We start from the raw sequence: 121,896 nt of genomic DNA, 5'->3' as shown, positions 1-121,896 counted from the left end.
ATGATAGATATTATTCTGAATGTAAATATCGACTTGTCCCACAAATATATTGTTAAATAGTCAGTCCGACAAGAAAATGAAAAAAAAAACATTACTAATGGTAAGAAAGCAAAATGAGAGTGAGGGTTGCTAAAGAGCTTACGGTCGAGTTCATGGGCGTACCAAGGGGGGGGGGGGGGCAGGGGGGGCATGCCCCCCCTGGATCATGTTGACGTCCCTACTAAGTATATTATCTAGTACTTTCATCTATAAAAAATAATAATAATAAAACGAATTTTTGCCATTTCTTTGCAATACAATATTTTTACAACTTAAAATTATTATTTTTTTATTCTTTATAAACACCTAGCTTATAAAAAATCTGATTTGCCCCCCCCTGGCCCAGAACCTGAGTACGCCCATGGACGAGTTCGCAATGATCACAGGACTTAAACAAGGAGATGCGCTGTCACCTGTGCTTTTCAATTTAGTTCTGGAATATGTCCTCAAAGAAGTGATTGCACTAGACATAGGGCTAAAACTGAATGGGAAACATAGGTTGATAGGGTATGCCGACGACCTGGCATTACTGGGTGAAACTCCAGAGGAAGTGGCCAGCGTGGCCGAAGTCTTAGAAAACGAAGCCCTTAAGGTAGGCCTAAGTATAAACCGCGAAAAAACAGAGTACCTCCACATTAAACGCTATAAAAACACGTGCACAAAACGAGAAGACCGGAATATGAGAGGGACTTGTTGTAAAGGGACGAACATATTTAAATACTTAGGCTGCACCATTACCGAAACCAACACGAGACAGGAGGAAATAAACACCCGCATCCAAAACACCTTACGATGCAGCGCGGCACTTCATGGAGTGTTAGCGTCCAATCTCCTAAGTAAAAAAAGTAAGATCGCCATTAATTACGAGTCTGTAATAAGGCCAATAGAAATGTACGGATGCGAGACCTGGACGCTCACACTCGATGAAGAGAATAAATTACTGGTAGCCGAAAGAAAAATCCTCCGCAACATCTTGGGCCCGGTGAAGACAGGAGACGGAGGAACTAGAGTTGAAGACCTCATGGCTGAGCCCAATATTATTGGCGTAACAAAAGCCCAGCGACTCCGATGGCTCGGGCATGTTGCAAGAATGGAAGAGGCTCGTACCACTAAAATGGCGTTTCTTGGGCGTCCGATCGGGTACCGGTGGCTAGATGTCGTGGAGTCGGACCTGCGCGATCTTCAAGTCACAGAGTGGCAAGAAACTGCGCAAGACCGCGACAAGTGGCGCAAGCTCGTGTCGGAGGCCAAGATCCACTTTGGGTCGCTGAGCCATCGCATCGTAGTAAGTAAATAAGTAAGTAAGTACTAATGGTAAACTTCTTACTGTCAATTTCTGAATGAATAAACTTAAAAATATTCACGTGTATATTTTAATATAATATTATGAATTAAATTAATATAAAAAAATCGACGTAATTATTACAAAACATTTTAATTATTATATTATAGTTACAGGGTCACAGGGTGTAACAAAACTAAGTGATAATACTTTAGGGTGTGTACGTGTTCCTTATAGAGAGCTTTCACTGTGAAAGTAGCAGCGCTGAAATACCTTTTTTTTTTCACTTTTCTATGGCTAAGCGCCTCAGCGTCACTAGTTTCCTACATACAAAAGTTAAAAATGGTCTTCCAGCGCTGCTACTTTTACAGTGAATTCTCACACCCTAAAGTATTATCACTTAGTTTTGTTACACCTGTATAATACGTATTTTTTTTATTACAAAAAAAAAAACAATAATTTTATCTACATCAGAAATTTATTACTGCCTACATCATCATTTTTATCATAATCAAAATGTTTATTATCATTGTCATTGTCGTCTTCACCACTATCGTCGTTGCTATCATCAGATTCTATACTTAATAATATTAGAAGGTTATTGAATGAGTGGTACCTAATATTTCTGGTTAAATTTCAGATAATGGTGGGCTTTCGGGCCCATCGAACCAAAAAAATTCAAATTCCCTTCGATCAAAATCCAGCCATAATCATCAGCTGTAGTTACTTCCGTCGGATTGCGCATAATATGTGCATTGCACCATATTATGCTGCTTATGTATAATCGTATCCTCTTAATATGCTGCAAAAGTTCTTGCTTAGTGGGTGGTAGAGTTAACGCATCGCAGGACGAAATCTTCTTTTTTAAAACTTTTTCAGAATCGTTGCTGGATAATGGATATATGTATCTCGGTTTTTGGTTTTTCGGTGTTGATTTGAGACGGCGACGTTTTAAATTAATAAAAGCCTCTTGAAAAAGCATGCTCCATACGCAGCATGATTTTTGTCGGACAAGTAGACCACAATTTTTAAAATAACTTTACTACTTCAACAAATTTCAAAAAATGAAATTTGTATGTACGAAGCATGAAGCTAAGCTTCATGGTACCAAAAGTCATAGTGATTTCATAGCGACAATTCCAGGAATCAAGCATTCGAAAACGCAGTTCATTGCTCATAATCACATTAGGCTCTAGTTGTAATATGAATTCTCTTCCTTTTATATTTAATATAAGTAAATTGTATTTATGTTTATGTACTCTGTGTATCTTTAAAGGCTAAGAAACAATATTTTGCTGTACTTATTTGCCTGTTCTGGTTTTTTCTGTTTCATTATTTTATCTTGTATTTGCATGGTCGCATGAAGTCATCACCCGTGCCCGCTGCATGGCAATCAGTTTACGTTATAAGTTATAACTGTTCACATTTTTCGCCTCAACTCTGACGCTGGCAACTCCTAAATGGGGAGGCTTACGCCAAAAGAAGAAGAAGAAGAAGATTCGAAAACGCAGCAGCGCCGAAGCTTATCGCATAGAAAAGTTTGTCGGACTCATCGCAATAAAGGCACTCACAAAGTTATACATATTTTGTATACATATCAAAATAATCTTAGTTCATTGGCCTGGGGACTAATAATAATAATCTATATTAATATTATAAAGCGGAAGAGTTTGTTAGTTTGTTTGTTTGTTTGAACGCGCTAATCTCAGGAACTACTGGTCCGATTTGAAAAATTCTTTTAGTGTTACATAGCCCATTTATCGAGGCAGGCTATAGGCTATATTTTATCACGCTAATACTAATAGGAGCGAAGAAATAGAGGAAAGTGTGGATAAAACGGGGGGAAATTATTTGAAAGGGCTTATTTAAACGCGCTAATCTCAGAAACTACTGGACCGATTTGAAAAATTCTTTCAGTGTTAGATAGCCTATTTATCGAGGAAGGTTATAAATTATATTTTATCGCGCTAGGACTAATAGGAGCGAAGAAATAGAGGTAAGTGTGAAAAAAACTGGAGAAATTATTTGAAATGACTTTTTTGAACGCGCTAATCTACTACTGGTCCGATTTGAAAAATTATTACAGTGTTAGATAGCCCATTTATCGGGAAATGCTATAGGCTATATTTTAATACGCTAAGATTAATGGGAGCGAATAAATAGAGGAAAATGTGGAAAAAATTAGGGAAATTATTTGAAAGGGCTTACTTGAACGCGCTAATCTCAGGAAATACTGGTCCGTATTGAAAAATTCTCTCAGCCTTAGAGAGCCCATTTATCGAAAAAGTCTATAGGCTATATTTTATCACGTTAAGACTGATAGGAGCGAAGAAATAGATGAAAACGTGGAAAAAACGGGGGAAATTATTTGAAAGGGCTTATCTCACGAACTATTGGAGCAATTTTTCTGTTATTTGGCACAGATAAGAAGTAGACCACGTGAAGAGTCATAGGCTATTTTTCGTGGACTAATTTGTCTGTGAAATATCTAATTTACGCGGGCAAAGCTGCGCGGAATGTTATATTTCGCGTGGTCACGACATCACGCGTAAACGGCTGGACCCATTTTGCTGAAATTTGGTATAAAGATACTTTGAGTGTCGAAAAAGAACATAGGATACATTTTGTCCCGGAGTAATGTATGGTTACTGCACAATATACTTTTACGATTTGCGCGTAAACTATTCTATCTATTTTGATGGAATTAGGTATGGCAATACTTTCAGTCTCGGGAAAGGACAAGGCTACTTTTTATCCCGGAAAACATACGATTCCCGCACAATAAACTTTTATGATTCTTGCCTAAACTATTTAATCTATTTTGATGAAATTTGGCATGGAGATTGGAGATTCTAATTTGAGTCTGGGACAAGGAATGTTTTTTGTCCCGGAAAATGTGCGTTTCCCACACAATATACTTTTTTTCCCACACTTTTTTATTTGCGCGTAAACGACTCAATCGATGTCCGGGAAACTATAAATAAAGTCCACGCGGACGAAGTCGCGGGCAACAGCTAGTAATAATAATAAAGCCTTTATTTCAGAATTACTACAATGTTTATAAATGCTATGTTAGTTATCTAAGTTTATCAATTTCTGATTGCCATTTGGCAAAGGCCTCCTCTAGCCTCTTTCATTCTCGTCTGTCTCTGGCCACTCTACTCTAACTAGGGGACTAATAAGTCTACCAGAATCTGATGGCAAATTTTGATGGCATAATTTAAAAAAATATCCTTGATCATTGGATAAATTTTTATATTTGCATGTTTCACAGACAGAATCAGCCGTTTGTTTTTTCACCTTTTTCACCAGAATTGTCTACCTATGACGTCACAGTTTAATTTTAATTTGTTTCCTTGGTTAGGCTGCCTTCACATTAAGTCGCGCGGCTGCCGCACTACTCGCGACTCAATGTGAAGGCAGCCTTACTGTTTCGTGCCTTAGTTTTTTTTCTATGTAATACATGATTTTATTTATTAGTGGTTTGTCAAGGAATTGTTGTTTACATCCTTGAGTTAATTAAGAATATCCCCCATAAAATCTAAACTGTTTTTATTTACCTAACAGTAAAACGAATATTTAATTAAAATATTTCTTAATAATTAGAAAAGTTCTTAATGCTGAGGTTGTTACTGTAAAGTCACTCTACATATAAGATCAGATTCCGTCAGTTCCGATACGACTTTGACCATGTTGCTCTTGGTGAGCATGTTCTTTGGTTCACATCCGGCTGCAATCCAGGTCTCCAATACATCAGTACTCGGTAACAAGGTTCTGAGACTGTTCCTAATGTATATGTATGCTTGTGGTGAGTACTTGTAAATGCTGAGGGCAAAGTTTTTCAAGTCGTCTGTATGTTTCGTCGGCATGGCTAACACTAAGCCATTAGTATCCTCCTGAATTTTCTCCTGCAAGGAGAGTAAAATTCTAGCTTTCTTCTTTTGTTTCTGATTCAGAATGGCTCTCTTAACCTTGATGACTTCCTTCAATTTCAACAGAGCTCTGCTCTGGCGGCGATAGATTTTTAATGTTGATTTTAATTTATTTTTTAGAACTACAGCAGTCTTTTGCATTTTCTGCACTTCTGTAAAGAGTCTTAGGGTTTCCACCTTGTCTGGTACAGTTTTCATTCGTCCTTCTCTATTGATGTTGAGTCCATTGGTCAGTTTTTGCTCAGTCTCGTTGGTGTCAGCCATGATCTCATCAAAGTCCTCGAGCCGTTCGTACTCCATCTCCTCATCATCTTCTGTATCATTGTCGAAGGCCTCATCTTCAATGTATTCAACCTAAGCAAAATGGATGGATGTAAGAGACGTAAGAGAAAGTCACTTATATTAACGAAAAACACACAAAATACACTTTTTAGAAACTAAAATTATCTGCCGACATTATTCTCTTTTTTTAACAATTAAAAAACAGTTGAATTTCGAGGCGTCGCTTAGCCATGGACAAAGCATAACTTCCTTTTCCTAAGACACATTGACATTATGCTATGTTCTGTTTTGTAATGTGGTGTAATGTGTTTACATGTTGAATAAATGTTTATTATTATTATTATTATTACATTAATCTTTTTTTTACATTTCTAAAATGTTGCAAGGTGCAGTACGGCGGTGGTCGCGTCGCCAACAAAAACAATAATTGTACCACAATTTAATTCATGAAGCCCCAAGCGGCCACATCCGGCCGCGATAACAATAGATAAGCTATTGTGTCTCATTTTTCTGCCATCGAAAAGTTAATATAGCAAATGAACTTACCTCTAAAACATGTTTTGGCAACTTCAGTGATGGGACAGCTTTGCTGACCAAAACAACATTATTGTCAGCATTACATTCAAAACAATCAACGGAAAAATGTTGTACACATATGTAAGAAAAATCGGTGGGCGTCCAGTTACTTCGACCAGTCAAGTCTGTCCATATCTGTCTAAGATTATCATCTTCCGGAAATCTGAATCAGATAGAACAGGAAAGTTTTAATCAAAGGAAATGAAGCAGATATTGATCTCATTTCATAATCCCTATTAAAGACATATTTTTATAAACATTAATTTTATTTTGTTTATAAACTCTGTTTATTTTTAATGAATGTTTATACAACAAGATATGCTATTTAGCCTGTGTTGCCACTGAAGCGGAGCGGAGCGGAGCTTAGCAGTGCCCGAATTGACCAATTGTGCTATTCCAGCAGAATGACAGCGAAGATTTCATGCATGGTGATTGGTCAATTCGGCACCGCTAAGCTCCGCTTCAGTGGAAACACAACTTTAAGCATTTATTACAACAACTTAATTATTTAATTAAGATTTGACTGCTTAAAATTAGATTCAAAATATTTACAATCAATTTTAGAGCATGCTCAGTTTCTGGGCTTTTGGCAGGAATCTGTCTATTCAACAGTGTTGTTGCCAATTGCCATTGAAAGTACTAGTAAATAGATAAACTTAAGTCAAAATATTTAAATTACATTTACTGATGTGAAAGTGAGTTTTCTTCAATACTTACGGGAAAAATGAATCTGGATTTAAATTTTTGGATTCTTCACACCCTAAGACTGCACAGGTCTTGGAAATTTCTCTATCCACGTCTGTGTTCTGTTTTAATTCTGGGGCCACCATAGCTGTAAACATGTTTATTCTTAGGAAAATTGGTATGCAAATATAAACCATAGCAAAGCTTCGAATACAAATCTTTGTACATACCGACTGGGGTGGATCTTGTTTTAATTTCATCATTTTCTTTCATTTTTAATCCTTGATTAAAATTCATAACGTAACAGCCGTTTGTTATAGCTATGTAAACCACTTTTGTGCAGCATTCAATGTTACTTGAGAAGTAAAATTCATTTAGTTCTTCATTTAATCACTCCACGAGCAATTCTTAAATGAACTAGTTCATGATTTCTATGTACAAGATCTTAATTTATCAACGCCGCGCCGCATAAACTGTCCATGTCAAATTCAATAACACAACAGGTTATAATTGCGGTAGGTAATTGAAAATTTACCGCTAGGTAGACTTTATATAGAAACGCAGATGCATTTTGTCACTATCTTCAATAAAACATAATTAAATTGTATGTATATTATTTTAATATTCGAGTTTAATTAAAATCAGAGAAATAGCACCGCGCAAACTTGAAACTTGAAGCTAAATTGTCTATGGCGATTGGCGTAAATTGTTTGACAGATGTAGTATGACTTTTTTTTTTTTTTTTTTTTTTTTTTTTTTTTTTTTTTTTTTTTTTAATGGCATGCACATAGTACATTGCCAATGACGAACGGGAAAAACAATGTAAAAAATTAAATTATTATGAAAAACGAGGAATTTGGAAAAAGGAATTCAGGACAGGATCAGGAAAAAATATATATCTACAAAAGAATACTTATAATTAAATATAGAAATATCAAATCTCAATATTATTATGTAATATAAAATCAGCTAATATTTGATATATAATATATTTTCTAGAATGCAATAAGCAAATAACTGAAGTAGGAAAAGGAATTTTATTCTTTAACAATGAATCAAGGAAATGGGAACGGTTGTAAAGAGGACAAGAAAAGAATATATGGTTGACATCCCCAACCTCAGCACCACAGGCACAAGAAGAATTGTTAATTATATTAAGTCTAGCAAGATGGTCTGGCGAGCAAGTGTGGCCAAGTCTTAATCGTGATATAATACTACTACATTTTCTATTGAAATTCATACTATAAAACCATGGTTTTGATACAATTTCGGATTGAATACTATAGAAATGTGCTCCTTTTTGTTTATGACTTTGATCAAATGACGATTTCCATGACGTCTCTAAATGAATTTTGGGTAAAGTTAATAAATCAGGGTAGTAAATTTTGTATGGATTTAAGTCACCACACGTTAGTGCATCATTGGCAAGAGAATCCGCTCTAACGTTTCCTTCTATTCCACAATGACTAGGGATCCAAGCAAATGAAACTGAAGTACCTTTCTTGGTAACATCTGTTAATAACTGTCTTATATCGAATATAACAGGATGTTGTTGTTTAATTTTAAATGGATTCTTGTTAAGAGCTTGAATAGAACTTAGAGAGTCTGTAAAAATTATAGATTTTTTAAGTTTGGCTAATAAAATATATTCTAAAGCTTTTAAGATCCCTAAGCATTCTCCAGAGAATACGGTACATTCGGGAGGGAGTTTAATTTTTTGGACAATATTGTACTGGGAATGGAATACACCTACACCAACATGGCCATTAATATTACTTTTAGAAGCATCTGTAAAGATATAATGATGATTTTTAAATTGTGTATTAATTATATCATTAAATCTTTCATTGGCCCTCAAAGAGTTCTTCTCTATATTAATGGTCAGAATATTTGGAGCGGACACAAGAGCCCCATAAGAAGAAGAAAAAATCGGTAATTTAGAAGAAGAATGAATAGGTGCAGTAAGAGATTTAAATTTAAAATAGCTCACAATTAAACACGGGGTTTGTTTATTTAACCAGTATGAATTTTCGGAAATATGATAGGAAAGCGTTTGAAGTTTCGCAATAATAGGATGATCATAAAGCTGAAGGCATCGAAAGAGATATTTGTCGGATAAATATTGACGGCGTAAATGTAAAGGAGGATCATAACATTCAACCTGCAAAGCGTTGATTGGACTAGATTTCATTGCTCCACATATAATTCTGAGGCATTTACTTTGGATTTTGTCTAAAGATTTAAATCCTGATACACGTCTAGGCTCCAAAAGGAAAGAGCCATATTCTAATATGCTGCGAATCAAAGCATTATACACTAATTTTAGATAAAATGGATGGGCACCCCACCATACGCCTGCTAGACATCTGATGATATTTACATTTTTTTCGCATCTACTTACAACATAATCACAATGTGGAATTCCGGAAAGCTTTTCATCCAGGATGACACCTAAAAATTTATGATGGTTTTTTTGTGAAAATATGATAATGTTATCAAAAAATACTCTAACTTGAGGAGTTACGCGCATTCGACTAAAAAGAACTATGGAGCTTTTAGTTGGGGATAAATCTAGGCCGTGGTTGTCCAACCAACGCTTAAGAAAATGCAAGGCTCTTGTTAGCTTAGCGGAAGCATCATCAGCATTATTCCCTACAACATATAAGGTCAGATCATCCGCATACTGCGAAATATCAACATCCAACAACTCTGCAATGGCCAATTCTAAATCATAAGTATATATGTCATATAACAGAGGGCTCAAAACTAAGCCTTGTGGTAAACCTTTGGTAACAATTCTTATGTATTTACGGCCATTATTATAGAAAATAATATATCTATCAGTTAACAGGTTTATAATAAATGAAATAATTTTTTTAGGAATTTTTAGACGTCTTAGTTTCTGTTTCAATATTGATATAATAACACTATCATATGCATTAGAAAGATCTAAAAAGGCCGAAAGAACGAATTTATTTGCGCTGAAAGCTAATCTTATGTCGGTGGTAAAAGAACTTAAGTTGTCATATGTACTTTTATTACGCCGAAAACCATATTGAGATGAAGAAAGCAGGCAGTTACTTTCAACGAACCACTCCAGGCGGTTTTTGACTAAATGTTCAATTATTTTTAGAAGAACAGACGAGAGGGCTATTGGACGATATGAAGATGAGAGGGAAGGATCTTTGTTTGGTTTCAAAATGGGTAACACTAGTTGACATTTCCACTCTGATGGAATATTGCCAGATTCAAAAATTGAGTTAATGATTCTAAGATAAACTGATAAACTGTTTTCGTTTAGATGAGAAATAAATGAATAATAAATACCATCAGGCCCAGGAGAGGAATCCGATACATACGAAAGTACATTTTTTAATTCGGCCATGGTAAAGGAGGAATTTAATTCTGAAGACTCTTCATTTTCATCTATTGTACTATTGTTATGAAATAGGTTAGGAAGATTGACTGTAGGAGGAGCAAGCTTGTCAAGAAAATCATTTGCAATAGAACTAGGAAGAGAAACAGAATGAGAAGTATTGTATGCAGATTTGAACCTCCTAATATTTTGCCAAACAACAGTTGGAGGAGAATTCGGGGACAGAGAGGAGCAAAATTTTTGCCAACTTTCAGATTTTTTCTTTTTGAAAAGTAATTTGGTGCTATTTATAATGTTTTTCAATGTCCAATAATTTTCAAGAGACATATTTGTACTATACATTCTTTCAGCCTTCTTTCTCCTTTTTACAGCTTCCGTACACTCTTTATCCCACCACGGTGGGCTGGGAATGGAAGATGATTCATTTTTTATTGGAAAAACTTCATTAGCACTTTCTATCAAGACATCTGTAAAAACGAGAGCATCAATAGAGTCATCTTCATTTGGAAATATCTGTGACAGTTTTACATCAACTTTACTACTGAATTTCTTCCAACATTTATCGGTGACATTATTAAGGTTATACCTGGGAAATAATCTGACATTTTGAATAGGAGCCTGAGAATTATCAAAAGGAGAGGTAGTTAATATGGGGAAGTGATCGCTTCCAAAAGTGGATGATAGAACCGAAGATGTTAATTGTGTTACAAACTGTGAGGAGCAAATAGTCAAATCAACAACGCTTTTGCCTTCTGTTGGACTAGTGCGCCTTGTGGGCTCACCAGAATTTATAACACATAGATTATTCAGATCTAAAACACTTAGCAGCTTGTTACCATAACTATTAGTAATGGAGCTTCCCCATGACTGGTGATGACAATTAAAGTCACCTGTTATAATTAAAGGTCTTGGTAAAGAGCTTAAAATGTTATTAAATTCATTTAAAATATTAATAGAGGCATGGGAAATATATACAGAGACAAAACATATATTATTTACACTAATTGCTATAATAGATAGCTCTGAACTATGTACAGGGATATCAATAAGGCTAAAAGGGTAGTTTTTCTCAAGGAGAAAGGCTACACCACCATAGCCGTCTAACCTATCTTCTCTAATTGTATTATAATTCTTAAATCTAAAAGTATTACTTGGCCTAAGCCAAGTTTCTGAGAAAGAAAATAAAAAAGGATTATAATTTCTTAATAAATAAGCTATGTCACTTTTTTTATTAACTACACTTCGAGCGTTCCACTGAATGATCTGGGCCATATTGTAGAATATTAATTATACATTGAATTAAAGGGGCAACGATGGACGGTATATTATCGTTCTGTGAGTGGGTTTGTAATAATGATATTACATCTGTAAGTGAAGAAAGTTCATTCTTGTAATTGTTTATTATACCTTTATTGTATTCATGTACTGGTGTTGTGTTTTTTTCTAAATTATCAAAAGAAAACTCTTTTACCACATTGTTATGGGCAATTTTATCATAACCTTTCATTGGTCTATAAGGAGCACGAGGCTTAGCAACTACAGTTTTTTTGTATGATCTATTATCAGATGAACTATTATTATTATTAGTAGATAAATTAAATTTAGGAGTGGATAGTGTATCTGAATAAGATTTATATGAGGAAGGAATTTCTTTATTGGCCTCTGCATAAGAGACACAATGTTCAGCCATGTGTATTTTTATAGATTTTTGCCTATTAAACTCTGGGCATATTTTGTTATTAGCCATATGATGGCCAGAACATAAGCAACAGAAATATTCATGCTCATTAACACTACAAGAATCCATATCATGTTCCTGACCACACTTGATACACCGTGATTTTGACCTACACTGAGCTTTGGTATGTCCATACCGACAACATTTGAAGCATTGTATAGTGGGAAAGATGTAGAGCTCAACTGGTAGTGAATTATAACAAATAAAAACTCTTTTTGGCAGAACCCTACCATCAAAGTATACAACAACTGACTGAGTCGGTTTCCATACAGGAGAACCCTCCACCATTGTTTTATAATTTAAGCGTCTGACCTTCACAACTTTACCACTACCGGTAGGTGTAGAAATGTTATTTATTATTTCCTCAGGTGACCATTCAACTGGTATACCCCTCACAATACCTATTCTAACGACATTAAAAGATGGTATAAAAGCTTCATAATTATTGTCAGCGAGTATTGAATTATTAATAAATGTATTAGCATCTTTGTAATTTTGAAATGAAACAGAAATTCTGTTCCGACCAATTTTTTTTAGAGAGCCATTAATAATATTATAAATGTTATTTTTAATTAAAAAGTCACCAAAGGTGATGGGGTGTAGTTGCGTACCATCAGAGACATTTTTTGTAACTTTTTGTACATGAATTAAATAAGGGGAAACATCATTTTCATTATATAAATTTCTGCCAATATGTTTTCTTTCTGTCTCAGGTGCTGAGGCTGAGGATACACGCATGCTAGCAGCATTATCCTTTTCAAGTATACACTTACAATTAATACGATTTCCCGCGCTATCTCTAGTTACTTTGTTACATTGTTTGCACGTCAGCTCGTCAATAAAATCATTACGAGATCGTTTGTACGTTCTTTGACTTATTGACTCTTCTGTGTCCATATTATTGGACTCATCAAAATCCAACGTAACAAAATAACCGGGCTGTGGAATTGGGCCACAAAAATTCCCGCCTCCGGGATCCGGAGGTCGATTCATAGTACAAAAATAAATACACTTACCGAGAAGAAAATATAAAATAAACTAGAAAGATAATTAAAACTAAATATTTACAAAAATATGTACAATATTCCCGCACTGAACACTAATAAACAAATAAAATTTAAGAAAAACACGACCGCCCGCGTTCGAGTTTCCCGCCGTCCCTAGTATGACTTGTGTCTTGACTCTTGACGTAGCAAGTGTGTTCCTAAACTTTTAAGAGTTAGTGCGCAGAGTGTGAGTTTTTTGTTTCATATTCGATCTTGAACGCGTTTGGCGTTTACTAAGATTTTGTATGGGATTACTCACCTGTCTCAGTGGGCTGGGCTCACCCTCACTCCCGTGAGCATCGCTAGGTGGCGCCGCGCCGTACTAATCCCATACAAAATCTTAGTAAACGCCAAACGCATTCACGATCGAATGTAAAACTCACACTCGCGACTCGGCACATAGCTGTCTAAGTCATGTCCCAGTAGCCAATAAATTAAGTTTTCTCGTCAAATCTCACCAGCCAATATACTGTTAAGAGTTTCAGAACACATCCTTGTTTTTTGTTTTGCTTACTCCATAGTTTTGCTCATGCGTCTGTTTGTCTATGGTTAGATAAACAAAGCGGCTTTTAATCTGTGGTATTCGAAGGGATGTACTTGTTATATTATGATATTCGATTATCAAAGTTATCAATAACAAGTCGATATATATAAATTATAAACCACAAAATCAGATAATATAATATTACAATGAAGTTGAAAATCAAACACAGTTACAACTCTATTGTTAAAGCACTATTTTTTTCGAAATTTCAACTGTGATTTTAAAATTATAACGCTATATATTGTCCCCAGTTTCGTGTGAACTATTTAAATAATAAATTCCATCGAATAATAAAAACTATGGAAGAGTATATAACTGTGTCAAAAATTTGTTCTGGTTCTACAAAATGTGACCCGAATACATGCATACTTTAGCAAAAAGAGACCCGAATACATGCAAGAATTTTGTGTAATTATAGAAGTGACAATTATTGTCAACGGCTTTATTTTGTCAATTTGAATAGTGTTTCGTAGCTATTGCCATATTATTATTTATTATTTTAGTGTGCAAAAAGAACCTTGAGAACCAAATTCAAAACGATTGAAGTATGGGAGTTATGTTTCTTTAGATTTTATTATTCATAGATAAATTCAGAACAGTGCTTGATCGGACGGACCGTACTGTTAGGCCAGTGTCACAACTCACAACTAGCCGGTTTTTTGCCGACTCCGAACGCGGAACGACAGACTGGCGACTAAAGTAGTGTATCTGTCGCAGTTGACTGGTTAAAAAAGCCATTCAATCAAACAGCTAGCCCTTTGACTGAACAACGCCATTTAATCACACGGCTTTACGTCGTTTAGCCGACTTGTTGACAACAACGTTCAACACTACAGCTAGACAACGCTTGGCTAACTGGTTAAATAACAAATTAACTAGGGTGACCATTAGTTTAATATGTAATTTGGGAGAATAGGAAAACTTTTTGTATTTTATTGAAAGATTATTCTCGGATTAAGTTCAAGGGGTGACCAAAAGTTTAATGCAATAAGTAAAAATTAAAAATTTGACTGAACGGCTATTTAAACCAGTCGGCTGCGACATATCCATTATCTACTAAGTTGGTTGGGATAAAATATGTTATTGTAAAAAAAAATTACACCCTATTTTTTTTAGTTTAATAGACTCTTCTAATAATACATAAGCCCTGGAAAAAATTTGGCAGGAAGGTTTAATTGTACCCTGTATATTCGAATATCATGCATGTCATGCATAAAGCATGCATGTATACGGTACACAATTTTGTGTGAGTATAGAAGTGACAATAATTATTGTCAACGGCTTTATTTTGTAAATTTGAGTGTTAGTGTTTTTTTTTTATGAAATAAGGGGGCAAACGAGCAAACGAGTCACCTGATGGAAAGCAACTTCTTCGCCCATGGACACTCGCAGCATCAGAAGAGCTGCATGTGCGTTGCCGGCCTTTTAAAAGGGAATAGGGTAATAGGGGAGGGTAGGGAAGGGAAGGGAATAGGGGAGGGTAGGAAAGGGAATAGGGTAGGGGATTGGGCCTCCAGTAAACTCACTCACTCGGCCCAACACAGCGCAAGCGCTGTTTCACGCCAGTTTTCTGTGAGAACGTGGTATTTATCCGGTCGAGCCGGCCCATTCGTGCCGAAGCATGGCTCTCCCACGTACGTGTTTCGTAGCTATTGTCATATTTAGTGGGCGAAAAGGAACCAAATTCAAAACGGTTGAAGTATGGGAGTTAGGTTTCCTTAGTTTTTATTATTTGTAGGTTAAGAGTTATGACGTACAAAAAAGTGCAGGATTTTGCTGTGTGAACCAAGCCTCACAATGTTTAACTCACACGTGAGGTGGGAGTTGGGAGTCCCAACTCCCACCTCACGTGTGAGTGTGATGCCCAACTTGGGACTCGGAAAGTCAATATCGATTGAATCTACTTGCCAATTTCTGCGGCCGCGGTAGGTACTTCACTATCAGATGTCAAACTCAAACGTCAATTTCCCATTTCTGAATTCTGGTGTAATCATTTGTGTGCACAAAAATTGACGAATCCTTTGTTGTTCTTGAATTTTATGTGGTGAAAATGGTAGATCCAATATTCGATTACCAATTTAGGCTCATTCTAATCGGCGACAGCACGGTCGGGAAGAGTTCGCTCCTGAAATATTTCACTGATGGAAAATTCGCGGAGGTAAATCTATTGTTTTTGTTGTTGTATAACGTTTCCTTGGGATAGGTAAATATTACGTCTCAATTTTAGCTCTCCGATCCGACGGTCGGCGTGGACTTTTTCGCTCGTATTATCGAGGTTCAGGACGGAACTAGGATTAAACTGCAGCTGTGGGATACGGCGGGGCAGGAGAGGTTCAGATCCATAACGAAATCGTACTACAGGAATTCGGTGGGTGCACTATTGGTGTACGACGTGTGCAACCGGTCGAGCTTCGAGCACATACCGCTGTGGATGGTGGAGGCAAGAAGACACATCGAGCCCCACAGACCCGTGTTTGCCCTGGTTGGCTGCAAAGTAGACCTCGTAGGCACAGACAATAAGAATGGTGCGAGAAGAGAAGTGCCCTATGAGGAGGCTAGAATGTTTGCTGAAGAAAATGGTAAATAACTTTATGTATCAAGTTTTTTCTGTGTCTTTAAAATGGTAATTACTAATATAATATTATGCGAATGACTGGCATATTTTTAAAGAGTCTTAACAAGTCTTGGATTAAGTTAATAAAAGCGAATTAAAAGTCTCTACATGATTAAATATAAATTTTTTACAAGGTTAAGTCAATTGTTTTTGTATTTATGATTTTAATTGTTTCATACATTTACACACTTGAAAAAATATTTGTTGAAGAGCTCTAATTGGAGTACTACTTTAACAGTGTTGCCAGATTTTTTTTGTGCCAATTCGGGAATTTGGAAGTTTTTGAGTGAAAAAGCGGGATTCTTCAGTCAAAAGCGGGACAAAGTAAAAAAATATAAAAAATTGAATTTTTATCTTTTTATTTGCGTTAAAATAACGTTTACGTGACAAGAGATAGCAAAAGTAGCCAAAGAAAATACACCCCTCTACTTCCCATCTTCATTATCTTCATTACGCACCTTTCTTTCTCAGCACGCTGCACGTACGTTCGGGCTTTCCCCGAAAAGCGGGACTGAGCCTGGCCCGCGTGGGACATTTAATTTTGATGCAAAAATCAGGACGTCCCGCCAAAATCGGGACGTCTGGCAACACTGTACTTTAACCACCCACTTTAACTATTGTAGTACTGTTACTTTTAAAATTACATAAAAATATTTAATATAATTAGTCTGCTGTTAGTATAAAATGCAACAAATGATTTTAATTTAATAACAATAATTTTCTTTTTTATTAAATTTACTAAAACAGAATTTAAGAAGGCTGTAGCATACAAAATAAAAAAATTGATGGTACTGGTAGCTTAAATAACATACTCATAAAAATGTTTCAGGTCTCCATCACATAGAGACATCTGCGAAATCTGGTCATAACGTCGAACAAGCTTTTATACTGGTCGCACAAGAAGTGTACAACCGCATACAGTCAGGTGAATACAAAGTCGAAGATGGATGGGACGGCATAAAGACGGGCTTCAACAGACCTAACGGTATGGACTTTAATCTACTGGAAGCTGAGACTGTGCAGTCTACCTGCTGTTAGAGTATATTCTATTGTACATAGATGACTTAAGTGTGTTGAAGTAAGGGAAGGCTAGATTGTCCCTTTCACATTTTGTATTTGCAAGGAGTTTGCAAGATTTAAAATAAGAAGAAAACTCTATGTCACATTTTTGTTTAATACCTACCTGGTTTTATTTTACAATGGTGACTGGATTTTGGAAAGTTGGAAAAGTCAATAATATATTCGAAGATTAATTGTAAATCTTCATCATAATTTTATTTACAATCAAATTGAATAATAGATAATACAAACCATTACTTAGGCATATGTTAGAAACGTTTATATAAGAGGTTATGATTAATTTAGCAAACAGTAACTAAACAGATCTTAATAAAATTAGACAATATTCAATAAATTTAACATAGATGTAAAAACAATAATTTCATTATATTATCTTATAGAACATCATGAAATTATTGTCTATGGTTTGTTTTTAAAACTGACATGGTAATGGCAACTCAAACATGTTTTACATTGATTTTATTATATTTAATATTTATATTGTCTAAGAAATTTATAATAAAATACAAAAACTGCAATAGAATGTGCCAATCAAATTATTGTATCATTTATATATTTACACTTTATACTGCATTGCCATTGTTTTAAATTTTGTATTAAAATAGTTAAAGTGTTTTTTGTATTATGGCACCCTTACTTGCCTATTTACTAATACTATAATTATTACTCAAATTACTCAAAAAAGTAAAGTTATGTGACAATTGAAAATTATTCGATTTTTTGTGTTGGTAACACTTTTAATATTTTGCTCATCTTACATTTTATGATCAATTGTACTTTGTAACCAAAGATAAGTGAACTTAATTATTGTTTTGGTTTGTTATTGTTTTATTACTAAGTAATGTCTCCATTGTTGACATGGTACCTGCAGTAATATTAGTTTATTATTATTTTAAGGATTGAACACTAATAAGTAATAACTAACACATAATTTTCAATTAAGTAAAATTATTTTCATTTGTTACATGTTTATGATAAAATATTCAAGCAAACTTTATTCTCTGACACACTACTATATTTATACTTGGTATGGAGGAATTTATTAATCTACAAAGCTATTTTCTATACCACAATAATACATAAGATATTATTTCACTTTATCAACAAAAAAAATCTGTAATCTATGGCAAAATAGCCGCAAGAACTGTGCGTACGGTACATTTTCCGTCGATACAGGAACCTTTGCTGACCCAGATGTTAAAATATTCCTATCCTCAATAATATAAAACGACTAACACACGTCGCGCGTTTCCGCCTTCAAGATAATTGCGACCTTGTAGTCTAATCCTTGGCCACATGAACTTGTCAACTATACAAAAACACCTTATATTAGTTGACTAAAGGTTTTAAATTACATGTAAATAGAGTATCAAGTCAATTCAAGTCGATCAAGGTTAGATACATCTTTTTTTTTAATTACAATTACATACCATAACTTATAATAAGTTTAAGTTTCATTATAAACACAAGTCGTAGTACATACTCTACCTATTATAAATAATATATATATGTAATTTAGATTATGCGCACATTAATAGGTACAATATGGAGATGTTTCGAATGATACTAAAAATTGCTTGGAATAGATTGCTTACATTATATTATGTTCTATTTTAGTACACAATAAGTATCTTAATTTTAACTTTTTAACGCATTACGACGTAGAATTGTATGTCCACCAAAAATTGGTTCCATACCACAATCTGTCGATAAACAATAGAATTAGAAATCCAATATATCAATGAGCTACTGTCCTATATTACAACTGCGTAATTTCTCATACTAAGTCATACATGTTATTGACAATCAATATTTATTTTTTAAATATTATTTATAAATTATACGCAATTGTATCGGTTTGAAGAATTTTAATTACAATACGTAAAATGAAAGGACATTGAATTGTTATGTTATGACCTATATTAAAAAGAAGAAAAAGAAATTGTCCATGCTAACTGTTAAATTCATATTTGGAACAATAAGCTGCATGTGCGGCCGATAAGAAGTGCTAATAGGACGCACTTAGGTGTAGGTCACAGGTTAATGTGTCGCAACTCGCAAGTCGTAACCTACTTACACATAATAATTGGTCTAATTTACTTCATTCAAGGAAAATAAAATATCCCAATAGCCAATACACTGTACACACATAACACATTGTGTAAATGATAGACGAATACTTAAGAGCACTCATTTGCTATTGATTGTTTCGATTTGTCGCAAACAAGCTGCAACTTCTTACGTTTTATGGAAGGTTATTTGCTTTCTAATCTTTCTAACGATATTTGCGTCGTACCAAACGACCCATCGTAAATAAGTATATATAGCTCTAGATACACTTTTTTTATAATTTTAGAACATTTGTATATTTTTAAATGCAATTGTAACAATAATCAAAATCAGAAAAAGTACTTATGTACCTATCTATGTGTTGTACTATTAAAGCCAAAAGGGCAAAGTTGCCGTCCATGGCAGACAAAATATTTAATTAAGTACTATGTAACAAAATTAAGCAAAAAATTATAACTACAGTATATTCATTATAGCAGTAAACTCGAAAGTCGAAAGTAAAAGGGGGATATTAGATTATCATATATATTGGATCCGAGATCATTGAGTCAATGATATTGGTTAATGTAATATAGACATATGATTCATTTCTTCCTTGATCATAGATTTTTGACATTTTTGCTGAGAGATTGCGGTCATAGAAATAGGTGTTGCCAGTTATTTAATATAAAAAAGAGTTTTTAATTTCTTGTTCTTTAATATGTTTCAAATAATGTAATGTAATTATTTTTCTAATTATATACTTGGATAATCTTGCTGAAATAACAAAAAACAAGCCATATTAAAAATGACGATGTCTTTTGACAAATCGAATTCTCTGAGATCTAGTAACCCTGACGTCAATAAATGTCAGCGTTTGCGCTCTCCATTGACTATTGAAACCACATATGACGTAAAATAGGATCAATGAAATATGATAATGTAATATGCAGATATGATCAAATGATCATATATATTGGATCCTATATATGATCATATAAATGATCCAATATAAATGATAATGTTATACCCCCCAAAGCGAAATTGAAATATATGGAAGAAAAATAAAGAACAAGAAAAATGTAAATATATGGGAATTGAAATAGATAAAAACTTGATCCACCTATATTGCATAAAGTTTTTCAATATTTTGAAAGTGAAGTGAATAATTATTTTTTTTTCTATTTTGATGTCCAAAACAAAATGTGTGAATATTTGGTTTATTTATTTTGTGTTTATAATCTGTACGTACAGTGTAGTGCTGTTATTATATGCTTATGAATTAAAGTTTTTGTTAAACAAGCTATTGCTTTTTCTTAACCATTTTTTGTTCAGGGAATAAAGTGACTTCAGAAAGTGACAGCTCCTTTTGACTGATAGATCAAACGCAGCTATGAGAGTCTTGTCTGATTATAAAAGTTTAAGCTTAACTGAAGAAATACCTAGGCCCAATCCTAGGCCTCACTGAAATCAGTGACACTAATTATTCACCTGTGTGCCTTGATATCTCTGGATGACCTTAGTGTACCAAATAAGACTTGAAAACAATTATCGGCCAAGTGCGAGTCGGACTCGCGCATGAAGGGTTCCGTACCATTATAGAGCTTCCCCATTATTTTATTTAAATTATTATTATTAATTATTTACGTAGACATATAATTAAGGCCTTTGTGAAAATATCAAGTACCTACCTGTTGCTATTATTGATATTGAGCAAAAAAGGCCAAAAAAATCACGTTTTATTTCGTTTTTAGTATTTGTTCTTATAGCGGCAACAGATATACTTACACAATCTGTGAAAATTTCAGAAGTCTAGCTACAGCGGTTCTTGAGATACAGCCTGGATATTTCCAGGCTGTATCTCAAGAACCGCTGTAGCTAGACTTAGCACGACAGACGGGGACAGACATTGAAGTCTCAGTAATAGGGTCCCGTTTTTACCCTTTGGGTACGGAACCCTAAAAAGTAGTATTTTGTAGCGATTGGCGCTTACCAGTTACCACTGAACGAGAAGGCGAATCACCTGTTGTTTGCTTGACCTATAAGTTATAATACAAATACACAGAGAATAAAGGACCCATAACCCAACTCAAAATAACACTTCAGTCGTTTCGTTAAAAATGGTTTTAAAAAAGATCGTAACTCGTAAGCTTAATGTGAGTAGAGATTAGATAATAGAAATGCTTTATAAGTTTGTAATAACGAGATATAAGCTAGTTTTTACCGTCTACTACAGCTATACTTAACCTGTAGCCCGCCGGGACTTCTTCAGTGGCCCGCGTGAAGTTAATTAAACTATTTTGATATTCATGCCCACCGGGAAAATGGAGCAAAGTAGCAAATTTAGAAAGAAACTCTGAGTACCGTACCGTACGGCAGTAAGACCAAAACGTGTTTGTGGCCTGTATAAAAAATGGTCTAGTACCACTGCAGCTGGTCTGGTGTCTGCTAAGTGGCCTGTCCTATATAATAAAGTACTCTGTGCCTGTCTGTGGACTGTGTGCCGAGTGTGAGTTTTTTGTTTGACATTCGATCGTGAACGCGTTTGGCGTTTATTACTAAGATTTTGTATGGGAGCTGGGCTAAACGTACAACGCGTTCACGATCGAATGTGAAACAAAAACTCACACTCAGGCCTCTGCACTCTGCGCTAGCGATTAGTAAAATATGCTAGGGTAAATTACTAGTAAATTAGACAGTACCAATCATTGGAAAATGCACAAAAACACAATATTTATTAAAGTTGCTTTAAAAATTGCCTATTTTTAAAGTAAAAAAACGCCTGCTTTTAAAGAAAAACAGGTAGTTTTTAAAGCAACCTCAATAAATATAGTGTTTTTGTGCTCTGTCCAATAACTGGAACTGTCCAATCACTAGTCATGTTCACCCTAGGTTGGTGTGGCTGAATTATTTACTTTAGACACAACGACATGAAAAAAAACTTGCTGTCAAGTTTTACAGTGTCAGTGTGTCAGTCTGTCTAACAACTGTCAAACTATCAGTTTGCGTCAGTGTTGCCAACTTAGTGGAATTTCCACTAGATCTGGTGGTTTAGACGTACCTTTCGGCGGGAAAAATTTGGTTTTAGTGGCTAGTGGATTTCTTAGTGGATTCGATTTTTTAAGTTAGTGGTAGCTTCGACGTTAAACCACTAGTTTTTTTTATTATGTTTCTAACCCTTGAAGACGTACACTGGAAACTTAATTATATTATTATTATCTTTATTCGTTTTGCCGCATTCTAACGCTGCAATATAGAGCGATTATTTAGCATGATGAATTTTGTCAAGACTTAGCAGAGAAACCGGATAAAGTTTGATCGGCTTTCTTTCGTGCAAGGTTAGCACGCGAAGGCAAATGCTGTAATAACAATATAATACCAAATATCGTATTACAAAAATTAGAACTTAAGAAATTTATTCTTCACAAACTGAACAAGTAAATGACAATGATTCCTCTGAAGACGTTCATCTTTACTCTTTAGTTAAGTACCTACTTATACATAGGTACATAGGTAACTAAAGTTTTCCTTTTTGTAGTTACAAAAATAATTATTTCATAATAATAATAACGTTGTTGTTGTATTATTTTCAAATTATATTCAGATAGGTTGTTGTTGTCTTTACTTTATTTAGTGGAATTCTGGTGGTTTGAGAGGCCAAGGGCGTCGCCAAGGGGGGGCAGGGAGGGGCAGCTGCCCCCCCCTAGAGATTCTAAAAAAGTAGCCAAATATAATGCAAACAACGACCACTATAATATTAAAATCTGGTAATAGATGTAAGGCTCGTAGTACAAGTGAAAAGCTTCATGTGCTGTCGACTTTACCTACAATTCATACCTACTTTTCTCATTTTAAATAGAGAATGAGAAAAGTATGAATTGTAGTAGGTAAAGTGAACTTGGCCCCCCCCCCTGCGCAATCGGCTGGCGACGCCCTTGTGAGAGGCCATTTAGGTTTTAGCGGTTTCTGGTGGTTTACGCTGCTGAATTTGGTGGGTCAGTAAAAAAAGGTGGGCAACACTGGTTTGCTATGCAGTTGTCAAATTATTAAAAAAACAGGATTCCAACAAAATTATTGAAAAAAGCATGAAAAAGTAGTTATTATAAATTAATTCTTATTACTTGTGAGGATTTATAATGTCTTCTGGAAGATCAAAATCGTCAATCCTCGACAAACCGTTGAGTAAAGGAAAAGGCGAAATTTCATTAGCTCTCTACGCCCTTCTTTTTTCAGAAATTGTTCAATACTGCCAAAACAAATCACATTCTATACATGAGTTGCAGAATAAGTATGTTTTTTTTATTTATTTCATTTTAACATACATTTATTTTCATGTCAAGTCAATTAACTATTTATTTATAACTGGATACTTTTTCTAATCTTGTTTTGTTGACATCTTGTTGTGTATCTTCCTTCTGTCACTACATTAAGCTTTAACTAGTAGTTATAAAATGCTGTTACTCCATTATCCATAATAATACTTCGATCATAGAAAAACCAGATACAATATCTTATGTATTGTTATCGCGGCCGCCGGTGAATGCTTGGGGCTTGAGGCATTAATATTCTTCAACATTTTTCATCCTCAGAATCATTCCTAAGTTAAATGTTTTAAGTCAGAATTTTTTAAAAATTGGTGTGTCTCTTGTTGTATGCTATTATAATTTTTAATAACTTGTTTTTCAGATTGTCAGAGATAGGGCAAGATGTGGGTACAAGACTCTTGGATTTATATTTTGTTAGAGAAAAAAATAGCAAGAGGGAAATAAAATTACTTAACATGCTATTATTTATTAAATCTACTCTCTGGAAGGTAAATGCATATCTTAATTAAATTATAATATTTATAACATCACTATTGAATGAATAACACAACTATTTCAGGTGTTGTATGGAAAAGAGGCAGATAAGTTGGAGCATGCTAATGATGATGAAAGAACATACTACATTATAGAGAAGGATGCTCTTGTGAGTAACTGACTTTAAATACATTTAAAAAAAACTATGTTTAGCTTAAAATCCTGCAGAAACTTACTAGTTCTTTGTCCCACAGGTAAACAAATTTATTAGTGTCCCTAAAGATAAAGGCTCACTTAACTGTGCCTCTTTCAATGCTGGTATTATAGAGGCAGTCTTAACTAAAGGTGGATTTGTAAGTACAGTTTCATCTCCAAATTATCATAGGAAAACTTTATATTTTTGATTGCAACTTCAATAAATCTTGTTGAAATTTTATTGAAAACAAAGCTGTTTCTCTTTTTTTATTATATCAATAATTGTTAGGTAATTCAATGTATGTTAAAGTATTAATCTTAGTTACTGTTTTCAGCCGGCAAAAGTGACAGCTCACTGGCACAAAGGTACAACTTACATGGTCAAGTTTGAGGACTCTGTTATAGCAAGGGATAAATCTTTGGATGACCGATAAATTTTGTTTCTAGAGTATTTAGCACTACTTTAGCTAATTGCCTCTGTGGCTATAGCCATGCTATAGCAGTATGTCTGATTACAACAAAAGCCACTAATTTGTTTTAATCAAAGTATGATGCATTATTTGTGGTTCACTCATAGTTAAGGTCATTAATATTATAATTACTAAGTGTATGTCTGCAATAAAATATTCAGTTTATTATAATTGTTTATTTACATTACATTTCCTTTTTACCTTTTATTATGTTGATATTATTCTTTTGTAGCAGTTAACAGAAGTACTCACTAAACAAACTGAATGTGGGAGCTTAGTTTACGTTGTAACGTTGTACATAAAAAATAAATTGAACTATTTCACAGATATATTGTTATAAATAAAAACTACATTTTCAACAGCACATTTAAATGAGTTTGAATAGGCGGTCCCTGTACTTTAGTTCTCCGCTTCTAATCTTTTCTTCTCGTTCATTTCTATCGTTAACGCACAACCATCCATAGGACAGCATCGGTATGACAATAGCACAGACACCAAAGATCGAGTTGCTTCTGTTGGGCTTAAAACGCTCTAATTGGGTCACTTGCATAGCAATGTACCTTTGATGAGCTTCGTCGAACTGAAATAATTTATTTTTCGTCATAAATATAAACATTAGAAATGAATTAGTAATAAATATTTACAAAATTATGTAACAACACATACAACATGTCCTGCCTCAGCGGCATGTTTCCATGGATTAGTTCGTTGCTTTAGATATTCCTTTCGCATCTCAGCACGCCTAGCGGCCTGGATTTTTGCAATATTATACTCGGCTTCCGAAACCCCATATTTCTCAGACATTTTTACAAATATTCCCAATCCCACAGATTACTAGTATATATATTTTGTAGACCCAATCCAACCAATTTTTCTAAAACTGCAAATGTCAATTGTCAGATGTCTGAAGTCTTATGAAATTGACATTGTCAGTGTCAAAACTAGTACAGATAAAAAAAAGAATTCACTCACTCTAAAATCCTGCGGGGATATAATGGTCGCTTTGAAGTTTGAACTTTGAAGAATCATGCTAATATGAATCATAATGTGATTCATTTTTCTAAAATCGTTATGTTACGCTTACTATTCTACTTACTATCGCTAATTCACTATGAAAATATATGAATAACATTAAATAAACTTTTCATGGATGATTTTTTTGTATGAAATAAAAGCTTATTCGTCATTATAATATATACAAATAACAAAATGATTAATGATGTACTAATTTCAACGTATTGGCAGCCAAATTTTGAACTATTAACTATTATCATCATCATCATTTTTTTAACTATAGAGAAACATTATTTATGAAAATACATTCGTTCACAAACTCTTTACGTGCTCTTTACTCGATGGTCAAAAGAATGAAGGTATAATTTCCGGTCTCCTGTCACCATCTTTTTGGATTTGCTTGTTGTCGTTGTCAGGTCGGCGATTTTCTAAAAATCCGCAACCATGGGTCGCATGCACGCACCTGGGTCAGTATCATAGCTCTAAAAGCATTCTGGTGAAATTATTTTGTGATATTCAATCAGTGAACCGCCAACCGAAATATTTTGTGTTACGGTATAACCTTACCACCTCACCACATGGCCTAAACTGTAACGTGATAATTTGTATTTCAGCAAGGGTATTTCACAGTCGGCGTTGCCATACCGCCGCAGTGTCCCAACCTGGTTAAAATTAACCGCTGATGATGTCAAGGAACAGATTTTCAAACTTGGCAAAAAGGGTCTTACCCCATCACAAATCGGTATGTATCCTGTCATTGTATTATCATTGTATTCATGATAGATGCATTCTACTGCTTTCTTGTCTGATAAATATAAGTTCTCGAAAGGCTTTAAACATACCAAATGTATAGGGAGAGCATACAAAGATTTCTCCAAGCAGAAGAATTTGGTTGAGAATGTGACAAAATTCTTCTAAGCATGCTAAAGACTTAACATTACTTGTTATACTAAATTAGATTTTTAAATTCTCTAAATTATGCTAATGTCAAAATATGAATTTTCTTTCTAGAAGGAATGTGAGATCAAGAAGATAATATCAAGCATAATTTTATCATCATCTAGTAAATATAGATTTTTAACGCTTCAACTCCCAAGCAGCCACATGTGGCCAAGATTTCCAAGAATCCGCGATCGAAGGATTAACAAGCTGATTTAAATTATATTTTCAGGTGTCATGCTCAGGGATTCCTATGGTGTCGCACAAGTTAGATTTGTCACCGGTAAAAAGATCCTGCGTATCATGAAGGCCATGGGTCTCGCCCCCGATCTACCTGAGGACTTATACTACTTGATCAAGAAGGCTGTCGCCATGCGCAAGCACTTGGAGCGCAACAGGAAGGACAAGGACAGCAAATTCAGACTGATTCTTGTCGAGTCCAGAATACACAGGCTGGCCCGTTACTACAAGACCAAGAGTGTGCTCCCTCCCAACTGGAAATACGAGTCGAGCACCGCCTCCGCTTTAGTGGCTTAAGTTAATAAATCTTATAAAATTTATCCAAGTTTTTTATTTAAAGATTATTAAATGTTGGGAGATCCTTACATAATATGCATTATTTCACATGTAACAGTATTCAAATCATAAAAAGTTATGTTTTATTGCTAATTTGTTTAGCTCTGGATTCCAGAAATACTATGTCCTACTATAATATACCTTTCTTCTGATTAATTTCGTTGCGGGTCCCAAGACAGATTTAGCTTGTCCCTTGGGCACCCCTGAGATCATATCAAAGGGTTTTCGTGGTTGGTTGCCACTGTTGATCCTGGCCACACAGGAGTTGTAGTGGTGGGCCTTTTGCCCGTTTAAAAAAAACCAGAAATACTAACTTTAGTTACCGGTAATCCGGGGTGAAAAGAATTGAAGGGGTGAATAGGAAAAAATCGTAGGATAAGTTTGAATGTTTTTTATGGCAAACTCGGTATCCCCAGTAAAAAACCCGCAATTTTATACATTTCTTGGTATCATTCTTAGTCTGGCAAAATTTTATGTGTGGCTACATCTCTAAAACTGCCAAACTTTAACTTCAAAGTTGACAACAAAACAAGTCGTTGAAGACGAGCGAGTTTGAACCTCCGTATTTCGGTGAATTTTGGTCATAATAGTTTATAGTTTTCTTCAAATTGCGGTCAGTGCTGATATAATATATTTGGATACAAGGGCGTCGCCAGCCGATGGCGCAGGGGGGGGCAAGTTGACTTTACCTACTACAGTCTACAATTCATACTTTACTCACTCTCTATAAATGAGAAAAGTAGTTATGAATTGTAGGTAAAGTCGACACACATGAAACTTTTCACTTGTACTACGAGCCTTACATCTATTACCAGATTTTAATATTATAGTGGTCGTTGCTTTTGCATTATACTTGGCAACGTTTTTTAGAGTCTCTAGGGGGGGGGGGGGCAGCTGCCCCTCCCTGCCCCCCCCCTGGCGACGCCCTTGTTTGGATATAGTTATTATTATTTTTGAGGTGACACGAAAGGGGTGAATAAACACGCCTGAGAGGTTAATAGGCACGCAAATATGGTTAATAGACACAGCCAAGGGGTGAATAGTGACGAAAGAGGGGTGATTAGCCATGATTATGTTAGGGCTGCCACAAAGTTTGTAGTGGTTATCTACAGTTCAAATTTCTCTTTTAGTTTTGTTTTCGTGGTACATTCTAAATTTACAGCATTTAAATTCATTTTTATTATTGATGATTTCTATTTAAAATTATAATTTTACTTTATTCTAATAAATAATTAAAGAAACCTTCTCGAGTTTGCTTGCCTTTATCCAACAAAGAATAAATAGGAAAACTGTAACGAAGCAGCCCTACGAAATTTATCCAATCACCCCAGGTGTGTCTATTGTCCCCTGATAAGTAGTACCTAATTAGAAATTACGTATATTTTGTGTCTTTTTTCATTAACTACAAACATATTTGAAGAGAAACAAATTTATATCAATAGTTTGGCCTAAGACTCAATAAATACACGACTAAAAAAGTGGGTATCTGTTCTGCAACCTTACGAAAATAATTACCAAAGTACGAAGACCTATCTATTTACCCCAAATTACGGTACATTATAATATGCAATTACACCTTTTTTATAGACTTATCAAAACCTTTTTATTAAGCAATAGGTCGGTCAAATAAGATTTTATCTAAATCAAAACTATAACTGCAGCTATTAGATGCTAGCAGTAGTAGCAATTTTACATACCTACTTGAATTTTGATTCAAGAAAAAAGGTTAAGGAACTAAATATCATGTTGTTATTAATTTTAATTTATTTACAAAATTACAATAAATAGACCACTCACAGTCAATAACACCATTACTGTTTTTTTATTTACATTTTACATAATAATAATTATTAACAACTTTATATTTTGTTTAGTCCACACTCCATTATCCAGTGTCCAAAAATTTACACCTATCTTTCAGAAAATTGACAGTAGTGATAACAACTTAATCAGGGCCCCCGCTACCATATGTGCAATGTGTACGCTGCACACAGGCGCCATCCTCTAACCCCCAAAACCAAGGTCCTAAAAAATTTGCCTAAAGGGGCGCCAAAATCCTTTTTTGGCACACAGGCGCCAGTAGCCCTTACGGGGGCCCTGAACTTAATGATTCATAACTTTTCTCAAAACATGATTACTTTTCTCACTGACCAAAGTTACATTTCAAACATATGGATTCCAATTGCTTCCATCTTCTGGATGCAAATTGTTTGTGATTAGTAACACAACATCCACGATCCACCAAATTCCGAGACCGCCCAGTGTGAGCAGCTTGCCAACAGCCGTGCCAGTCTGCCCCAGACAAAACCTGTCCATACCGATGAAGCCTAGCAGAATGCTATAAATCAGTGTTGTCGTGAAATAGTGGCCGGAGTAGCGGACACAGGGGAACCCGTCTTTAAGAAAACTTCTAGGTCCGTGGCATTCAATCCCGTCTAATGCTTTGCACTGTACTCTGGTTTTTTCTACATCATCATATTTGACGCCTCCAAACTTCACGCAGCCGTGCTTCACAATCTTCTTTGCTGTTTCGTTGCCCTTATGATCAACTGGTTCGTCGCAGTCCAGAAACTCAAGTGGCAGAAAAGTGCATTTCACCAGAGGACCCAAAGGTCTGTATGGCTCCTTTGAATACTGATCGATTTCAGATGTACAAATAGATATGCTTACTAAAATAATTGAGATCAATATTGAAAGACGATCCATTTTTACGCAAGTGTAGGTCAGAATTTCATAATAATTTTCATAATTCCTTGTCCTCATTAGAATGACATTTTTCGTTTGATGTAACTCAGCAGGGCACTTGATGTCCACATTTTGTTACATGCAAAAAATTAAAAATATCTTAATTTCGCTTCTTCCTAGTGCCTTTATTATAATCAAATATCTATGTATAGTGTATTAATCTGAAATCTGAATTCTGAACTCTGAAGTCTGAAGAGCACCTGACACAGATTACTGCACCATCAAATCAGAAAACAAAACAGGGGATTGGGATATGACAGTTGACAGTTCACACTTGAAACTTTCTTCAGTCTTCTTCGCCTACAACTTTATGAACAAAATTAAAAATATTAATGCAAGGCTGTCCCTGAATTAGAAGGTCGATGTCTGTCAGTACGAATATCGACGTTAAGAACATTGTAATAACATTCATATCTGCGCGCCTTGTTTAGGGCGGTTACGACGCTCGCCGCGTTGTTGATAGGGCGAAATAGGAGAAAATTATACATTTTATTTTATTTTTTAATGACCCAATCATTTATTAAAAATCTATTCGGTTATTTTGCTAGAACTATAAAAAAGCTATCCTTTTTGTAAAAAAATCATATCATTGTCATTGAAAATTACGAGATGTTCGAATTTGAAGTGTATTTTTATGGTAATATTCAAGATTTTTTTTACAGAATTACCATGCCATTTTTCAATATTCTGTTCGGTTATTTTGTTACTTCGTTTCTTTTTGTGTCTACATGAATTTTGATGTAAGAGAATTCCACATAATACTTACTTCAGATTGGAAGTTTAAAAATCAGTCTTTTCGAACTAGCCTCACCTTAAGACTGGGTTGCAACTTGCACCAACTAACTTTAACTATAACTGTAACTTTAACTATAACTACAGTGCAAAATGTCAAAATATCTTTGGTTAAAGTTAAATATGGCGTCTTTACCTCCGCTCATACGTGAACTTCTCCGGTTAAAGTCTACTTAAAGTTAAGGTTAAAGTTAAAGCAAAAGGACGCCATATTTAACTATAAAAATAACTTTTACTATAACTTTAGCCACGCCTCTGGTGCAACCCAACCTTACAATCAGCCATCCAGTTAAAGTATCTGATACACGGTTGTCAACGGCGGTTGTCAACACGCAAAATCTAATTCAACTCTGTGGTTTACAACACGTTTACAAATTACAACCAACAGTGTAGCTGCTGGCAGCGCGCTAATCCGTTTATGCTGTTGACAACCGCCGTTGTCAACCGTGTATCAGATACTTAATTCTAATTTTTGATTTTGAACTTTGAACTTTGAGTTTTGACTGAGAACATAAACCTATACCTAATATATATTAAGTCTATGACTGAGAAAATAAAAATTATCGACATCGGTAAGTGTCGGTAAAATGGATAACTTTATTACAAATTAAAATCTATTTTTCTGTCTAAATATTATTTACGACAGGTGGTATAGTCTGTCAAGACTCAAGAATGCTGAATAAGTTTTGACTGAGAAAATAAAAATTATCGACATCGGTAAAATGGGTAACTTTATTACAAATTAAAATCTATTTTTCTGTCTAAATATTATTTAGGACATGTGGTATAGTCTGTCAAGAACTGAGTGCGTCCGCTGCCGGCGCCGGTTGCCGAAATGGCTGCCAGCCGGCGCGGCGCCGTTTTCCGAAGTTTGCCGAAGTCACGCGATGTTTGCTGAATAGGCTGCCGGCGCCTATTCGGCAAACATCGCTTGTCAAATGACAGAATAATGATTAAAAACATTAGTCTTGAGCTAAAGTACTATGAAAAGTACAAATAATAAGGTCATAACTCATAATGTAAACAAGGATGCATATTTTAATGGTGGTGATGATGATGCTGATAAAAATATGATCTACATAGTAGCATAATATGCTTCTTTAAAACTCTCCATGTACATATTGTATAAGGAGTCTGAAGTTCTGTTCAAAGTATTCCACAGGGTTTATAAATGTGGTGCAAAATCTTACTTTTTGGTATCTAGCTGAAAAAAAGGTAGCTATTACTATTAGGTAAAGCTAAAGGTAGATGAAAATGCATTGACACAAAAAACTAAAATATCCACAGCCGAATTATTTATTTTTAAAAATTGTGTATCGGCACTGGAACCTAGCGTTTAACGCATTTTCACCGTTTCCTAATTTGAGTGCCAGCGCCGGCAGCCGTTGTTTTATATCTTGGCTGCCGGCAGTATACTTACCGCCGGTTCCCATTACTGATATTTTTGGAAGCCGGCGCGGCGCCGGCAGGCGGCAGCGGAGGCACTCCCGTCAAGAAAGTGAAGAAATTAAAAAGTGGCAACATCGTAGTGTCATCCTTTTCAAATCAATTTAAGAAAAAAGGGATGACACGACGTAATTGCCAGTTGCCACTTTTCAATTTCTTCACTTTCTTGACAGACTACTTTATTTTAGAAATTATTGGTTTTGGACCATTGTTAGTTGTATGCACTATAAAGCGTGACTTGTGAATGGTTCTGAGTAGTGGTTATAAAAAAAATACTGTCAAGTGTCATCATTAGTACATTGACTTTTCTGTGCATTAGTATGACAGTCCATGTCAATGTCACTTGTATTTCTGTATCCTTTCTGTTTCTGTCGATTTCGATGAATTTGCTGCTTTTAATTGTAATGTTTTGATCGAAAGGTACTAAATATGGAGGTTTTTAATAAGCTCTATTCGTCTGTGAGTAATACAGTATCTCAATTGTCTGGTGTGCTGCCTGGAAATCCTGTTACTCGAGAGTTTGAGGCGACACAATACATAGCCAGTGCAGGCCCAGGTAAGGCTTAATTTTATTGTACCGATACCTAGAATTGTTGTTCTTTGCCTATTTTACTCTCATACACCCTATTTCGACCTTTAGGCTTACTCTGGAAAGTGTACAAGGGCTACAAAAAGTCCACTAAACAGGAGGCATCCATATTCGTATTCGAAAAGAAACAATTGGAAAGATGGTCGAAAGCAGACAAAGACATCATGCTGGACATATTAAAACGGGGCGTGGTGCAACTCACGAAGCTGAAGCATCCTCAAATACTAACCGTGCAGCACAGTTTGGAAGAAAGTCGGGAGAGCTTGGCGTTCGCCACTGAACCTGTGTTTGCTAGTCTCGCAAACATACTTGGAAACACAGAAAACATGCCTCAACCCACACCCAAAAATTTAGTAAACTACAAACTGTACGAAGTGGAAATCAAATATGGCTTAATGCAGATAGCGGAGGGCCTAGCTTTCCTACACAACAGCGTTAAACTTTTGCATCATAATGTCTGTCCTGAGTCTATAGTTGTCAACCAGCAGGGGGCATGGAAGATATTCGGTTTTGATTTTTGTATAATGAATCAAAACACTAATGACTCATCACCTTTTTGGCCGTTCACTGAGTATTGTCAGGCGATGCACTATTTGACACAACCTGCTCTTGATTATCTGGCTCCTGAGTATGTGCTGTCAGCTTCACATTCACCGGCCAGTGATATTTACTCCCTGGGTATGATAATTTATACATTACACAGCACAGGGCATCAAACTTTGGGTAACATTGGTAATGATTATACAAAATTCAAAAGGTTTGCAAATGAAATGAGGAGCCTAGCTCCATCGAGACTGCTATGTGTGACTGATGGCCTCAGAGAGTATGTGAAATTGATGCTTAATGCCACACCTGAGCTGCGCCCTGATCCTCATCAATTTCTAAAGGTATTTAATTCTTTTATTTTAATAGCATAATATATATACTAATCATTATAGTGTGGTTGTATAATTTAAAATAAATATTTCAAATACTTTTATAATATGAGTGTCATGTTTTCTTTTTACCAAGAAATGCTATTGATATTTCTGTAACTAGAAAATTTTTAACCGTTGCCTTTAATTTACAATATTATGCTAAAGTTTTTGATATGATAATCCTGTTGTTACTTGTGTGAGCTTAGGCCTTGTGTTACCTTGAGTATCCACTGTGCCACACCAAGCCATGTGAAGTTAATAAGAAACAAACATATGTAATTTTAAAATGTTAGTGTAATTTATAGGGAATTATTTTATTTAATCCTGTTGTTACAGATACCATATTTTGAAGATGTTGGTGTGAAAACTCTGAATTACCTCGACTCTCTATTTCACTGGGATAACCTACAGAAGTCACAATTTTACAAAGGCCTGCCCCAGATCATACAAACAATGCCACACAGAATATGTATTTATCGTATTTTACCATGTCTCATGAAAGACTTTGTAAACCCGCCCATGGTTCCTTTTGTTTTACCGAATGTTTTACTCATTGCTGAAAATTCAACAAAAGAGGAGTACGTGAAGTATATCCTACCAGTGCTAAAACCAGTAATGCTCATACAGGAACCAATACAAATACTCCTAATATTCATGCAGAAAATGGAACTATTACTTAAACTGACTCCAGCCGATGAAGTCAAAAGTGATATTTTACCGATGTTGTACCGAGCTTTGGAGTCAGATGCTCAGCAAATACAGGAGCTATGTTTATCAGTGCTGCCGACGTTCGCATCACTAATAGATTATCCGGCCATGAAAAATGCGCTATTGCCGCGTATAAAGAAGCTATGTATTAACACTAATTTCATTTCGGTAAGAGTGAATTGCTTGCTGTGTTTGGGCAAGCTGTTGGAACATTTAGATAAATGGTTGGTGTTGGATGAGGTTATACCATTTTTGCCGCAGATACCATCTAGGGAACCAGCTGTGCTTATGGGAATCCTAGGTTTGTATGAATTAGTAATTGTAAACCTAGTCTATATTAAAAGTTAAAAAATTATACGTGGGAGAGCCATGCTTCGGCACGAATGGGCTGGCTCGACCGGAGAAATACCACGCTCTCACAGGAAACCGGTGTGAAACAGCGTTTACTCTGTGTTTCGCCGAGTGAGTGAGTTTACCGGAGGCCCAATCCCCTGCCCTATTCCCTTCCCTTCCCTTCCCTTCCCTTCCCTTCCCTTCCCTTCCCTTCCCTTCCCATCCCTACCCTCCCCTATTACCCTTTTCCCTCTTAAAAGGCCGGCAAAGCACCTGCAGCTCTTCTGATGCTGCGAATGTCCATGGGCGACGAAAGTTGCTTTCCATCAGGTGACCCAATTGCTCGTTTGCCCCCTTATTTCATAAAAAAAAAGTGTGTGAAGTATTGAAATGGATATTTAATATTCTACTTTGAATACTAACTAGTCTTGTTTTGCATTACATATATTTACAGAAGATTGTCATTTTAATATTATGATTCTTGCTTTTAGGAATATACAAGTTGGCAATGAGTCACAAGAAACTTGGCATCACTAAGGAAGTTATGGCTACAAAAGTTCTGCCATTTTTAATTCCGCTGTGTGTTGAGAACGGCCTCACGTTAAACCAGTTCAATGCACTGATAACCCTGGTGAAGCAAATGATATCGAAAGTGGAGAACGAACACAGGTCCAAGCTGGAGCAACTCAACTCAATACAGAATGAATCTAAGTGAGATATTTTAAAAACAGACTTTTTTATTTCTCTGTATTGTACAGATTACAAGGAATTCAGTATTCAAAATGCACATTGCACATAACATTATTATTTATCTTATGCCTGTTTTTACCAACTCTCTCCCAACGCTAAGTGTTTCCTAGCTGTCTTTTAGGGTCATGTATCTCTGTTATTGAAAAAGCTTATGGTTAAGGAAAGTCTTTACACGCTAGGGGCATAGGTGATTCACAAAAATGAGTAAAATCTTGAAGGAATTGTACCAATAATGGTCACTAGGTAATACCTTAGCGTTAGGAGAAGGTTGGTGAAAACAGGAATGAGAACAATTTCCAATTACTTAAATATTCCTTACAGCTTACAATTTAATTAAGAAGTTTCTAAAAATTCTTTAAAGGAAATTCCATTAACATATTAACAACATTTTTTATTTATTTTACAGAATGATGGAGAACTCGTTTTCGACGTCAATATCTGCAGCTACATCACCTGTTGACAAACCTGTGAAAACTGATATCGATCACTTACAAGACCTATCATTTCCACCAGAAAAACTTCAACCGTCCATACCGAATATAGGCGAAAGTTCCCTCAGTATTGAAGACAAACAAAGGTAATATATTTTGTTTGTTCAGATAAGGCTAAGTTATCAAGAACTGATGATTCATTGTATAGGTGTTTCACTGTCAAGATACTCAGTTCTAGAATAAAGGATTCGCAATGAATATTAAATAGCATAGAAGTTCTGCTCAGTTCCATTAAAATTGAGTTATAAAGTTTTTTGTGTTTATATCATACCAGTCGTTCCGTGCGGCTTCTCCCAGTTCTCCTGCGTAAATAAGGAATCGGGAGCTGAACATTTTCCCGCGAAGCCTTTGTCCTTCCACATGTTAACACAAGAATTTAGTTATATCTATATATGTAATTTTTATAATTTCGTTGTCAGCGAAACGAAGTCAGCTAGTTTATTATATTAACTGGTTATAATATCACTTCCAGGATAGCGCAGCAACAGGAAACAGCGAAGAAGATGTCCCGACAGTCTGGTTCTGTGTTGGCGCCCGTACTGTCCCCGCCGCCACAAGCTCCAAAACCTGTAGACCTCACCAGCTCGCTGCTACAGTCAAATCTAACCCAGCTATCACTTAAACCAACCCAAAATATACCACCGAACACCGGTCAAAACCTAAGTATGAATAACCCGTTAAACACAGGCCAGAACTTAGGTTTCATGAGTCCAAATACTGGTCAAGGCTTCACAAATAATACGGGTATAAACAATAGTTTTGGCAGTCCAATGGCCTTACCTCCTAGTATGGGATGGAAGAGTTCTACTAATAGCTATGCGAGTTCAAACTTTTCGAGTCCGAATTTCGGGAATGCAGGTAGTTTTAACGGCCAAAACGTGAGTACGAGCAGTTACATCAGTCCAACCAGTAGTCTTAACAATACGACTGGCAATTTTAATAACAAGTGGGCGAATAATCAGAACAAACAAACGAATGTTAAGCAGGATTGGTCAGCTTTTGAATCTCTTTTACCTACTTCGAATAACAATAGTAATGATAATAGCAAAAAGAATGATAATACCAATGAGAGTGTTGATTTGTTGAGTTAAAATAATATCAGACTTTTATTTGCCTTGTTTTGAATATGACGCAAACAAAGAAAGGATATTATTTCTATGCTATCAAAATTTCGAAATCGTATTTACAGGGTTTTTCTTCATCTTTAAATTGCTCGAAACTTCATTTTAATACACTACCGTGCGGTTGATTCTTTGTTAATGTTTATTTTTTAATTTTAAAATGCATACATTCCATAATATAGTACTGACTAAACTACGAAATACGATATTTAGTAAATGTATAATTATGTTTTAATATTTTATTTTTTATGGATTAAGTTATATTACTAAATAAGCTTTTATTTAGAATTTCTTGACTGAATCATTACAGAGAAAGGATAGTTTAGACTAAATATGGTTGTCTTGGTTCTATTAATCATTACAAATATCATGCCTTAACTTATACAAAAAATAATAGAAAGGGTTAGTTAGCCGTTATATCTGTAGAAAACTTATAATTTTGTGGCTTTTAATACTATGGTCTAAATCATGAATCTATTAATTATTGATTTAAACGTAATTTATCATTTTTTTATAAACGAATTTTATAAAAAAATGATATTTTTTTATAGAATTCACAATCAAGCTTCATGTTGGCTTCATGATTTGTACCATAGCTATCAGCACAGTCACACCAGCTTTTGCACCACAGTCAATTGTAATAATAATCAACGTAGATAAAAATAACAAGAATTGTATAAAATATTTATTTTAAATACAACATTATAACCTTAGCATAGTTTTAGATAGCATTGTCATTTTTTGTGAACTAATTCACAAGAAATGACAATGAACTAACTGAGGGGTTAGTGCGAATTTTATTCGATCATACGCATCGAGCTCGTTAACGCGAATTTATATGGAATCAAAGCAGCGCCATCTACTGGCTAACGTGGATACTGCTTTAATCCCATATAAATTCACGTTAACGTGCTCGATGCGTCGGATCGAATAAAACTCGCACTAACCCCTCTTATGTATAACAGCAGATAACAGATATAGTTTAATACAGGTATACAAAAAGCTTAAATTATATAATCCCATATTTTCTGTTAAATGGAATTGATCTCTTAAATACATAAGCCGTAAAAATATTTGTCTTTAATTGTGTACCTTATGAGTAAAAATAACATTCGTCCCTAGTTTAAACATTTATGTATATTTTTATTGTAGTAATGTAAACAATATGTATTTTTTTATTTTCTACTAAATGCGTGTGAACGATAATACTCGTGGTACTTACACTCGTCATTAAGTATTGCCCATAAAGTTAATATACCTAGTGGAATAGAGTAACAATCTCGAGCTGTCAAACGTAACCAAAATTGGTTTTCATCTGTGTGAAAAATATGTGTACGTTTACACTTACACAAGCATGATTGAACATGAATTCTATGATATTAAATTGTCAAAGTGCGCACGTGCCGACTGGACGTCAAATAAGGAGTGCTGCTGTTATGTATCACACGTCTCTTTTACCACGCAGTGTTACTGATAGTGACATCTCTCTTGCTCAGGCCTTTGTTTCTCTATTCCGCTAGGTATATTAACTTTATGGTCTTGCCTCGGGTCTTGGGGGTGAGCCAAAATCTTTTCGTTTTCGCTTCGTTATAGAATCGCCGATGAAAATGTATGGAATTCACATAAGCGTTCGTTGACGTTCGACTCGTCTAATGTCAATTCCATACATTTTTAACGGCGATTCTATAACGAAGCGAAAACGAAAAAGTTTCGGCTAAATGGCCTTGTCTCGTTTCGGTATAATGTGAACTGATCTTTACAATTAAATTACTTAACAGCAATACATTTCTCGTAAAACATTTTTTTTTCTTACTTTTTCAACAAATAACAGTCTTAATAACAGTAGGGACGGTTAAAAGTCACCATTTAAAAAGCGACTACACTAAACTACCTTCGTCTTCTGAAAGACGTCGCGAAGAATATACCAGCGGCCGCCGTCTGTAACAAACTGGCTACGAAGAATAGAGTCTTGTATTCGTAGCTATAACTTATACAGAAGACCATTAAGAAGGCAGCGACTACGGTATTTGCACTGGATATAGTTGCTGTAGTGTCGAAGTCGTTGAGAGAATTGTAGAGTGGTTGTTGTAGGACACCCGATGCGGCAGTCGCTAAGCTGGCTAGCATACACCAGACAACGAGAAAACTCTTGTGCGTCGATAAAGTAATGCCTGAAACAGTAAGGAGGAAATATTTTTGGTGGTCCATTTACCTCTCAACAATCAGTCTTTATCGTGTTTTAGTAAAATTTTCAGGGGTAGACAATAAACTGTATTATTTAATTATGAGAAGTAATTAATTGCGTATGCCATTTTAAAATTTGGTTTGCAAGAAATAACAGCTAATAAATCATTTTGTCAGCATACAAATATTTTGTTAGCAATAATTAAAATCAGGCTGCAATTCGTGTTCTGTAAATAATCATGACAATGGTCAGCAATTTAAACACATAACTGGCAGCGAGTTTTATTATGTATCTGCAAAATAAACAGTCACTCGGCAGAATAATTACTTGGTCGGCAAGATTCGGTCAGCATTCGGTCAGCAGAAAAACATTTCAGTATTTTATTTAATTTCATTATTAATTAATTTATTTTATTAATTAATAAGTACTTAACAGAAGGCCTACTTACCACGGATACCGAAGCGGGGGGACGGAGGGGGGGAGCAGCCACCCCGAAAGGGGGGCTCGGGGGGCGCAGCCCCCCGCCAAAACAAAAACAAACACAATCCAGAAAGTCCAAAAGTAGGTTAGGTTAGGTTAGAACTTAGACCACAACACAGAGGGAGCCGAGCGAGCGCAGCGAGCGTGCTGCGGCAGCAGCCGGCGACCGTCATAAAACAAAAGGGGGGCTCGCCAAAACAAAAAATAAATCCAGAATTTTTTGCTTATTCTCTGAGTGCTTACCAAACTTTAATTAAGTATAAGCCACTCATTGCAGCTTGTAGCTTTGATAAATACTCAGCTGTCAAAAAAAAATTACTGCTGTTCAGAATGATATATATATATATATATATATATATATATATATATATATATATATATATATATATATATATATATATATATATATATATATGTCATTCATATCATTCTGAACAGCAGTCATTTTTTTTTTTTTTTTATTTCTGAGTGAGCAACTTGTTGCTGAACACAAGTTGCTGTCCAACTATCAATTTTAGCTTACCAATTACATATTTCTGCTCTCAAATATTCCAATACTTTGCTAACAGTTTAAATAGCACCTTTATTTATTGATTGATTTATGTATCAATAAATTAAAGGTCTTAGTTCATACATAATAAAATTTGCCAGCATACTGCATATTTAATTTATTGATAAGTCCAACCATCATTAAATAAAATAGTTTGTTGTTTACCCCTCGAAATTGTACTAAAACACATACCGGATTTGGCAGGCGCAACGTCGTTATGAGAGTAAAGGAAGAGATAATGTGCGGCCGCGGCATAACACTATCGTCTATCTGCTGCGTGTTTATACCATAAAGTTAATATAATGGTTTAAATACTAGTCCAGTATGCTCCTCCGGACTTCGTACGAAGCTTCGTGATATGAGACGATACCATTGGAAGATACACTCAGATCGTCCAATGGTATCGTTTTAAGCACGAAGCACTACGCAGGTGCGACCCGGGCATTAAAAAGCAACCGCCAACGAAACGCAGTAAATGATATAGTCCGGTTACGAAGTAGGTAGACATTCGTATTTAACCCATCGCTACTTGACGTCTCTATTTCTTGCACAGGAATATTAAAGTTACTCACCATAAAATCCAATAGCGCCGATGAGGCAGAATACTGCGTACAATCTGGAGGTTTCGTTGATGGTCTTGGGCAGAGCGATGCATAGAACTATAAAACAGAGGGCGCCGGCGTGCGCGATGCCTGTCATTGTCGCCACCTGGTGGGAATTTTTGGAATTAACTACATTTTGAAACTACCCCCTTTGACCCTATTATTTTATATTGTACTATCAAAGTAATTGATTCATAGGCAAAGGCTACGTTATTTCTGATGTAAAAGATAAAATATAGTACAAGTTACAACCATGTCTGATTTAACGATGAATAAGGAGTCTCTTCTTAGTACTTACCGACCAAATGTTCAAGGCAGGATTCAATTCCCACAACAATGGCGGAAATATAACTCCCAGAAGTAGTATTGAGAAGGTGGTACATAGATGCAGAAGCGTGTACAAATAGAAGTTTATATCGAGCAGCATATTTGTGAAGGTAATGAAGTTTTTCTTCATGGATGCCGTCCGTCTAGCCGTTCCTGGAGTTACCTCAGTAGGAAATACTAGACTTGAGGGCGTATCTACGGTTGTTCCTCGATACAAAGGCTGAGGGTTTTGACCTTCTCTGTCAATATTCGCCAGCTCCTGATAACCGCTGACGCGGTTGATGTCGAGCGTGCCGAAATCCGACGAAAACCTCGACGGGCTATCGTACATCGTGCTGAAATCCGACGAGAAACGATTCGTATCCATGGCAGAGAAATCCGACGAAAATCTGTTCGCTCGGTATTCGACTTCAGGGTCAATAACTTCCTTGGCTCCTCTCTTGGATTTGAAGACAACGACGTCGTTGGCATCGTCCTCGATCGAGACCGTGGCTGCAGGTGCTGGCGTGCTTTGGCTCGGCTGAGGGTTTTGGTTCGGGAAGATCACCTCATCCTCGTCTTCTACAGCTCTAATCATGTTGTAGGTGGACCTTATTACCCTCTCTATGTATACTGGCCGGGTGTAGGTCGCTAGGAATAGGCAGTTCTGCATAAGAAGGGCTCCGTACATCATTACGACGATGTCGCTGCTATACACAGTACACAAGTAGCCTATAATGATAGGCACTATGACGTTGCCTAATGTAGGAGCCATGCGAATGAGCCTTTGTACTAGGGTCAGCTTGTCTCTAAAGTAGTGGCTAATGATGACGTCAGACTGTTGGGCAGTTAGAGCATACCCTGAACCTGAAAGTCATAGAATTTCATAATGAATTTGCTACGTGTATATGTCGCCAACTTAATTTTCGCCATCATCTTAATTTAAATCTTTAGCTATCTAAACTGATTGTGAGATAGCTGTGATTTTAGTCGCTAATGAATGAACCCTGTTTATAAGCTTTCTAAAATAAGTAGGTATCCGAGAAACGAGTTAAGGAATATTATCTAAATCTTTCTTAATAGTTAACTATAAAAATGTAGGTACTTAGGTACCTACCTTCTTTCAAATATTATATTTGTGTAAATATTATGTAGTTTATATAAATATTTTTTATGTATTTTAACATGTTATTTATATGTAGTACCTACGTTCTATGTAGGTAGTATATATTTATTATTTAGTCATAAATCATAATATTAATTAAGTATACTCTTATTTTTGTAAGTACCTATTTTAAAATTGTAGGTTGTCTGGCAGAAACTGCTGCTAGCAGTAAGACCGCCTATTTGTACATATTTTTCCTTTATTGTGTTTTTTAAGTTTAAGTTTTAAGAGGATACACCAGGGGCTAGAGAAATGAAAAAAAAGTACGTGTAATATCTATAGCTGTCTCCCTTACCTCAAGCCTATACTGCAGAACGCGATAGAGACAACTGCAGAAAATCCAAAAAATCAACGATTCATTGTCCCCTGATTCCTTCTCCAAAACTTAACCGATTTAAGTACTTTTTTCATTAAAGATTAAAAAAAGGCTTGAGCTGTGTTCCTATGTTTTGCTTTTTTTTGTATTCTAGCCAAATCTGTTTTCTGGACGTTTGAACACAGCGGAAAATCTGGCCATTTTTTTGGATTTTTGAACGTTCATATCTTATTTAATAATTAAATTATGAAAAAAAAGAAAACATAGGGACATCGTATTAGTGGCCATAGATATTCAGGAAAAAAATTATAACTCTACTAGCATTATCCAGGGAGGAAAAAGGGGACAACGTTTGTATGGAAAAAAGGGCGGTGTGGACTCCTCTTAAGAGAAGCTATAGATATTACACGTGCTTTTTTTTCATTTCTCTAGCCCCTGGTGTATCCTCTTAAGTTGTACAAATAAAGTATTTTCTATTCTATTCTATCTGAGGGGATAAGATTACGATGGAACGTAGCACTTAGACCCATAGGTAAATTGATTTGTGTCTTTTCTAAGAACGTAGTGACATAAAAATTAAGGCTAAATTCGCGCTATTAAATATATGGCGTGCGTTCAGATATTATATTTATCCCAATGATGAGGTACTGATGATGATGAAAAAGAAGTAAGTTTATTGCAGAAACGTGATCATTAGTCTTAGCAATAACACTGCGCCATAAATCCAATATTACTCTATTGTATAATATAGGGGTGTCAGTATTTTTATTACTTCTTATAAGGTAGCTAGTTTTATAGAAGTAATATGTTGCCATTGAGTATTGTGCGATACTGCCGATACTTAATAATTACTTGCTACTTGGCGATAAAATTGTAAACCATTTAAAATAGCAAAATTAGAACGTACAAGATCTTTAAACAAGCAAGTTTTTGACAACCCTAGGTAGGTATCGTATTCAGCATTACTCATAAAAAATTTATGGTTATTAAAATGCTTACCGACGAAAATTCCTGCAAAGATGTTAATTATGTGGTCATTGCTGTATAAACTAGTGGAGTAACTGGACAGCAGGACTCCAGCTACGGTCATGCAGAGACCAGCCAGGGCCGTGAACCGGGGCATGTTGAACATCTTCACGACGACTCTACACCAGGACTCCAGAAGGAGCTTTATCACGATCATGATCACAGGAACTAGGGCTACGTCCACGTCCCAAATCTTCATTTTCTCATCTTCATCGTGGTCCTCCTCTCTTATCGATTTCAAGATGATCAGCCCGTATAGAAATAATAAAGGTGGGACTGTGGCATTGTAAATGATAGCAGATACGACGATGACCCATCCGTAGCCACCATCGGGGGGCGTGGGACCGATTTCTGGTTGCGAGGCCACCACACGGTCTAAATGGAGATCCTCCACTCTACTTTCGCGAGGACGGTAGGTAGAATTACTAGGTTCTTCCATGATTTAGCACAACAAACAAATTCATCACTAAAATGTGTAATGTATTATCTACAAGAAACGTACGTTATCTTATCAAGCATCACTTGTTGTAATCTACTGTTCCACATATTCGAATTCCGCGCTCATTGTTCCAACACTGTCCTAAAAATATATTAAAAATTACAATACGCGCACGACGCAAATCAAGAGATAACTCTACAATTGCGTTTCTCAAAAGTAAAAGAATTAAATTATAGAGACGAAAATATAATTTTCTTTAGCTTCAACGTAGAAATTAAAAAGGAAACTTTGTTTCCGAACGGTTATAATCCTACAAAATCAAGTAGTTATTTATATGACTTCTGAATGACGTCCAAGAAAGAAAAGTGGATCAGTTCGTCGTGAGTGGGAAAGAGACGAATAGTATCTGTCAATATTTAAAAAGCCAAAACCTGTTTGGTCGTATTATAACTTTATTTTATGTTGGAATGTTTGACGTTTGCTGTTGAAAATGAAATTTTAATGAATTTCGTTTGTCCGAACGGCGACGCTTGTAATTTCTTATTGGAAAATGATTAAATATCAATAACTCGACGGTAATTTCGTGACTGAATAATTAATTGTGGCGTAAATTCACGTTATCGAGCGAATGTAGAATGCGCGTGTGCAACTGTGCTTGTGGCATCGGGCAGTAAAACTTTAATTGCCCTGATTCCGAGATTTGATTACATGGTGAATTATTGCAGGTTCATAAAGAGTACTCATGGGCAATGCGCGGGGGTCTCTCGTGACTGCACACCGCTATAACGATGGAGACTGAATCTGTGAGGTCCGAGATAAGCGGCCGATCCCGCCGTAGCTCGAGACATAGACACAACACACATCGGAGCACTCGGTATGTTTGTTTTACCACCGCGAGCATTATTCTATCTTAAATTTAGAATACTCATGTTTACATTAACTTATATTTAGCTTTCTGTTGTTGTGTAGTTAATCTCTGTAAATGTAGCCAAGTACTCGTAAGCTAGTACCATAAATATGCAGCTAATTATTGTTAGTAACTTTCTGCTCACAGGTAAATTAACATCTATTATAAAGCTATTCAAAGGGATAACGAGTTTAGTAAATTAATATTTCTATTTCAGGAGTACAAAATCACAAAGAAAAGACTGTGTCGATAACACAATGGCACCATTCCAAACTAGTGTTAATATAAATCCTGAAGGTAGGGACGGTCAAGAAGTTATCGAAGTACAAATATTACCACAAGATGAAAATTGGGGAGAAAATACTACTGCTGTTACTGGAAATACATCAGAAGGATCCCAATCAATGGAAGATGTCAGTAACTGGCCTATAGAGTCAGATAACGGCTTAGGATGTTCCAGATATTTTGGGACTACTGTGGCTTTAGGCCTATGTTTTGTATCTTTCGTAAGCCCACTAGCGATGGTAGTGTTACCCAAAATTGGATTCTTTCCTGGTCTAACTGACAATCAAGCCATACAACCGAGTCAGAGAATACAATTGTTAGCCTGCACGGCGGAATGCAAAGGCATATTACTATCTTTAGCATTTAAGTTAGTCTTACTAGCTATTGGAGTGTGGGCTATATTCTTGAGGCCAAAATATGCTATATTTCCTAGAATATTTGTGTTCAGAGCGATGATGCTTGTGACTTTGGCAGTCTGTACTTTTTCCTATTGGCTATTTTATTTCGTCCAAATAACTGAAGCAACCAAAGCTCTAGCCGTGGGCGAAGAGGCGGTGGACTACAGTTCACTAGTGTCTTATGTCTCAAGTTTTGCTGACAGCTTGTTATTTGTACATTATGCAGCAATTATATTGATAGAGATACGACATCTGGAGCCAGTTTACTATATTAAGATTGTAAGGAGCCCTGACGGAGAAAGTCGATCATATGCTATTGGGCAGCTCAGCATACAACGAGCAGCGGTGTGGGTTCTACAGAAGTATTACACGGAATTCACTATTTACAATCCGTATTTGGAGAAGATACCAATATCAAAATCTCAGAGAAAGGCCCAGTCGAGCATAAAGTTTTATGAAGTGGACTCCAACACTAATGCATCATCTGGACAAGCACGGTCAGTAGATTTTTTTTTAAAGAAGGCAGGTCACTAGCCCTGACGTCCTGAGACCCATAAGGATCTATTGTGACTTCGGTCAGTAGATAGTAGTTTATTGTAATTTTAATTTATTTTGTAGTTGGAGTTTTTGGTCAAAAGATATTGAGTAAAAGTGTATGTAAAATATTCAATTTAACTTACATTCTTACTCTATTATTATAATTTGTATAGAGCATAATATGCAGAGAAGATTCCTTGCATAATATTATCTATTCTTTAGTGTTTAGTATTTATAATCATTCGTCCCCTTAAAGCCAGAATAAATTAAAAAATCAAATACATCACAATAACCTCTTTATTTCAATAATATGGTAAGTCAAAAAATTTGATTAGTTGACTTTGGTGGCCCATAATATTATAAATACCTTTTATGCTAAGTACTCACATACGGTTTTGCTCGATAGTTTTACTCCAAATCGAAGGAAATGACATATTTGACATATTTAAGTCCATCAAGCCTGCTCGAAGCTAGCCTTCGAGCTGTTAGTTTTGGCGGTCCACATGGTGGTTATTGCTTGATTTGGAGTAAAACTATCGAGCAAAACCATATGTCAGTACTTAGCATTAGATTTACATGCAGTCTTAAGTATAATTAGCAATAAATACATGTACTATCAGAGAACTTGATTAATTGGCATATTCTGGACCTTTGGACATAGGTCCGTCAACTGCCTATGAAACAATTTCTTCAATGGTACATATTCATTAACATTTCCAGTAGCGGCGGTTCATGTTCGGGCAGCACGCGCCGTCGCGACTCGGGCTCCGCCCACAACGAGCGCTACTACGAGGAGGCGGAGCGCGAGCGGCGCGTGCGGAAGCGCCGCGCCCGCCTACACACCGCCGCTGAGGACGCGTTCGCGCACGTGCGAAGAGTGAGACTGTCGCATGCTGGAGGTGAGTTTGTTACACAGGTTACAGTGGCTTTAGCGTATCTTATCTGCTGCAGTGTAGTTACGTATTGTAGTTACGATAAATGTACACACAACTAAGCAGTATGCTACAAGGTAGACTGTACTTCAGTACTAATTTTAATCCAGACTGATACAAGCAGGACAAAGTAGAGTAAAGAGGTCTAAAAAGAGTATAAAAAGTTAAGTAACTTTAAAAAGTTCCCAACAAATTCTTCTTTTTAACCGACCGACGACCAAAAACGTTTATACGTGGGAGAGCCATGCTTCGGCACGAATGGGTCGGCTCGACCGGAGAAATACCACGTTCTCACAGAAAACCGGCGTGAAACAGCGCTAGCGCTGTGTTTCGCCGAGTGAGTGAGTTTACCGGAGGCCCAATCCCCTACCCTATTCCCTTCCCTACCCTCCCCAATTCCCTTCCCATCCCTACCCTCCCCTATTACCCTATTCCCTCTTAAAAGGCCGGCAGCGCACCTGCAGCTCTTCTGATGCTGCGAGTGTCCATGGGCGACGGAAGTTGCTTTCCATCAGGTGACCCGTTTGCTCGTTTGCCCCCTTATTTCATAAAAAAAAAAAAAAAAACGTGGAGGTTATGCGTTCGGCTATGGATATATATTTTTTAATGTATGTTCAACGATTACTCCGCCGTTTGTTCTTTATAATGGCGGACTCAGCAAAGTCGAAATAAGTTTCAATTAGTCGAACAACATGTGTGTATACTATACTGCAATTTGCAGGTGGCGCGCTCGGTCCGCGCGAGGCGGCGCAGGCGGTGTTCCCGTCGCTGGCGCGCGCGTTACAGAAGTACCTGCGAGCCACCAGACAGCAGCCACGACACTCCGCAGACTCGGTCAGTGTCAGTTGAAAGAACATACCATACTAATACTATTATTCACGACCTTTGCTGTCAAAAAACCCATCAAGTATGATTCAGTAGGGTTAAAAAATAATACTAGAAGATATTGAGCATATTATAACAAAAATCCAAAATCTTGATTTAAGAACCCCCCTTTTCTCTAAAGGGCCTTAAACTGGTCAAGTATTATGGGTAGATGAAGATGCCTTTGGAACTCAAATTCGAATTTATAAAAATTTATATAATATTTTCAGGTGTTAGCCCACCTCGCCCGCTGTTTATCTCAAGATGCATCGCCTCGAGCATTCCTGGAGCCGTTCTTGATCGAAGGCCCCGTGCTGGCAGCGGAACAGGAGGCCAGGCCAATCCAGTGCTGGTCGCTGATTTCAGACGAGTTGCTGGCTCGACCGCTGGCTGACAACATTGAGTTCCAACTCCGCCAAGGAGACATATCACTCATATGCTCCATAAAACAGTTGCCAAAATTTAGCCTATCCGAGGAGGTTGTTGATCCCAAAAGCAACAGATTCATTTTAAGGCTCAATTCTGAGACATCCGTCTGACAGGAGGAATACTATGGTGAGGATCAAAGGTTGGTATGACATTTAGGTATAGTTTAGATCGGGAGAATCACAATTGCAAAGTTTCATTAGGATTCGAAAAATTGCTGCCCGCTCATTGGTCAGCTTCCGGCGCGGCGCGCGTTTATTGACTGTCGTTTAAAATGTTTCGAATTCAAAGGAAATTACGCTTTGTGAATCAGACCACCGATTTGATCTTTTAGTTGGGAATATTTATTATACTCATTTGAGATTAATATAGTTTTAGTGGTACATAACCAGTAATTTTTATTACACCAGTGTATTTTATTAGTATACCAGTGTTTATTTAGAATTTAATATATACACAAACATCTCCTTTAAAACAAGGCAGCTTTACTATCACAATACTAGCCTTATTATTAGCCACTTTGAAAATACTAGACTGCATTTATACTTGTATATTGTATTTTTTTGTAAATTTTGTGTTATATTCGAATGGTTTATCTATGTAAGTAGTTTATTGATATTACGAGATTTAATTTTCTTAAAGAATATGATATCAAATTATAACAAGTATCTGAGAGTATGTAAATATATTTCTGACTGTAATTTGTGAATCTCAAACACATAAGATATTATTTTATACTATTATTTTAGGTAAAGATTTTTGTATAGTATAAGCATCATATCATGAATCATGATGTACTTATAAGCTTCTTGATATTGCTTTACAATTTGTTTTCCTTAATTTAAACCGGCACGGAGTGGAACGGAATGGAAGCGTTAATTTCGCCTCACGCGGGAATTCGCTGGAATGCCCGAGCATTCCCGCGTCATGAAGACATCCCATACCACATAGTTTGTATTTTTTACTTGACTAATTCGCGCCGCTTCCCGCGGATTCCAGAGACGCGACGGCACCGGAGAATCCTCGAGAATTCCGCGGAAGTCGCGCGTCAATTTTTAGACTCGCATTTAATTTGTGTGTGTACAGTTTCGTAGCAAAAAGTCGCTTCCGTTCCACTCCGCGGCGGTATAAATTGAGTCTTAGATATTGTACTGTAATTTTCTTAGACTACATTTGAAGAATAATAAGAGCCTTAAGATATTTAGAATATTTAATCACACTTATATCATAGTAAGTAGAATAATGTTTAGATATAAAATATATTCATGTTATGACGCTAAAAAGCATGAACGAAACATAGTTAGATTAATATTTTTCTAAATATTTTTAAATCCATACTTATTTTCGATAAGTGTTCAACTTTTTATCCCTTTAAAAACTTAATTTACTTTAAAAACTTAATTAATGAACAAAACAGTTTAAAGTACGAAATGCATTTTGAAAATTTGAATTTATTCCATTTGATTAAAGTTTTTTTTTAATATCAGAGCTCAAGTGACCAAAGATTGTAAAATAGTGCTTAAATATGTAATCATCATAACATATCGAGATGTGTACGTAAAGTGTATTAGAGATGTCTAGTGCTTTGGCTGTATAGGTAAATTATTTATTGCCTGCATTATTACTCTCTAACATAAAATAAAAAGATACACGTTAAGTTTATAGCGAATTATCAGGTACAAATTTAAAAATTTAGCAATTCAAAACAATGCCATAAAACCTCCTCCAGTTTTTCGTATGGATCAAAGATAAGATATTATGGACTATGGTATTCTAAGATTATGAACATATTTTGTTGTTGGTAACATTTGTCATTTGTGCTCATGTGCCCTTTATACTAAGACACACTTAAGCTAATTAACATTTACATTTACAATGCTTCACTCGCACAAAAATAATATTTGTGCAATAAATGGTTAGTGATGAGTGAAAAATGAAATAACTCGTATATTATAAGTTTGAAAAATCATAATCATTGCTTGAAGTTTCATATTTCATGACTATTTTAAATACTTATAAGATCTAATATGGCCTACCATAATTAGGTTGAAAATACGTGTAAGAGATATAATTTCAATCATTCTTAGATTTCACAGTAATTATAACTTCAGTCAGATGGCACCTGATGATGATTTTATCGAAACCGCTCGTGTGAAACATAATTTTGATAAAATAAATTAATAAAAGTGGAATAAGTGCATGAAAAGTGTATATAATTACTGTGGAGCATGAATTTCCACCAAGAAGGTACAGTACATTCAATATCATATTCTTTGAATTGACTTGCACATGTGTGTTTTTTTTTCAATAATAATTAGGCGGCGACGCCACAGACTGAATGTATCCTAATGCTCAAATGCCATTGTAAAATGCTTGTGCCTCTTAAAAATTATAGAAATTATAGTGTGTTAATGATAATATCAAAAGAACAATGTTACATAAACTACAGTGTTCAAAATAAACATTAATCAAGGAAATGTCAAAAAGCTGGGTAAAAACATTTTCATGGTAAACCGCCATCTATCAAATATTTATTAACTTTCAATTTTTAGCGAACCTATGTAAGCGAGAAGGCAATACAAATTCGTGCGTAAATGAGACCATCATAATCGAAAGCTCATGCACGAAATTCTACTTGCTCTGCGACCACACTATAGTTGATGTAGCATTTAGTTTAATATAGTATCAATAAGTAGTACAATAGTATTACTGAACTAGTCTAAGAAGGACTTTGAATGTTTACGTATACATTATACAATATGGAAGCACAAGCGACGCGTATCGAGTTTTAGCACAAGATTTTTGTAAAAGACACTTTTGTATTTTATAAATATATAAAGTGATTCTATGTATTTTGTTTCATTTGTGGACGCTAAAAATATAAAAGACATTATATAAGAAAAACTTTATTTTGTAAATAAATTCTTAAATACAATAACAACAAAAATCACAGATAGAGAATAAGAATGAGGCCACACTGCTCCAGTGCGTTGCGTCGTTGGAATAACGCATTGTATGCCACGTAGCTGCCTTTCGGCAACGCAATTTAATACAGTACAAGATGGTGAGAGCGAAAAGCGATCCTCCTACGCATTTACATTAATGCGTAGGAGGATCGCTCATAATGACATAAAATATGCCTATCTCTCTTATTAAAATATTATTTAAGTAGTTACTAATCTGTATAATGTTTTAGGTCCTTGTCTGTTACATTAGAAAAGATGATTAATAGAGAAGGAAAAAACATTGTTTAACGTATCCATTGTGTAACAATTTTTAGTAAGATGATATTATAAGACTTCCAAGTTCGCAACGCAAAGGAGCAATATGGCTTCACTTACAAAAACAACTTAATCATCGTCTCTAATACTGACCATCGCGGGCAGAACAGTATACTCTGCTGTAGGCAGCTGTATGTTCCCGTAGTAATTTAGTCTTGTAGTATACTTAGGTACAGTGAATATACAGAACGCTATAGCTGTAAGTGATAGTAGGCAGGTGACGGCAGCTATAGTGAAGCCAATGTGCTTGTTCTTGATCCCGCACACGAAGTATTTGGCGTCTATATCGAATATCCGACCGTTGAAAAATGTTTTCGGTGTGAAGCATCTGAAAGTAATGGTAGTTTGCTATTAGATGGCCTACGTAATTTGGTCGGATTATATCAAGCCTAGCCAATTAATCATCGCTTATATTGATTTGACTGAACCCGATCGAATGACGTAGAGTAAGCCTTTGAATCAAATACTCAGATGGTATATTTTGTGTCCTACTTGTTTTGAATAAGGCGCTTTGCAGACGACGGGGCGGGCCGGGCCGGTCGATTTCGCCGCGTACGCCCGTCGATGTCTGCGGCTGCACGCGTCGCGTACACAAAGCACACGCCGTCTGCGTTACTGCACGTAAACTGTTTGTGTGATCCACGGTGGGCAGCCGCGGACATGCGCCGCCAGTGCCCGCCGGGAACCTGCGGCGCGGTCTTTTTGACAGATTCCCTTTGTGCGATCGTTCGCGACGAAATTGACCGACCCGCCCCGCCCCGTCGTCTGCAAAGCGCCTAAATAGACGGTGATTGCCAAAGGGACATATTTAGACTACGAATAATATAAACAGTTTTTATTATTCGTAGTATTTTTTAGACGATTAATCTTACTGTTGCCCGAGCAGACCGCAGAATTTCTATCGGTTAACACCGGTAAGCGAGTTTTTAGTTAAGGGGGCGACTAACCCTAAAGTGTCAATTTTATAATTCATTTTTATACTTGAAAATAAGCCCCGTTTCATTTTCTAAAATTAGATACTACATTATATTTCCGAGAATTCGATCTGAGCAAAAACACGATAAGTATCTTAAAAAATTCTCGATAGAAAAAAATCACAAAGATGCATCTAATTTTCACGAATTTTTCATTTATTGCCTTAACCGTGCATTGAACTAAGTTAATATTTTAACACATTGTATAAAATTCTACCATTGAGAGATCGCGGATTTTTAAAATGTTGTATATTTATCGAGTTATTGAGAAAAAACTAATTTGGCGATGAATCCGCGTCGTTCTTTTTCACCTGGCATATGAAAGACGGGCGTGAGTGTGAAGAGAGAAGGACGATATTTGATTTTTGGGGTTAGTCGCCCTCTTAATATTTAATTAACCTTTACTTGCGTTAAGCTTTCAGCGCTTTCTACATTTTGTAAACACACAATTTCTTATCTCTTGCAGACATTACATTATAATATTGGCTGTAAATAATTTGCGATTACCCAAAGATAAAAACATGACAATATGACAGGTAAATTAAACTAAATTTACCATTTTACTAATCGTTCAACAATTTTTATTTCTGTATCAAAATAACACATGAATCACTTGAATCATGTAAGAGAAATGAAACTAAAAAGTAAAAACTAAAAAAATATTAGCTCATAATTATTTACCTCGCATGCGCATAGTCTCGAGCAGGTATTTGCAGCTGTTTGATCCAAACCAAGTGACAGTCGCATCTCCAAAAATTCCCCTGCAGGTCCAAATGTAACAACTGCCCAAACGGCACTAGTAGCTTCTCATCCAACGTATGCAGTCTTGAACTTTTCAAGGACAACCTTTCTAAGGCAAAATCGTCAGCATCGTCTAAAACTCTCTGTCCAAAAGCCATCTCACTGAATCCAGTTAGATTAAAATTTCGTTCCAACTCTAAACTAGTTAGAGCTGGCAGATTTGCAAAGGTGTATTCCTTAATTTCTTTGATCCATAGATTGTTTAATTTCAACACTTTCAGTGCGACTAAATCGTTGAAATCCTCGCTCGATAACTCTTCAATAGGATTGTCGGATAGATCCAAATACTCCAACGTAAATGGTAGTTCGAATACATCTTTAATATTGTTATTTGAAATAACTAGCTTCCTCAAATTGTATGCGTCGACGAAAAAGTTTTCATGTACTTTGTTCAAGTTTATTCCACTTATAGATAAAGAAGCTATTTCATTTGTTAACCCATATTCATTTCTGTCAAATAAATTATTGTTTTCCAGACTTGGACCCAGATTGTTGCTATCCAGTACTATTTCCTTCAGTTGTGCTAAATTGTGGAACTTAATATTTTCAAATGTTGTGAATTTATTATTTGCTATATTTAAATACTCCAATTTGTTAATATTTTTAAACACATCAAGTGTTAATAGATTATTGTCACTTAAATCTAGCCTTCTAAGTTCAGGTAGTTGGAAAGAATTACCCTGCATAATGTTTATTCTGTTTTTACTGAGTATCAACTCTGTTAGTGAGTTAGATTTTAACAACTCAGTTGGTACAACTTTTGTTAAGTTATTTCTTGATAGATCTAGCGAGTAAACACTTATAGGAAGAGTATAGTCTTTATCCAGAACTCTATTATCATAAGAACACACCACCGTTTCACTGAAATCCATATCTGTTTTGACGTTACACACACAGGAGCTAGAATCACACACGTTGACACTCTCAACCTTATTGCTATACGCCATAAAGGCTAGAATAACTATCCATAACATTTTTAACACCTTTTTGTAACTTTTTTGTTTTTTATAAAAAAATCATGACTTTTTTCCCTTATGTTCTGTTCAATGTTTATATCGCGACTGTTTCTTATCACTTATTATCAGATATCGCGTCATATCAGTGATATAGTTTGTCGGTTATTTCACACTGTAAAGACGTGTAAACTGTTTGCCTCGGTGAATGGTGATGAAATGTCTATGTTCGAGATTTCATACATTTCGACCTTATTACAAAGCAATAAAGTTCAATATTGGTAAAACAACGGAGATTTTGCATTGTATAATAAATGTATTGTACTAGTCCTACTAATATTATAAAGGCGAAAGTTTGTTTGGATGTATGGATGTATGGATGTGTGGATGTATGGATGTTTGTTACTCTTTCACGCAAAAACTACTGAACGGATTTTAATGAAACTTTACAATAATATAGCGTGTACATAAGAATAACACATACGCTGCAATTTTAACCGACTTTCAATATGGGGGAGGTGTTATGTTCGTTTTCTTATGTTCAACGATTACTCCGCCGTTTGTTAACCGATTTTCAAAATTTTTCTTTTGGTATGTAGGGTATCATCCCAATTTGGTATACTTACATAAGTAATCGAGGGAACTCCTCAAAATTTATATGGAAACATGTGGTGACTTCGGTTTCGTGAGAAGTATTCTAAGCATATGCTACCAACAAGTAAGATTTTGCACCGCGGTATATCTGGTATACCGTGGTTCGGAAGGTACTGAGAGAACTCCTGATTCTTTATAGATACATGTTTGGGAGTTTCGGCGTTGTTTTAAGAACGGAAAGCATATGCTACTATGCAAATTACATTCATCATCATCATCACTACCATTTTATACCATACATCGTCCCATGGTTATGACTTATGAGCCTATAATGACCCTGTTATTGGTACGTTTCATAGTCTTTTAGATCGAGACTCTAGTTTGTCAAGCGATAATTGAAAAAAATCTATACTTAATATTGCTTGAGAGTATGTTTGCTTGAACGCGTTAATCTCAGGAACTACAGGTCCGATTTTAAAACTTATTTCAATGTTAGATAGCTAATTTATCGAGTAAGACTATATGCTATATATTATCACGCTAAGACTAATACGACCGAAGAAACTCAGGAAAATGTGGGGAAAACGGGGAAAATATTAGAAATTACGAACTACTGGAGCAATTTTTATGGCAATATTTGGCACAGATATAGAGTAAACCAAGTGAAGGGAGTAGGGACATAAGAGCTATTTTTTATGGGAAAATATACGGTTTCCGTAAAATTCCTAATTTACGCGAGCGAAGCCGCGCGTTCATCTAGTACGTAATATATTTAGCATATGACTATAGTGTCACGACTTTTGTTATGAGCAAGTAATGAATGGAGGTTTAAACTTTATTAGCATTTGTTATCTAGTACATGGTCCGCTGAATTTATATAGATACAGAAAATTAGGTCGTTTGTTTTTGGGAAACCTGTAGAATGGACTTTTTAATGGTGGCTATGTTGAGACTTTCTCCCATGCCCTTTCAATGCGAAAATTTACACTTAACCATAATGGGAAGGAAGAGAAGCTTAAGTAAAAAAAAAATAATAGTTATATTGAATTTTCACTAATGACTGGCATTATTAAACAAGCTAATAAAATTTACTAGAGTTTACATAATTAGAACTAAAAATATTTAAAAGAAATTATTTCTTTTTATTCACTTTAATTCTTACAATCTTAATTAAAAATCACCATTCACCACTCACATAGACTGTTTCTTCCTACGAATAATAAAAACTAAGGAAACATAACTCCCATACTTCAACCGTTTTAAATTTGGCTCCTTTTCGAACACTAAAATATGACAATTTAGATTTTCGCCAAGGTCGTATCCCAGGTAACGTATCATAATAATGCGCGCCGGACGACAGCCTGCGCGGTTATTGTCATTGTCATAGTAATTATGAAACAAATAATTGTCAAAAGCGGATAGTATTATGCAGTATACACCAAGCACATCTACTATCACGAAGAAACGAGCACATAATTATTATTTTAAAATCAAACATTTTCCTCTGATACTTAAGACATCGATAATAATTATAAAATACTTATAATAATCATGAACAAACCTTGTACGACTCGAGCGAATCTAAAACTGTCCGAGCACCTAGAGAAGACGTTTTCAGATTACAAAAATCTATTTGCTAAATTATTACAGAATTGAAATTAAAAACTTACGTAATTTTTTTAAAGTTTATAACTCACAATTAATATAATATTTTATTAACAGTTAGCAGTTTTTTATTTTTGTTCATTTACAATATATTAAAGGAAATACTTATTTGTTTTTGTCGATCGAACGTAATTTTTCGATTTAAGATTTTGATACGTGGGAGAGCCATGCTTCGACTCGACCCGGGGCCGGCTCGACCGGAGAAATACCACGTTCTCACAGGAAATCGGCGTGAAACAGCGCTTGCGCTGTGTTTCGCCGAGTTAGTGAGTTTACAGGAGGACCAATCCCCAACCCTGATCCCTTCCCTACCCTCCCCTATTACCCTATTCCCTCTTAAAATGCCGGCAACGCATCTGCAGCTCTTCTGATGCTGCGAGTGTCCATGGGCGACGGAAGTTGCTTTCCATCAGGTGACCGTTTGCTCATTTGCCCCTTATTTCATATTATTTCATAAAAAATATATATATTACATTATGTTTTTTTGTTTTGTTGTAAAAAAATCCGTAGCAAGAAATATGAAAATACCCATATCATCTTATAACTCATTTAGTATAATGTCAGCCAGACCCTAAAATTTCATTTATGATTAAATTGTTACGTCTTGCATAACACTGTCCATGGCGACTGTAAAAATTTTGTAATTATATTATTTTTTGATTATTGCACTTTTAAAATAACATATAAATTTAATGAGACAAACACAAAGAGACCAGCTTAATTTTATGCAACTTAAATAAACTATCTTTTTTGGGTCGACCAAAATACAAGAAATTTAAGCATAATTTTAAACAATTCACTTACAGATGAAAGGTTATTCCTGTATTAAAAGTCGTATCTGTATGACTTCTACACCATTTCACAGGGCATTTAGGTATTTTAAGAGCGTTTACGCCGTTCACGTTCAATTTGGCTTAAAACTGTACTTTTCAAACTTGAATAAGTCATCAACCACTTATCTTTATAAAAATGTTGATTACTTAATTTTATAGGAAATTTCACTGTCCTTATAGTTAGTAGAGAAAAAAATACGATTTTTAGAGTATTTGTACATTAAATCTCGATACCTTAACAAAGGTTTTCTTAAATTCCGTTTTAGTATCAGTTTCGAAGCTTTTAATTTACGAAACCAGCGACAGATCTAATAAGAAAAAAATAATAACCTATTGACAAGATCTTTAAGCAAATAGTTAGTAGAAAAAAATGTTTCATTTTGTTATATTACTTTAAGAAATTTCAATTCAAAGAATGAGAAATATCAAGAATTTAAAACCTTATTTTTACCTATTGAGCTTACTTATTTCAATATAATAATAGCTTCATATGATAGAAGAACACTTTAATTAAAAACATACATTTTAAAAATCAACAAATATTTTGTCATTTTTTTTTCTACAAATATTTTAAAACTACTATAAATCGCTGCGCGCAAAGCAATTCAAATTAGTCCGCCGCGAGGCTTGCTGAAGGAAGGACGTATCGCTCCGTGCTGCGCATGACCTTTGTTGACCCTTGTCGCGCATAGGTACCAGACTGGTGAACATTTATAGCGCGATCGAAAAATCTTGGTTCTTTGGTAAGAAAAATATTTTATTTTGTTGGTAAGTAATATATTATATTTTATGTATGTATTTTTTATGGCGGAAAATAATTTTACTATTAAAATACATTACATTACAGAACTAATGGGAAACAAAATGAAGATGTTTTTAGCAAAGAAAAGAAAACGCAAAAATGTAGAAAATTTGGAAAGTTTGGAAAAGGCAAGAGAGGCCAAAATGTTGCTATAATTATCACTGTTATCCTTACTTCAACTATTTTTTTCATTTAATTACTTACTTAGTCTTACAAATAACATGTTTTGTGTGGTTTCTGTTTGTATTTCAGGCAATATAAAAGTAAATCAACTGAAGAAACAATAACGGAAAAAGATGAATGTGAAAACCAACACGCAGAAAAGGTACCTTTCGTATTTGAATAGCAGTATTTTTGAAGTGAAGTATAGTACAGTTAATAGAATAATATGTGCTAGTTTCATGCCTAAATCATATCTATCTGCAAAGCTGAAAGCTATAAGAAAACCTGAAAGTTTGCCTGTTTGTGACCTCTACAGAGAAAAGAACGACCAACAACTATGGAGTTTTGGTCGCGATTACTTAAGGAGGTATCCAGTTCTGATGGTCTACCTGACCTTCGAGGAAGAGTAAAGCTGAATTTCATAGCTTATATTATTTACAGTAAGTGTAGCAATCACTTCTTCCAGTGCCGGACATTTTTAACCGACTTCCAAGGAGGATGTTATATGTTCGGGTGTGGATATATATATTTTTTTAATTTTTATTTGTGTATGTTCAACGATTACTCCGCCGTTTGTGAACCGATTTTTGAAATTTTTGTTTTGTTGTATGAGGTTTCACTCCAATTTGGTTCCATTTTCACAAAAGTGGTGAACTGATGATGGAAACCATGAGTAATCAAGGGAACTCCTCAAAATGTATATGAAAACATACAGTGATTTTGGTTTTATAAGAAGCATCCTAAGCATATGCTACCAAAACGCAAGATTTTGCACCGAGGTATACTATGGTTCCGAAGATACTAAGAGAACTCCGGATCCCTTATAGATACAAGTTTGGGGGTTTAGGCGTTGTTTTAAGAACTGAAAGCATATGCTACTATGCAAATTACATTCATCATCAGCATCATCATTACTACGCTGTCGTAGTAATGATGATGCTGATGAATGCCGACTTCAAAATGATGAAGATTGAGTACAGAAATAGTTGATTTTTAGCCGAATCTGGAAAAAGGCACTATTAGATAGGAAAAACTATTTTATACTTTTTAGTTCATATAATATGGATGTTATTATTGTTTTTACTTTGGAAGTCGGTTTTAATTTTTTGTTAAAAATAATAATTAACAGTTGTTTCCCACTGCCAGGCACCCTTAAACCTTCTTAAAGTATTAGACTTTGAGTCATGAGGGTGTCTGGCAGTGGGAAACAACTGTCAAAGATGTCCAGCACTGGAAGACGAGATTCCTCAACTAACTTTCTTTTTTTTTTTTTTATTAAATAAGGGGGCAAACGAGCAAACGGGTCACCTGATGGAAAGCAACTTCCGTCGCCCATGGACACTCGCAGCATCAGAAGAGCTGCAGGTGCGTTGCCGGCCTTTTAAGAAGGAATAAGGTAATAGGGGAAGGCAGGGATGGAAAGGGAACGGAATAAGGGAGGGTAGAAAAGGGAATAGGGTAGGGGATTGGGCCTCCGGTAAACTCACTCACTCGGCGAAACACAGCGCAAGCGCTGTTTCACGCCGGTTTTCTGTGAGGACGTGGTATTTCTCCGGTCGAGCCGGCCCATTCATGCCGAAGCATGGCTCTCCCACGTCAAAACTGCGAAGAATACAAACTATGATATTGAGCTTTACTCTTTCTCGAAGGTCAGGTAGACCTTCAGAACTGGATACCTCCTTAAGTAACCGCGAGTCGCGACCGAAACTCCATAGTTGCTGGTCATTCTTACCTCTGTAGAGGTCAGAAACAGGCAAACTTTCAGCTTTTATTAAATGACAAAAGTCTGGCTGTCTCTAGCTATTTATGAATGCTTCACGACACATCAGTCTGGCCCCGTAATTGAGTATTTCAGAAAAAAATAATTATTGATTTTTTTAATGTATTTTAAAACCTTATTATTAATTATATTGATATTTAATGCAAAAAGCTTAAAAAAATGTTTACAAAAAAATGTTGTCAAAATACATCATATAAATTCAAAATAACCATATGTTCCTACTTGAATATCAAGGAGTCACCTCGATTTCTCATGGTTTCCATCACCAGACCACCACTTTTGTGAACATGGTACCTACTCGGAACAATAGAATGTACAACAAAAGAAAAAATTTGAAAATCGGATCACAAACGGCGGAGTCATCGTTGAACATACATAAAAAATATATCCACAGCCGAACGTCTAACCTCCTCGTTTTTGGAAGTCGGTTAAAAATAATTGTAAAAAAAATATTATGATATTTTATGATATGTATTTAATTTAAGAATAAAATATAATATACTATGTGTGTTGTTTACTTTCAATGTAAGGGCTGATTTACCAGATAGATTTTACCTGAGTAATAAATAAGTAACTTTATAATGTGTTATGTGTATATTATTTACCCCTATAAGAACCTCATGTCATAACATATCCGACGATTGAAAAATAATTCCAAACGAAAATGTGTATCTACTTTTCAATCGTCACCTTTTTTTGCCAATTAAAATTTATGATACCTAATTTGAAATATAAAATCTGTCAAAGTTGCATATTATTTATTTCTTATAGAAACTCAGGTAAAATAACTCGAACGGACTATACTATCGATAGCAAAATACTATACTATCGATAGTAAAATATACATCACTAGCACACGCACACATTGACAGATCGAAAATGGTCACGCATTTTCGGGTTATCAGGTGGTCTATACGACAGTATATACCTATTAAGTCTATGGTAGTAATAGTATGCTAAAATGTAATGGTAAATCATAATCAATAATAATAAATCGACTCGCATCAACATTGCATCCGCATTCCGCACGGATCAAAATCTTTTGATTTGACTATAATGAACCAACTCACGCACACAGTCGCACTTGCTTCTGTGTGAATAAAAGTGCACTCAATTACATGAAACTTGAAATTATGCGTACGACGTAAACGCTCTTAACAACAAAAATATTGTAAAAAGCTACGTAAAAAGTAAGTAAACAAACCTATGTAAACAAATTGTAAAATGAGTTTGACAAAATTGTCATGTCAACCTGGTTGAATGTCACTCGAGTATATATACACGAAAAATGTGTACCGAACACATGCATAAATATGTGCATGTATTCGGGTCACATTTTGTAGCCTTTTGGTGCACTTTTTTTGATGGAGTTACTCTTCCTTAGTTTTTATTATTCGTAGGTTTCTTCACACATTTTAAAACTGAAGTTAAGAGGATTCCACACCGCCCTTTTTTCCATACAAACGTTGTCCCCTGTTTCCTCCCTGGATAATGCTAGTAGAGTTATAATTTTTTTCCTGAATATCTACGGCCACTAATACAATGTCCCTATGTTTTTTTTTTCATAATTTAATTATATAGCCAGATTTTCCGCTGTGTTCAAACGTCCAGAAAACAGATTTGGCTTGATTATACAAAAAAAGCAAAACATAGGAACACAGCTCAAGCCTTTTTTTAATCTTTAATGAAAAAAGTACTTAAATCGGTTAAGTTTTGGAGAAGGAATCAGGAGACAACGAATCGTTGATTTTCTGGATTTTCTGCAGTTGTCTCTATCGCGTTCTGCGGTATAGGCTTGAGGTAAGGGAGACAGCTATAGATATTACACGTACTTTTTTTTCATTTCTCTAGCCCCTGTTGTATCCTCTTAATGCTAGAATCTGCTTCTTGTCGCCTGCGCGTTGCCTTTGACGGTTGGGTCTTCGTGTGCCTGAAATTATATCATTTTTCAAATATTACCTTTCAAATATTTTTCAGTGTTATACATGGATCATGACTAACAATAACAGTAGGGTAGTTTTAGAACAACTTTTATGATATTCGTTAAACAAAAGTTCGTCTAAAAGACGAAGACATTTTGGGTAAAATCCGAGTTTTCATGACTCATCTCGGCTCATGACGTCAAGAATCGACGCGATAATTTTAACTTGTTCCGATATATTTAGGCCAGTGCATTGACTTCTTCTTCTTCTTCTTTAGGTTATGGCGGCCTCAGTGACTTGCCAATGTCAGAATGCTTTTGGTTAGACTTTGCTCTATATTGCAGGTCTGGTGAAGAAACAAGGTACAGTATCTAATAATAATTTAAATTCTGTTGAATATACCTAAAACAAACACAAACATATAGAGGTTAGTAAAACATCAGTGCATTGACTTCTAACATAACTTTGTTTTGGTGTCATTATTGTAAACGTGACAACTGACACTTGTGACTTGTCTCAACAATACAACATGGCGGCGGAAACATGACGTCATGAGCAATGGCCAGTATACTGGGTTAATTTCGGAACTTACACTATGATTATAGCCAACGCGATAATCATTGGTTGCAGTAGTGTATATTCTATATATCTGTCTTGGTTTTATTTGGGAAAAAGTGTTTGTGTGTTATGTGTGTGTGTACGCACCTTGACCACGAGCGACAGCCGAGGACCGGTGCGCCAGACGCGGCCGCGCTGGTCGACGAAGGCGGCGGCGGCGGCGACGGTGTACAGCCCCGCCGCGCTCACGCCGACCAGCTGTGACGCGCAGAAATAGTCGCGGATCGGTGTGACGGTTTGGACCGCGGTCAGTACCGGCGCGCATGACTCCACGGACTGTCAAAAACAATTAAGTGAGAGCCAGTCCACACGGCACGTTGCGTCGACGCAGCGTTGCCGTTGCGTTGTTTTACATACAAATAACGTGCTGCGTCTTCGTGACATGGCGGACAGTCGCCCCCGAAACGAACGAAGGAAATAGAATTAAATATCATGTAGCCGGTGGCTGTCCGCTGTCGCTAACTTACCGGGAAGCCATCGCGGCGTTAGCATGGTAACGTCCAAGCAACGTCAGGCGCCTCGACGTCGCTGCAAAGCGCTGTTTTTCTTAAAGTTAAGTAAAACAGCGCTTGCAGCGACGTCTTCCGACTCTCGGGAAATACGACCGTTGCCGAAAAATTACGAAAATTTCTATGCGCATTATCACTTTGGGAGCACTGCACAGAATACTATGAGATGGCAACATAGTATCTGTGAGTAATACGAAACTCAACGCGGTCCATGGCCGCACTTTACATACTAATGTAGATATTTAAACTATCAATTAATTTCATTTAAATGTAAAATAAACATACCTTTTCATTAGATCTAGGATGTGGAGTAGCAGTCACTGTAATCTGTACACCTTTCACTTCACGAGCTGGCTTCTTGTTCCTGTTAGTAAGATTTATATTTTAGTAAAAAATAACTTCTAATCTCAAAAATAACTTAAATCCTTCACATTATGGCAATGCATCCGACTATGAGAATAGTTGCTATTTTCCTCTCGCTTTAATTTTTTGTAAAATGGCTAACATATTTTAGGAGTTCAGACTCACTTTATCTGATTGCATACAGCAGTGGTAGACAAACTTTTGGCAGGTCATATCATCAGCAATATAAAGATTACTTACAAATTACAATGCATTCCACTGTCCGCAACACTTACACTACACACCAGTATACAGAATATGCATTACAAATCACAACATACTTAGCCCCAGCCGGCGGCGGCAACACCACTCCCTCTAGCTTCAACGCCAACTTGTGTGCAACTGGTAACGCCGCCGCGTGATCGACACCGGCGCGCGGGGCCGGCGTTAACGCCAGGCGACAGAGGGGCCCCCCTGAACCCGACCACACGCCACGCAACCACGCGGCGCCACAACACGCCGCGCGGACCGCAGCTAGCACCGCCTCTGCGTGCTAAAAATAAAATGTTAGAATATAATACTACTAGCTTTAGTTCGCTGCTTCAAACGCGTGGAATAGAATTCTTTGATCAAGGGGCTGTTTGGCTGTTTACACCATAAGAGGAACATATTGTGCAAATTTTTTTAGTGTTTAGCTGTATATGTTAGTCTGTGTGATGATATAGCGGTCGATCAACTTTACCTTTTTATATAAATAGATAGGAGACATCAGACAAGACACAAAACTTCTTAATTAACACACAACGAAGTTCCATCGTGTTACGGCTATCAGACATATTATACGACGATTAATTAATATGCGTAAAATTATTAAATAGTAAATAACTATTTAATAATTTTACGCATATTAATTAATACACGTCCATAACCCAAGAACATTTACAACTTTTTGCTCCGTCGGCGGAATTCGAACCCGCGACCCCCGTCTTTTGAGCCGCAACACGATCAACCATTGAGCCACAAAGGTCATGAAATGCTGTAGAGAGTTTCATTTTATGCTTTAAACTTACCCTATGCGAAATCCCCGGTGTAGTAGTTGGGTTATCGAACAGCTTGCTCGATATATCGGCTATCTTCTTAGAGGGAGTCAGAGCTATTATCTCCTCTAAGTTGGCCGGGGTGAAGTCCTGAGTGATGAGCTCGCTCTTTTCCTGTTGGCTGGAGGTGATGCGGTCGAGGAACTGAGAGAGCTGCGCGTACGTGTGCTGTGAACTGGGTGGGGTTGAGGAAATGTACTTTGTGTACATTTTTACTTGAGTATTATGGAAGACTTCTACGGCCGTTTATATTTCAGTGTGACGCGGTATACTTTTGTTGTAAGTTTTTTCGAAAGTGCCCATTAATTTACATAAATAGATATATCATATATGAATAAGAAAAGTGCATTCATTTGGCGCTCCAAAACGCGTAATATGTTCAACTGTTTGTCCATTGATGTATAGGACATAATATATGGTATGGTAGGGACTCTTTGACCGCTTCATTCTGCCATAATTGAAATGAACCATAAACCGTACATCTTACGTTTCTAGCGGGATTACTAATTTGTATCAACTTGTAATAAAGGATACATGTGTAACAATCGGAGCGTACTGTCGTCCGCGTAGAACGCCGTCTGTGCGATGTCGCCGTACCGCTGCGCCGCGGCCGCCAGCGCGCGCGCCGCGCCACGCAGCGCCTCGCAGCAAGCTCCTGCTTTGGCGGCCGGGTCGCGGGCCGCCTGAAACGTTCAAATTATTATTGTTACTAGACGACAAAGTTAGTTTATCGCGGGGGAAAAATTTTCAGCGATAAAATGTTTTATAGATTATCCTATGTCCTTTCCCGGGATCCAAAGTACATCCATTCCCAGCAAAATCGGTTCAGCGGTTTGGGCGTGAAAAGGTAACAGGCAAACGGACTTTCACATATTTTATAATATTAGTAGGATAGATGATAACTTTATTAAATACCATTATCTGTGACGTAATTTATGGAAGCAGAACATGCAGCACTCTATGCTGTAGTTTATCAAATGAAACAAAGTTATTGTGCCAAAAATATTATGATAAAGTAGTTTACATTAAAGTGACCTCAGACATACCTATTCTACTATTGTGCAAATATTGTCTTTAAAATCAAGTTTTTTTATCAAGTTATTAAATTATAATATTATACCTGAGCGTGCGCTAGCGCAATGGCGGGTGGCGGCTGCGTGCACAATGCGCGCGCAGCGGCGGCCGCTCGCGCAAGTGCCGCCAAACCCGCGGCCCTTGCTGCGGCCCAGGCGGGCGCGAGCGCGAGGCAGGCGCCGCAGCCGCTGCAGTTGGAGCACGCGCCGCCGCCGCTCGTGCCGCCGTCGCCGAACGTCGCCCACCCCGCGCTGGCCGCTTCCAGACCCGATATACCTGGGAATATAAGTAATAATTGGGCCTGTTCCACCACTTACTGATAAGTGCCAGATAGTCTATCCACAACTTATCTGACAGATACTCCATACTCCATCTGTCAGATAAGTTGTGGATAGCCTATCAGAAACTTATTAGAAAGTGGTAAACAGCCCCTTAGTTATTTACTGTTGTGATTGAAAGCTGTTTAGTTTTTGTTAGTTGTTAGTCTTCTAGTTAAATCAAGCCGATCATTTATACAGGGTGTAAAAAACTAAGTGATGATACTTTAGGGTGAGCATTATTAGAGTTCATTGTGAAAGTAGTAGTGCTGAAAGAGCAAAATAGAAAAGAGAGCTTGCTCACATAAATCGCAAAAAAACATTATGAGACATTAACACAGTCAATAACTTATACAGTGTTTTGTCCTTGTCTATCCAGCATATTTTAACGCATAAGCTATAGACAAATCATTATACAGTATATAATGCATTGTATGAATATTTTTGACAATAAAGTTAGAAAGGGGGTTAAAAGGCAGTGGCGGCCTTACCCATTACGAGGCCCGGGGCGGCAGGTCAATGCGCGATCCTTTGCCTTACGAAAAAATACTTTGCGGGGCCCCTGCAACTGCTGCAAGAGCGAGGCCCCGGGCGATAGCCCTGTTCGCTACCCCCTAGGGCTGCCACTCTTAAAAGATTAGTTTATTATACCTTCTTCGAGCAGCTGGGCGTCAGCGGTGGCGGCTCTGTGCAGCGCCCACAGCCAGCGCTGCGCGGCCTCGCTCGGCGCCGCCGCCGCCAGCTCGCGCAGCAAAGCCGCCGCGACGCGGTAGTGCCCGTACCTGGGGTAAAACTGGGGTATATGAAAATATACCGAACAAAATAAAATGAAAAAATCCCATACAAAAAAAAACACAATTTTTGGACCTAATTTTCCTCTATAACGGTAACTCGCACTTGGCCAATTTTTTCGATTTACCACAGGGCCAGCCTGACGTGGCAACTGGCAAGTGACCATAAATATTATTTCTCTATTTTACGTACCTCAGAGCAGCTCTAGCGACTCTGTACCGCGTCCAGCCGTCAGCGGGGACGACGGCCGCAGCCAGCCGCGCCTCCCAGCCACGGTGGGCGGTGCGTGTTAGCGCCGCCCCTGCCCGCTCTTGTAGTAGCGCAGTGCAGACTAACACTAGGAGGGTGCCGTCGTAGCTTGGATCGTTACATGCAGAGCTATAAAGGGTTGAATATTAAATTATTAGAAAACTAGATAATCCGCGCGGCTTCGCCCGTCTAATTTAGGAATGTCACGGAAACCGCAAATTTTTCCGCAAAAAAAGGAACCTATGTCTTTTTACGTGGTATATTCTTCATGTGTGCCGAATAACATAATCATTGCTCCAGTAATAATAATAAGCAATAATAAGCAATTTTAAATAATTTCCTCCGTTTTTTCCACATTTCCTCTATTTCTTCGCTCCTATTATTCTTAGCGTGATAAAATATAGCCTATAGCCTTTCTCGATAAAGGGGCTATCTAATACTGAAAGAATTTTTCAAATCGGACCAGTAGTTCCTGAGATTAGCGCGTTCGAATAAGCCCTTCCAAATATTTTCCCCCGTTTTTTCCACATTTTCCTCTATTTCTTCGCTCCTATTAGTCTTAGCGTGATAAAATATAGCCTATAGCCTTCCTCGATAAATGAGCTATCTAATACTGAAATAATTTTTCAAATAAGACCAGTAGTTCCTGAGATTAGCGCGTTCAAACAAACAAATAAACTAACAAACTCTTCCACTTTATAATATTATAGTATATAGTATAGATGTTGCAGGAAGTTGTAAACAAATGTGGTATTACGGTATCAATGTGCTATGAAATCGGAATTTAGGGTCTATCTTCTCATAACCATAGACTAACGGCTATTCCCAATATTTGATCTATCTCTGGTTTTGCCCTACTAGAGATAGGAATAACTCACATTAGACATTAGAGACATATATTTTATGTCAATTGTGAGCTATTCCTATCTCTAGTAGGGCAAAACCAGAGATAGATCAAATATTGGGAATGGCCGTTAGGAATGTCTGGTCTCTGCCATAACTATATATTGTCAATGCCATATACATTCATAAAGGAGTTGTACCGCACCTAACAATAATTTACCAACGGTGTGTGTATTTCTGGCATATCAAAAACATAAAATGCGTGAAAATTAGACGAGCCCGTTCTTACAGCTCGAACTAGTCTCGGTTACGTTCCCGCGTGTCTAGATTAAAGCTAATGTTAAATTGTAAATACATACATTGAAAATAGTAAAAGAAAATTGTGTTTTATTTGTGTTTGAACTGTTAAGGAGTGAGCATACTGAGACGGGCCGTGCCGGGGCTCAGCGTGCCGGGGCTCATCGCAAAAATCCGCCTCCATACAATTTTTATGGAAGCGGATGCGCGTATCGCACACTGTGTCTGGGGCCTGGGCACAGCGGATTTCCGCTTCCATACAAATTGTATGGAGGCGGATTTTTGCGATGAGCCCCGGCACGCTGAGCCCCGGCACGGCCCGTCTCAGTGTGCTCACTCCTTTAAGCACGATTTTCCACCAAGAGCCTATAGTCCGATCAGTACCATAAATAAAGTTTATGTACCCACCTAGCCTCCTGCAACGCAGTCAGCAAGTGCGGCAACGCCGGAGCGCAATGTCCCGGCCCTAACGCTCCGAGAGCCGCTAGGGCCTCCAATAGGGCTTTCTGGCGCTCCGCCCCCTGCGCAGGCCCTAACGCCAGGCCAACTACTGTGGCAGTCCGACCCGCGTACAGATCCGGCTTGGCCGTGCTCAGTTGGACCTAGAAAATGGAAATAAAATATTATGTTGACTTATTTGTTTGTTGGCTGGTATATTTTTTCTAAATATAGAAAAAATATACCAGCCAACGAATACATAATAATGATTATGTATTCGTTTTATAAATTTCTCTAGTTTTGATGTTTAATATTTTACTTTCAGGGCTTTCAAACTAAGGAACAATCTCGAACATCTCTCTAGGGATGACAGTTGTGGTGTAAAACAATGTTAGTATGAAAAGTAATGCTAAGTACTCACATACAGTTTTGCTCGATCGATCAATAACGTCGAGCAAAACCCGCGGCTCGGGATTTCGTCCACACATTCAGCATTGCTCGATAGTTTTATTGTAAATCAATATATTTAATTCCATCAAGCCGGCTCGATGCGAGCCTTCGAGCTGTCAGTTTTGCGGTCCACACAGTAATTATTACTCGATTTGGAGTAAAACTATCGAGCATAACCGTATGTGAGTTATATAAAACTTTTGAAGGCCATGAAGGCAACTCACCAAACACCGTAGCGCGGTCCTCAGCGGTTTGATGGTGTTGGTTTGTCCCGGGAACCCGGTCGCGGAAACCAGAGACTCCAGAGCCAGCATGAGGTCCCCGCCCACCGCCGGCAGGCCTTCCTCGTAGCTGTTATACACAATACTTACATTAGTAACGTCATAAACATAAATTAGGACAAAAAAAATTGGAACGAAGTTCCTTATGTTGCGAAAGGGGGCTAGACAGAAAAAATTAAGACGAAAAGTTGTAACGACACAAAAACATGTATGCCGTGCGGTAGCGCGTGTTTCTCTCTCTGCCTCTCTCTCTCTCATAGAAAGCAAGTTAATATTTTCGTTTCGTGTTTCTATTTAGCATTAAACAGTGTGGTGTAGCGACGTTTTGTGTGTGTGTGTGTGTGTGTGTTTTTTTTATTGTATACAGGTTTTTTATACATAAGAAATAATAAACTGGAACTTCGTGCCATCCGGGTGTGTTTATTATCATCCATACAAATATTATATCTGTCACCTCTTCACCTTCAAACCGCTAAACTGGTTTGGTTCGGTATAAAGATATTTTGATTACGGGAAAGGACGTAGCATAGTTTTCATCCCAAAAAAACCAACATTACATAACATCAGATAGTTAAGTGACAGCAACTGACCAGTGCACAACGATTCTAGTCAGCACGAGCGCGGCAATGGCGGCGCGGTCGAGGCGCACGCTGAGCGCCGCGTCGCAGCAGAACTGTCGCAGGGCACCGCACGCGTCCCCCGCGCCGCCCGCACCGCCGGCCGCCGCGCAGACTGCCGGGCAACGGACTAGGATCTAAAATGGAATGAGGGTGTTTGAAATAATTCTATTTGCTACCGGGTGCCGCATGTAGCCTTAATCATCGTGACAAATAGGCATAATATGACACACGTGACACATGACAGCTATACATATAATTTCAAACACCTCCATTATTAGGCGTTTAGCTATCGGAAATAATGAAGGACACACATTATGTTATCATGAAAATCTTCTCCCAAAAAATCACAAGACATTTTTTGACACATTAAAAGAAGGAGGGCCACAACTTGGTTGTATTACATGCATGTTACATCGTCATAACGAAATATTATATGAAACACGGTTGCGTTGCGGTAACGCGACAAAACACTATACAAGACACAAGTGAATACAATGTCGGAACGCATCACCAATGTGGAATAATTATCATATTGTATGAATTGTAGTCGCAGTTGAGGCAACACGTAGTATGTGTTGTGTAAAAAAGTTATAAAATCTTTTTGTACCAAAGCCTCAAGAAATCCCATGTTAAAAGCTACTCTACCTGCATAACCTGGAGACACAGCATCACATGCTCATCAGCGTCGGCTGCCGCTCGGACGAGGTCTCGTATGCTGTCTGAGGACCAGAGCGCCGCGTGCTCCGCCAGCCGCCGGAGCCCTAGCAGAGCGGAGCGCCGCACGGCCGAGCGGGGGTCGTTCATCGCTAGACTTAGGAGAAGCTCCACCTGAATACCAAATGTATTAATCTAGTTTGCTTAATTACAGACCTACTATAACCAATCGACATCATACTTATATTGACGCATAGGTGATATAACCATTGAACTTAAAGATTCAACTGTCTCTCAAAATTACACAAACATGGTCAAACTTATTTAATTCCAAACTCCCAAAATAGGTAGCAATAAGAAAAATAACGTACAAGGGTGTTTCCAGGTGTGAATAATAAATTCGTAAATGGAGGCAAAACAGTTGTCACTTAAAACGACTTCAGAAATCCAACCCAAATTTTATACATGCAGAAATGTATTTGTGGTTGTAAATGTAAGCCTTGGAGCAAGGGTGGCCAACAAGCGGCCCGCGGGCCACATGCGGCCCGCCGTCTGTTACGTGGTGGCCCATGGAGCCGAGCACATTTTTTTAAAGTAAAAAAAGTTTTCTTTTACTTTTATAATCAACACATGCTTTATCTACACAAAGTGGGGCTGACTTTAAAATAAATAACGTACCTACTGAGCGCCGGTAGTGCGGCCTGGGGTAAAATAGGGATGATGACAGGTCAAAGATTAGCGAATTTTGTTAATAAAATAAAGAAATCACGGTAAAAAATAAGTATTTCCAAAATTTCAGCTTAATAGCATTTGTATTTTTTTTTGTCATGCGCCTTCAAAGTTGGATATTCAAGTCGAATTTTTTTTCAATTAAATTTCTTAATATTTGTATACAATTCGATAACTTATGCAATGAAAAGCAACTTTTGTTATGAAACCACTTTCATAAACGCAATATTTAATATACCTGTCGAACAAAGTTGTCTCCCGATGCGTATAAACTAATAAAGACTGACGTCATACTTTCGTAGCCCTTTGTATGGAGCGTTTCGGGCAGGTCTTTTTTATGAGATATTTGAATTGTCATATCTTGGTGAATTTTTAAGCTATCAGAGTTATTCTTTCAACGATGTTTCTATTTTTTAAGTGTCTTTCAATTACCGACAAGAAAAAAAAATAGTCATCATGCCTATTCTACTTCCGAATTTTGGCCCAATAGGGATGATGACAAGGTCAAAGATTAGCGAATTTTGTTAATAAAATAAAGAAATCACGGTAAAAAATAAGTGTTCCCAAAATTTCACCTTGATAGCATTTGTATTTTTTTTGTTATGCGCCTTCAAATTTGGATATTCAAGTCAATTTTTTTTCAATTAAATTTCTTAATATTTGTATACAATTCGATAACTTATGCAATTAAAAGCAACTTTTGTTATGAAACCACTTTCATAAACGCAATATTTAATACACCTGTCAAACAAAGTTGTCTCCCGAATCCCGATGCGTACAAACTACGAAAGACTGACGTCATACTTTCGTAGCACTTTGTATGGAGTGTTTCGGGCAGGTCTTTTTTATGAGATATTTGAATTGTCATATCTTGGTGAATTTTTAAGCTATCAGAGTCATTCTTTTAACAATGTTTCTATTTTTTAAGTGTCTTTCAATTACCGATAAGAAAAAAAAATAGTCATCATGCCTATTGTCGAAAAGGTTGGCAACCCTTGGCTTGGACTATAACTTTTCAATGAAATTTGCCCGATCCGTGTTTATGAACATACCTGATCTGGTACATGTACCACTGTGTCTGCAGCTATTGCTGTCAATGCACTGATGGCAGCTCGCACCAGACTGGATGAAGGAAACTTCTGCAGCAGAGATCTTAGAAGTTTCAGGACTCCTTGTGCTCGAACAGCTATGTTACATATTATAACAAAATCATTCTAAAGTCTATATATATAAAAATGGATTTTCAAATGTGTTAGTAACGCTAAAACTCGAAAACGGCTGAACGGATTGGGCTGATTTTAGTCTTAATATATTTGTGGCGGTACCCACAATTCGCCTAACATTCCTGCATTGCGCTATCGAAGTTTCGGAGAACGGCAAGATATATACAACGTCTGAAAGGACGTCAGTGGGCTTCGGCCTGACCGAGCATGCTATCTCGCTCGGTCGGAAGATCTTCCTTTTCGGCCGCCACGAACAACGTTAAATTGGTGACCACCGACAAGAACACGCATCCTTCTGGACATCAATCATCATCAACACTCCCCGCCCCTCCGCACCACGTCAGCAGACATCAAGCATAACCGGGTCGCCTAGACCATAAGCCGCGTTGGAGGTCCGCGCCGGTCGAACCCGTGTCTGGCTTGAACGGGGCAGCCATAGGCTACAACGACCGGTCAACAAGCAGAGCACGGGGTCCCTCTCTTGGTCATTGCAAGCGTAGCTTCGGCCCATACCTGACAACACAAGCGCATCGAAGAATACCACAGGTCTCCGGGGGGGAGTGGTGTGGCGGTACCCACAATTCGCCTAACATTCCTGCATCACGCTATCGAAGTTTCGGAGAACGGCAAAATATATACAACGTCTGAAATGACGTCAGTGGGCTTCGGCCTGACCGAGCATACTATCTCGCTCGGTCGGAAGATCTTCCTTTTCGGCCGTCACGAACAACGTTAAATATTCGTACAAGTCCAGAGAAGGTTTTAAATTGACACAAAGTTCACCGGGACAGCTAGTCTGCTTTAAATATGACATTAAAACATCAGAAGAAATTTGATTATCGGCCATTAATTTTAAGTATTAATGACATTTCTGATTACCAGAAAGAGATCTCCTGATAATTTCTGAATAAACACTGATTTTCTAATAAGTAGCCTAAATAATGAAAAGTGGATTAAGTTCTTTATGTCAATTAGAACTTTTGCTTTTCCTCACAGTCTTTGCATTTATATATTTAAAGTTAAAGGGAGTTTACCTCCTCCATGCACAGTCCGTAACGCCTTCACCAGCTTGACTCTACGCTCGGCCCCAGTGCTCTCACATTCCACCATGTCTGACAGTTTGTTGCACATTGCTACGGCAAATGCACTAAAAATAGACCAATTGTTAGTTGTTAGAACAAAGTAATCCATGATAATAATTCCTGTAGATATCATGAATATTTTGAAATAAAAAAGTAAGTAATTTGTTTATAAGGTATACGATAAATAAGTAAAAAACCTGAGCGGTTAGTCACTGTAATAACAACCATATACAGAAATGTTTTTTTTATTGAAATATCCAGCTACAACTTCTCATATAACTTACTTAGAATGTGCAGCAAATCTTGTTGTAGCGTAAATAGCCGCATCAACTTCCACATCGTCATGGCTCTCCAATCCTCTTCTTATTGCGTGATGGACATTCTGTCTCTCAGGAATAATGCCAGCAACAGCACCAAGCGTTCTCAAAGCTAAGGCCCTAGCTACTGGGTCATTGGAATGAAGAACACTGTAGACCCTCCTCAAAAACTCGTCCACATTCAATATCTTGTCCAAGTGCTTCTCACTTTGCTGACAAACCCTTAACACCCACAGCCGCAAGAAGTTGTTGCCCATACGAAACACATCAGCCAATTTAAGAAATGAGGAGTTGATTAAAATTGGAAATGGATACTTTTCGAAGAGTCGAGGAAACCTTACAATAGCTTCACATTGTTCGCCTACCTTTCCTGATCGCAGACCTGCAATAAACACAGACAAAGTTATGAAGAGTTAGTTGAAAGCTAAAGTAAAACAAATGAGGTTATGTTATGGTATGGATTTTACCTTTATCAAGCTCAGTTAACGCTGAGTTAGCATCTTGTTCAGGTTCCCCAGATGTATCATTGAAAGTATTCATTCTTACACCAATCATATTAAGCACTTCGATAAAACCAAAATACAAATTCGGCACCCTAGACCGTAATTCGTAAACAACTTAAATACTTCTTCTTCTTCCGACATTTTTTTAAAAGTAGCTGTCAAATGTCAATGTCAATATCTGGATTTGACAATTTAATAACGTTCGGAAACGTGATTTTAGTTTCACAGTTTATCGAAAGATGGCGTAAGAATACACAATTTTTATTGTGAGCAAAACGTGATAAAAGTTGCAAAATAATACAAGAATCATACTTTCATGGATTCGATGCGATCTTTTAATTGGCAACGTATTTGAATACCAAGGTAAGGCCTACAACATGAGCAGGTATATAGATAGGAACAGGAAGTATAATTTAATTAGCTTTTACAATATCATTATCATCTCACGGCCCGGCCGTAGCTAGCGGGGAGCATTGGGATATGGGGGCAATGCCCTAACTTAAAATCACAATGTCCTGCCTTAAAAATATCAAAACCATAGAAAATCAATCAATTATGATATTTTTTTTAACTTCAGCACTACCTGTAATGTAACCAATGCTACCCAGTACCCTACCTCAAATTTGAGTCTATAGGTAATAGGTATATAGCTACAGCCCTGTATCATCTATCTTTATCTACCGGCGACCACTAATTTAAGGGCGCTGCAGGGCTTGCTGCTAGAAAAATGTGTACATAATCAATTTAATTTAATAGTGTCATTATACGTCCTGCACATAATATAGGTAATAGGCCATTAAAATAAACATTTAAATCACTGCCTACATCACTGCAAACATAATTTTGGTCACTAATCTAACACTACCGACAATTACACGTAACAACGTGAACAGTACACCCGAAATTATTGTAGCTCGGCCTGAAATTACCTCGGATCAGGTATTTAGCTCCGCTCTCAAAGGATAATTATTGTAACGGGAGCGTCGGTCTACTTTGATTAGACTCGTTACTCTATACGTGTGTTTAGCCGGGCCGTAACAAGGCGACTATTTCAATTTTCAAAGGCAATTTTTGTCACTAATAAAGATGGGATACTCGAGAACATGTTAAGTGTTAACATGAAATGAAAAGCTGTAGCTATAAATTATTGAGTACCTATAGAATAAGATCTTCAGACAGTATAACGGCTAGATAATTTTGCTTGTGACTAAAACTGGTTTACCTACGAAAAAACTAAGCTCTTCCGGTTTTGGAAAAGGAATGTTGTGACGAATTCTCCTAATCCGTATTGTTGAAGAAAGTTATCCCGGATATAAAACCAACTAAGTAAAGACTATTTGATGGATAGACCCAGATTACAACAAAGAAATGTTAGTGAAAGGATTTCTGTTGGATACTTTTCATTTAGGCGCCAGTATTCTTTCTCCATAGACAATAAGTTCGAATTTCGAACGTTTTAAATTTTTAAAACCGCAACACAATATAAAGTATAGTTTTGCTCCTGGTTTCTTTTCACAATAATGGTGTGTTTTGTTAAATGCTTCGTGGGATTATGGACTATTATCGTTAAAATTCTCTTGTCAAAGGATTACTGAGCTAATGAAGATAAGATAGCTACCTATGTGAATCAGTAAGTAGTTAGTCGAACCGTTTTTAGTTGAGACACTTTTGTGCAGTTGCTTGCTATTATTTTTACATCATAATCTTTTCTTTCTTTACATAGTACAGTCTGTCAAGAAAGGGTAGACGCAGTACCTACAAAATTTTCTAAGCGTAATCACGCTTAAAAGGTGTTTTTTTTGCTCTTTGTATTTTCACAGAAAACGCTTTAAATATACCTACCTACACCTTTTTAATTTCAATTAATACTGTCACCAGCAGCATTTCCGGACCAATACGACCTGCAAACCTCAAGAATAATATTAGCGTATTCCCTTTTAAAAGGCCGGCAACGCACCTGCAGCTCTTCTGATGTTGCGAGTGTCCATGGGCGATGGTAGTTGCTTTCCATCAGGTGACCCGTTTGCTGGTTTGCCCTCTTATCTTATATAAAAAAAAAACAATATCTTATTTGCTTGCTCAGGCGACAAACCGATGCAATCGACTTCGTTAGGTTTATCTTATAAAAATAAAAATCGGCCAAGTGCGAGTCGGACTCGCGCACGAAGGGTTCCGTACCGTTATATAGCGAAAGAAGGAAAAAATTGTGTTTTTTGTATGGGAGCCCCCCTTAATTATTTATTTTATTTTAATTTTATTATTAAATATTATAGTACTTACAAATACTATTAAGGATTTTTTTTAACATCAAGTGGTTACATGTTGCCATTATGGATTACGAGCCAAAAAGGTAAAAAAAAAACACGTTTGTTGTATGGAAACCCTTAAATATTAACTTTATTTTGTTTTTAGTATATTTTGTTGTTATAGCGGCACCAGAAATACACAATCTGTGAAAATTTCAGAAGTCTAGCTATAGCGGTTCTTGAGATACAGCCTGGAGACAGACAGACAGTCATCGAAGACTCAGTATAGGGGCCCGTTTTTACTCTTTGGGTACGGAACCCTAAAAAGCACTAATTGCAACTCATCTGGGTGTTGTGCAGATTTCTTGGGATGCGGTAATATTAAGCATCATAAAAATCAAGCGATTCATTTGGTTGTTTTTCAGTCTATTCCTACAAAGAGATAGTTTTTGTAAAAGGAAGTATATTCCATCCCAAGCCAGGAGCAAGAACAGCAAGTTTGGGACTCGTCTTATGGTTTGGATAAAAGTTTTTTTAGTTTATCAAACAGTTGCAGAAGGTTTCATTCTTAGCTTTAAACTTTGAGTGGCCATGGTTGGGTGCACTATCAAAACAGTACGTCGAATGCGATTATAAAAACGGCATAATAGGTGCGATCATAGACTGTGTCGATTATGATGCGCCTCCGAGTGTCCTATAAATATTTGTTCAGAGCAGTCATCCGACGGATTTGTGTTTAATCTGACATTGGGGAGAAACGCCAGCAGAAGCTACAAATAAATTAACCACGTTGGGTTCCGTATGTTTTATTTTCATACTTTTGCATTAAACATTTTATATTTAGTAAGATTCCTATTTTAAATTTGAATGCATTTAATAATAAATTATTATGCATCTATGCATCTAAATCAAATAATACATTAACTCTATTTAGGGGTTTAATTTTTTAAATTAATATTAGTAGAATAATTATTTATAATATAACGGTCAAAACCGTAGTTATTTATGAAATTAACATAGAATTTGAATAGACTTAACGTAATAAGTAATATTAAATCATCATTAAATGAAGTACTTATTAAAAAGTATATTGCATAATCGTTATTTAAAATTCGAATGTATATATTATTATTTATTCATATTTTGAATATAGAACGTCACAAATATTGCCATACCCTAAAACATCCACAGATAATGACAATGACACGGGTACAATGCCATTATGTGCATTTATTTGCACCACAGTACAGTTCGTTCAGAAATATTTCACCTTCTCTGCGATTATAAACGTTATATCGTTGGAATAAAGGTGTATTAAAGAGTGCAATAGATATGAATGTTCAGTAAATATTTCCTCACAGTGTTAGAATTAACACCGAGGGATTTAGAGATTAACTATTGTGGTGATAGTGAATGGAGTCTGCTACTGAGAACCGTATGGGAAATCGGGGTTGACATTTTTAATAGCGCATTTAAATGTTAGCTCGTTTTATTTTGTCATTTGGATATGCCAATTCTGCTATAATATGTTAGTTTATAGCTACAGCAGTGTTTTTCAAGTTTCAATCTGTGGGTTAACCCCGGGCGGATCCAAAGGTTCTGAAGGGGTTCGCAACTTTAGGCCAAGACTCAAGAGAACTATTAATTCATTAAAAAAAATTTACAGAGATTGATACGTTAAGTAGGATAATTATTTTAACTAAAATGATGTACGAATACGTAAACGTACGAATATGTAATCATACATTCTGAATGTTAAAAAAGCAAAGGATGAAGAAGTCGCGAAATATTTCTTCATAATATCATGGGGTGTGTCACATCATAAAAAAGGTTGAAAAACACTGAGCTACAGTACAATCAAATGCTGTTTTTCATGTTAGTACCTACTACTAAAAAAGTAGGTTTGCCGAAGGCCATATTTTATAGCAATATACTTAGTATTGTAACCTAAATAAATTAGTATTGTAACCTACGAATAATAAAAACTAAGGAAAAGTAACTCCGTCAAAAAACATGCTCCACAATACTTGTCAAAAAAGTGTACCTTAGGTACACATTTCAATACATTTGCAATATTTAGGTGACCTTGAGCGGTACTAGGCTGACGTTACATGACAGATCGAAAGGAACCAAATTTAAAACGGTAACAGTATGGGAGTTACGATTCCTTAGTTTTTATTATTCGTAGATTGTAACCTAAAAAAATCGATAAAATCTATAAATTCCGGTAAATTCTTATTAGATAGAAAGTAGTTTTTATATATTTCGTATTTTATACTTGGTACTTACCAAAATGAAAATTTGAACAATAATAATACTTAACTTAGATTAATAATGATCGGTCTCCGTCATAAGTCGTAACTTGTAAGTTGTAGCGCGCGGAGACCAATCATTAATCTAAGAATAATAACTTATAAATTCAGCAGTTTTAGTTATTAATATCAATGCTTTTGCAGATAAAATGAAATAAGAGGATTTGGGGCATTATAGTAGCTGTATATTTTTATTGTGGTAACATTTTAAACGCGCCATTGATTCACAAATAATCACAAGGTGTAGATTTGTACTGACCATTGATATAATAATAATTATAGATAGATATATCGCCTTATCTTAATTATTATTATTACAAAGATACATAAATTGTGTTTACCACGTGTTGCGTGGAGATGACGTATATTATAATATAGACTAGGGTTTTGTAATAATAAAAAGGGTAATGTATAAAAAAGTTAAAGTTACTTGTAGCTATGGTTTTAAAAACATTTGATTTCTTATCTTATCCTACAATCTTCTCTATTTTTAGTTGACTTACAGGCTACTGTAGGTATGTTAACTAAAATAGTCACCTATAAACTATAAACGTGCCAACAGAAGCGTAGCGTGCCTTGGCGCCTGGCGGAGCCCCGTATAAAACATATTTTGTTTGGGCCCTAAGTTGCCTTTTTTACTTTTAAGAGATGGAAAGTTTTTATAAATTTTTACTAAGGCACGTTGAGGGCCTCTGTAGACCGAGGCCCCCGTACTATTATTGATAAATGATACGGCATATACGGCGGTAGATACGCCCCTGCGTCCCAACTGCGTATCTAGGCGCATTATATCCATGTGTTTAGCGATCATTTGTCAGATCACAATAGCACACAAAAGGTGTCTTCACGATGTTTTGATCACACGAGAGCTGTTCAACATACTATCACTCAAAAATCTACTTTATTACAACTGAATATAACCCAAAATTATTTTCTTACATGTAGAAGCGACTACAAGATGTTTATCAAAACATACAATTTTTTGTATGCTTAATGATTTTTGATAACATTATTCTGAAACTCCATCAATAGTTAAATCTACTAATAGAGATACCTAAATTATGGCAACAACGTTTCGTAATAGATTTTGTTGTGACCAAAATGACTTATTTAAACTTACCTATGTTTTTTTTATTAGGATCTATCTATTTTATATTGCGCTTTTGATAACCTAAGGTTAAATCGTAATATAAAATCTAATATAGGTATGATAATAATATCTATGGTTGCTTTTACACCACGTCAGTCTGGCCCCGTGCTAAGTACCTGAAGGATATTATGAGTTACGCTTACGACTTACGGGTACCAGACAACGGAAATATATTTAATACTTTTATACTATACATATTCAAGATTTTTATCATAATATTATAATACACATCTGACATCCATGACCCAGGAACTTTGAAAACTTTTTGTTCCGTCGGCGGGATTCAAACCCGCGACCCCCGGCTTGAGCTACCAACAGCCGACCGACTGAGCCACAGAGGAGAATTCCTCATAAAGAAAAACCACCTAACTAGAAACCGCCATTAATGACTTGGCTAAGTCGTTATCGTTATGTAGTGCGTAGTCACTATATTTTAGTAATTTTTTTGGTCTAATCTTAATCTTTGGCCATAGCCTACATGAACAATAATTTTTTTTTAATTACCAATAGGTTAATGTTGCAAATACTAATACTTATAATTCGTAGAGTGTCTGTGTGTCTGTCTGTCTGTTACCTCGTCACACTTAAACCGCTACATCAATTTTAATGACATTTGGTATGCCGTATGGAGATACTCTGAGACCCGGGAAAGGACATAGGATACTTTTTATCTCGAAAAAATGTACGGTTCCCGCGCAATGAACGAATTTTGGTGCAAAGGAGTTGCAGGTGTTATTAATTAGTCTAATACAATCCCCCCCCCTGGTTATACCCCTGGTTACACCCATCAACATAATACCTATTATACCTATACCTAATAGGTATAATTATTTCATCTTACATCTAGATAAGTATGCCCAATGCTCAGATTCATTAATTTTCGTATAAGTAATGAAAAAAAGTCTCTTATATCACAATATATCGACGGGTGCAAAGTAAAAAGAGTCATCTACAAAACAGCAACTTTTCAGGAGAGCGCATAATAGGAAAAAATGCTCACATTTTGTCAATTTCCGATCAAATTTATTGAAATTTTCATCATTGTTTCATTATTTATTAATGAATCCACATGTATATTTAATTTCTTCTAATTATGTTTAATTTACGAGATATTGTAGTTGTCTGCATCTACATTGCGCTTGAAAATATGACAACTGAGTTAACTACCACTTGGTCGTTTCTACGTGGGAATTAAAAATTATATTTATTAAAGTATTTTTACCGATTACTAGTACGATTATCAGTAACTACGTAAAGTGTAACACTTTATATTATTAAAATTATTATTAAAAGTAAGTTATATTATTAAAATATGTAGTTAAACGTTTTACATCTTAAACACACCAAGTTCAGAACATAATTGCGTAGATATCTTTTTCTACGTTGTCGATTCGGTGCAAGGTACACGATTTAGAAGGAAGTTAAAATATGAAATACTAGCTTTTGCTCGCGGCTTCGCTCGCGTGAAATTTGAAAATCGCGTAAATTGCAAATATTCCCGTAAGCTCCCTTAGAAACATGATGTTTTTCCAAGACCAAAAGTAGCCTATGTTACTTTTCATCCTTTCAATTAAGTTTATGCCAAAAAACAATACGATTTGTTTCTTCGTTAGAGCGTGAAGGAAGGACAAACAAACAAATAAATAAATAAACATATTTTCCCATTTATAATATTAGTATGGATATACTTAGGAATCATTCATTTACTTTCGTAAAAATCGTATTTTCTCACAACAAAAATGAAATTCTGTGTAAATACTTTAATTATTTTAAACTAATTTAAAAATTATTCAGTATCATTATCAGTACAGGAACTATGTTGTAAATTATTATAATTTAGGCAGAGGCTTATTAAGTCTTTGTACTTGGCACTTGTAAGCATGATGGGTTCATTATAACATCATAAGCATCGCCGGACGTTTTACACCATCGGAGGGGTGCATACGATTTTTCAGAACACGAAATGAAATTTTATTTCAACGATTTCTCAATTGCTTCTCGTGATCACAGAGATCCCAAAACCGGTCAAAGATAAGTTAATAGAAAAACTTCGCGAGAACTTGCAAATGCCGGGATATGTTGTTACGCAGGTTGCAATTTACCATTTCTGGACTGATGTAATTGTTTACCTAAATTTTGTCGTAATTTACGTCTCGTATCAATACACGTGTCTTTATTTCTCAATCGCCTTTTCTTTAGATCAATATTTAACTGACGTCTTTTTCTACCGTTTAACGAGGAAGGCGTAGAACATTCACTTGATGCCTCCACTGCCGAAGAAGCATCAATGGTGTTGTCTATAGAAGATTTAAAGTTTGAGAGGGACAATATACTCGATGGCCTGCTTGAGTTAATAAACTCAAGCAGGTCATAGATTATATGAGATCAAAGTATCTGTTTAATAAAAAAGAATATATAATATTTTGATCTAATACTGATAATGGACGCGGCGGACTTGAAGTGATGAACTGTATTCTGAGGGTGTTGGCGTATTTGTTAATTTGCTGAGATCGACAAATTTTCAAAATCATTTTATATTTCAGACTGAGAGTGAACTGGTGTGACTGGCCTAGAGTATTCAGATCATGGGGACTTATCTTACAAAGTTAACTTATATTCATTTGTCTTCATCGGTGACACATCAAGGTTTTCTATAAGATGTTCAATAATTTCATCGGGCAACACAGTATTTTGCTCGATAAATCTATCACTTATGTTCTGGAAACTTTCAACTTCTTTAAAAAGTCGTTTTGGACTTTCTGAACATGAAAAAACAGTAAAAAATAACAGTAACAAATTAGAAGTCAATTAATATAGCTAACAATAAGAATTAACATAAATAGGTACTCATAAACATAATAAACAATACTAATTTGCAAAAGTAAATTGAGACATCTAAATCACAATCGCAACGTAGAAAAAGCTATATGGCAGATAGCCGCTTATGCCGCATAACATGACCCCCGCGCGTCCCGCGTATAGACGACCAGCGGTAGTTATCCGCATCTACATCGTGCAATTTCACAAAACAAGAGTAGATGTCTTCTTTTACGTGACAAAAGTACCAAAAATAAGGTGATATTTGAATTTTTGTTTTTGGTATGTTGTAGAACACGATATTTTAAGCTAGTTTCTACAAAAAAACGAAAAACTCAAAATTGCAGATGACTTTTTTTACTTTGCACCCGTCGATATATCGTGTTGCTGTTAAAGTTTGAATATTATAAAGTACAGTTTACCTAGAAAGTTTTGATATCAATTACATTTCAACAAATTTTGAAATTTTGATCTGGCAATCTTAAATTTTGTTTATGTGGGTTTCATTTTCATTCAAAATTTAACATCAAAGCAAGACATTGCTTTAATTGTTTCTTTTTATAATCAATTTAATTAATAATACCTATGCCCACTTCGTTAGGCGCTTAATCAGAAAAAAACATGACGTAATGATAATCGGTTATAAATTATAATATTGTATTATCCAGTAGATATATAAGTTTTACATTCTTAAAGTGAAAAAATCAAGATCGTGACAGTAGTCTAGTCTAGTTTTTTCGTCACGCGGTAACAAACATGCAAAAGTGCGGTCTAATAATACTTCTCTTGAAAATATTAGTATCGATGTTGCATGGACCAAAAATATTTATATTTTTTTAGGTCTAGATATAAGTTATTATTTAAACATTTTGTATATTGTCTGAAGCTCCCGGTTTTACGGTAGCTATCTAAGATCGTCACGGTGCGGTAGAGCTTTTGTTCTCTACATTTTCTTACTCTACGTAAATACGGTGTTGCCATTCAACAAAATTCACCAAGAGAAATTTGCATGTCATTGTGTTCTAAATTCAAACAGCCTTTCGCTTTTTTGGGAGTACCTATCTGAGGTTGTGCCAATATATAGGAATGCAGAAAAAGCCACCATAGATACCCGCTTTCAAATTACACAAAAACTTTTAGCAAACCACCATTTTTTATTCGTCTAAATCTATTCATTATGTTGTAATATCTGTCGAGTCGTATTACAGTGTAATATTGAGTGAATTACGTAACGTATCGTGTTACAGGATCGGCCCGACGGGATAGATGGATGGAGATGAACATGATACGGAGAGTATTGTGGTCAAATACGTGAAATATGATATTTAATTGTCAGCAATTATTACTGTCCACTGTTTTTTTATTGGATTAACGCATGCGCAGCTTTCTGTAAGGAATGGTTATGGTTTATGATTTTAATGATAATTTTAGGCTGAAAAGTAAATAAGAACGCAATTCATTTAACGCTGATTTTTTTTCGCTGATAAATCCCAATAATATCAAAAATACAATAAGCTTTATATAATATTTTTTTTAAATACGATAGTGAGTTCCCAGCATGATTGTTCTCATAGAAAAAGTTGTTCATTTTGACGGGCTCATTTGATGGTTTCAAGAATAATGCTGTTTACAGTTTACACTAACACACTGTATGTCATAATATTATGCTGCGTTCCTAACTACCGAACACAATTAATAAGGTGTATGTTAATTGATAGTACTTAATGTATGTCTTAAAGTAGGTACATAGGGATAAGGTAATTTATAGTTATAAAATAAGATACGACAGCCAAAAATGGGCTGTCTATGTTTTAAACGTGATAGAGTCATACATCACTATAAATGCTGTACGTTATAACTACTACAAAACGTCTAGGTACTTACTATGTAAAAACCTTTTGACTTCGTGCCCAAATATTCATAAATCATAATCCATTCAATAATGGCGTCGTATTTCATTACATAACATTCGAAACAGATGTAGAAAGTGACGCTCACAATAACAGCGGGGACACAAGATGGCGCATAATTACAATGCCACAATGGAACTGACACAATAAATGTTACATGTCGCTAACACGGCTCGGGGCCCCTAGTGCGCCCCGGTGCCCAAGATGGCCGATTTGTTACGCCAAAATGTAATTCAATTTATTGCAATTGGGGGACACGCCATCTTGGCTATGAATAATTTTTGATTTCAGGATTTTATTCCAAATTAAATGATATAAGTATTTAAGTTAGGGCCGCATTCAGGAACATTTACCTACTTACTTAATCTTAATTGATAGTTTGACTGAAATGATAGCTTTTTGTCTAAATATTCATTAAATTAAACATCATTACATCTCTCTGAGTGTGTCCGTTTAAGTGTTGGTAATGTTTGAATAAAATTTGGTTGTCTAACGGTAGCACTCAGAGACTTAATGACTATTTAACTTAAATTTAATGAAGAGTTTGATATGTCAAACTCTTCATTAAATTTAAGTTTAATAGTCATTAAGTCTCAGCAAACGTGTAGAGTTATGACTCTACACGTTTGCTGTCAGATTTTTCCCTAAAATAACGTTTAGTAATTATTTAATGTCTCTGAGTGCTGTCGTGCCTAGGTATGCCTTTTTTGTTAGTGCTCTACAATGTAGAGCACTAACAAAAAAGGCATAATATAATAGGCTCTATGTAGCTTGAAGAGTCTAGAATTTACATAGAGGCTATATATTATGTTAAACGACAATAAGCCTAAATAATATCAATCCCTAAGCCTCACCCGGCTGTCGCATAACAACTTAAAATCTATTGTGTCTGCGATTCCCACGATCGAAGTATTTTGATAGTTTAGGCGTAGGCTTGATCTCGTTTTTATATTTGTAGAAATATTCTACTCTATAATATAGGTATTAATTCTTAACACACCAATTCGATAACATAAGAACAAGTGGACAATTCCGGAAGCCGGTAACCCGATCCAGTGACCAGGGTTTAATTGAGCGTAATAACTCAGTTAAACCACGGTAGGACCGCCGCTGTATCGGCTTACATTACTTAACTATATTAACTGTGATTATGTAATTCCGACATTGTTAACGGTCATGTCTTGACTCTTGATAGAATCTTTGGAAGTTTAATTTGGAATTTGAAATTTCAATTTTGGAATTTTCATTTTCATTGGAATTTCAAAATTCAAAATTCCGATTCAGTTATACAGTTCAGCGTCTAAACTCTAAAATGTTTAAAATGTTGATCTCGTAATTCATTCACAGCCTGCCATAATAGTATTATTTTAGTTCAGGTACCCTATTAATTATTTAAACAATATTATTCCTTTTCCTATACACGGTACTCTATTTCTCTATTTATCATTTTTTTTATGAAATGAGGGGGCAAACGAGCAAACTGGTCACCTGATGAAAAGCAACTACCATCGTCCATGGACACTCGCAAAATCAGAAGAGCTGCAGGTGCGTTGCCGGCCTCATGGAAGTGAAATAATTAAAGTTTCTTAATCCTGTGTAAGTTGGGTCCTGACTCCTGCATAATAGCTGATAACTCTATTCTTGAAATCCATTATTTTGCTTTAAATACTTGAACCTAAAGGTGGCCATACACGGGACAATTATCGTAACGATTTATCTCCTCGATGTTAAAATCGAACGACAAATTGTACGTGTGTAGCAATATCGCAAACGATTTTACGTTCAAAAGATCGATTGGACGATTTTCTTGACGATCGATCGAAACGACAAATTGTCCCGTGTATAGGCTTAATGCTAAGAATCATTTCTAAATTCTATCAAAACCATTACTTTTGCACATGCAAAATATTTACCTACCGATAATCTTAAGGTATGTATTTAACAGGAAATCTGTCTAGACTGATAAGGCCGTGGTTTTGGGGATTGGTTTTGGGTATAAATGGTTTTGGGGATACGCATTGTCCTGGCAGGGATTTTGCTGGGATGACGCGGCCGGCTTATCCGCTTACCGGGATAGCGAGTCAATTATCCAGGTGTTAGGATCTAAGTGGCAGACGGGAGAGGTTTTGGGAATTGAATTTGGAATTTGAGAGATAAGGTAGCTAAGATTAAGGGAAACTTTTGCTGAATGTAGAGACGATAGTTTACTATGCAAGTAAGTTTTTAATTTTTTTTGTCAATTCTTCTAATCTTTCTTATTCCTTTAGACTGGGTTGCACCAACTAACTTTAACTATAACTGTAACTTCAACTTTAACTATAACTACAGTGCAAAATGTCAAATCTTTGGTTAAAGTTAAATATTAGCCTTACCTCCGCTCATACGTGAATTTCTCCGGTTAAAGTTAAAGCTAAAGGACGCCATATTTAACTATAAAAATGACTTTAACTTTAACCACGCCTCTGGTGCAACCCAACCTTAGTTTCTTCCTTTTCGTAATCTCGGTTAGTCTAAACAATTATGAAAATAATTATTATGAACTTACTTGTTTTCACTAATTTATGGATCTTGTTTTTTTTACTTTAAGCTATGTGTGCCGGGTTAGTTTCCGAACCGACGTTAGGCATCAAGTAGACGTATAAAAATATTTTAGATAAAACAAATTATTAAAAAAAACAAGGAATTTATACCAAATACAAAATCTCAAACCGCCATAATCATAATCTTGCTCCACACAGATTTCAATAGCGAAATCAGATAAGACGGAGGTGTAAAGCGTGGTGTAAGTGGTGACACCATTGTCCATTGTCACCATTCACCAAACGCTCCAGTGATCTCGTTTTAATATTATCTTCATCTTTCTCGGAAACTGTTTTATGGTTTTATCTCGCCACGTGGCCATGCAACATCTTTGTTGTAAGAAACATTAGCACCTTAATCCTAATATTTTTGGACGATATTTTTTTTTATCGGGCTTTGGCCCACCACACATTCCCATCACTGTATCTCCTGTGTCGCCAGGATCGACAGCGGTACCCAACCACGAAAAATCTTTGATATGATCTCAGGGAGCCCATATCCCAGGGATCTCATAGGAGTAGGAATATCTAGCTATGGTCCAAAGCACAGGGATTTCTCGTAATTTATGACTCCCTTTGTAAATTGTACATATTTCACAGTTATATCACGCCGATTATCTGCTAAAATGGCGATTCATAAACTAGAGACTAATCTCTAAAGGAAGATACTGTCTCTTCCTTTAGTCAGCTCTTGTGTACTGCATACATATTATAATGCTACGTAACATGACTTCTGCTGACCTTGCCAGGTCTGTTAATGAAAGTGGCTACCGTTATAAGATATATTTGTCGGAACTCGGAATCATTATTATTTTTAGAACAACAATTTATATACAGGGTGTAACAAAAATAAGTGATAATACTTTAGGGTGTGTACGTGTTCCTTGTAGAGAGTTCACTGTGAAAGTAGCAGCGCTGAAAGACCAAAATTTTTTTCACTTTTGTATGGGCAAACTCGTGACGCTCGTGCCCTTGTCCATACAAAAGTGAAAAAAAATTTTCGTCTTTCAGAGCTGCTACTTTCACAGTGAACTCTCTACAAGGAAAACGTACACACCCTAAAGTATTATCGCTTATTTTTGTTACACACTGTATATATACGGGAGAAAACTCCGAATACCAAATCTGTGTTACAACAGAGGGAGTAGTTATTAAGCCGGTTTTCGCAACATCCACGTCAGCTGTGACTATCACAACAAGCAGACAAATAGTGTTCGCGAAAACTGTTAAAAATTACTTAGTCACATTACCCTAAGCCGATGTCAGGGTATTATTAACCCTATTACACCAGGGTGTGTTTAGTGGGGTCGTTAAATCCCCACCGTATAATACCCACCCTTAAAGTAAACAAGACTTATTTTACTAAATGAGCTTAAAGATTTATTATTTCCGCTCTCATGGAAAATGTGACTATTTATATTCCTGGAAAACTGTAGTTTTTAGAATTTTGTTGATTGTTTTTTAACACAGATTCTATAATAGATTCGAAAACAAAATGTCAGTTTGCAATATATTTTCTAATATTTTCTACATTGTTAGTGTAACAAAAATACAAGTATATTCTGTAGCTAAACAAGGGAGAAGATACTTCTATCTCTCTTCCACACGGTGTTTTAGAGGAAGAGAGGTGATGGGGTGAATAAATCCTCTGGAAGATTGACGTGTGACGTGCGATGGCCGCTGATGGAAATAAAATAAGCCCACGGGAACAGCGTGCGGCTTACAACTATCTAAATTCTAAAATATCGCGGGCTTGTTACACCCCCGACCAACTAATCTATACTAATATTATAAATGCGAAAGTATCTCTGTCTGTCTGTCTGTCTGTCTGTCTGTCTGTCTGTCTGTCTCGCTTTCACGCCAAAACTACTGAACCGATTGCAATGAAATTTTGTACACAGTTATTCTAGAGTCTGAGAAAGGACATAGGCTACATTTTGATGTGGGAAAATATCTTATTTCCATGAAAATATCGATGAAAATTACTTCGCATTGCGCGTGGCCAGCGCTCATCCCGGGGGTCCTGGGTTCGAGTCCCGCAGGCGGAACAAAAAGTTTTCAATGTTCCTGGGTCTTGGATGTGTATTAAAATAATATTTCAAAAATCTTAAATATATTTTATGTATAATATTATAAAAAATCCAGAAATATATCGACGCGATGCAATGAACATTTTAGTTCTAATACGATTCAACAGATGGCGCTTTTTTTTTACTTCGTTGTAACATAGAACTAATCATACTTATTAGTTATTATGTTTTTGTTTATAGTTTTTAATACGTTAGAATATTATGTTTAATAATATTATCACTTGCTATAATAATAATCAATCTATCTGATCTTATAGAACTCCTACTGCATTTCTAAGGAGTTCGAGTGTGTTGTGTTGGCCTATATTCCATCCAGAAAATATTTTTACATTTTAATTCTAATATATGAAAACAGATGGCGCTTTATTTTTTACTTCATTATTATAACAGAACTAATCATACCTACTTTATTATATATTATTGTTTTTATTCATAACTAGCTGTTGCCCGCGACTTCGTCCGCGTGGACTTTAGTTTATAGTGCGCGGTGTCAACAAAATTTGTGTCAAATTTAAAAACTTTTTAAAACCCTGGTAAGTGGTACCCCTCTTAGGGCCGCGCAGCGCGCTACACCGGAATGGCAGCGCTGAAAGTGCTCGCCTCGCCGCTGCCATTCCGGTGTAGCGCGGCCCTTAATTAATCAAAATACCCAAAAACAGCTGTGCAGTGTGCACATAATCTGTACTAATATTATGAATGCGAAAGTATCTCTGTCTGTCTGTCTGTCTGTCAGTCTCGCTTTCACGCCAAACGCCAAAACTACCGAACCGATTGTAATGAAATTTTGTATACTGATAGTCTAAAGCCTGAGAAAGGACACAGGCTACTTTTTTACTGGAAAAAAGGGTTGTAAGGGTCGTAAATTTGTTCAAAAAATTCATAATGGCGTTCATATGGCGCCGTGCGTCTTCTACATGGCGCTGACGCTTGCTCAAAAGTCTTTCTATAAGAGGTGGTATCATCTTACATTTAAGTCTCGATTTTTTTCGATTGTTATATCTATTCTACGGTATTAAATAACTCAGTACTTTATCTGTGCAGGCAGTGACGTAACCTTAAGACCAAATTTCACCAACGACTGTTAAAGTTAATGCTCGAATTAGTATCACGTTAGCTGTTTCGTTTTTCATATGAATGAAAGAGAAGACAGGATATTTTAACAAGCTGTTAACACTAACAGACGTTGGTGAAATTGGGGCTAAACCTATCAATGATAAATAGTTTATGGGTAAAGTTGTGTAATTGGGGGGCTAAATAAGCTTTAAAATTTGGCATAATATATAAAGTTTTACATACAAAAATGAAGTACTTATTGTTTGCACACTGCACAGCTGTATTGATTTAAGGGGTACCAGGGTTTTTTTATAAAAGCTTTTGACACCAATTTTGTTGACATCGCGCGCTATAAACTGAAGTCCACGCGGACGAAGTCGCGGGCAACAGCTAGTATATTATATTCTGTGCTCCGACTGCATCGCACGGGTTTAAAAGATAAAAGGAGTATTTTGATGTTTTTACACGATTTTTATAAGCGGGGAAAAGTTAGTTGCTGAATTAGTGATTAAGAGTGTTGCCAAATAAATCTAATGCGGATTTGGAGAAGACCATCTTTTCTATGGGTAACCGCGCATTTTTAAATTATGTTTTTTTATTTCTTTGCATTCCGGGTATAGCAAAGGTAAAGCAAAAATATAACATTAGCCAACATTTCATTTATTACTAATGTAATAACATTACCTGATTATTATTGATTCGTATTATGAAGCACTCGATAACGAAGCACTCAACATAATGTAGAGTTAAAAGACTACTTTAGTAAATTAAGTTGATCCATTTTCAATTTTGTTTTGAGTTTCTTTCGTTGTTGTCAGAGGAAATGTTTTTGTGGGATTACTTGTTGGACTAATATACCACACGGCTGCTCTCACGGACGCGGTTACATTGTTTTAAGGGTTAGCGGGAAAATGACGGCTACGTTTTTATAAAGTTCTTACAAGAAAACTGTAATGAAAATGCAGAGCCTTTCCAGTGCGCTTGCACTGTATACTTTCTTACTCGATTATGCGAGGATTAAGAGGGTATAATACTTTGGTACTTTGTAATTACTAGATGCAGCGGGGCTAAAATGGTTACATTTAGCAATTCCTCTCAATCAATTCAGAAAATGAATTGTTAACACTGTCAAACTGACAAATGTCAAATTAGTACGAATTACTAGACATGAATTGCAAGCAGACTTGCATTTCGCGATTTAAAAAAAATGAATCATTATATTATGATTCATAATACCAAATTGAATTACCGGATGGAACTGTACGTTTTTTCGTGACAAATTGCCCCATGTATTTTTCCAGGACGTAACAAGGAGGAGTAACCATCAAAATCGTTTCGCCTACTCATTACTCAATCATAAAGAGATAATAAATAGATACAGTTTGACATTTACAGTATTAGTATAGATTACATTCATACTTGTTTCCACTATTTTCCGATACCTTTCCCGTCACTTCTCCAAGTTTCCCAATTCAGGAATCCCGTGCCGTGTGACAACGTACCCGCGCCCGGCTCAGCGTAAGCCGCGTCAAATATCGCGTGGTTTATTTAGCACATGCTAATGCGGTTAGCTAATGTAATCCGCAGTGGTGAGGGGAGAGGGGGGCTTGTGGGATTAATCCTTGGTGCTAATGAATTGTAAATGTTTAGGTTTAGAATAATGAAAGTTGGAAAAATGATTGAATTTGATTGGTGGAAATTGTTAGTGTTGTTTGATTGTCGCATTGGACATTAAATTATTGAGAGCAGTTTATATTCAAACAGAATGGTACCCCTAATTTGGAGGTATGTAGGTACAAAGTACTATGATACCCCCTCAGGCACTGGAAGACGAGATTCCGCCACCTACCGCAAAGAATATATTAAGCTATGAAATTGAGCTTTACTCTTTCTGGAAGATCAGGTAGACCTCCAGAACTGGATACCTCCTAAAGTAACCGCGACCGAAAGTGCATCGTTGCCGGTCGTTCTTACCTCTGTAAAGGCCACAAACAGGTATACTGTTATGTCAGCTTTACGAAACTGAGGAAGGTCAGTCTGCCTAGCATACGCCAACGAGATATTATCTCACTCTCGAGATAATTAAAAACTACTCGTCTCATAATGACAAAATCTTTACATTATCTCGACAAAAGTCAATAAAATGTGTTATTTCGATGATAGATCTACGCGAAAAAAAATGTTTGTCATGCTAGGGTCAATAGAGATGAAGAGACAAAACATTTTGCAAACATCAAGAAACATGTAGAGTGAGATATCTCGTTGGCGTATGCTAGGCAGGCTGGCCATCGCAGGCTCTTACTCTATTTTATTTCATAAATGGGGTGCTCAGGGCGGCGGTATGGGGATGCCGTCGCCCATTGCACGGAGTCCCCGAGAGGGTCGCGATGCGCAGTGTGCTCCTGCGCATGGCCACAAAACGCAGTGGAATGGCCTAGATCCTAGAAGCAACCCCTCATTGGGGCCTCTGCTTAGCCTGGGGAGCGAGTAAAAAGCTCCCATCGAGAAGAGTCTGCAGCCCACTAAGCAGACGTCCGCTGATGAAGTTGTGGTGTCGTACAGTTCCCACGACTTCGTCAGGAAGCGGTGGCTAGGAGCACCGTAGAGTTTTAGTGGGTAGGGCCGCGGCACACACCATCTTTGCCCGCGGCGAGTCCCACATATCCGCAGCGGGAGTCCCCATCCCATTCGGAATGCGTCACAGCATTTCTCTACGTAAAAAAAAAAAAGGCTCTTACTCTATAATAATTATAAGCCTAGGTTTAAATTTTAGGAGTCTGCTTGTATAGTTTTTAAACTCAAATAGACCTACCTAGTAAGCCAATAAGCGTGTACAATAGATACATTGTACAACAGAAAATTCCTCTAGCTCCTGTCATCTTGGGACTTATCGTTTTCTAGAACCCTCTTAATACTAAGAGCTAGATTTACACCTGTATGATATATGACTGTAAGAGCTTAACTGGGCGTTTTATAGACTTATTTTACATTAGCTTTATGTCAATAATATAAGGATAGTTATTGTGCACGTCGAGGTAATATATCCTTGAACGGCAAGGACGTTTACGATCGTACGCCCATATCGTTAGCGATGATGATTGACGAGCGAAGCCATGTGTATCACAATGGATAGGAATGATAAAATGTTATGACTTTTAGGTAAGTTTAAGGTTTGGTTGGTGACAAAATATGAGATGGCCTAGATTATAAAGGAATTGCCAAGGTATAGGTCTATTGTAGTACCATAGAGCTTTAAATATATAATTTTATAGCTATAGTCCTTATTTTGGTCAATAATATTTTGTTATAGAGCCTAATAATGCCAATTGCTTGCGTAAACTCTTATTTAGAGCATCGCTAAGAGCTTTTTCCACAATCTAGCGATGAGCAATGACAGTTTAACTGAATGTTTTGTAAATTTTTTCTGTCGCGCAATATTCAGCAGCAAACCTCTTGAAGAAGCTGCCAGACATTTAGAAGATTGCCAAACAAGCTAGTCTACATGATCTACATCTACCTACATAGTACGAAAATGTAGTTGTAGGTCCATGTTAAATTTTTTATGCTGATGTCATATCCATCCTTCAAGTGTGGATGTGACGTCCCATATCGTGGACAATGTGGTTAGTGGTTGCTGGCTGCTTGTCAGTGGCCATAAATCCTACATCTGTAACCGCACGCCTCGTAATGATGATGATGGATGGTGATGGGGCGAAGCACCCTTTGTGCGGTCACGTGTCTGACTTTTTAACCGGCAAGGAGTCTCATTTGAGGACGATAATGATTCGTTTGTCCACTGAAATTGCTTCGCCAAGGTTAATGAGAAGGTACCTACATCTATATAGTACCCACTTGAGCTGTGGCCTGTGGGTTGCTGATAATGGTAAATAATACTTCTCAGTTAGCTCTCTCATTAATACGATAATAGTATTTTAAAAAGATAAAACCGACTTCAAAATTGTACCTATATAATTAATACATTAAGGGTGGGTTCATGGGTTGCACCAGAGGCGTAGTTATAGTTAAGGTTAAGGTTAAAGTCAAATATGGCGTCCGTTATGAACTTTTACTAGAGATTTGACAGTTTATTTGACATTTTGTTATGGTTAAAGTTATAGTTAAAGTAAGTTGGTGCAACCCACCCTAAAATTCCCTATCTCAAAAACTACAGAACCGATTTTGATCAATGCGGCTTTTTGGATTGAGAGAAACTTCTAGAAAAAATAAAAAAAATCAGCAGTTTCATATACTTTTAACATAATAAACAAAAAAAGGGGTTAAAGAAACACTGAAAGAGGATTATTTTTACCAGCAATCAGGCAAAGCTTTTACATGCAAAAATAACTACCAGCAGAAACTTAGCACTCGGCTGATGATGTTGAATCAAGTATAAACATTATATCTGTGAGGGACACAGGAGAGGTCCGTAAACGTGAATGCTCGCCCTCCGCGAACAAAGGGCCGTAGCGATTGTTTACTGCTGCGAGGTTGGCCCAAGGTATAAACTTATGTTTCTCGTCAAGGATCCACTAGATCATATAGTTTAGAAAAGAAATGCAAATTTTGGTCGACTTAACGGCGGTATTTTTTGGATCCTTACAAGAGCTACATCTAAGAAATATTTCAAGTTTCTAGCTAAGCTAAGGGGTTTGGGATAGGGTTACGCGTTACGCTGGACGCTGCTTAATTCTGCGTACATATTGCCGTCGGATAATATTGTCAATTTTCTATTTGAGTTTAGATAATAGCATGCTATTTCTAGTCTGGCAAAGCTGTATTATGTATATTACTGTCGCTCTGGGTTGCTACTTGCTAATGTTGCTGCTCAACGCCAACTGGTAACCTAACAGCATTTAACTGTGTCTAATTTGAATCTGATGAGTGATGAAATAATATCCACATTATTTCAAAATCTCTTCCTCCCATCCCCCACACCACACCCAGTCACAAAACGCGTAACAGCGGAAGGCCTATGCCGAATGCTCCTTTGTGAGTTACAGTCGTGTACCGATTACCGCGACAATGGCACATCACACCTCAATATCGACGAGTTTACGCCGAGTCGTGGAGGTCTCTACTCTCTTCATCATTGACGGAATTTTGTTACTATGGACCATATGGGATTTAAAACTAGTTACAAAACTTATTCGACGTGGTTTGGACGAATACAATGCGAGACAGATAAAACTCAAAAGAAATTAAAAAGAAATAAGAATTTTATATTCGGTGATCGAGCTAAATACTAACAAACTATAGAGTAATCAGTAATCACCGAATATGAAAATCAATATCATATTGTACCGTCTACGTTGTAAGTTGTAACGAGTTATTTAAATTACATTAAAGATATAGTTAATGGCTCAATTTCTACGTGCTCGATGTCTGAACGGCTGCTCGTGCCTTAGTGAGCGTGGGGAGGTAAGGTCATTAAAACTATGACAGAACTTTGTAACGAGTGTGTCCTGTTAAGTATTTTATTCTGTGAGTGATGTTTTGTCTCAGTCTAAGCATCTACTTAGCATGACAGCAGCCAGTCTCAACTGACTATCTGAGTTCTGATATCTAGAAAATAAAAGTAGTTAGTTTTTTTTACAAATGGGTTGTCAGTTGCCAGTTATTACACATCTATTCAAATCGGAGATCACTATAATAAACAATCGTAACTGTAATGGAAACAACTGTACCTTTGATGTAGTCTGTAGAGTTGCGGCCAGTGCTATTGAAATGCATTTAGCTCCGTGCTTCGTTATTTCATGTGCCATTACACTTGGCATACACCACAGAGAGAGCTAGGATATACTTTACTATATTATTATGTTTGTGTTTGTATAGTGAAAGAATTATAAGTTGCAGCACGTGTTCAATAAAAAATCTTAAAAAAAGTGTGGTACCTATTTAATTTATATCGCTAACGTGAAATTAAAAATTAACTTGATGATTTGTAACATAAAAGGTTCAAAGGTCTATGAAAAATGGATATAGGATAATAATGGTAATCATAGTATGGCAATATTTTTTGTCTTCTTCTCAATATTTGGTCCTCCTACAGGCGTAAGGTGGTCTAGAAGACAAGGAACATTATGGTAAACATCATCAACCGCCGTGCTTGTAGCGCAGCCATACCATCGCCTGCAATGCAGCTATAGTATAGCCTGCAGTGCAGCTATGTCATCGCTTGCAGTGTGCACCAGTCGGGGTCGCTTCGACCGGCCGCGCTTAACTAACCGTGCCTGAAGGGTTACATCCTCTGTCATCATTTCGGTTTCATTTTTGGTATTCTTGTTATGCAGCCGAGCGGGCGGATGGCCTTTTGATTACGATAGGGTTACGCTGGACGCTGGTTAATTCTGCGGAAATATTGCCGTCGGAAAATATTGTCAATTTTCTATTTGAGTTTAGATAATAGCATGCTATTTCTAGTCTGGCATAGCTGTATTATGTATATTACCTGACTGGCAATAAATACTAACATCGATGCAACTTGCAAGACGTGTTTTTAATACACATTTTTCTCTACAAATTATATTATCTGCTCTACTTATGAGCCATTTTAATAGCAGTAAGGCCCAATAGCCCAATCTGAGTCATAATTAATTGCTAAACAGTAAACGACTGTTAAATATCACGTAATTATCCTTCTTGTTTTATTTTAAAAAATATTATCAAAAACCCAGTCTGTCGCAATTTGGCCCACCAATATCATTCAACATAACAAAAGACTACTTGGATAACATAAGCTCTAGGTATCACTCTCAGTTTCGTCTCTGTAACTTATCAATACCTCAACAGCCTTATTTAGTGTCTATAGACTATTCTAGACTACACTAGACACTAATTAGTCACAGTTGGAGCTATCAATTAGTCTAAAGACGCCTCTACACCGTCGATGTTTGTGACAAACAAAGGGTGCAATTCGGACACATCTAACGAGCGACGAACAATGTGTCATTTGCGAGTAGCACAACGGCAACATAGTAGCGGTAATTGATGTACCATGTATGGATGTCGCAGATGTGGCAGAGAAAAGAAGGAAAATACCATGAAAGCTCGTTTAAAACAGGTCTCCTTTAAATATATTTTTTTCAATTCTGATAAATTGCTTGCTATTATTGCATGTTTAAATTATAGAACGAAAAAACTTTAGATTTTGTTGCTAGGAGGTGCAACCTCTAGGCTCTAGATGAAGTTAATGACAATACCTTGAATAACCTTCAAAAGGATTGTAAGGACAAGCTATAAACTAAAACTTGAAAATTTTGGTAAAAAATATTTAAGTATCGTGTTCTACAGGTCCTACTCGTGTTTTTCATATTTTATGGATGTCACATTCATTATTCGTGGTCTTCCCCAGGATTAACTTAAATCTAAGTCTGTGAAAGTAGTACTTAGTTATGTTTGTTCTTGGTAATATGTCCAACTTAAGATAGCAAAATATCATCTTGGTAGGTACATCCAAGATGATATTTCATCATGGGTGCAACATTGGTGCATATGGTACATCGATACTGCCTTTGATGACTACTGACTCGGTTCAATTGTGTTAAGATATATTATTGTTGGAATTCCATTTGAATCGCCCGTTTATTTTTCCTACAATACGTCGTATGTCAAAATCTGTATTTTATTGCATAGGGATGTGCTTGTGTAGTATCGATAATACAACTTATTTCATATTCATACTCTTTATTTGTTTCAAAATTTATCGATATATTGATACTTCGACTTATTTCATACTAGTATTCTTTATTGTTACTTAAAAAGTGGTAGTACATTTTGGTGATAGAGTTATGATCGACACTTTTCACTGCAAATTCATAGGCTCTTTTCTTATACTAATATTTACTTCTGACAGGTGATGAGCAAAATCGGTCTAGTCTTGGTCTTGCAAAAAAGCAATTCCGAGACCAAGACTAACCTAAAACTAAAAAAAAAAACAAACAAATCCAAGACTGAGATCAGCCAGATTTGGCCAAGTCTAAGACCAATATTGTACTAGAAGTACCAAAACCAAGACTGTCTAAGTCTAGTTTTGCTCATCACATTCTGACTAGATAACTTCTAATATAAACCTTCCCTGGACTTCCACGAATATTTTAAGACCAAACTTGGCCAAATTCGGTTCATTTTCGAGTTTAAGTGCCGAATAGGCTATTCACAACTTTTTTGACAGATTCTCCATACTTGATCTGTCAAGTTAATTGGTGGATAGCCTATTCGTCACTTATCAGAAAGTGTTGAAACAGGTCCTTAGTATATTATAGATTGTAAGAAATTTTACTGCCAAAAGAGAAAAATATTTTTAAATTTTATTTAAATTTTGTCATTTTGACATAAGTCTGATACATTATCTGTCAATTTCTTCATTAAATTGAAGATAATAACAATTGAAAGTCTCTGAGTGCTCTAGTTAGTCAATAATTTTGGCAAGAAGAAATACAACTATGTTATTAATTGCTAATGAACTTTTAACTATTTGTAGAAGTAAAGAAATTAGGTAGGTAATTTCTTTCCTAAATTATATTCCACAATGGTTTTAATCAGAAATCATTCCTTTATTTATAAAATACTAATCCTTTTACTTAACTTAAGCTTAACTTTTGTGAATGGTTTAACGAAACGAATATTTAAAAGATGATTCATTCTTATTCTCAAGATTATGCATTCTTATTTAAGTAGACCTTTAACTAAACCTGTAGAAACTTTCTTATAAGTATTTTGCTTAGACTTTACAGATTAAGGAATAAATGGAATAAATTATGAAGGTATGCACACACGTAAATAAAAAGCTTTATAAGCCTAAAATTTTGGTTTACGTTAATGTTTGGCTATTAATTTGTACCTTGATATAAAAGTATTTAAATAACCGAAATAATGTTTTATTTACTTATGAGATGCATCTAATAGTTTCGCTATTGTTGAGGGTATGAATTTATTATCTTGTACGTATAAGCATATATCAATAGTGTAGGTATGTATAGATAGTGTATAGCTATCGATATCCAATATTATGTTCTATCGATAAATGGTCAGTTGGTATCCCATCCCTATCCGTTGCATAGCACTATCTTTGGTTGGTTCACGGCGAGCACGGCCGCTACTGTGCAATATCTCATTTAAACCAAATGGAATTTGATTTGGTCTGACTATATAGGTAGGTAGTAAAATATGCAGTACGTCTATTCCGTCCATAACAGAATTACTAATCTGTGAAAATTTCAACTCTCTAGCTAATACTGTTCTTGAGTTACAGCCTGGAGACAGACGGACAGACGGACAGACATCGAAGTCTCAGTAATAGCTGGGTCCCGTTTTTACTAAAATATAATTTGCGCAAAAGATAGTTTTAGACAATTTCTGGGATCTATGATTAGTTCTGACAGCTCATCCAGGCTCTTTTATGACACATGTATTAATTTAATTTTAAACGCAGTCTAATTTGAAAAATATAATAAAAAACACAGTGACATGACGCTTTGTACTACTTATGCGTTAAAAGTTATATTAACGTATAGTATCATCATCATCATAATATCAGCCTATAGTCGTCCACTGCTGGACATAGGCCTCTCTCAATGAACGCCAAGATGACAGATCTCCTGCTACTCGCATCCAACATGGGCCTGCAACTAAACCGGTGGTAGGCACCGTAGCTAATATTAACATTCTGAAAGTATTTTCTTAAAATCTACTCAGAAATAAAACAAAAAAAAAAAAAAAAAAAAAAAAAACGGAGATCGTCGTCCCACCTAGTTGGAGGTCGATCGGAATCGAAGCGGAGATCGGAGTATAGTATGCCAATACATTTTTGATTTCACTGTCTCTTTATTCACTCATCTCACTGTCGAAAATATCAAATAGGTATAATTTAACTACATACCCATTTTAACAACCCCTACACCTCTCTACTTTTTAAAGAGAAACAAAATGGAAACACCGTCAACTTATAAAACAACCCTTTGGATTGAGATTTATAAACGATTGCCGAGATGTAACCACACCCCCTGGGCTTATATCGTCTAAACAAAGATAGCCCCCCTAGCCTCCCACCTTCCATTGATCGGGGGAAGAGGGGGGGGGGGGGGGGGGGATATTGGCTGTATGAAGTGCGAAGTTTCTTGGTATAAAACTGAGTTTTATCGGACAATTTTTAAGTTAATCAAATCTCAACTGATATTGTATTGAAGTTGTACTTTTAATATAACACAATATAAGCAACGAGCTTTTGGCCGCGGCTTCGCTCGCGTTAAGAAGTATTATTATTTACAAACTTTCATCCCCTACTTTAACCCCTTGGTGTTATAACATGTACCTGCATGCAAAATTTCAGCCCGATCCGTCCAGTGGTTTGGGCTGTGCGTTGATAGATCACTATGTCAGTCAGTCACCTTTGAGTTTTATATATATAGATAACCTATCTTAAAATTGCTCATTTGAAGAATAGATACTGTTGGCTTTATAATTATAGGAGTGTTTGTGGTAAGCAACAGATATTTAGGTGGGTTAAATTACTTTACATTTATAGTACCTACTAGCTAAATGTTAAGTACCTACGTAATAGTACAGGTTCCCTAGAACAATTTTTTTTAATTAAGTAATAACCCATCAATATAGTTAAGTATATGTACCTACAAACAATCAGTTGGTTAGGGTTCCGTTTTAGATTTTCGTAGTCAACCAAGTTTTGTTGATTACAGAACCCTAAAAGGGAACCCTAACGAGCAGATTTTTTGTACATTGATAGGTTAATAGTTAAGGTCGATACGAGTAAGTGCCTCATACTTTTTTTCAAGTTTACTTTGAACGTAAAAATCAAGTAGTTTAAGGTTTTATTTCTCACTCTCTGTGAAATCAAAACACGATAAGGTTCATAATTGACCGGTAACAAAGTGCTCTACACAATATTGCCTATTAATCACTTGTTTTTAAGGTCTTTTATAAAGTGCTGTGGTAGACACACTTACCCAAGAAAGTGAGGCAAGTGTGACTATATCGTAAGTGTACAATAGATAGTTATTTCAAATTTGAAAATGCAAAGTATATACTACCTGATGATCGGAACTAATCATAATATGAGGACTGTATTACATAATATAGTTTCTGAGGATAGATTAAAGGAGCATAAGTTATGAGGTAAGTGTGGCCTACTACGTTGGAGAGGGGTAAAAAACATTTTTAAGTAAAAATTATTGAATGAGTTATTTCTTTTATTTTATTGTTAATTTAAAAAATATGATACTTACTTATTTTGGTTATAGAAGCCTGAATAGTGAAGTTGCTAAGTTTTATTTTTTATTACTAAAAAGTAAACAAAATATAAGCAAAATATAATCAAATTAGACCAAATGTTTTGTAAACCCTGACTTGGGGCAAGTATGACATATAGACACACTTGCCTTATGCAAAGTAGACACACTTCCCCAGCACTAAAATTTTGAGGTCAGATTTTTCTAATAGACATAAATCTCTTATTTGCAACAATTCCAACAAAATTATAAAAGAAATAATAAGTTTAGTTAGTAAAAAAAGCAACTTACCGGTATACAATTATCAGGTTCTTCAAAATCACCAAGATTTTTATTGATTGAAAAAACCCATGTGAATTAGAGGTCGTCTTAAAAAATGTGACAGATTTTAAAATGGCGAGAACTTCAAAAGTGCTTGACAGTTCCATCTGGATTGAGATTGTGTACATTGAAATTAGTTTTACGCACAACAACAGATGTCGCTGCCACCATAAGCTCAAACAGTTTTTCGAAAAATTAAAGCAGTCACACTTGCCCCCCAGCTACATTTCCCCGCACTGACCTTATATAATTTAAGAGTAACATTGTCCTATAAGTAGAACAATTCATATTTAAGGACCATCAAATCGAAATATTAAATCCTTTTTATCTCTGTTAGCTACCACTTTCGAGAATTTTCGCAGAGGAAATTGTTATTCGTCTCAAAACGAACCTACTCACGAAAAATTAGGTTGATAGTAATCAAAAAAACATTGTTCTAGGGAACCCGGACTATAACCCCTAGACAGCAGATAAATTATTTACTTTTAACCGACTTCAAAAAAGAAGGATAAGTATTATCTAATTTAGTCAAAACACATCTCTGCAATACTTAATCATAAATAATCGATAGGTAGGGAGTCTCTACAAATGCGTAGGTACGTAAAGAAACAATAATAATTACTTATTAGATATTATTTTTATAAATAATCATTGTCATGAACACGCTACTCTACTACAACCATAGAGCCATATTATTTTTTAAAACTAAAGTACTTTTAACTAATATTATTGTAAAATATATCTAATACCATCATCATACAACATAATATTAGGTATATACATCGTCACGCATTTATATCCAGTAGAGATTTACTCTACATTTTGCTAAAAGCGCTCCAAACGAACCCACTATACCTAAAATGTACCGAGCAATATGTCCATTACAATAAATAAACGTAATCCGTACCCGAGTAACACGAGCCGGGGGGGTTCAGACCCCAGGGGGTTAACCCCCCGGCGGTGGGGGTTGAGGGGGGTCACAGGTAGCGTTACAGCCTGGGTGTGGTTTGCCGTTCGATAACTTAATACCCTCAAAAGGCTTTCACGCTGAAATCTCGCTCGAGTGTACTGCGCGTATAGCGCCTTGATACTTGAGTTTTGTTATTTTAGAAGAGTTTCGGTTGTTTTTAGGGTAACTACACGTTACCCTTTTTGTACCTATAACTAAACTAGGTACCTATATGCACGTAGTCTTTCAAAATCAAGTTGTCGGTGAAATAAATTGTAAACATTATAAATTGGATGGTTTATTTAATTTCAATAAAAATAAAGAATTAACAGGCGTCATGCACAACTAAAATCAGTATTAAGACACTCCTTTAGTAATTACTCACTTTTTCTATATTTGTACAAGTACATTGTAAAAAATATAAATTTTTCTACCTTACTTACATAATATTTTAACCACCCAATGATCATCCTAAGAAATATTGCTCAGTAGGGACTTGTATGTAGACCCCAAATAAATTGCTTATGTATATATAATTTGTTTTTTTTAATGATTGTTAAGGTAGGTTTTCACAAACAAACTTTTATTTTTCTAGGGCATAAAGCCCTAGAAAAATAGGTATAGTGCCTATAAAGTTAAATAACAAGCAAGGGCGGGCACAAAAATAAATATCACAATTTTGTTAAAGTCCCTGATTAATTTTGATTAAAAACTGGCGTATTAAACCAGAGATTTTAGTCAAAAATAATAATAATTTATTGATCGGTAGCAGCACATTGGACAAATAAAAGCTGGTAATCCACCCGGATGAATGTATGGAGACTATTAATTGCAGGTTCGCAGGTAATGTATCGGAGCGGGCGCGGTCGGGCGCGGCGCGGTGGGCGGCCCGGGTGGGGGCGGCGGGGGAGGTGTGCGTGACGGATCATGGCGGCGCGGGGGGGCCGCGCCCCGCCGCCCTCGTTAAACGCGCCCGCCGGATACGCGCCGCGGCGCGGTTGAAAGCTATCCGGCCCCCGAGCGGCGCCGCGCGCGATTGGCCCGCGCGCCGCCCGCTCCGTAACCGATAGCCAATCGCTCCGCACCCGGCCGCCCCGCCCGCCACGCGCGCTCGCCGCCGGCTCACAAGCCGCGCGACTCCGCGCACACTCGCACCGATGCGCGGCTCCTGGGACGAGTCCACGACGGCGGCGCTCCACGCGCGCATACTGGAGGCGCATCGCGGGCCCGCGCACGACCGTGCCGCCGAGCCCGCGTGCGACCCGCCCGCGCCTCTCACCATCAACTCGCTGGAGCTGGCGGCGCCGACGCCGCTGCTGCCGCTCCCAACCCTGTCGTTCAGCGCCTCGCAGGTGGCGACGGTCTGCGAGACCCTGGAGGAGAGCGGAGATGTCGAAAGACTGGCCAGGTTCCTCTGGTCCCTGCCGGTGGCCCATCCCAACGTCGCCGAGCTGGAGAGGTGTGAGGCGGTCCTAAGAGCGAGGGCCGTGGTCGCGTTTCACGCGGGAAGGCACCGGGAGCTCTACTCGATCCTCGAACGACACCGGTTTCAGCGGTCCAGCCACGCGAAATTACAAGCTCTATGGCTGGAAGCACACTACCAGGAGGCCGAGCGCCTGCGTGGGCGCCCGCTCGGCCCCGTCGACAAATATAGAGTACGGAAGAAGTTTCCACTGCCGAGGACTATCTGGGACGGCGAGCAGAAGACGCACTGCTTCAAGGAGCGAACGAGATCACTTCTGAGGGAGTGGTACCTCCAGGACCCCTACCCGAACCCGACGAAGAAACGGGAGCTAGCGGCGGCGACGGGTTTGACGCCAACGCAAGTAGGAAATTGGTTCAAAAATCGTCGGCAGCGAGACCGGGCGGCAGCCGCCAAGAATCGGTCGGCCGTGCTAGGCCGAGGGTTCGCGTCCTCCTCCACCTACGACGAGGACTCCGCCGACTCCGAGATCAACGTGGACGAGGAGTAGCGGACCGTCAGTGTAAATACGTGATAAACACGGCCGAGAGCCAGTGAGGTTGCAATATCTCTCATAGTTAGTCTGTATGTGTTGTTGGTCGCGATAGCGTATTGAGTGAGTGCTTCGGGAGTATCGAGCAGGTACGTACCACAGTATTAGTCTGGAGTCGCTTGGGGCTAGTGTTACTTTCGAGACGACAGGGTTACTTTAGACCTGGTGGCGTGCGTCGTGCGCGGTCAGTTTAGAATTATTTATTTGATATCCGTTTATATTAGGCATTATTAGGTGACGTTTATTAGATATCGTCTTTCAAAAAGCATTTATCAAAATTCGTTATGCTGCCAGTTTCCTAATTATAAAGAATTTATTTATCATATCAAATACTAGCTGTAATATATAGAGTAAGATGTATAAATAATTATTTTATATAGAACATATTTAAATTAATAAAATTATAGGTTAGTACCTGACCGCTTTGTCCTTGGACTGTTAAAATGTGATTTATTTAATTCAAATTAGAAGTAAGAAGTGCTGTTATATTACGTGTTACATAGGTTTGAATCTAGGCCTAAATGAAACATCATTAAGAATATTTTACCACAGAAGTAACCTTATTTATGTGTTATTTGAGGTCCCAACAAACAATATTTTACCATAAATAACAACATAACATTTTTGATCAGTGGTTATTATCCAAAGTATTTTAATTGTACAAATACGGGAAACCTAAATTAGCTATTTTATATTTTGTTGTGTATTTAAAACAGATATTTTAAAAAAATCATACTGGTTAGAAAAGATGACCCCTTCTCGATCGACCGAGGGTTAACCTCCCTCCCCCCATTGATATAGTGACCCACACAATTCATGATTTTAATTTTTAATTCTCAGAATTAAAAATATAGCTAGATATTACGACATAAATGGGCAACATTTTTACAATAGTAAATCTATAGTTAATAACAAACTATGAGTTCTATTTTGGTAAATATTTTAACACAAAAATCCGTTTGTGTATATTTTTGCTGTGTTCTTTTCGTATTTGCTTTCTAGGCAATTAAATAAAAAATCAGATTCGTATAATTTAAAAGTTTTAAATGTATATTTCATCAAAACCGCTGAACAGATTTTAATGAAATTTGGACTGGAGGTAGTTTTAGTACCGGAAAAAGATAATAGGATACTTTTTATCCCGGAAATCTATATTATTTAGTATCATAGGTATAATGCAGTAAATATTGTGTCGATACTAGTATTTTGAAGTGTCTGTTTGTTCGTTACATCTTACAAGTACATTGCATTCTTATTTAATGGCTTCTATTGGTCACCCAGCACAACGTCTACGTCACTTAGTATTTAATTTACAATTAACAATAAGCTATTAATAAAGTAAAGCAGACCTTGATGATTGTTCATATTCTATTGATATCTGTTATGATCCAGACATAGGCATTTCCGCAAGTGTAACATTTTTTACTATTTATGTTGAATGTTTGCCTCATACGTTACCTTCAAAATAAAGAAACAGTTTTGTTGGCATTACACTAGTGTTATAATTTATAACTTAGATTTCCTAAGATAGATAATATTTGTATTCAACGATTAAATTCATTTGCGACAACTTGGGTCTTAGTCTTATAGAAAGCCGTTATTACACTGTTTTCTATAACATTAACTAATGTTCTAGAATCTAGAGTAATAAGTAAAGAATGAAAGTATTTTCATTCTTAAAACTTAACATAAGTGATTAATGTCTTTATAGATATTTAAACACTTTTATTGAAAAGGGGTTGCGACCTAAAATACCCTAAACAGGCGCGTCAAGTTTCAAACCCCTTTTTTGCGTTGGAGAGTTAAAATGGTTTTTAAATTTAACTTGCTTACTAAAATTTTAATTGTTACGAGTACAAAAACAATGAGATTAAGTTATAATTGTTTTATTACTCCGGTATTATTCTTTATAATCGCCACACGAACAAGTTACAATTGCAATTTCATTGAAATTGATTGATTAACAGCTGCTGATTATATTCGTTATAGAGGTTAAGTTAATACTTGTTATTTAACTGTTAACAAGGAAATAATAAGTTCAGTTTCGGTAGATTGGTGAAAACATAGTTTTCGTCGCTTTTTTGCGCAGCCAAATTATTAGGTAGGTGAAATTTGGGGTAACATATTATTATAATTTTTTTTTTATTTTTTATAATTAAGTATAAAAGACTTTTGCTTTTTTGTAGAGTTCCTATCTATACTAAAAATATAAATGCGAAAACGTGTCTGTCGGTTACCTCTTCACGCCCAAACCACTGAACCGATTTTGCTCAAAGATATGGAGATTTTGAGTCTCGGGAAAATGCATAGGATACTTTTCATCCCGGGATGAAAAAGTATCTCGGGATTTTTGGCACAGCTGAATTCCGTACGTCATCCAGTACTTAGTAGTATATAGGTAATTGTCGCTTTTCTTTTTAAAATGACTTACTTTGATTCTGTCTTACATCGGCCATTGTCTATTTATACCTAACTAGCTGTCCCGGCAAACGTTGTTTTGCCATAAAATGATTTTCCCTGTTTTCCTGCTTTTCTCTTGAAGTTTTTCCTGATTTTTTTTTGCTATAGACCTCACGGAGTCTGAGACCTTTCCAACGAATGCAAACCATGGAAATCGGTTCGTGCGTTCTGGAGTTATAGCGTCAGGAAGGAAAACCCGACTTATTTTTATATATAAGATAGTGTAACTTCTGCCTACAACATATTGTGCATTGTGTAATAATATACCAGTCATGTCGTCATACACCCACGTCTGTAGGTGGGTGTATAATGTAGATATGACTATTGTATGATATACGACGTAGGTGTGCCGTGAACATACGACAATCGATATATTTTGATACCTATATTATATCTAGATGACACCCGTAATTTCGATTATTGCGTGGTAACCGCACATTTTCCAGGATAAAAAGTATCCTATGTCCTTTCCCGGGACTCTTTGAGTCCATGCGAAATTTCAACAAAATCAGTTCAGCGGTTTGGGCGTGAAGAGGTAACAGACAGTTATCCGTGACACATTCGTATTTATAAATAAATAAAACTTTATTCCCAGTTTTAAAAACATAACACAACCATATTATAGTATTAACTAGCTGTCCCGGCAAACTTTGCTTTGCCATATAAAGTATTTCGTCTGTAATATTGAAGTGACTATATAAGTATGCTACCATGGCAACGTCCATTGCTATCCCGTCGCGCAAACAATGATCGCCGTCAGTCTCGAGTTGTAATAATTTACTATTATTTATTCAACAAATGCACTTATCAATATAAAAAGTACCCAGTAGCTGATTTTGCAGACCTACTATACGATATCAGAACATGCAAATAAAATTTGGTAAAAATCAGTAAAGAGGAGGAGTACGATAACTAACATTGTGACACGAGAAATTAATATTTATGGAGAAGATATAAGTATGGATTGGCAATTTAAGCCCGGCCGCACATTGTCCGAATTCTGATCAGAAACAGTTGAATTTCGCCGGACCGCCACCCCGCGCACTATCCGAAATATCCTTCCGGCGAGTTCGAGCTCACTCGGCTCAGTACAAAATGTAAGAGACAGCGCGGACGTTAAACTGTTTCTGATCAGAAATTTCGGACAATGTGCGGCCGGACTTAAACTCAAATTTATTTTAACAACTAATCTATCTTGTCTAAAAGTTGTATAGTTAAAAATAGGTAACAATGATAAAAAGTAGAATTAAAATGGAGTTGTGACGGTTATAAGCTTAGTCTAGACTCTAGCCTAGCTAACCTAGAACTGGTTGTAAGCTAGGTGACTAATAGGCCTACTAGTAGGCCAAACCAATCTTGATTCTTAGGATCAATATTACTTTTTTACACACATACTATACCTAGATATGTTTGTTAAATTATTAAAAGAACTAAAGAAATTGTAGCCTGAAAAAAGCGTGCGCTTAAAAATCATCAGAAATGCCTTTATGAAAAAAATGGATAGGTACCTATCTATATCTTTAAAAATAATATTTGTGTCATATGTACTCATTATACATTTTAATTAGGTATTGTGATTCCACGCGAGCAAACCCGCCGGGCGTTTCGTGGCGTGTGCTAAAGTGTTAAAACTAAACATTGAAATATTATCGCTTGTATTCGGCAATTATTATTAAATAACAAGCTATTAATTATTGCGAGCAACTTTGTTGCGTTGAAATCAGTAAAACAGGCAGGAAACATACATTTTTGGCAATCAAAACAATTTCATGGCATTTCCTGGGACCCTGCAAAGTGCCTATACGAGTATATGCCAGATAAGCGCTGTATGATTTTATTCAATTATTCGACATTTTCACAATTGAAGAGGTAACGGACAGACTTAATCTCGCATTTATATTAAGTATTAGTAGATATGGACTATGGATCCACATACTTTATCGAGCACACTTAATACTTTTTAATAATTGATATCAAAACAATTATTGATTGTAGCTCACGTAACTTCAGACGTGTTGAATGTGGGGCTATTAAAACCTTTAAGTATAGGTCTGGATAAATTGAAAATAAAAACACAATATTATTTGTTGAAATCTGTAGGCCGAACCAAGTATAGATAGGTGAGGACACCTATCTACTTGGTTCGGCCTTAGAAATAATCGAAACATTTTAATTTTATAAACTGTAATGATTGAAACCTGTAAAGAGATCGAATATAAAGTTTATTTCTAAGTTTCTCTAACTTTCACTCAAAAACCTAAGGCTTCAATTTACGAAAAATTCTCAAGCGATATGTAAAGTTTAGGTCCATGATCATAAACAAGTTTTGAGACTTAGTTGCGCTTCTTGGTAAAAACTCCACAAAAAACAAAACTAACCTTTGAACATACATGGAATTCTCATAAAAAATATTAATTGATAGACTATCTCCTGTGACGTACACAACTGGAATACTGTATACTGTTGCTATGATGACAGATAGAGTGAAAAAAGTGTAAAAATAATTAAAAAGGAGAGATAGTAGATATAATTATAGGAGTCGCTTAGATAAACATTTTTTGCTTTTGTTAAATTTCACTACAACTAATTTGAGCCCACTGATTTTCAATGTTGTTCAGTATCCTATTTGGGAAAACCAAAAAAAGAAAAAAAAATGATATTTGTTACGTTAAAAATGTTAAAAGAGGAAACTAGATTAAGTTCCGAATAAACAAGAAGTTGAGTTAGAAGAGTTAGGTCCAGAACTCTACATTTTTCTTCTTTGTGTGCTCAAATAGTAGGTATAAATATTCTACAAAAAATCTGAATATAGGAAAACGTTACGCACTCTACATCCATGTCAAAATAGCACAAAACAATCCCAAAGCAGTTGCAGCCTAAAATTTTAGGTTTGGTCACGGATGTTAGATACACAAGTCGAGCCTACCTATAATTTGATTACGCTTCTCTGAACCATCTCTATTAGTTAGATATTGACGTCTAACTTACATTCTAAAGTGTTTAATCCAAATAAAACCAACTTTTAATGTGTGAAGTAGCTCAGGTGATACGTTGTTGATTCTCAATGAGTCGCGAGCGGAGGGCCGCGACGCCGCGCTCCGCTACTAGGGCTTTGCCCTTTGCCTGCCGTTTTTGCGGGGCTTTCGCCCAGGTCATTACGTATTATTGGTATTTAATAAGTAATTGTTTCGCAATTTATCACCGGCCATTTGTTTTCGTGTTGTTGGGAATTGTGTAGTAAAATTGGGGACGTGATTAGTATGACTGTATAACACAACATTCTGTTTTGTTTTAAAATACTTGTAATATAATTTAACCATATCCATACTAATATTATAAATGCAAAAGTGTGTCTGTCTGTCTGTCTATCTGTTACCTTTTCACACCCAAACGCCCATTTAAGGATACTTTTTATCCCTGAAAAATGTACGGTTCCCGCGCGATAAATTTAATTTATATTATATAATATTATAAAGCGGAAGAGTTTATTTTTGTTTGTTTGTTTGAACGAGCTAATCTCAGGAACTACTGGTTCGATTTGAAAAATTCTTTCAGTGTTAGATAGTCCATTTATCTAGAAAGGCTATAGGTTATATTTTATCACGCTAAAACTAATAGGAAAGAAATAGAGGAAAATGTGGAAAAAACGGGGGAAATTAGTTGAAATTGCGTATTATCTTAAAAACTACTGGAACTATTTTTGTGTTATTTAGCACACACGTGAAGGGAAATAGGCTATTTTTGCGGAAAATGTACGGTTTCCGTGAAATTCCTAATTTACGCGGGAGAAGCCGCGCGGAACATCAAGTTAGATTATAAAATTCCCGTGTCACAGTGTCTGTTGTCGAATTCCGTCACATTTTGATGAAATTTTGTGTATGATAGGTCGTCAAAAATCTCTTTTGCATAACCAAAACAACGTTAGCTCAACTGAGGGCCTAGACAAGCGGCAAACGATTATCGTAAACGCCAACGCCAACGCCACAAAATGTATGGGATTTGACATTAGTATTTGCTAGCGAAGCGATGACTTATGTCAAATCGCATACAAGCGTTTACGATAAACGCTTGCCACTTGTCTACTAGGGCTGGAATACTTAACTTATTATAAATCAAGACGACGAATCATTTTTTCAATCAACTGAAACATTAAAAAAACCCTGTGAGCATTACAGAGCCTATAGGTACATTTTCTATTTTATTAACTCTAGCCCCGGATCTAGGGGGGGGCAAGCCGGGGTCTGTGCCCCGGGCAGCAAATTCAGGGGCGGCCAAATTCATACTTCACGGACCAATGGACAACTCATCATTGACCACGTAATAAAATATATAATAGCACAAGTACAGCAATTTCATGGCAATATCAACTTGACCGATACCCTGGGCGCGGACTGCGGAGTGAGACGTTTATTATTCGCGAGGCGCGTAGGCATAGTTCAAAATACGCGCCCGGCTCTCGCACGCTTTTAAACCCTACCCTGTTAATTATATTACTAGCTATTTGACCGAGCTTTGCTCGGTATTCGATAAAACACGAAAAATGACATTTTCTAAAAATGATTCCTAGCTAGATCGATTTATCGCCCCCGAAACCCCCTATATACTAAATTTCATGAAAATCGTTGGAGCCGATTCCGAGATTCCAATTCCAATTATATATATATATATATATATATACAAGAATTGCTCGTTTAAAGATATAAGATATATCCTACATAATATTGATCGCTGAAATTATATCATCGGCGAGGTACATATTGTATTTTTTTTCTATTTACAATATAAAAAAAATTGTTATATATGGTCGCTTTTTTACGTTAGGGACCCCCCCCCCCCCCCCCCTATCAAAGCTATACAGGGTGTAACAAAAATAAGTGATAATACTTTAGGGTGTGTACGTGTTTTCCTTGTAGAGAGTTCACTGTGAAAGTAGCAGCGCTGAAAGACCAAAATTTTTTTTCACTTTTGTATGGGGAAACTCGTGACGCTCGGGCCCTCGGGCCCTTGCCCATACAAAAGTGGAAAAAAAATTTCGTCTTTCAGCGCTGCTGCTTTCACAGTGAACTCTCTACAAGGAACACGTACACACCCTAAAGTATTATCACTTATTTTTGTTACACACTGTATATACGCCCGTGGGGGGTGGCATTTTTCAGTTGCCCCGCCTGAAAAAAATTGAAGATCCGGGGCTGATTAACTCCCTTTTTTAACTGTTGTCTAATTTTTATTAAAGGAAGATTTTGACACAAAGTCCATTTTACACTAAATTAAAGTAAAGTAATAATTAAATATCTCTTAGGCCGTTAGACATCTACACTAGAGCATAGACTAGCCAGTAAAAACTTTAAAGTAAACTAGAGTTCGGTATTATGTATTTCTACCTTTTTCTCCTCTACGTGTCTGCGCCGATTCGCCATTATGTTTTTTGCTAATCGTAACGTTTTATTGTTATGGCCATCATTAAATAATATTTCATCCTTAGCCGCGTGTTACATTAATATGTAGTGGGAATCAAACAAAAACAAAACCTTTATAGAGTTTTAGAAAATTGAATTCTTATAGCTTCTAATAGTCGCTAATTCTTTACGACTAAAACTTATTTCTATGTTTAAATTATTAATTAAAATAGAAGATATATCTATTGTTGATCTCTGATTATACAAAAAGTCTGTTTGATACCTTTTACCCGCATTTTGAAGTCGTTTAATAATAATTTTAATTTTTGAGGTTTAAATTGACCTAGATGGTGTTAATTTTTTTAAAGTGAAGATTTTAATGTTAGAAATACGTCATACTTAGGTACGCCAACTTTCAAAATATTTGCAATTTAAAACTTAACTGAAACCATTTTTGTAAAAGAAAATATATAAACGCGTTTGATATATTATGTTTGTTTACAGGTAGTAAATAAAAGGATCTTACTGTCACAACAACTTTTTTTAAACAGTTAATAATTCAATAAAGTATGAAAAATTTAAATTTTCTTAATTTTTTCGTATTTTGTATGCAACATCTTTTTAAAATTTGCCTTCGTTTGCTAACTAAATTCAGAGCAACTAAGTAACGGATAGAGTTACACCTGAGTATAAATAAAACAAAGGTTAAGATGATTTTATAAATTATAACGTACAATAGTTACAATATGGAGAAAATTTACTATGATATTAATGATGAATATTTATAATGTAAATAATATTTAGTAAAAAAACTTGCTGACACGACATGTTCCAGTTTAAACAATGATCAACAAGCTATAGCACTTGAGAAAATAACTGTTCATTAACAAAAAACTAACATAATATTGTGATAAACTACATATTCATTATTCAATAATTTGCTATCAATTCATTCATGAATGTGTATTTGTTATGAAAAACAACAACAAACAACGTATGCCGAAGTTCAAAGCTAGTGCTTACACGTCACAGTATAATTAAACAGTAAATAAACATGCTACTGTATAAATAAATAGCTTGTAAGTACTTTGACCCAAATGAAAATGATACTTCTTACTTGGTCAACACTTGGTTTGAGTTGTACTTAGTACAGGTTCCCTAGAACATTTTTTTCATTTGATTACTATTAAGCTAATTTTTCGTGAGCAGCTTCATTTTGATAAGACGAACAACAATTTTCGCTGCGAAAATTCTCGAAAGTGGTAGCTAACAGAGATAGAAAGGATTTAATATTTCGATTTAAGGATCCTATTTTTTACAAAATATATATAATTTACAGATGTACATTTGTTACACCTAAAAATATATATAAAAATAAATACACTCTTATTCAAATATAAATGTATGGCCAAATTTGTATGGAGCGTGGGCTATCCGCGGCCACGGCGGGGGAACAATTCTAACATATTATATTTATACTAAGGAGTTCCACAATTACAGTATAGAAATCTCATCGCCGAAATATACTTTAAAAGTGGATAAAATACTTTTTTTTTTGTTCAAGATCATATAATATGCATAATTTAATAAGTATCTTAGCTTATGTTTAAAGAAAAAGCGGGAAAGTAAAATGAAAGGTTTTTTTATAAGGAGGACCAGTGTTTATTAGTACTTACTCGTGTTCAATGATAGCACTTAATTCCCCTGCTGGTAACCTAACCTAACCTAAACCTAACCTTTTTTTTATCGTTGGGGGAATGCATTTACGCATCCCCGGGGCCTGGGGAGGACCACCGAGGTATGTGGGACTCCCCGGGGCGGACGTAATATCCGCACCCGGGACTACCCACTAAAACCCCAACGGTGTTCCTGCTCCTGAAGGTGGGACTACGGGAAACGCGTGATACACGACCGCAGCCCCACCACCTCTGCCTCTTTGGGCTTCACTCGTGGAAACACCACATTCCACACCTAATCGTGGCCTACCCGGGACTCGATGTCATGGGCGACGGCAGCCCCATGCCGACGCCCCGAGCTCCCCGCTATGGCGGGATGTCGTGACCTTGTCCCTTCGTATCTGTCTCGGCCTTCTCCGAGGATCAAGCGCCTCCGCCTCTCGCCTGCGCTCCGCCTCCTCCTTCGACGACATCACCGCTTCAGCGAATGTCTCAACTGCCCTCCAAAAGTGTTGGCTGTCCAGCATCGCACGAACGATGGCCGGCAGCGTGATGTCGGGTTCGATAGTGGTCTGTAGGGCCGCTCTTTGACTGCTCCAAGCGGGACTGAAGAGCAACGTGTGCTGCGCCGTGTCCCGGTCGTCATTGCAATGATGACAAGCAGTGTTTTGGTCGCATCTGGCCATGTCGCACAGGTAATGACCGAAACAGCCATGCCCGGTCAGCAACTGTGTGAGGCGGTACGTCAACGCACCGCTGTCCCTGTCCACCCATTCCCTCAGTACGGGACGTATCGCAACCTAAACCTAACCTAACCCAACCGAGATACCAGGGCCCGTACCACGAAACGGTTTTGAGAGTCAAACAATCGTATACGAGAATGTTGCGTCCTACTCTAACAAACGTGAAATGACGTTTATTAGAGCAGGACGTGGCATTCTCGTCCGATTGTTTGAGTCTCAAAACCGTTTCGTGCTACGGGCCCAGACTACAGACTACATAACTTGTGCGCTGCAGCACAAACTAGTTTTATCGTATTGAATAAAGATTGATTTGGAAGTTTAGAATGATGCATTAACATTTAGGTAAATATAAATCATAATTCATAACTAATTATTAAGCAATATTGTTCTATGCCATCACATTATGTCGCATTAAATTATTTTCTAAAATAAAAAAAACTAAAGAAAAAACGTCCAAAGCAAATGTTGTTTCTAAATATCTGCAGTACTTTCATTTGACACTCATTTTATCAGTGGCCACCGATAGCCCAAATGTGCCCATACTCCAAACGTTTCAAAATTTCCCGTCAAAACGCTAAAGTTCATCATGGCGTTGCTATGACAAACAGTTTTTATTAAATAAGATAAAAAATATTATGTCTAATGGGTAAAAATATGTCATTTTCGGTAATTCTATAATACAAACTATCAAAATAACAATAATTTGTGTTAAATATTTCGTTTACTGTCTACACCCCTATTCTGTCATAAAATAGTCCCTTTTTTGGGACTACTTAGTAGTAGTAGGTGTAAAGAAAAGCTACTTAAATATTATTTTCTTTTTCACAAATGTATATTCTGAATATTTACTTATATTTTGCAATTATAATAAATCTGTAATTATTATAATAACGCCTTCAACGCCTAGATTACTGCAGAATATTTCAACTCTCAATTAATTTAAATTGAAAATGAAGCGTCAAGAATTTTCATTCGTGTAATATTTAAATGCTTGACTATTAGTTAGCATTTTAATTAATTATAGAGTGCAGATTGTATATAATAAATATGTATATAAACGGCCTAATTCGTCGACAGACTAGTCAATCGTGCGCAACTTTGTCCTTGTCGCAGAAAAAAAGATTCGTGTTTTCAAATAAAGAACAAGTGACAATAATTTTATTATCTATTGTTGATTTTAAAATAAGAACATCTCAGAATACAGTGTTAGTGGAAAATAACTAATTATCGCTAATCATAATGATTTGGAATACTAAATTAATTATTGCTTAGTACTTAGGAGACTATCTGCCGCACTCAGAGTAGAACATTAATTACTTAAATGTAATTAATTCCAAATTTTGACATAAGCCCCATACATTATCTGTCAAACTCTTAATTATATTGAAGGTCAATCATAACTTAATGTCTCTGACTCGTACGGCGGTATCTGCTCCGAAGGACGGTTCTGGGTTGACAGTTGTCTAAGGTCGGACGTAGTGGTGGTTATAGCTAGATTTTATTTATTATTTGGCAAGATTTTGAGATTTTTCACTCTGTGACTCCCCCCCCCCCCTTCGGACCGCGCCTGCAAGAATTAATATGGTATATTATGAGCAGTATTGGGTTGGAAATGATACTCTAGTGCGAAGGAGTCAAAATAGGTCCTCATGGGTCGCAGTGACGTCAGGGCTACAGCGACCTGCCTTCTTAAAATAATATATTTAAACTGTTACTAAAAAGAGTTCAGTAGATATCAGCTTAGGTTATTAAAAGAGTTCAGTAGGTATTCAGTTTCGGTTTTCAGCAGATTTATGTGAATGGAGTGTAATATGTAGAGCGGTTAGAGACTTTACAATATTAACTTACTTATTTAATACAACTTTTTCATAGACGAAATTGGCGCCATAAATTCAATACAAGCTAATTTTAGGCCTAAAACAATCCTAAATTTAATTTGCCTCGCTTTTTGTGTTTATATGCTCTAAGGATTTTATAGTATGTTTTATATCAGCCTTTCCCAAAGTGGGCGATAACGCCCCCCAAATGTAGATGCTTTGGGGGGGGGGTTAATTTGTATTTTTCGTAAGTGGACAAAATAAGTTTGGGAACCTCTGTTTTATATAGAACTAGATGACGCCCGCGACTCCGTTGCGCCAAAACTCGTGTATCGCGCGGGGACCGTACATTTTCCGGGATAAAAAGTATACTATTTTCTTTCCCGAGACTCAAAGTATCTCCATGCCAAATTTCAATTTTCAGCAAATTCGGTTCAGCGGTTTGAGCGTGAAGAGGTAACAGACAGACAGACAGATAGACAAACTTTCGCATTTATAATATTAGTATGGATAGACAATTTTAAAAATATTGTAGAGAGCCTATTTTCTGAATATTTTCTTGCAAAATACTGAATTGTATAATAGCTATTAGTATAGAGCCGTCGGAAAAAATGAAAAATAGGCGTAAAGGCAGTGATAGGCAAACCTACTTACTTATATACTAGCTACCTATCGAGAGCATATTATATTATAAAAGCAAAAAGTGTCTGTTCGTCTGTCTGTAACCTCATCGTGCATTAACCGCCAATAGAAAGACAAAGTTTTTTTATCTGGAATTTAATAAAACTCATTAATAGTACTTTTACTTAAAAACAATATTGTTTATTAATAATTATTAATTACTATTTTTGACTCACGTAAAAAGTTCCTATGTTTTAAACGTTTTAATTTGCCTCAACCGACGTTTAAATAATAAAGGCTCCGATTTTCTTACGGCCGTAGTCCGAGACAAGAGTTACTTAACTTTAATTTAATGATGGGGTATAATAACCATTGGTCACTTACCTATGATCAAACCTATAAAATATTTAATGTAGTGTTTCACTTTGAAGTGGTTTGAATTCTTATAAATTAATCATTTGTACCTTAGATGGTCCAAACTCCAAACCACGAAACTAGTGACAAAACTTAACATTAAAAAGTTATGTATTTGTACGAAATTTGGCCCTCGTCTTTTGCTTTGGAAATAAAAATTATGGTACATTACTATAATAATTTTTAAGACACTACAATATACCTCTAATACAAAAATTCAATAGCTAATAACGAAGCAATTTTTAACGACGACTATTTTGCTAACATTAAATTGACAGATAATATAACAGCATTTCTAAACTACAATGGTACGATCAAAGACGTAGCCATATTCACCAATTTTAGAAAAAAATATTTGAAAATCTCTTTACAACATTTTACAAATTTTATCCTCGTATTTTTGTCGGGGTAAAAGTGGTGAAAAGGGGATGAAAACGGGTGGAACGTTTGGCTACGTCTGTGCTCAAATTTTAATTTATCCTGTTCATAATATTACTTAGTATTGTATAAATAGGCTCGTGCGTTGTAAAAATGTATAATATATCATTGTAAATATTGTCTTACAGTCACTAAGGAAATTGTTAATAAAATTATATTCATAAACATTTTATTTTGTTTCATTGGTTAAAACTTTTTCATATATGATAATATTGAATGTACCGTAACTTCTTGGTGGAAATTCATGTTTTACAGTAATAAATAATAATAGGTATATACTTTTCATGCACTTTTTCCACTTTTATTAATTAACATAATTGTTAATTAAAAGTGCATGAAAAGTGTATATTATTAGTTATTACTGTAAAACTTTTTCACACAGTACTACCAGAGAAGTTGATTCCTAGGCAGATGGGAGACCTACGTAGTTTGGTCGCGTTACGTCAAACTTAGCCGACAGATCACAGCTGGCATTGAATTCACATAAGCAGACCAAATGACGAAGGTCCGTCAACTGCCTAGGAATTAATTTCCTCGATGGTACAAAATAGCGAATGTAAAAATGGTCGAACATTCGGTGAATACAGTGGCAACGTAATAACCCTCAAAGTGGTCAATTTTAAAAATTGCTGTCCATTGTTCGTGATTATATTTTTTTAGGTTTTAGAATTCGTTGATCTATGTACTGGTTATAAACCTACATGTTTTTAACGTTATTTAGGACCGCACCATAGTACATCTTTTGCCTAAAAAAAGACAAAACCTGTAGTTATAAAAAAAGGAAGTGTCCAAGGCCCAAGCTCAAATCGTAATGCACTAATCTCATAACTCATAACATAAAGATGAAACTTTGTGAGATTTACGCAAAAACTACTCGACGGATTTTGATCTTTTGGATTGTACTTAGATTAACAGTTAACACATGGGCTACTTTTTATACCTAAGAAGTAGGTATGGTGTTCTAGCGGAATACCAGGTATAGTAAATTACTACAGATTGTATTTGGTTTAATTAATGTAGTAGCCCTTTAAATATAACTATTAAGTTATATTTAAAGGGCTATCGCTCTGTACAATTTGTTTCAAATGTTCTGGAAAATGATGAAACACCGGCTTAAAAGTATTTAAATGCCTTCATTTCAATAAGTAAAAACAGTTAATGATCTCATTTGCATAGATCTAACAGTAGTACGTACATGGCGACGACGGCTATGGTAGTAATTACTCATCTTAACGTTTTTAGATCCTACTTAGATTTGCATTTGATTTGCTCTAACCTGTATGGCTATACCAGTAGCATAATTTAAGTAATATACAGTAAACGATATATTTTATACCATAGCGATTTATCGCACGCACACATTAGTGTGATTCCAGATAACTTGAAGTTGCCAAACAGAACTGTCACTCATGCGGAAAACTTGTCTCTGTGTTTATTGAGCAATCAAATGCTAGAACATGGATAAGATACGTTTTTGTGTATATTTGTACTTATAATACTAAAACTTACAATTATTCCACACAACCAATACTTATAAGTTAAAAGACTCTACATCGAAAGCCTAATAAACGTCGAGTGAGTATCTACTATAATAGTGCATAAGTTAATAGTATAGTTAGGTTAATGTGCCACAGGTACTTTAGGTCTTTCTAGCAGGCTTTTCTAGCAAGCTAGAACTCGGAAAACTTTTTTGTTTAAAGTGGATTTTAAAAATATGCGTAAAGCAAAAAATTCCTACAAAATAGAAGAAAAACAGAAAAAAACTGAAAAATGATGAAAAATGGTGAAAAAAGGTTTTTACTTACAGAAAAATGGAAAAACTTAAAGGAATTCAATGTAATACATTTAACTTATCAACATGTTAAAATTCATGTCCTGTTTCTGATTAATTATCGTGGCGACCGTGGCGAAGGACTTTTTGCTGATTAACTTAATTAAAGCTTACGAATGTGGTTAGATTTCAAAGATAAGGATACACCATGCCATTTAAAACAATCTATGCGAATGCCCCGTATACAACAAAAGCATTTTTGAAATACTTCATTGATCAGCTCGATCAGCGTTAAAGTTTTTGGCACAGGTATTATCTTGTTGTATAACTGATTAAATATTTTATAATCGATCTATTTAATGCACTGAAACAACTGCTATTTAAAACTTGTGATTGCAATTGAAAATACGTCCGATTAATAAGAATTGATAAGTGGAAAACTATACTTAGCGCTTCAAACTTTAGAAAAGAAACCTGTCTGCCTGATCTGTGTTTTTCGTTTGGAATTCAGATTGTTAGTTATATCTTCTGAACTGTTAAGGAACCTGTCTTAATAAGCAGGAACTTATTATTAGAATTATATACTGTAGGTGCTTTTTGCAGTGATGTCACTTTTTTATTTAGGGCTTATTTAGCATCACTGGTTTCCGGCGCAGAATCAGCACAGTAAACAATGAATACTAGAGGCTGGACTGGACTAAATCAGTCGCGGATTTATAAATAGGCCGTTATAGGCCACGGCCTAGGGGCGGCAGCGTCGTAGGGGGCGGCAGCGTCCATAAAAGGCCCACAGACTACGTACATGGGGTGGCGGAAATAAAGTGGCATACTCTCATAAAAAATATAAATTCGGCACTGGACTAAATGATTTACTGATACAAGCTGAAGGATCGCAGGAATCCACTGCTGGCTCCAGCTGCTATATCAATATAAATCAACAATACTTTGACCCAATTATTATGATGTTTCGTGTGATGCTGGAAATAAAAGTATTCTTATTCTTATTCTTATTCAATTATTCGTGATTCCGATAAGTGATAACACACAATCTTAGCGGAAATAAATTATTCTAAAATGGCCACAACAAGTATGTAGAGTAATGAAGTAGAATAAATTATTGAAATGCGA

General features: G+C 36.3%; 11 protein-coding genes and 3 long non-coding RNA genes across 15 annotated transcripts; 8 read left to right on the top strand and 6 right to left on the bottom strand.

Moving 5' to 3' along the window:
* Nucleotides 1-4,899: 4,899 nt before the first annotated feature.
* On the bottom strand, nucleotides 4,900-7,460 carry LOC121733772 (THAP domain-containing protein 1-like). Its single transcript, XM_042124120.1, has 4 exons — nucleotides 7,026-7,460; nucleotides 6,829-6,943; nucleotides 6,082-6,274; nucleotides 4,900-5,607 (listed from the first exon to the last, which is right to left on the bottom strand). Exons 1-4 carry the CDS (start codon nucleotides 7,090-7,092, stop codon nucleotides 4,951-4,953), a joined length of 1,032 nt encoding a protein of 343 aa, XP_041980054.1. The 5' UTR covers nucleotides 7,093-7,460; the 3' UTR covers nucleotides 4,900-4,950.
* Nucleotides 7,461-9,791: 2,331 nt separating this feature from the next.
* On the top strand, nucleotides 9,792-12,343 carry LOC121733825. The gene is made up of 2 exons (XR_006036617.1): nucleotides 9,792-10,443; nucleotides 10,522-12,343. It is a non-coding gene; the product is annotated as an uncharacterized LOC121733825 (long non-coding RNA).
* A 3,108-nt stretch (nucleotides 12,344-15,451) lies between these two features.
* On the top strand, nucleotides 15,452-17,272 carry LOC121733795 (ras-related protein Rab-39B). The gene is made up of 3 exons (XM_042124150.1): nucleotides 15,452-15,657; nucleotides 15,727-16,078; nucleotides 16,943-17,272. Exons 1-3 carry the CDS (start codon nucleotides 15,550-15,552, stop codon nucleotides 17,149-17,151), a joined length of 669 nt encoding a protein of 222 aa, XP_041980084.1. The 5' UTR covers nucleotides 15,452-15,549; the 3' UTR covers nucleotides 17,152-17,272.
* Nucleotides 17,273-19,257: 1,985 nt separating this feature from the next.
* Nucleotides 19,258-37,032, bottom strand: LOC121733799. The gene is made up of 3 exons (XR_006036616.1): nucleotides 37,021-37,032; nucleotides 33,170-33,172; nucleotides 19,258-19,464 (listed from the first exon to the last, which is right to left on the bottom strand). It is a non-coding gene; the product is annotated as an uncharacterized LOC121733799 (long non-coding RNA).
* On the top strand, nucleotides 23,295-24,867 carry LOC121733797 (trafficking protein particle complex subunit 5). Its single transcript, XM_042124152.1, has 5 exons — nucleotides 23,295-23,530; nucleotides 23,929-24,055; nucleotides 24,127-24,210; nucleotides 24,296-24,394; nucleotides 24,572-24,867. The coding sequence occupies exons 1-5, from the start codon at nucleotides 23,379-23,381 to the stop codon at nucleotides 24,668-24,670; spliced, it is 561 nt and encodes a 186-aa protein (XP_041980086.1). The 5' UTR covers nucleotides 23,295-23,378; the 3' UTR covers nucleotides 24,671-24,867.
* LOC121733798 (40S ribosomal protein S13) lies at nucleotides 26,077-27,219 on the top strand. The gene is made up of 3 exons (XM_042124154.1): nucleotides 26,077-26,187; nucleotides 26,335-26,462; nucleotides 26,892-27,219. The coding sequence occupies exons 1-3, from the start codon at nucleotides 26,165-26,167 to the stop codon at nucleotides 27,194-27,196; spliced, it is 456 nt and encodes a 151-aa protein (XP_041980088.1). The 5' UTR covers nucleotides 26,077-26,164; the 3' UTR covers nucleotides 27,197-27,219.
* On the bottom strand, nucleotides 29,066-30,202 carry LOC121733796 (TM2 domain-containing protein CG11103). Its single transcript, XM_042124151.1, has one exon. The coding sequence runs from the start codon at nucleotides 29,996-29,998 to the stop codon at nucleotides 29,399-29,401; it is 600 nt and encodes a 199-aa protein (XP_041980085.1). The 5' UTR covers nucleotides 29,999-30,202; the 3' UTR covers nucleotides 29,066-29,398.
* Nucleotides 32,568-37,323, top strand: LOC121733790 (SCY1-like protein 2). Its single transcript, XM_042124145.1, has 6 exons — nucleotides 32,568-32,774; nucleotides 32,859-33,694; nucleotides 34,061-34,733; nucleotides 35,257-35,476; nucleotides 35,922-36,092; nucleotides 36,479-37,323. The coding sequence occupies exons 1-6, from the start codon at nucleotides 32,648-32,650 to the stop codon at nucleotides 37,095-37,097; spliced, it is 2,646 nt and encodes an 881-aa protein (XP_041980079.1). The 5' UTR covers nucleotides 32,568-32,647; the 3' UTR covers nucleotides 37,098-37,323.
* Nucleotides 37,324-38,809: 1,486 nt separating this feature from the next.
* LOC121733791 lies at nucleotides 38,810-57,148 on the bottom strand. Its single transcript, XM_042124146.1, has 5 exons — nucleotides 57,139-57,148; nucleotides 43,731-44,317; nucleotides 41,243-42,117; nucleotides 40,915-41,050; nucleotides 38,810-39,298 (listed from the first exon to the last, which is right to left on the bottom strand). The coding sequence occupies exons 2-5, from the start codon at nucleotides 44,194-44,196 to the stop codon at nucleotides 39,015-39,017; spliced, it is 1,761 nt and encodes a 586-aa protein (XP_041980080.1). The 5' UTR covers nucleotides 44,197-44,317; nucleotides 57,139-57,148; the 3' UTR covers nucleotides 38,810-39,014.
* On the top strand, nucleotides 44,672-49,835 carry LOC121733792 (vang-like protein 1). 2 transcript variants are annotated; one of them, XM_042124148.1, is made up of 6 exons: nucleotides 44,672-44,771; nucleotides 44,922-45,070; nucleotides 45,321-46,283; nucleotides 47,047-47,222; nucleotides 47,977-48,089; nucleotides 48,350-49,835. In XM_042124148.1, exons 2-6 carry the CDS (start codon nucleotides 44,985-44,987, stop codon nucleotides 48,656-48,658), a joined length of 1,647 nt encoding a protein of 548 aa, XP_041980082.1. In that variant the 5' UTR covers nucleotides 44,672-44,771; nucleotides 44,922-44,984; the 3' UTR covers nucleotides 48,659-49,835. The 2 variants fall into 2 exon arrangements, with proteins under 2 accessions (XP_041980082.1, XP_041980081.1); XM_042124147.1 differs by having other exon boundaries at nucleotides 47,044-47,222.
* LOC121733793 (leucine-rich repeat neuronal protein 2-like) lies at nucleotides 51,439-54,855 on the bottom strand. Its single transcript, XM_042124149.1, has 2 exons — nucleotides 53,482-54,855; nucleotides 51,439-52,154 (listed from the first exon to the last, which is right to left on the bottom strand). Exons 1-2 carry the CDS (start codon nucleotides 54,573-54,575, stop codon nucleotides 51,896-51,898), a joined length of 1,353 nt encoding a protein of 450 aa, XP_041980083.1. The 5' UTR covers nucleotides 54,576-54,855; the 3' UTR covers nucleotides 51,439-51,895.
* Nucleotides 57,149-58,351: 1,203 nt separating the features above from the next.
* Nucleotides 58,352-58,991, top strand: LOC121733707. Its single transcript, XR_006036597.1, has 3 exons — nucleotides 58,352-58,414; nucleotides 58,494-58,773; nucleotides 58,927-58,991. It is a non-coding gene; the product is annotated as an uncharacterized LOC121733707 (long non-coding RNA).
* Nucleotides 58,992-61,790: 2,799 nt separating this feature from the next.
* LOC121733803 (integrator complex subunit 7) lies at nucleotides 61,791-74,844 on the bottom strand. Its single transcript, XM_042124157.1, has 18 exons — nucleotides 74,712-74,844; nucleotides 74,212-74,626; nucleotides 73,880-73,992; nucleotides 72,675-72,808; nucleotides 70,885-71,067; nucleotides 70,210-70,373; nucleotides 69,563-69,689; nucleotides 68,859-69,052; nucleotides 67,254-67,439; nucleotides 66,921-67,051; nucleotides 65,999-66,228; nucleotides 65,413-65,561; nucleotides 64,852-65,053; nucleotides 64,123-64,334; nucleotides 63,725-63,803; nucleotides 63,018-63,206; nucleotides 62,262-62,320; nucleotides 61,791-61,821 (listed from the first exon to the last, which is right to left on the bottom strand). The coding sequence occupies exons 1-17, from the start codon at nucleotides 74,797-74,799 to the stop codon at nucleotides 62,264-62,266; spliced, it is 2,853 nt and encodes a 950-aa protein (XP_041980091.1). The 5' UTR covers nucleotides 74,800-74,844; the 3' UTR covers nucleotides 61,791-61,821; nucleotides 62,262-62,263.
* Nucleotides 74,845-104,553: 29,709 nt separating this feature from the next.
* LOC121733688 (homeobox protein SIX6-like) lies at nucleotides 104,554-105,574 on the top strand. The gene has a single exon (XM_042124023.1). It carries the CDS (start codon nucleotides 104,575-104,577, stop codon nucleotides 105,388-105,390), a length of 816 nt encoding a protein of 271 aa, XP_041979957.1. The 5' UTR covers nucleotides 104,554-104,574; the 3' UTR covers nucleotides 105,391-105,574.
* The last annotated feature ends 16,322 nt before the right edge of the window (nucleotides 105,575-121,896 follow it).

The sequence above is a fragment of the Aricia agestis genome, chromosome 14 (assembly GCF_905147365.1).
Source record: "Aricia agestis chromosome 14, ilAriAges1.1, whole genome shotgun sequence".
Lineage (NCBI taxonomy): Eukaryota > Metazoa > Arthropoda > Insecta > Lepidoptera > Lycaenidae > Aricia > Aricia agestis.
Note: the sequence above shows the minus strand (reverse complement) of the source record. Positions and strands in the feature narration are given on the sequence as shown.

Coding starts and splice junctions, on each gene's coding strand:
- LOC121733797 (XM_042124152.1), top strand. CDS start 23,379: ATGTCTTCTGGAAGATCAAAATCGTCAATCCTCGACAAACCGTTGAGT. Junction 23,531..23,928: donor ATACATGAGTTGCAGAATAA/GTATGTTTTTTT, acceptor CTTGTTTTTCAG/ATTGTCAGAGATAGGGCAAG. Junction 24,395..24,571: donor TCTTAACTAAAGGTGGATTT/GTAAGTACAGTT, acceptor TACTGTTTTCAG/CCGGCAAAAGTGACAGCTCA.
- LOC121733796 (XM_042124151.1), bottom strand. CDS start 29,998: ATGAGGACAAGGAATTATGAAAATTATTATGAAATTCTGACCTACACT.
- LOC121733790 (XM_042124145.1), top strand. CDS start 32,648: ATGGAGGTTTTTAATAAGCTCTATTCGTCTGTGAGTAATACAGTATCT. Junction 34,734..35,256: donor TGTGCTTATGGGAATCCTAG/GTTTGTATGAAT, acceptor TCTTGCTTTTAG/GAATATACAAGTTGGCAATG. Junction 36,093..36,478: donor AGTATTGAAGACAAACAAAG/GTAATATATTTT, acceptor TATCACTTCCAG/GATAGCGCAGCAACAGGAAA.
- LOC121733688 (XM_042124023.1), top strand. CDS start 104,575: ATGCGCGGCTCCTGGGACGAGTCCACGACGGCGGCGCTCCACGCGCGC.
- LOC121733793 (XM_042124149.1), bottom strand. CDS start 54,575: ATGTTATGGATAGTTATTCTAGCCTTTATGGCGTATAGCAATAAGGTT. Junction 52,155..53,481: donor CGAGACTATGCGCATGCGAG/GTAAATAATTAT, acceptor CATTACTTTCAG/ATGCTTCACACCGAAAACAT.
- LOC121733772 (XM_042124120.1), bottom strand. CDS start 7,092: ATGAATTTTAATCAAGGATTAAAAATGAAAGAAAATGATGAAATTAAA. Junction 6,944..7,025: donor AACAAGATCCACCCCAGTCG/GTATGTACAAAG, acceptor ACATGTTTACAG/CTATGGTGGCCCCAGAATTA. Junction 5,608..6,081: donor TGCCAAAACATGTTTTAGAG/GTAAGTTCATTT, acceptor CATTTTGCTTAG/GTTGAATACATTGAAGATGA.
- LOC121733798 (XM_042124154.1), top strand. CDS start 26,165: ATGGGTCGCATGCACGCACCTGG. Junction 26,188..26,334: donor GGTCGCATGCACGCACCTGG/GTCAGTATCATA, acceptor TTTGTATTTCAG/CAAGGGTATTTCACAGTCGG. Junction 26,463..26,891: donor TCTTACCCCATCACAAATCG/GTATGTATCCTG, acceptor TTATATTTTCAG/GTGTCATGCTCAGGGATTCC.
- LOC121733792 (XM_042124147.1), top strand. CDS start 44,985: ATGGAGACTGAATCTGTGAGGTCCGAGATAAGCGGCCGATCCCGCCGT. Junction 45,071..45,320: donor AACACACATCGGAGCACTCG/GTATGTTTGTTT, acceptor TTTCTATTTCAG/GAGTACAAAATCACAAAGAA. Junction 47,223..47,976: donor GAGACTGTCGCATGCTGGAG/GTGAGTTTGTTA, acceptor TGCAATTTGCAG/GTGGCGCGCTCGGTCCGCGC.
- LOC121733803 (XM_042124157.1), bottom strand. CDS start 74,799: ATGATTGGTGTAAGAATGAATACTTTCAATGATACATCTGGGGAACCT. Junction 71,068..72,674: donor TGGTACATGTACCAGATCAG/GTATGTTCATAA, acceptor TTTGGTATTCAG/GTGGAGCTTCTCCTAAGTCT. Junction 65,562..65,998: donor TTGCGCTAGCGCACGCTCAG/GTATAATATTAT, acceptor TGAACGTTTCAG/GCGGCCCGCGACCCGGCCGC.
- LOC121733791 (XM_042124146.1), bottom strand. CDS start 44,196: ATGGAAGAACCTAGTAATTCTACCTACCGTCCTCGCGAAAGTAGAGTG. Junction 41,051..41,242: donor CTGCCTTGAACATTTGGTCG/GTAAGTACTAAG, acceptor AATTCCCACCAG/GTGGCGACAATGACAGGCAT. Junction 39,299..40,914: donor CGGCGCTATTGGATTTTATG/GTGAGTAACTTT, acceptor TTACTGTTTCAG/GCATTACTTTATCGACGCAC.
- LOC121733795 (XM_042124150.1), top strand. CDS start 15,550: ATGGTAGATCCAATATTCGATTACCAATTTAGGCTCATTCTAATCGGC. Junction 15,658..15,726: donor CTGATGGAAAATTCGCGGAG/GTAAATCTATTG, acceptor TCTCAATTTTAG/CTCTCCGATCCGACGGTCGG. Junction 16,079..16,942: donor AATGTTTGCTGAAGAAAATG/GTAAATAACTTT, acceptor AAAATGTTTCAG/GTCTCCATCACATAGAGACA.